A 141363-nucleotide genomic window follows, 5' to 3' on the forward strand; every position below is an offset into this window, starting at 1 on the left:
TATAAAAAGAATGCACCCTCAGCACAGAAAAACAGAAAAGTCAGTGATGTACTAATGTAGCAAAAATAGGTGTAAGAGCCAAAGTCAATGTTTATGTTTTGCTTATTTGTTATGGTGGCACAGGTGTATAGCTTTACCTGCGTCTCGGGTGATGGCATGTGGGTGTGGTCACAGTCTATTTACCTGATGTCGGTGTTCGCAGCAGGTGTGTTGGGTGAGTGGTTTGTGGGCAAACTTTTCTGTTGACCGTCATTTTTTGGCACACCAGTTAATCCATGTGCTATTTGTAAATTGATTGAAAGTGCAAACGTTTGTTTTTGTTTTGTTCTTAAAATAAATGCGCAAAGTACAAGTACGACTTATTATGGATTATTGGAGGCGCGTCACAGGGACACAACCAACTCAGCCGCGGCTTTATTTATGGATGAAAGTCGCAACAATAGGAAACATTAGAACTGTAAATGTTTTCTTCCTTGTCTGCAGATTAACAGTCCACAGGTTGGGTGCTCGCACTCTGATTCGTTCCCTGGAGATGAAGGAGAGAGAGCTCAGAGGACAGCAAGATGGAGGAGTGAAGGAGAAGGTGGTGCAGCTCAGTGTCCAATCAGGAGTGAGCAGTTCTTTCACTGCCTTCATTGCTGTCAACAAAGACAACAGAGAGGCGATCCAAGGACCTCTGCACCGCAGACATATTCTACCACCCTGTGAGGTTTGTTTAAAGCAAACGAAGCAATACCATGAAAGTGTTAACAGCAGGATGTCAGAGTCAATAGAGAGGACTCAAAAGAGCAACTTCAAATCAAACTATTTATGTAGTAGGTGTTTCTTTGCCAATGTCTTTTCCCTGCATTAGAAAGTAATAAGCCAAATGGAAGTACAACACACATCTATGCATTTTTATAAAAACTGACCTGCCCTGAACTTATAATCTCTCTCTCTCTCTCTCTCTCTCTCTCTTTGTTTTTCCTTAAAGTGATGGCTGTCCATTCTTCCTGTAAAAGGTGTAAATATAAACCTGAATGAATGGGAGTAGAAACTGTGTGTGTGCATGAAGACATGCTTGTGTCACTGAGATTTAACAGATTTATGTAGGTTCATGTAGCCAAGTGATAATCATATATAATAATCACTGAATAGTAATAATGTTATTGAACAGGTTAAACATTTATATATCACAAAAAGTTGCAAAAAAGCAAAAAAAACCCCCCAAAAAACCCCCACACAGCTGTGAAGTCAGCTGCACATGAATAACATTAGTGCAATGACAACTTTAATCAGATTGAGTTCAGAAGATCCAAAAGTGGGACACTAAAAGCAAACTAGTGAAAGCAAAAAGTGACTTTGAAAAATTTATTTCAAGGAATTAAAACACTGATAGGAAAAAAAAGTAAACATGAGAAGAATGGCAATCCTGCAGCGACCAATCAAAGAAGACTGTAATGGCTGCATTGTAAAGTGAAGAAAGCTGATTTTTTTTTTTTAGTTTTTCTGAGATATGCAGAGTTTTAACGAACAATTTGAACACTATTATTCATTTACATTATTTGTTCTCAACAGAGATGGGCAGTAATGCGTTACAAGTAACGTGCTACTGTAAACCGATTACAGGCACTTGCCCTGGTGGCCATTCTTTCAGTGGGCATTTCTCAACAACAACTACAAACACTAGTGAAGTGAATGGGCATTTAATTAAATAATGAAAGATTTAATTCAATAATTAATGGCATATTTAATTAATTCATTTTGTCACTCCTGGCCCTCCACACCTCACTGCCGTGATTGTTTGTGTAGTTATTGGATTCTAAAACTACTAGAATAGAATAGAAAACACATAAGATGCAGTCTCTGTTTTTTCTTCACCTTATTGATTTGAACTGAACTGAAATAAATCCGTTCTTTTCTGTATGGTAATGACCAGGACCTGTCCCAGCTGTCTCTGGTGGATTCAGTATTGTCTCCAATGTTTCTGATAACTTCCAGTTGCAGGTGAGGAATGCAGTGACTGACAGACTACCCCTCCTTGATTTAGGACCCATGCCAAACACTGAGTAAAGACTTCCTTGCATTAAACCTGCATAGCTGTTTTCACATTTATAACAAATCACCTAAGTGACCGGCAGTGATCGTATAGTTAGTGCTCTGAGTTGTTGCCTAAACAACCCCTCTTCAAATCGGAGTTACAGCAGAGAGAATATGGCACTGAAGCAATGATGACAGCTTTAATAACCTATTTCATCTTCAATTATTCTTGTATGAAATTCTCTTAAAGTAGCAACTGAATTTCAACCAACTCAGCTAGCTCTGCATATTTTATTTCCTCTGTTAAAATAAAATGTGGCGGAGCCCAGCTGTAATTGTACCTTGCATTAATATGGTGTATTATTGATGGTGACACAGCACTGCTTAGCATGTCGTCCTGAATCTCACAGGTGTGCCAATGACCTGTGCAGTATATGAGGCACTAAAATCCTGGTGGATTTCTGGGATACGAACAGGAGGGAGTCATGTGAGCTCTATCAATATTGCCCCACTTACGTCTCAGACCTGTATTTATGTATTTATGCACTGAAATCGCGCTGTAATATCCAGTTAACTGTCCACATTTGTACTCTGTTTTTCCATTTATTATATTTTTTTCATTAATTTGTCTGAAAAAAGATCCACGTAGTAACCAAAGAGAGCCTAAATCAATGGTCTCTAATAGCAGCCAAATTATAAGAGCTTTCATTAGTGATGGTGAGATGAAGCCTTGTGATGAACTGAAGCTTTCCATCCAACTGGTCGACTCATGGTTCGAAGCATTGTGACGATTCATTGGCTCTACTGCGCCATCAAGTGGACGATTAAAGTCAGATAGGCTCAATGATTATAATGATGTGATGTGTAAACCTCTAAACTTAATAAATAAATTGTTTTCATGGTTATTTATCCCGAATATTGTCTCAGTATGTCTGATACAAAAGAGAAAGTGGAAACTATCAGGACAGAGTTTTGGTATGATTGTGTAACTGTGTAATCATGCTTATGTACATCTGGACAATGACACAAACTAGTGTGTGGTGCTTCACTTTTTAATAAACTAAAAGACGTTTAAACATATTGGCACCCAATTAGCCTTTATTACAGGTGCAGTTATAACCACTTTAAACTGTTGAGTTGAATTCATAATCTTAAATGCTGTTCAATGCTTTTTATAATCTTAAATGTTTATATGCTGGTTATGTTGGTCTGTATGGGAGAGGCCCCAGACTTCAGTGTGTGAAAGACTAGGTTGCAGGCTGACAGGAAACGTAGGCTTTTGCAGAGCGTGCTTGTGAAAGTGAAACTAAAGCAGAGTCTAAGGGTAAGTTATTTTGAGGAGCAGTTTGGATGATGCTATTTGAATAACTAGGCTATTCATTATTATCTTTTATTCATTTATAATCTTAATATTAAGCTTTGAGTAGTGGCATTCATTTACTAACCTTGTCAAACACCTCAGAGTAAATCATATCACAGAATATGACGAGCGTATGTTGAGGTGAACTGAAGAGGAGGACAGGGACAGGTGCTGCTAGGGCGAGACAGACGTCTCTCACGGAGTCCTTTAGTGCTGCTGGCAAGGTGTTCAAATAGCGCACAACTTCAGGTTTTTTATTTCTATATGATGAACTCTGCATTATTAAGTGATAAGAACAAGTAATCTGATGTCCTGTAATCATTATGATGCTATAATTTGAGATACAATAAATAAAATAAGTTTTTGCACAAAGTATCGGTATCGGATCAGTATCGTCGATACCAGCCTGAATATTACTTGGTATCGGATCGGAAAGGAAATCAGTGGCATCTCACATCACTAGCAGCAAGAGCGCGAGAGGCGAGCTGGAACAAACCATTTTGGGAGGGGGGGTTATCTATACTTTTGTTGTTGAAATGTTATGTTTCAACCAAGAACTGTAATCTTTTTATATTTTTAGTAGTGTGTCACACAAACGGCAAATATTGTGGAGAAAAAAAAAAAATAAATAAATCTTTGGGCTAAAATCACCCCTGCCTCCAAAACAGATTCGGTTATTTGGTGTTTTGGTGCTAGCTGGGGAATGCGGTAGCATTCAAACCGTTCGGGAAACCACATATAGGTGCAGAGACCTCTCCTATCAGGAATATTTCATCCTAGGATAAAGACACCAACTCAGTGCAACAAGGACTGAAACCATGGGAGAGGGGAAAAAAACACATAGCCAGAGCACTCATCCTCTCAATCTACAGTCTTTTACTATGTTTGTGAATGTTTTCATCACTCTGCACAGTGCTGCTTCGAATCCAAGCAAAATTATATAAAGAAAAGCATTTTATAGCACAATGGTTTTCATTTCGTAGTGGTGTGCAAGACTGTAAATTCTGATATTGATTCAAAGTAAGTGCCGGACCAGTATTGCTGATACCAATACTGATACTTTGAACCTAAAAAGGCAGCTTATGTAGAAGAGAGCATGTTTGAGGTATACTTTTTCATTTTTACCCCTCACAAAAATATTTTATTTAACACAATTCACTGAATTTGGAGAATAGTATTAATCCTATGGCACTAGTATTGATCTGATACCAATACCAGCTGGTATGGATATTATTGATACTTGAATCAATTCGGCCACCTCTAGCATTTAGCATCTCAACTTCAGAGGAGAATTATGGACTTTTCTTATGAATAAAACTCTTCTACTCTTTGAAGGATGTTTAATGTTTACCACACATGCTGATAATCTATGCACATTATGTGTCACCATTATCCTCACAGTCATCAGAATCACATCTGCGGGGTGGATAAATGCCCTTTCAGAAACATTTTCTCACTCATGAAAGCATTTAATCAACTGCCCTTTTTGTTCCAATGCAAACACTTTAGCAAAAGTGCTTTAATCAGTTAAGCAAGCACAAAAATAACATTCACCTCCAGTGACCTACAAATATAACTAAAATTTCCATCACCATCATTCATGGATCTTGAGTAACAGGCAGCGTGACCCTGCAATTTCAAGCAGTTTTCTGAATCCTTCTGATTCCAGCTCGTTTGTTCGAATCATGAGATGACGCCGTGCTTTCTGCCAGTCTGGATGAAAGCGTCAACACAGTGGTCGATGTCTTTGTCCGTGTGCGCTGCCGAAATCTGAACACGGATTCTGGCTTTTCCCTTTGGTACGACTGGGTAGGAGAATCCAATCACATACACTCCTGTGGAGGGAAGACACTACTGTGACACTGTATAAACACAGTGGCAGATTCACATACTCTCTGCTAAGTGAGTCAGTTTCATCTACATTAAAGAAAAAAATAAAGTTAACGTGGAAGTGCCAAAAAAAACTGCAGTTCCCTGAGCGGCCACTTGAGACTGTCTCCAAAAGTGAGTCAATCCTCAGACTCCCAGAAATGAACATGTTTTTTAGCTTGGTACAAAAAACTACTTTTGGTCTGTAGTTGTAGTTTCCCCCTTCACAACAACAGTGCAGGTGGTGAATTATTTTATTACTCACACTTACTGATAAATGGCTGTACGGGAAACAGGATGTTCTAGCTTGTCCAGCAAGTCAGTGTGGTCAGTTGATGAGTGTAAAAGCAGTATTTAATTTCTTTCTTACTTAGCACTAATTAGCTTGTGTAGCCATAGCACTTACTCAGGTTAGAGCTTGCTCACCAGCCTTGCTAGCATAATAAACCAATAACTTAGCAGTTGTCGTTCATCAAAACACGGTCATGTCTGACTTAAAGAAAAAAAAAACAACATGGCAGAGGCCAGAATTTGAACATTAATTCTTTGAAAATGAATGGCTAACATTCCATCTATTATACACAGTCTATGGTCTCACCAAATTTTAGCATATCGTCAGCCATTAAAGAGGCCAAACGTGCATCGCCAAGCATCACAGGGCAGATGGGGTGAGCTGAGCCTGCAATGGTGAAGCCGGCTTGCGTCATCTTGTTCCTGAACCTGATTTGACAGCAAAGAGAAAACTATTATACTCACAGATTGGTAAAACCAGTTGTAAGCAGTATAAACCTTATCACTAAGTGCAGGACATCCTATATATGATATTAGTATTGCTACAGATAAATCGATTGGCGTTTATGATGTACACAACACTAAAAACATAGAAGACTTCCACTGTTTGTAAGAACAAAACATACCGCATCGTTTTGGCCGTCATGCTTTGGGCAATCTCGTTGGAGGCAAGCAGCAGTTCCACAGCCCGTGTGGCACTGCCCACCACAGGAGGGGGGAGCGCGTTGGAGAATAGGTAGGGCCGTGAGCGCTGCCTGAGTAGGTCAATGAGAGGCTTTGGGCCGACTGTGTAACCACCTGAGAGAAAACAAAACAACTACATCACACCTTGGATAAGTCTGTTAGTACCTGCTCGGATCACTTGGAACCTCGGCTAGAAGGAGTTTCAAAAACAGTACCTGGGTAACAGGTATTATTAGCTAATGGAAAACCCTGAAAATCGAGTAGGTACTAATGGAAAAGGGACTTTACACTCGCATTTATTACAGGAAAAACTTTGAGTAAATATCAAAAGTGGAATTGTCAGGTGGGCCGATGCACTACACTAAACAAATGCTTCTTTTCTATGTCTGTGTTAAATGTACAACGTTTTACTAATTTATACTTAATAAAAAGATGTTATGAGAGCCTTCATGTTAGAATGGAGTCATACCTGCTGCTCCTCCCAGCGCTTTGCCCAGAGTGGAGTTAATAATATGAACTCTATCCATCACTCCAATGAGTTCATCAGTTCCTCTGCAAATCAGAGGGAAGTGGTAACATTAGTTCGTCACCTCTTGATAATAGAGATAGCTAAACTTTATCAAGAGCCCAGTCTCACGGTAGTTACTGTAAGACGGGGCTTTGGCGACACCTAGTGGTCATATTGAAAAAGACACTGAATAAAAAAACTGCCCTAAAAAGCTGTTAATAACAATCCACTCTTCTCTGCCCCGAACTTAGAAATTAAAAATGATATTTGGGCACTACACTTTTACAATTTTGGGTCTTTTGTATTTTATTTTGCAAAATAACCGATTTATGATTTTTCAGTTGAAGTCTTTTCTTACCCACCTTCCCCGAGACCCTAGGAAACCTGTGGCGTGACATTCGTCTATAAACACCATGGCTCCGTACTGATCAGCCAGGTCACAAATCCCTCGCAAGGGAGCCACATCTCCATCCATAGAGAAGACCCCATCTGTCACTACCAGACGCATACGAGACGACTGAGGAGGACAACAGAGAGCGCAGGTGATCGGTGCGTGACCTCCTCTGAGTAAGCTGTCATTTTTCACTATCTTCTAACACACTGCAAGGAGAGTTAGATCAAGAAGGAATGTTTTACTCCACGCACCTGAGCTTCTTTGAGTTTGGTTTCCAGGTCACCGAGGTCCATGTGTTTGTACCGCAGCCTCTTTGCTCGACACAGGCGAATGCCATCGATGATTGAGGCGTGGTTTAGCTCGTCAGAGAGCACTGCGTCATCTGGGCCCAGCAGCACCTGTTGTGAGAATAATTCAGAGTTATACTGATCGTAACGGGGGAAGTCCTTCGCTTCAAATCCATTTGGACCTACCTCAAAAAGTCCCGCATTGGCATCGAAACAGCTGGCGTAGAGGATGCAGTCCTCTCTCTCGTGGAACTCAGCGAGCTTCTGCTCTAGCTTTTTGTGGAGATCCTGTAAATCACGCATTACGCAAAATTAACCTCATGAATTAGACAGCTTTGGGGTGATATGCGTGATCTTTAAGCACCAGACCTGCGTCCCACAGATGAACCTGACAGAGCTCAGTCCAGCACCGTGTGTCTTCAGAGCATCGATTCCTGCCTGGACCACTTCTGGATGACTGGACAGCCCGAGGTAGTTGTTGGCGCAGAAGTTCAGTATACCTGAGAGAATTTTGGATGCACAAAAGGAAAATTAAGGTTAAAAAAGAGAGAGTCACTGTCCCATAATAACCTCTTTGAGCATGTCAAAGCTGGGAGTAGAAGTTCTGCTTGTAGTTTTAGGCTACAGACGAGACGAGAGAGAAGACAAAGAGTGACAGAGAAAACAATGCATGGGACTGTGGCACTGTCGGGCACATGAAATGAACGGGTCGTTTTGGTGCACGAGGGGTCACGACCTAAAGTCTGTGGCCCATTCATAAATCAGCAGAGTCGATCTCTGGCAAGGGTTCATGCTGAAATATAAACAGTGATGGCTGCTTTGCTGGAACAATAGCAAATAAAGCAGAGATTAACTGGTGCAGTGCAGTTAAATGCTAGAGCCTTCACAAGTCAAACAATGAACTTTGCATTGTACAAAGCACAAAACAGCTTTCTGTTGATGATATAAAGAGCACTTTACAAATTATTTTGAATTATTTAAAGCTTGAATCTCATACTTTTGCTGTTACGAGTTCTTGGTTAATGTTTTTCCAAAGGCTGCGCCGAGAATAGCTTCAGAAGTGCAAAACAAGGGAGTAGCAGGGATTACTTCAAGTTCACCACTGAGATAAGAACGTGGCAGAACTGAAACCTTACCTGGGACGGTGCGTTTAAGGACCATCACCGAGGAGGGTGCTACTGCTCACTTATAAAACTGCTGTAACTGGAAACTCCTAGTACTCACTGCCACGACTGCCGTCCACGCTGATCTCAGGACCCTGCTTGGAGGTGATGATCCTCTCCGCTTTCCACGTCCCCGCGGCTCGGATCGTCTCCAGCTCGTGTTCCAGCACCGCCCGGGCTGCAGCGGCAGCGGTGTAGCTGCGGCTCAGGCCCGAACACCGCAGAGCCCCCCGGAGCGGGATCACCAAACTGCGGGCAGCTTTTCCGAGAGACATAGCGGTGAACTCGTTATGCTGTTAAAGATATATGAACCGTGGCACAGAAAGGCTCAATGTAAAGAGCAAGCGTGGTTGCGTCACGTAACAAGGGTAGGCGTCTGTCTGGAAGACCAATCAGAGCGCAGGGCCGCTGGCAGGTGGCTTGTTTGGTCCAATCGCATTGCAGACAGTTTTTTTTAACTGGCTGATATCCACTTTGGTAGTTCACAGTCTGATGCCTAATATAAACTATAACAACATTTTACTCCTTTTAGTCACGTTTCGTACGTTCCAAATACTTTGTACACCACAGGAAGTACTTTGCGTTTTAAATATAGTACATTTACAGCAAAAAAATGTGACAATACAGTATGTTACAACTAGAAAAAAAAAACATTGCTTGTTTTTGAGTGTCGGTACCGAGATCGAGATACCACACACACACACACACACACACACATTTATTTCAGTGTGTTGAAAGTGCCCTCAGTATCCAGACTGAATACACATCAAGCTAAAACACAAACAATAAATGAACCATGCATGTGTTTTTTAGATTAAAATTTACTATTCCTTTGCCACCATTAAGTATTTTTTATAATGTGTGATAGTACTATATGGGTGCCCAGCTGTCGCCAGCCTCACATCCAGCCCAGGTGGACACTGAAGTAGAGCGGCTTCTGAAGCAATTGATGGGTTGCTTCTTGGCTCCTGCAGTCTGGATGTCAAAGTATCCTTGTGCAAGATTTCAAGCCCTGGGTTGCCCGTGATGCGTCCATCTGAGTTTGAACATGTGTATGAATGAATGTATGTGCGATATGCTTTGAGTACTTGGGTAGAGCAGACCAGTCCATCTACCATTTACTATCAAAATTAGAGGAGACAGCCTGTGGCAATATAGAAGGACAGGACCAGTCTTTGCAAATTTGTAAATAATGTGTTCTTATGCCTCCATTTTTTTTTTTTTTGTAATGGCAAGAAAAAGTCTATAAATATATTTTAAAAAAAGACAGACTGCAAACACACAAATCTCCAGTTAATACTTTTAGTTTAATATGACAGCAGTGTGTCATCACTTGTTGTTGAACTTCAAGTAAAACACCTTCATAGGGACAAGCTGAATGTGAAAAAAACTCATAAATTTTCTTCAGCATCCGACATCAACAACGACATAAAGCCTCAAACTATTACCACAAGTTATGGCTGAGCTTCTCTTACAAGTGTTTGCTACTTTGACAGGGGCATTTCTGTACCTCATCATCATCTTTAACAATATATATATATATGTATATATAACAGCAATATAGTACATCATCTATGTTGCAAAATTTGTAACAATATTCTCATTTAACAGCAGGAATGTAACCATAAAAAATGTGCAAATGTTTGCTTGTGGATCAACCCTCGTAACAACGTCAAGTAAAAACTTCGGTCTTTCCGCAGACATTAGTTTTAAGTTAAAAAACACATTTGCTCCCCCCAGCAAAAGAGCAGGGTACACATATACAATGTCATTTGCCATTCAACTGTTCATTAATAAGAAATCTCCATTATCCAGCAGGTGGCGCAGGAGCTTCATGAGTAATGTTAGTTTTGGCAGGTTTAGGTGAGACTTTAAGACTCTGAGTTGTCTTGCGAGGAAGCTCTCAGGGACGGCAGACGCTCGGCCGCTTTCGCTCTCTCTGCCAGAAACCTGTCGAACTCTGGGGAGGCAAGCAGGAGTCACTTTATCAGACATCTATAGGAAAGTTCCTGCACTGAGTAAACAAAGCCACAACTTTGGAGTTAAAGTGAGCTGTGACCAGACATGTGAGTGCTTTATGTTTCATTTTTAGTCCTTGAAGTAGTAAACATTTTGGGGTAAAAACAAAAGTCCTTCTAACCTCCTTGGTTACCTTGGTAGAGGTAACACAGAGAGCTATTTACCAAGCATTAAAGAATCTCACTGCAGTTCACCAGTGGCTCAAATATTTTAGCAGCAATCTGAATGGACAATAAGTTTTGTCTATAGATTCAGCACAGACTGTATATAAAAGATGGATAAAGCTACCAAAAAAAGAAAACAAAAAACAATCCCATTTTCATGCCTTAACCTGAGAGTTTTAGCTGTCGCAATGAGTGTAGAGTGGATTTGACTGAAAAAACAAGGATATATTGATAGTAGTAAGCTGTCAATCAAAGCCAGCCATGATCAAATGCCGTGTTCCAGATACACTGGAATATCTAGGCATGTGTTGGAACTCACGAGCGATGTCAATCCCGAGTTAGCACATTCCAGAAAGAGCAATGAAAGAGAATACTGGTTCCTAGCAAGGTAGAGACCTTCAGGTATCACTAGCTATACAGCAAAAGACCTCATTTTCTTGCCTTTCAGAAAACACATTCAGTGATGGAACCTGATCAGCGCTCTGCTATGGCTCATTTAATGAGTAACAAGTACACAACATTTGCAGTACAGATCAAATATTTAGAGTTTTACTACTGTTCACATTCAGCGCTGCTATCTTGGATTTCTAACTATGGGTATGTTGGTCCACTCTGACTTGAGGGAGTGTTCCACTAAAAAAATTGCTCACTGGGAATTCATAATTTCCAACTTCCAACTTATTCAGGAACGCAATATGAAGCATACATACCATGCCATGTTGAAACTGAATTTAAGGGAGTGACCAAGATTATAGGTTCAGACTTCTGTTTGAAAGCAGACACTGCCACCTGCTGGCCATTTGACAAAGTCAACGCTTCCATATACACTATCTTCATTGTTTTATATACAGTCTATCAGTTCTACAAGAGGGTGTGTATTTCACTGCAAATATTCCATTTAATATAACCAAAGAACGTTTTCTGTTTAAGAGTGTGTGCCCCATGTATTAACTTGGTTATAAAATCTGGTCCTTTGGAACAGGACATATGGGTAAGGATCCTCACCTTCACTGGTCACACCATCGGAGTCCTCAAAGTCATCATACTGTCATAAACACAAAATAAGTATATTTGATTATCCTTTAAGATAACTGTGTACCAAATTTCAAATTAAACCCACCCGCTTAGTCCTTTCTTTTTATAGTCAGTCACCTTTATGTGGATATATCTAAACATTTCTAATACCTTGGATTGGTATCTGCAATTAATTTTATAAAGTCCATCAACATCTTCTTTTCTTTTTTAAACTTTTAAATTCGGCAAAGTTGATTCGATGAATGAATATCATTCCCAGTTCAGACTTACCTCATCATCCAAAGCAAGCCATTTCTCAATATCATCCATTACACTGGACTGGGTGATAGGAATCTAAGAAAGAAAGAAGAGACACAGATTGGCTACATGGATAAAACTTCATCAAGGTGTGACAAAGCTACGAAGCCATGAGAACAAAAATGAAAGTCAACCGCAAAAACAACAACAAAGAAAAATCACATGTGGCTAAACATAGCATTCAGTGAGGAAGACTTTGGGTGTGACAACAATGCAGCATATCAAAAATGCAAACCAAACAGTGTCATGCTCTTACGACGTCACAACTGGTCATGCAAACCTTTGTGCTCTATTTCAGTAACTGAACCACCAAAGCCAAAAAGTGACCCAACCCAGACCACAGCAAAGTAAATCAAAACTGTATGAAAAGAACCAAAAGACAGAGGGTACGAAAAGGTGAAACCAACGTAAAGCCAGGGCACGTTTTAAAATTCACACCCACCATTCCCCTTTTAATCATCCAATCTAACTTTGGTGAAGAGCTGCGAGTGGAAGCTGGACTGCCATCCTTCACGTACAGACAGATTTCATTCAGGAGGAAAACAGTTACTCAAACAAAGTAACACACACTCAGGCCTGTAGCTCAGATATTATGTACAGCACTTGGTGCTCTGTCATATACAAAAAAAAAACCAGGATTTCACGCATGCTTGCTGTTTAAAATAGATTTAACAATATCATAACTGAATTTACTTTTGGTCCTAAAGGTCATGTCACAGCTAAGTAAAAGAAAAAATCAGTAAATCGAAACCTTGCAAGCAGTATAGACATCTTTGCTTACAGGTTCAGTGTTTTGTAGTCTGCTGTCCTGAGCTTGAGCAAGACCATCCACCACAACTCCGCTCCCGTCTCTGAAAGGCAAAAATTACTAACAGGTTAACTGCAATGTAATCTAGTAACTGATATTACTTTTATCAAAGTTAAATGTTGGCTCATGTGTTCAGGAACAAATGAAAAGAAAGAGTGGGAACTGTCACCACAAAACAATTAAATCACCGTAATTTACTCGAATAGTCACAAAAAATTTATTTTAAAACCTATTTTCATATTTATTTGTTCATATAAGGGCAAGGGTGGTTACTTCAAGTTGTAAAAAGCCAAATGGTTCAACCACTTTTAGCTAGCTATTTTAATGTTTATAACTTTTTGTCACAGTTCTGGATCATTTTGAGTTGCTTGTGTTTTGGTATTATTCTGTATTATGGTTTATGTTCTGATTCACTAGTTGTGCTGTTTTGATTATTATTATTATCTCATGTTTTGGTTTAATTCTTGTTAAGAGTTTAGTTCTTAGGTTTAGATTGGGTGCTCCCTCTGTTCGGTGTCTAGTCTGTGTCTCTGTGCCTGTTGTGTGCTTTGTGTTTTATTTTGACAGTCTCTGTTCTGTGTTCAGTCTCCGTCCCCATGTTTTCTCTGTCCCTGTCCTGGTCCCACATCTCCTGTCTAGTAATCCTTGCCTCTGTTACCATGTCAGTTATGTTGTAGTGTTAAGCTCATGTCTTTGACTCCGTGTTGTATTCCTGTTTTACTTTGATAGTCTCGTGTGCTTGGTCAGTGTATCTAGTTTTGCCTTCCCTTCTCTCATGTCTGATTTGTCCCAGCTGTGTTTCCTCCTGTTCCCCATCCTCCCGTGATCCTACCTGTGTATCTTAGTCCTCAGTTTCCCCCTGCTTGTTGTCGTTAACCTTCATACACCCTCTCTGTGCTGTGTTTCTCCCTTCGTGTTCCCATAAATATTCTACTTTTCAATCTGGTTTGTTTTTCTCGCATGTGTTTCCTAGTTTCTAGTTTCCACTGTACAGTTTAGTTCTAGTTTTCATGTTTGAGATTTTGGTTTACTTTTGTGAAGTGTATTTCTTATGTGCACTTTTTCCCAGGAATAAAGCTGCGCCTTAAGTTTAACTTTCAGTTTCTGAGTCCTGCGTTTGGGTCCTTCATCCCGCCTGCCGCACAGCACTTGCCGTAACACTTTAGTGATTTATTTAAACCTTTTGTTGATAGCTAACTATCTGAAATTGTTAACAAATTATGCATTCTTTTAAGCCAAAGGTTTGCTTTTTAGCTAATTATTGCAACCATTTATATAAATTCTTATTTAACTATTTAGGCCAGACTGCGATTTCAGTGAATTATTAGTTAACTGAAATCTGTTTATTTTGAGTTAATTATCAATTTTCAGCTATTTCAATTGTGTATTTATCAGTTAAGAGAGTTACTTTAAAGTTTAATAAGTGCTTAATAAATAATCTATATTACTTTAAGATTCCTTTAGACTAATGACTTAATTTTGCCTTAAACAAGACATTTTTGTGAGCGGTGCAGCTCTACAATTTAAAACATCACCCTGCTGTGCAAACATCTGTTTATGTCATAAAGGTTGCACATTTATGATGCAGTTTTTTTCTGTACCTTGGTCTTTGTTGAGTTGACACGTTTATTTTCTGTGATAAAGTGTCATCTGATTCACTTGTACCTGGAAGAAGAAACGCAAAAGGAACAAATAAAGAGCAGAATAAGTCTCCACGTTCTGCATGAAATCAGGGATCGCTGCATAATTCCTTTCCCTACGCTTGCCATGATAAAATATAGGCAATGTAAAAATCTATCTAAGTACAGTACTTACTAAGTTTTGCCATCTGACTGGACAAACTGTCAGATTTTGGAAAACTCATTGAGCTGTCATTGGTAACTGAAGCAGCCTCTGATTGGCTGTCAGTCTTCAAGTCTAGCTCTGTTAAGTTGATGTAGGTGTGGCCCTGAAAGACACAGAGGGAAACAGCACAATTTAACCAGTTCACGCCGTTAGGACTCTTCAACTGTGAGGAAAGACTCCAAAAATGGCCGCCACGTTCTTTACCTTCTGCGCTGCGTTCTGACCGTTTGTTATTCGTCGTTCAAACCTGCCGATGACAGAATGAAATCATCGTGTGCAGAGAAACACCATGCTGAAATATTGCCTTTCTCTTTATTTTGCCAATAAACACGATGACGTGATGGAGTGAATGGCGCAGGTACCTGTGGTAGCGATTGAAGGCGGTGTTCATTTCATCGTTAGTTGCTAATAACTCTTCGATCAGCTTCTCCTCGCTGAGTCTGGGGACTATCTTCACTATCCTGTCTTGCATTTCTTTACATACTGTGTATAACTGCTAATGACACAATCAGACAAAGAATGCGTGGGTGGGGTGGGGGGGCGTTGAAGGGCCAGATGCAACACAGAACGTATAAAGTAGGAGATCAGTTAAGGGTAAGGCACTGTTACTCAGCATTAATGGAAAGGATCACACTCACAGAGAATATTACACATTCATGCAGTAAAACACACACAGCTTGTTTTTAAATGTGACTTCATTTGTGTGTGTGCTTGTGTGTGTGTGTGTTTACCTCCAGCAGCTCCATGTCTGCTTGTTTTACCGTAACTGGATCTAGTTGACTCATCAAATCTGACATCATAGTCAGGTTGCTGCGCACCACTCCTAGCTCTGCCTTTAGCTTCTTCACCTGGAATATCAACAGCACTTACTGAATAAACACAGGTACGGTAACTCAATGAAAAGAAGAAGAAGGCAAATATTGATTTTATAAGGGTTGGAAGCGAAAAAGAATTAAGAAGCACAGCTACAAAAAGGAGTTCTGTGACTCTATTGTAACCAACATAGAAAAGCCAGTTAGCACAGAAGCACAGTGCAATTATAATAAGAGTAAGTCCCTTTCCAGTCCCATCACCTGGCTGTGAGTCAAGGCATTGTTTCCCTCAAGGGCCAGTTTTAGATCAGAGGTCTGAGGTGGGATGAGTGGTTTGGAAGACAGGAGTACAGCAGGCAGAGTAGTAACAGCAGGCCCATTGCCAGGCAAAGTCTGATAAGCAAAGGCGGAGAAATGACCAGACAGGAAAAAAGACCAAAGATAATGATAGGCAACACCTAACTGTTAGCAATAAAACAAAGGTCACCCAGCCCCGTATCCACCTTTTTCGGGGCTTCGGGTGGTGTGTAACCTTCCAGCTGATTGGCGGGGAACTCGAGTCCTTTCCTTCGCAGGTCTTCGTAGACCGATACCACACCCGTCAGGTCGGGTGAGCTGCGGAATGCATCGGCCCACGCCTTGACAAGAGAAAACCACAAATTAGGACTAGACAGTAAACCAATGTGACAACACTAAAGAATGACAACAACTTTATTCTTTTATTCCCTTGAGCCACGCCTCACCTGTATGATGCCAAGCACTCTGTCATGTAAGATTTGTGGAGGGTTGTTCCTCGGGATAATCGACCGCACCAGAACCCCTTCTATGAAATCACGCGTTGTGACCAGGATGTGAAATCTGTAGCCGCAGTTCTTCACGCAGGTCTCGAGGACCTGAAATCACAGAGTTTCAGAGAAATGCCTTACCAATTAAAAACTACACACATCTGATGAGAACATAAAGAGTCAACACTCACAGTCAGCGTTAGCATAACCTCCTTGAAGTTCTTATTCCCCACAATCCTTTTTTTAATGGCTCTGAGTGCATCTTTGGGCCTGTAATTACAACATTTTCAATAGTCAGCCACATGCAACCTCAAGAGGACAAGCTTGTTCCTGATGCTAACAGATAATGAATGTGCACACACCCTTCCTCTGAGCTGTTGATTATGTCACAGATTTCCATGTTGAGTTCCCAGTCTTCAGATGGCAGGCTGGAGCTGGTCGCACGCTCTGTGCAAAGTAGGTGAAAACATGAAACATGTCTCATTGTTACATTATAATTAGTAGAAATACATGAATTTGTTATTCCTTTATGAATAATACATGGTAACAACGTAGAGACAAATTCGCCTTTAGTAAACATTATTTTCATTTCCTATGTCAAGGTTGTGATTGTGTGGCGTTCCACAGGGACTGACCTTAGGACTCCCATATTTTTAAAAGGAATATAAATAGGTGCCTTTTAATACATAGTAAGCAGACATTATAGAGCCATAGTCAAACTGTAAATTCTGACCTTTATACAGAAATTGTAAAACCTCATTTAAAAGTGACAAGACTTAAAAGGATGCCAATAACCAAACATACAGACTTGGAATATTTTAAACAGTATACCACGGGGCTGACCTCAGTCTCTGAAAACATTAAGCTGCTTTTTGTTTGTTTTTTGTCTGCTTGAAGTTGTAGTAATTCCAGGACGGTATTAATTGTATTTTATTAATGCTTTTATGTGTTTTTTCACATTATGCAAACCCAATTTTGGAAATATTGGGTTTTACATTTTACTATCTTATGAAAAATTACAGTACATTTTAAATTTGATGGCAGAGAAAAGAAAAGAAAACAAAGAATCATCATCAATGACTTTTTTTTGTCACTGTCCCAACATTAACCAATTTCATAACCTCCAACAACGACTTGCAAACAGTCAGGCAACATGCCATTTCTCCATGTTTGCCAGAATGTCACTGACTAGCCTATATGCCTTAGTGACTGACGTGTCTAATGTCTAATTCACCCTATTTAAAATTTTTGTGTGGAAAAAAAAGATTTCATGTTAGAAACATTAAAATTACATGAAAACAATGAAAATCATTAATTTGCTGGCACTTTTAAATGGCAAAAGATAAAAAAAAGTGGGCCCTTTTAACAAGGTTTGTCAGGAGTTACATTTAAACTATATCAAAATGTGCCATGAGAACATGGCACATTTTCCTCACTCATCAAAGTGAGGAAAAGGAAGAAGAAAAAAAGAGGAAGAGGAGAAAATGATCATAATTAAACATAATGCTGAATAACTAATTGTTGCTACTCTAGCCTTAACTGTGGGGGATTTTTAGAGGATTGTTGTTGGTGGTGGCGTTTGATTATTTACAGAATAATGGTGATGAATGCTGGTTGAAGGGGCCCCTTTGAGAATTTTTGCCCAGGGCCCCAACAGACTCTAGAACAGCATGTGGCTTGTTTGGATTTTTGATCAGTTTACTGTGTGGAGGTTAAACTTTAGACCAGCTTATCAGATGACTGAATTAACTTGACCAAAAAACTGATGGAAATATTAAATTCACTATATTCAAGACTAGGCTATATTTAAGTTTTATTTAGATTATAATATTATTTAGATTACAAATCGTGTAAAGACTTATACTGCAGCTTCAACTAAGATCTCCTCATCTACATATCTTAATGAGCATCTCTGGATCTCCACCATTATCACTGGCTACAGCCAAACGATCGTCAGATTTGGGTCAGGGGGATGTCGGCCACTCTTTGCGGCCGCCCAGCTATTTGCAGGTTAAGGCAGAGCCGGGGACAACCAATCAACTGAAGCACCTCAGCGTCTTCCTCCCGCCTCTGCCAAGTCATTGTCTCACAGGGGCGTCAATCAAACCATAAGCCGTTGTTCTTCTGTCAGTCCTAATGAATTTAACTTGATTTCTATTTCTCTAACATAATCGCATTATAACGCATCACCCCGACAAAAGCCTCGACAATAAGAGTCCACAGAGCAGCCCTGCAGGGACGTGACTGCGGGAGATGTAAGGTGTCGGTATAAGACACCCGAGCCTGACTGGAGAATTTTCTTTTTATGCAGTGTAAAGACTCATAAAGGCGCTCACCGATGCGCTGTCCCACGGGCGTGCTGAACGGATTCCCCATTAAAAACTCCATGATGAGCGCGGTGAGGGGCCCAGCGAAGCACCGACGTCTCCGGGCCGAGCCGTATGCGACAGCAAGCGGCCCCGCTGTCTCTCTCTCTCTCTCTCTCCTGCAGACTGCTGCGGCTTCACACAACAAAGTGGGGCAACAGTTGAACTGCGTCATGCGTTTTAAAGGGAAAGCAGCCCGCAGTTATCAGATGGTCAGCGTACCAGTGTTAGTACAGCGTAACTGCGCCACACACAGGCATTATTCTTTACTGCATGCACTGCTGCCACGCTATTAGTAATACTTACCTGCGTGTAAGAACCACAGCATGGGTTTTGTCTGAGCACTGAGTAAGGGTCCTCTATTAGAGTCAGATTTCAGCCATAAGCAGCAGGGCACCCCGAGATCACTTGAAATGTCACTTAAGAAAGGTCGATAAATGTTTTTTTTGTGTGTCATATATCAATAGTTATCATTTAAAAATGAAATATTTTCATAAATAAGTTAACAGAGAGACAATTAACCATTTTCACTGTAAGAGCTGTGGTGACGTTCATGCTGATGTAATTTTGTCCGTTTTTATATTTGCATTTCACACTAGTAAGCCATGAAAATGCATGTGTTGGATGTATAATGCACAAATGATCAAGCATTGACAATACAGAGCAAACGTCAGCCTTGCTGAGGTGGGCTGTTGGTGATGGGTTTAGTAGCGAGCTCAAATCAAATCATGCTCTAGTTATAGTTTCATGCGACCAATGTAATGCTTCACATTCAAATATGTCACATGTGCTGTATATGTAGTTTTGCTGCGTTGGGTTTTAGGAATCATCTCAGCTATGGAGGCTGACTGAAAAACAGCAGAGAACTTACAACAAAACTATTCTAATATCCTCCTCATTTTACCTCTGGGTCCTACGTGGTTATCAAACTGCTCACTGCATCAGAGGAGAAGGGGACAGGATTTGCAGCTTGTGAGATAATTACATTTCAAGCAATAAGATTTTCTGGTTCTGTGAATGCATAATTCTTATTTTGGAACTTAAACACATTTACCCCAATAATCCCTCTTGTTGATTTACACTTATGGATGGCTCTTAAAAAAGAGAGACTGACAATGCTACAAAGCAGCCAGATAACAAAATGTAACTGAGCACCACTGCTGTATGTTTACTAGTAAATGCGATAACTGAAGTATCTGCTTTGTTATTGTTGTTGTTGTTTTTGTGAGGAGCCATTTCTGTGGCCTGAATATTGGACTGCTAGCTGTTGGAATGAGGGAGTTCATCATTGCTGCTGCTATTTGAATGCAGTTTGAATTAAAACACAGGTTGATTCCTCCATCAGCTGATGCAGAGACCATCCAAATAACTGTAGCTGGGATAATGGTTGTGAATAATTAATGGAGAATCTCCTGCACCACTCACATGCAGCTGAAGACTTTCTCATAGATAGATAGAGAGATATAGCCTAACCTTTTTACATAAAATGAAATACAATGCACACCATCTCTAACTGTATAAAGAGTTAATTCTCAGTGCAGACAGATGTGGTCTTCATCAGGTATTACATACCATAGCTGGAGAAAAAAACACTCATCTTAACTGATCGCACCACAGTATCAGTTCCTTGGGTCCTAAAAGCTGGACAGAAAAGTGGATTTATAAGAGTTTGGATAGCAAAGATACAACAGACCTGGACAGGAGAGGCTCGATCTTCATGCTTGTGTAGCTCTCTGCCACATGGGTGTGCTGTTAGACTTTAACTCAAAGTTTGATCCAGTGCATGATCAGCAAACATCATAAGAGCCTGGTTTTAATTTATACCCTGATCCTTCCTGTCCTTCCCTGAAACTGTTTTTTAAACATTTAACGCTACAGTATCATACTTATATTCACATTTTGCATTTTACTCAATTGCTTGGTAAATCACATCCCTAAGAAAACTTTGAGTCAGGTGATACTCTTGACAGAAAAAACTGGAAAAACGACAAACTACACAACTAGTGGGAATACCAAGTGCTTAACAGGAACTCCAAGCAGGTTTTTCCACCTTTGCTTACGGTAAACAAAAACCCCTGAACACATAATAATTTTTTAATATATAACCAACACAACAGAACTTTACAAACAGAAGGATTGTAAAAAAGCAATTCAATATAAGTGACATCTGAAAACAAGTCTGTTCCACGTTTTTAGTTTCACTATGGACATAAACACAGTATAGTTCAAAGATGACTCAGCTAGTCAGTTTATTGAGTTTCAGCATATTATATACTAGGTATTTTGATATACAGTCACCAGTCACTTTATTGGGTACATATGTTCAGCTGCTTGATTAATGCAAGTATCTCGTCAGTCAATCACATGGCAGCAACTCAATACATTTAGGTTTGTAGACGTGATCGAGATGACCTGCTGAAGTTCAAACTGAGCTCAGAATGTGTGAGAAAGGAGATTTAAGTGACTTCAAATGTGACATGGTTGTTGGTAACAGACGTGTTGGTCTGAGTATTTCAGAAACTGTCGATCTGCTGGGATTTTCCCAACACAAACATTACTAAGGTTTACAGAGAATGGTCTGAAAAAGAGAAAATATCCAATGAGTGACAGCTCTAATGCCCCGTTGATGCCAGAAGTCAGAGGACAATGGTCAGGCTGCTTTGAGCTGATAGGAAGGCAACAGTAACTCAAATAACCGCTTGTTACAACCAAGTAATGAGTGGTGCAGAGATGCAGACAAAGTGAGTCTACATTTCACACAGGCTCACTTAAACTAGGAAATGTTGCCTGGTTTGATGAGGCTCTTTCTGCCACAACATTCAGATGGTAGGGTTAGAATCTGGCCCAAACAATATAAAAGCAAAGATCCACTCTACCTTGTGTCAACAGCCACAGAACAAACCTGAAGTCAGTTAATATTCCCGCATGCAAAACTGGAAAAACTACAAACTGCACAACTAGTGGGAATACCAAGAGTGTAGCAAGCAGGTTTTTCCTGCTTTGCAAACAGTGGACAAAACCCCCAGAACACACAATGTCACACACAAGATCACAGGAACAGAAGGCAGATCAGCTTGCAGTTTTCCAAGAAATAAATGACCGTTTTCACAGAGAAATGTCCCTCAGAGTGACAGCAGGGTAATACATTTGTTATGTTTGACCGTGACCGTGGTGCATGACTCAGACTCGGTGACTCACAGCCTGGCAGAGGTTATAGTTTTACTCTCTTACACCCGCAGATGCCCATTAAAACAAACCACATGTAGCAGTATGTGGGTGATCACAGAACAGATCAAAATGCAGCATGTTAATAATTACAGATAGTGTCTGTGTCTTCAAGGCGTGTGTGATCATCGCTGTCTAACAAGACAGATGCTTTTTTTTTGGTCCTCTGTCAAACAGGGTGAGCCTGTGATTATTGCACTGCAGTTAAACCCATGTCTTTTAAGCACGAGTCTCACATTTGTGCCACAGAGTGAGCGTACCTGTCTGTGCAGTAATGCTGCAATGTAGTAAGCCACTGTTGCTATGCTACCACTGAAGTATGGAGACAAATGCATGTAATTACTAAATACTGTAACATATAACACTGTAGATACATAAACAATGTAGATATTTGCATTAATAACAGTTAAAATGATGTGTTGGCAAGTGGTGTAGATAGTTCTAGGAGTATTATAATCGGGACCATTTCTTTGTGTGTCCTGATACATCAACAGCAGCTAATGCTTTTCTTGAAATGTATTTTAGATATCAGCACTTAGAAAATGTTCCAGAGATCATGTCAGTCAAAACTGAGATTTTAGTGAAAGGTTCAGAGTGTAAAATGAAAACGCCCACTCCATTAATCTGAATTCTCCAAGTGACATGATCCTTGCTTTTAAATCAGAACTATACTACAAGGGTTTTCTCAAAATATTTCACTGAACTGGTTTTTAAAAGCCTGAATAATAATCATATCTTTTCTTATTAAGTAGATCTTCAGTAATGTGCACTCATGTGTGAACTATCTTAGTCAAGCTCTTTAAGCAGTCTTAAGGAATACTTCTCCAAGTGCTTTCATGGACTTTCCTGTAATGTTTGTCCGTGTAACTTGCTGAATATGTACGGAGCTCTGTCATCCCACAAATATTAATGAAAACCTATTACTCAAATTCTCACCAAAACACTCTTATTCTATGATTTGTTAAGTGTGTTAGCATGATTCAGAGTTCAAAGTAATCCTTAGTTATGTTATACTAGGCCTTGATGTGGCCTATCAGTTCATTTACTGTGTAAAATGTGCTGTTATAGCTGTTTTTTCCTGTAAGGACCTGACTTTAAACTCATTTTCCTTTGACTGTCTTCCCCCTGAAAACAGAGAGTTTGAGCGACAGATACATGGGGCTTTGGTGCCTACAGCTGAAGCTATTTTATTTAATTCAATTTAGTTTGATTTAGCTCCAAATTACAACAACAGTCCTGTCAGGGCACTTTATATTATAAACAATAATAATAATAATGGATTGGATTTATATAGCACTTTTCAAGGCACCCAAAGCGCTTTACAATTCCATTATTCATTCACTCTCACATTCACACACTGGTGGAGGCAGCTACAGTTGTAGCCACAGCTGCCCTGGGGCAGACTGACAGAGGCAACTGATATCGCACCATCGGCCCCTCTGGCCAACACCAGTAGGCGGTAGGGTAAAGTGTCTTGCCCAAGGACACAAAGCCAGCACTTGGCGATGGTGGGAAGGATAAACTCCCTTTTAACAAGACTAAACCTCAGAGAGAACCAGGCTCAGGGAGGGGCAGCCCTCTGCTGTGATTGGTTGAGGGTGAGGGGGGGAGACATGATAAAAGACATGTTGAGCTAGAGATTAATAATAACTAATGATTAAATGCAGAGTAGTGTGGTGGTGTTTCATCATCAAAGTCAATCAAAGAATCAGCTGAGAACATAAAAAGATTTTAAAAAGTGATCACAGACAATTATATTTCTTCTTCTGTAGAGATCAGGACACAGTCCTGCTACGAGACAGAAACAGTGATGGCAGTCACCAGCCCTCAGAGTCACTGTGTCACTGTTTCACCCAAGAAAATTTTTATTTCTTAGAGCTAATTTGGTTCAGAATATTATATAAAAGTGCTTTTTTTCCCTCTGTGTAATCACAGATACGACACAAGGAGCAATTAAAACTCCTTGTTGTAAAAAGTGTGTCTGTGACCAATGTTTTTATAACTTTTCTCTGTTTTCCCTCCCACCACCTTCTCCTTCTCTTGCAGCCAACAGTGTCTGCATCCCACTATAACGCTCTGTTTGGTTCCCTCTCCCAGCGCCTGACATGCCGCCACATAAAGATCGTTCATTTACTTTCCCTGGAGTAAATGTCAGAGATGATTTCCAGAGGGAAAGAATATAAACTGCCTCAGAGCGATGCAGGCCTCTCCAAATGCGTGGGCAGCACCATGAATTGGTTTGGTTCCTCTACACCGCTGGGGATTATTCAGGGCATTTAGAAGAACATACTGTCAAAGCAGTTAAAAGAAAGGGAAGAAAGAAATAAGAAAGCATAAAGTCTTTAATTGGCAAAGCATGATATTGCCTTTCTTGGGACTCTTTAATGTCTCATCCAGCGCTATGTGTGAGAACAAGCGCTTCCACAAGCATCTAATTAGAGTGGCTTGGCAGTAACTTGTCTACGTTCACACACTATGGAGCCCTGATTAGTCTTCTCAGCCTGCAAATGAAATGCAGTGGAGAGTGTTGCTCGTCCGTCCGTAGGTCTGTTTATCTGAAACCAGCTTTATCAACTGTCATGAAAATGCAACTGCAAAAGTGACTGCCTGGAGGAGAGGTGCAGACAAAAGCAGGACGGACAACAGCAACTGAAGTGAAAATTCATATTCAAGCAGGATGGTCCATCAGGAAGCATTTTTTTGGTGACAGTAGTTCTGCTTTTGGACACAATAAATCTCCACTGTATGAGTCATCAGTGGCTGCAGTGTGTATTCCTGTGTGTGTGCGTGTGGAGAGGAGGGCAGCTGAGTTAAGTTATGTGGAACTGAAACCATCTGGTTTCTTCCTCATCACAGAGAACAGAAATACCTCAACTCGTCACCAGACACGCGCAACAGCCTCTCATCCTGTTGTCATGGCAGTAAAGCGCAGGATGGCGAAAAAATATTTCTTTGAGCAGGTCAGATATTTATGTTCATGGCTTCCACCAAACAGCTGGTTTTGTTATCTGGTAATTACACTACGTGTACCGGGCAGAAGTGTGGCACACGCACAGTAGCTTTTTAATATGTAATCAACATGATTGAACTGTGCAAACATTATATGGATTATAAAATAACTATTCAATATAAGTGACATCTGATAAGCTTTATACTGAAAAACAACCTAATTGTTAGTTTGACCATGTAAATATACACACATATACGTAACTAAAGATATTTCAGCATATCATATCCCACTCACCACTGAGCCTCTGATCAGCTGTGTGTTAATGCAAGTATCTTATCAGCCTATCACATGGCAGCAACTCAGTGGATTTAAGCATGTAGACATGATCTAACTCTAACCTGCTGAAGTTCAAACTGAGCATCAGAATGGGAGACGAAAGGTGATTTAAGTGACTTTGAATGTGGCATGGTTGTTGGTGCGACACAAGCTGCTTTGAGTACTTCAGAAACTGAACATTTCTGTCATGGTTCGCCGTTTGCTGCTCTGGTTGCTGTGCTCACCTTCTCCTCCAGGGCGGCGTCTGTGCCATCCTGGATTCCACGGCCACGCTCTACTCACCTGCTGCTCATCTCTACTGATTACTCCAGGCAGTACTTAAGGCCTCGGTGGAGTGTTGGTCCTCATTGGATCGTTGTACTTACTTCACCCTTCCTTTCAGATTGAGTGTTTTCATTATCACGGACTGATTGAAGAGGTGTGTGAGTGAGTTTTTCCCCCAGCCCTGGACCTTCCCTCTGAACCCCAGGAACCCTCTCCCCACATTCACTGTATATATGTACATATCTCACCTGGTGCTGTAAATAAACCCTTTTCTGCTTGCACATCTCAGAGTCCTGCATTTGAGTCCTGCCCAGCAAATTGTGACAATTTCAGAAACCATCACAGTGAAAGAAAAACTGTCCAAAGAGCATCAGTTCTCTGGGTGAAAATGTGTTGTTGATGTCAGATGTCAGAAGAGAATGGCTAGACTGCTTCGAGTTGATAGGAAGGCAACATTATGTTAAATAAGGTATGCAGGTATGCAGAAGAGAATCTCTGTATGCAAAACATGTCAAAGCTTGAAGCAGATGATACACAGCTGCAGAAAACCTCACTGGGTGTCGTTTCCATCAGCTAAGAAACAGAAATTGTGGCTTTAATTTACAAAAGAGAGAGTTTACAAAATCTTACAATAAATGACTGCAAAAACATTGCATGGATCCATGCTGCTGTGTATTGCTGCTGATCATGCTCATCCCTTTATGACCACAGTGTTCCTATGTTCTGATGACTGCTTCCAGCAGTTAACACATCATGTCCCAAAGGTCAAATCATCTCAAGCTGGTTTCTTAAACATGACAATGAGTTCACTGTAGTCAAATGCTCTGTTGGAGATCTGGACATAGATGTCATTCAGGCAGCTTTGAAGGCAAAAGGTGCTCCTAGCAAGCTGTATCTAATAAACAATGCATATCAATCATTCTTTCTATCTATGTAATATGTACTATTTTAATAATTACATGAAACATTATTCTTATTATTAAAAATTGCTCATGATTTTATAGCTGAGTCTGATGTTGCTGATGTGTTGATGATATCTTTTAAAAATGGGAACTTTAGAGCTGACACTGCTGCTACACACAGCTGGAGTAGTCTCTGGATGGAGTCAGCGAAGGAGTCCATGAACTACGTGGACCACATATTGAACGAAGCAAAGTGAAATATCAGCGAGCGATCACTGAACACTTACAGAAGGGAGGACGCTCCTTTAACCCGTGGATCTAATATTTAAGACAAACACAAAGGAAGAGCACTAAAAATCTTTATTACAACACTCCAAGATGCTACATTAAGAGTTACATGAAACTTAATAAACAGTGGGCACAGTTGTTTACTATGAATCAGATCTCACATGTGAAACTCGTCTTTTAAATGTTCTTTTTAAACAAACACTGCATGACTCCTTATTAAAAAACAAGTTATGCCCAGTTACAGTCATAACAATGTAATTACATTAATTAATCCGCCACAGCAAATGCCAAAGTGAGACTGGTAAGAGTTTGCTCTCAGAGAGATATCTACATTTCCACTTTCTAATATATCTTCAAAGGCTAATGGCACCATCAGAGCAGCTACAATAATGTCTAAGTACTGTAACCGAGCAGGAATCATTAGCAGATTCATAAGGCGGCAAGCTCTCCTGCTGCAATACACGGTATTTCACAGCAGCACACCAGATAAACTATTTGAGTACATGTCACTCACATTACAGCAGCAAACATAATCTTCCCTGTAAGGACACAGCTGATACAAGAAAGCACTGAGGAAGCCTGTTTATGTGCACACACGCACACACACACACACTAACAAACGTACATTTGAAGATAGTATCAACTGTTGTCACTTTTCGTCTTAACGTCTGGTCACTTGGGATGTGTGACGAAACATTTCTCCCACTGAAAACTCAACGCCCAGATGAGTAGAACCCACTTTCTGGGCTTTCCGAGTCACATGACGGAGCAGGTGAAGCCGCAGCAGTCTTTCAGCAGCGTGAGGCCGGTTTTAGTGAGAAGCGGCGCTGAGGTCTGCTGGGATTTATACGGCACCTTTCGATCTTGCGAAGCACCTGAAGCTTAAAGGAGAGGACATGACAGTACAATCACCACAGTAGGTTCACGATCATTAAGATTTACTGGTTACTTAACTGGCTTTAATAGTTAACTGTTAACTGCCAGCTTTCTGGTTAGACTCACCTTTTGCAGCCAAAGCTTTGGGAAATTTGGACTGTAAGAAGGCTGCCATCTCTCTGTCTTCCTCTCTCTCCCTGTGAAAAAGAATATTTCCTTGTTATTCGCTGTGAATTACAGGGTTTAAAATTTTTATTACATCTTGTTAAACACCACAAGGCTTGCTTTAAATCCCAGGCTGTGGGCATCACAGCATCCTCACAGACTGTCACGCTCCTGCTATGTTTTTACAGACAGATTTTTCTCCGAAATAACAACCTAGTTATCAGAAGCGACAGCTGATCTGTGAGTGATGGTGGACATGCTATCATTAATTAGGAAAATATACAAAGGGGCTTCGTAGGAGCGGAGCTATATGAAGAATTAAGCAACAAATAACTAATTAAGGCTTTAAAGCTGTATGCGCTTTTGTCAGTGGAAACATCACATGAAGGATCAGATTATTGTCCAGATTCTGTTACACGGCAAAGGTGGTGAACCGAAGTGCTCTGACAGAACCGTCAGACATGATAATCAATAATAAACTGTAGAATTAAAAGACAAGTCAGGAGATGCTTTTTATTTCTGACTCATCTCTGTAATCCCCCTGAATACCAGAGTGTGGCACTCAGTCAAAGTTCTTTTCATCCATTAGCCTCACCTCAGCCTTTCAAACTCTACGTCGTCCACAAGGAAGTCTCTGGTCTCCACCAGCTTGTTGATCTGCTGCAGCAACTTCTTTTCTCTCTCCCTGTCCTCTTTGGACTTGTCTTTGTCTGTTCAGTAGTCATGAGACAAGCCTTCTGTTAGAAATTGTAGTCACTGTACAGTGTACCAACAGACTTTATAAAAAGAGATGGATGTAGCCACTGTGTCAGCATCTGTCAGTTTCATTGAGAAGCCTTGAGCTTTAACTCAAAGCTGCTTCATCCTCTATTTTACTCCCATCGTGTTGTATTCAGTATGATGAGAAACTAATTTGTTATAAATGTTAGTGAGGTGAGTGAGTAGGGTCATTTTAATCTTGACTTCTTTTTGCGACCACAAGAGTCGACCAAGAATATAGATTCTTATGCCCTTCTGCACACAGCGGGGGAAATAAGTACTGCGTCCTTCGCTGAATTTGTAAGTTTGCTCACTTCCAAACAAATGAACAGTTTGGAATTTTTTACGGTAGTTTTACTACCATAATTTTTTTTTCTTTTTAGTTGCCAGAGAAACTGTCTTTTCTCTCTGGGTTGCCATCTCAACTTAATGAACAGAGGAATGCGAGTATTCCTTTGACAATAAAGAACTAAAATTCAAGTAAAACACAGAAAAGGCTACAGAGGCTCATTGTTACTTGACCTGAAAACCTTTTTTTAAAAAAGTATTTTTCTTTAATTGACAGCAAGCTCGTTCTGAAGATGTGCTTAATTCACTCCAGTCCTCGCTGAACTGTGTTACTGGAGACAGCTCATATCTTTTCAACTATGACAGAGCAAACAAGAACCGCACAGGGCCCGCTCAAAGCACGCTGTCACCAGGTTAAAGTTGTTAGGCGCAGGCTACTTTTTAATTTACCTGGAATTGAGACAAGCTTCTGCAACTCCTGCTTCAGCCTTGTGATTTCTTTGCAGAGCTGGATGTCGTCCATCCTGAGAGAAAAACAGACAAATAAAGAAAATATTTCTTTACCAAACTTTAGATATCTGCAGTAAACAAGCTGATATTCAGGTAAAACAACAGTTAAGCTACACTTTTCTTCACATGGGCTTTAGAAAAAATATGTTTTATGTGGTAATTCCCACCTTGTGTGACAATTGTATGGGTATATCAAAGAAACAACCACTGGACTCAGCTTTTGGCCACAGATGACAGTGGTTTATTAGCTGAAGTAGCACCACCACATTGCCCTCTGTGAATGAATCACACCCAACAGTATCAGATCTCATTTCGTCCTCTGACTCTGATAGCGATTTCCAAACAACAGGGGCTGGCTGCATGGGTATTATCTGTGTATGTGGCGGCGTGTGCGCATACGTGTGGGCTGCTATAAATAACAGTGGTGTTAAAAAGAGGAAAGTGACTGTAATAGCTGTGCTCTGAGCTGCTGCTTTAATTAAATAGGTTTCACTTCAGTGTACTTCAGCTGTATATATGCCAGCGTGACTCATAGGCTCACAGTGACGTGTTTATTCAAAATGCTTGAAAGCAGGAGTTTGTATGAACGTCACAGAGAGCCTAAAGGACAAGGATGTGTTTGCTGCCTATAAGAGGACTTCTGTGGTACAACCCCCCCCCCCAAAAAAAAAACCCCAGGAAAGATACTTAGAGAACATCATAATAAACCCAAACAGTGTTGGATAAATAATAGAACTATGCTTCAAAGGTTGAGTTTGAGATTCGCCTACTTAATTGTTACTTTTAATTTTTTTAGTTTTTAAGCTTTGCTACCCAGATAAAGGGGAGCCCTGAATGTAAAACATTTATCTTATTATCTCTTTGCTAATGCTGTTCTCTACTAGTTAGCTAACTATATTAACTGCTTAAAATGATGTGCTGTTAAACATTAACAACAGAATGGAAAGTCAGCCAAGAAATTAACTATATGACCTTCTTAGTTGTTGACATTGGGCAAAAGTAAACTTAAGTAAGTTCTTCAAAAGTCTTGAGCAACCCTTCATTTCTTTACATTTTGCTAGGAAAATGGAAAGTATGTGCAGTGATTAAATGAAATGTGTGCAAACTTACATGGAAACACAGGAAAAAAGAGAGTTTCTACAATTGTGATGAGCTTGAAAGTCAGTATTTGGTACGACCACCGTTATTCTTGAACTCTGTTATGCCTGAACTTTCTTATGCAGATTTCTTGTAGTGTCTTTAAGTAGTGTTCAGGAATAATTCTCTAGACTTCTTGAAGGACATTGAAAGCTTTTCTTTTCATGTCGGCTGTCAAGATTAACCCTTCACTGCTTAAATAATGCTGAGATCCGGGCTCTGGAGAGACCAATCCATGACTACACTGACTGTGTTGTGTTAAAACTTTTATGCAGTACTCTACATAGTTCTGTACAATTTTATTTTTAATGTGACAAAGTCTGAAATTATAACACTATCCACATAGTAGAATAAAAAAGTCATCTATTGGCAGTTCGACTTCTTAACTTAGGAAATGGAACCATATGTTGACCACATCAGTGGGAATCTGAAATAGGCTTTGTGTCTATAATGGATCTGACAAGTTGGGTTTCACTTCTCCTGGAATAGGATGAGAGCTAACCCTGATTTAAAAGTAGTCTGGGAACTACTACAAAAGTAATTGCACCAGCTTGGTTTCTGCATGCAGTCAAACGGATGAAACCATGCAGATTTAATGAGCAGAGTAAATTAACAGATTTTTCACAGGATTCTTATTAGAACTGTTGTTATTTGCACAATTTTTCCTGCTTCATGTATTTAAGCCAAGACTCCCAGCTACATGTTTAGTAAAAAAGTAAAACCACGGCTTTAATAATTGTGAGTGAAAGTAAAAGAGAGATAGGAACATTGAGACTGTGCATCACGTCTCACCCTCTGGTTATGGCTGAACATGAAAAGAGATGATATTTATGACATATTTCATCAAAAGACAAAACAAAACCCAGACCAACAATGATTATTTTCAGTTTTCAAGTTCACCATATGGCTATATTATGCAGTGCTAGCCTCTCTTTCTTACTCTGCTGCGCCAAAATAATGAGAAAAGACCAGCAGAAACAAAAGCCAGCTTTCAAGATCGAACAAAATAACAAACAAACTGTGGGTGTATATGTGCTGTTCGTCTGCTAAGGCCTGAAATAGCACGGCTGTTTTCCTCACTTCCATCATCCACATGGCTGCTCCAGCCACTGATGGTTGACAGTTGTGGTGCATCATCTCTGACTCCTGAGGGTATCTTAGCAGTATATTGGTGCATTCAGATCCCTGAACTTTAAAGTTTTGCAGTGTATGTGGCAGCAGGGGACCAAACAGTAAAATATCACATGAGATAACAGAAGAATATGTCATCCTCTTACAAAAGCTCTCCTCCTCCAACAGACAGAGAACCATAAATCCTAAAAAAACAAACTAAACTAATGAGATGTAGTCTGGATTTATGCTTCGAGCATGTTTAAATGTACCTAACATGAAGAGGTCTGGAGAACAGGCAGATCTTACATGTATCTCAGCTCTGACTCTCTCCGCACGAGAATGTCTCGTATTCGTTCGATTCTGAACAGCTCTCCTTCGATATCCTCGACGGTGATTGTGGAGTCGGCCATGGAAATGACATCATCTGCTGAGAGACAGACAAGATCAAAATACAGCTGTTCGGGTCTGATAGTGCACCTTGGAGAGTTTACTCATAAGTTAGCTCCGAACATGAAGGCATACAGAGGACCTGTTACGCTTTTCCTTATTTTTAAACATGCATGTATAGCTGCAAAGTGTGCACTCGTATTAAACATAACCAAAGTTTTAAATGATGATCTCAGTGTATGTAATCCGTGATTGCCCTAAGTGCTCTGTTTTGCCCATTTTTTCACCTTTTGGCTCTGAATGAAGTCACTGGGAGCGGTTATCTATAGTAGACCTGAGAGGTCAAAAGCACAAATATAAAATACTGCAAATATCACACAAAACACAACAGAAACTGAATAAAACACAATGGAAAAAGAAAAAAACACTGAGAAAAAAATATCACAAAAATCTTGTTGCTTTATTGTCTTTTGTGGAGACCATGAAGCAACAAGCTAACAGCAAACATGTATCTACAGTATTAAAACACACATGAGCGGCTTCTTTTTCTCCATCACAATAGAGATGAATCCTCCGCTTTTTTAAGCGTCTCAGTCTCCTTCACTTTCACAGCTGTTCTGTCACGTTATTGTGTTCCCAAAACCATCTCTGAATGCTATAAGTCAAGAAGGAAGTCACCTGGGATTTTCAAATATTTACCATAGGTGCATCTACTAAGAGGCTGAGGTGTAGCACTGACGGTCATCAGTATTTTTCTATTTGCTGCTGTTTTCTTAAGCTGCAGTGTGTTTGACCACTCAGAGTTTGTTTAAGATGGTGGATAAACAGAGGGGCTACAGCCTCCAGACTTGTTAAGAAAAATAAGCATTATTTTGAACTGTGACTTGTGCAAAGCTACTCTGGTAGAGTACATGAAAAAAAAAAATCTGAACAAGCATGATATGTCCCTTTTAAGTATCTTTTGTTAACTGAATTACCCTGGAAATCCCAGCAAAGCATAGAGTGTGATGAGCAGTCTTCATAAGAACAGCTGATTACTATTACCAGCGTGTGGTTTGCATGTGTAACTTTAATCTATGTATACTTCTAATATTTAAATGTAGCAGCAGGACAGGTGTACAACTGCATTTTTTCAAGAGATCCAGGTGCAGAACTTTGGTATTGTGGGTGCTGATTCATGCATCACAGGCTAATTATGCAAGCTGTTGCTGTCTGTGCACATTGAAAGCAAAGTCAGGATTGTTGGCTTGTCGAATACTTCCAGTTTTTATTTTAACTTGGTTGCAACAATGGATTTTAACATGTAAGCCATGTGTGGCAAATTTCTCCAGGAAAATCAAAATCAAGATAGTTAAACAAGCAATTAAAACCACCTTGGGTCTAAAACAGCTTCCCGCTACGATGTGATCAGAGCTTTGTGGATACCTCCCCCAAGTAACTCTCTGCACATCCCTGAATAACTGCATTCCCCACCCTGCTCCCGCAGCCTCCTACTCCTCACCAGGAGCGATGAGTCATCCAGCAGAGCTTGGATTGGCTTTTAATTACCCGACCTTGTGTGAAAAGATACTACAATCACACTGACTCACCGGGGAACAGCGAGCCAACACAAACCCTCAAAACTCCCCACATGGCAATCCCGCCGCTGTTCATCTACATATTAATTATCAGCAGGTGTTTTAGTGTTGAAACAATCTGCATGCGTTCCTTTTCTTGTCATTTTTTTTGGCTCCGAGCTTTCTGTCAGAAACTGTTTGAAGCTTTTTATTTCACCCTGTCACTTTAAATTATTCACTTTGTACAGAAGCTTCATGTCAACACGCAAACTGTATCGTTTACTCGTCTCGAGCACCCAATCCAAAAATCTTTGATGTCGTTTCCTTTCAGATTTTTGCTGCTGTCAACCGTAACTTTTTTATCTCTCTTTTGAATGTTGCTGTAGGTCCATAAGTGTGACAAAACTGAAGGCGCAAAGACCCACAAGCAAGCAGCAGCTGAAGGTGACTGCAGCAAAGGCCAAGCAGAGCAACACAAGGCAGGAAACACAGCACAGAAGCACGAGTTCTAAATTTTATCCCACTATTAAAAATATCCATCCATCCATCTTCTTCCGCTTATCCAGGGCCGGGTTGCGGGGGCAGCAGCCCAAGCAGAGAAGCCCAGACCTCCCTCTCCCCAGCCACCTTCCCCAGGTTGTCTGGGGGAACACCAAGGCGTTCCAAGGCCAGCCGAGAGATATAATCTCTCCAGCATGTCCTGGATCTGCCCCAGTGCCTCCTCCTGGTGGGACATGCCTGGAAAACCGCGCCCAGGAGGCGCCCAGGAGGCATCCTTGTCAGATGCCCGAACCACCTCAGCTGGCTCCTTTCGATGTGAAGGAGCAGCAGCTCTACTCTGAGCCCCTCCCGGATGGCTGAACTTCTCACCCTATCTCTAAGGGAGAGGCCAGCCACCCTTCGGAGGAAGCTCATTTCCGCCGCTTGTATTCGCGATCACATTCTTTCGGTCACTACCCACAGCTCGTCACCATGGGTGAGGGTAGGGACGTAGATCGACCGGTAAATTGAGAGCTTCGCTTTTACACTCAGCTCTCTCTTCACCACAACAGACAATCTGCACCAATCCGTCTGTCGATCTCCCGCTCCCTTCTCCCATCACTCGTGAACAAGACCCCCAGATACTTAAACTCCTCCACTTGGGGCAGGAACTCGTCCCTGACCCGGAGTGGGCTCTCCACCCTTTTCCAGCTGAGGACCATTAAAAACATTAATTACCAATTACGTTTGAGTCTCCGAATGCAGAGAACAAGGCATAAAAATGTTATTCCTAAAACAATTAATGAAAAACTTTGTTGGTCACAATCAGAATACTTTAATAACCCATGAGAAATTATGTAGGTTATAGTTGCTCTAAGACAGTAACAGACTAATTAAATAATACGATATATTACAAAAATTACAAATTTAAGAAACAGCACTAATATATACAAATCGCTCAATTATAAATATTAAGAATATTACATGGTGAAATATATATGATTGACACTTAACTCTAACCTGTCAGGTCTCTTAACTATAAGCTGAAATTCCACACTTCAATCATAGCTTTTACCTTTTGAGTTAAGATTAATTATGATAAAATTACAGAAAAAAGTGTCATTGTCCAAATGCTTACAGCCCTAACAGTATACAGATGTTCCCATAAATATATATTTTTTTTTACAAATTCAGTAAAATCTTATTTTAAGTAAAATGTTCTAATTTTGGTCGGCATATAAACTATAGCTGTTGGGACTACTCACTGAGGAGACTTTGTTTGGGCTGCAGAGTTCAGACAGCTGGATCATTCTTTAAGTAAGTAAAAAAAAAGTGCACGCCTCAGCTGAATGCACCACTTTTCTTCTTCTTGTGTCACAGAAATGTGAATATGTGGAGATGATCTTCCACTGCGTTTCATTTTTTTAAGAGAAAAAAAAATCAATATGTCAGTTAAAGAGATTGTTTATATTACAGAGGATCAATGACAGTTTTTGCTCCCATTAAAAAAAAAAACTAAATTAAAGGATTACTTTCAGGCACATTGCTGCAGACCAAGCTGCTGGTTGCCTCATTTTGCTTTTATTGCCATTTATGTATTTATATTTTAAAATATATTAGGGAATGAAAAACAATTGTAATAAAAAAGGTTGACATCATTTAATTAATTGTCCATACGAGATGGGATTAATGTTGATAACTGATCTATTCTAGTAAACTTCTTACACATAGCCCGCCACCAGCCCGAAGGAGCCCTGGCTACGGCCCTGCTGACATACAACTTTAACATGATGCTCACGGTGGTGATCTTCAAGGATCTAAAAGTCTGCTTCCTTCCTAGATCACTTCTCGCAGCAACAGCACACGCACACAGGCAAACTCAAACACGATGCTCAGAAAGTCACCTGCTTTCTCCGCCGCTTCATCCACCTGCATGTCTTCCAGAGCGCCGCACACTTGAGAGGATTTTCTCTCTTTTTCCATTTTTCTTAAAAAGAAAAAAAAGACACTTCTTCTTTGTCTGCAGAGGAAATTCAAAGGAGATTCTCGCACAAGCTTAAAATGAATATTAAAAGGTGTCCCCCAAGTCCATGCAGCATTGCCCAAACGTGTGAGGAAACACAAAGAGAGGACAGCTGCCAGCTGATGCTGAGTCCATCCAGTCCTACAGCCGTGGATCTCTGAGCATGGAAAAAAGAAAGCTGTTGCACCTCATGCGAGCTCCGAGGCTCCACCTACTGACTAGCAGGAGCAAAGCAATGAGTGCAAAGTGGGAGAATGTGGAAAATTATAATTAAATCCATGAAGAGAGAGAAAAAAATGCTCCAAACTAAATTTGTTCTTTCACTCTGAGTCACATTAAGATCTTAAAGGATGTCAGATTATAAGGAGCCTAAAGCCATGCCAGGTGATATTTATAGACAGCAGTGCTTGTCATGAATGTACTCTTTCCCAAAGATGGGGAATGAAATCTCTTTATAAGCAAGTTCTGCTTTTTTAAAACTGAACCGACTTCCCTTCACTTCACCTTCAGAGGAGCACAAAAGTCTGAATCAGAATTCATGGAGATCAATGAACGGAGACATTTTAGTCAAACTTTCAAATCCTTCCCTCAAAAAGTTCAGGTATATCTCTCATGGTTCCACTCTCAGAGAACCATCATCATCAGCGTCAATGGCAGTCTATCTCAGCGTGGATTACTATGGCGGTCATAAAAAAATCTCTACGCAACAAAAGACAAAGGTTAAACAGATGTCTTCTGTTTTAATGGTTTCCTCCACTGTAACCACAACAGTAGCACTCTCCACAGGAGAATCCAGCTGTCTATCATCATGAATTTTTCATCTAGCCTGACTGAGTTCAGCTCTCGACAAAGTGGAGAGAACTCGATTTCACGCAGGCGGGCCCTCGAGGCAGCAGGCCAGATGTTCGGGGAGTGCAGCATGCATCTGCCCGCACACTAGAGCTGCCACTGTGCCATAGATAGCCATGTCCCACAGCCACGAAGCCAGCCAGACACTTCACACATTTGTTGCCACAAGCCCAGAAGCACATGAAGGAAAATGACTGCCATTCATGTTATATGACAAGGCAAGAACATCTGTAAGCCTGACAGAGTGAACACTATTTCTAAAAACTGGCTCAAAATGTGTCGCACATTCAAGTTTTTACTATCTACTTTGGCTTTCAGGTCATACAAAGTAAGTAGCAATATAATTATTCAAACCCCCCAAACACATAATCATTTCTTTTATATACCATTAAAAAAAAAAAAAAACACACCAACAACCCTGCAACTATAATAATCTTATGGAGCCCTTAGATCAATGCTACTTCACTGCATAGAAATTAAATGTTTAGTACTTTTAAGTGAAGACAAAACCAGAGGTAAAATATCAGATTTCACAGTTTTCATTTGGAGACAAAAAGTTTTGGGATTTTTTTCCACTTACAGCAGAGGTGTCGAACTCCAGGCCTCGAGGGCCAGTGTCCTGCAGGTTTTAGATACCACCCTGGGTCAACACACCTGAATCAAATGATTAGTTCATTACCAGGCCTCTGGAGAACTTCAAGACATGTTGAGGAGGTATTTTAGCCATTTAAATCAGTTGTGTTGGATCAAGGACACATCTAAACCTGCAGGACACCGGCCCTCGAGGCCTGGAGTTCGACACCTGTGACTTACAGCATTCCCACAGACTGTATACAAAAGATGGACTTAACCAGCGTTACTCCACTGACTGGTTTTTAAAGCTTTTAGTTCAGCAGTTTGGCCATAGCCATCTTGAGCAAGGTTGAATCTGACTGAGGACTCTATGAAGTTACACTTGTACTTGTGAAGCCATGTCCTATAGCAGGGGTGGGCAACTCCAGGCCTCAAGGGCCGGTGTCCTGCAGGTTTTAGATCTCACCCTGGGTCAACACACCTGAATCACATGATTAGTTCATTACCAGGCGGCTGGAGAACTTCAAGACATGTTGAGGAGGTAATTTAGCCATTTGAATCAGCTGTGTTGGAAAAATGGACACATCTAAACCTGCAGGACATCGGCCCTCGAGGCCTGTAATTGCCCACCCCGTCCTATAGTATACTCTCATTTATTGTCTATTAAACTCTAAACTGGACCAAAATTTACAAAATAAGAACACTTGATGCTTGGAATTGAGACCATAAACTCATTGGAAAAGCATTTATGATAAATTGGATCAGAAATAGGTTCTCTTTCATATAGACTTCTATATAATTGGAGTCCTTTCTCCAAACGTAGCATTTGCCCCCTGCTGGTCAGTGCAAGAAATGCAGATTTATGGTTTCACAGGCTAAATCCATCTTTTATAGAAAGAGAACATCTGACATGAGCAGAAATATAAATTAGACAAATAAAATTTTAAACAGGTGTCTTCTGACTGCTGTCACAGCTCAGGGCTATACAACTCAAGTCATTTTTGCACAAGACATTATGAATGTGCTCAAGTTACCCCAGTTCAATACACATAAACAAAGATTTTCATCTCACTTAATCTATATCCTCAGTTCAGAGTTTAGAGTCCAGAGGAAGACACAAAGCTGATAAGTGAGAGCAGTCAGCAGCGACTCCTCCAGCTGATTAACAGCAGGTTCGGGTGTGGTGGTGCAACAGTTTGGCCTCACCTTTTGCACACGTCTTGTGTTTATACACCTTGAGAGAAGCTTCCATGCTTCCATTAACACAATACCTCAGGCTGTTTAAGCTGCCCGGTGGCACTGAGTAATTGATTTGCTCGCCTGTAATCCTGCTGCCTTGTTTGCTTTAGAAAACAATAACCGCTTATGCAAATGTATATGTAAAAGCTCAGGAGGCCCAGAGATGAATCCCAAAATCCATCCGTACAGCTGACACTCGCAGACTGATAAAAGAAAAGAAAAGAAAAAATGGAGGGACAGACTGGATGACGTAACATTTAATTCTGATGGAAAAGTAATGAGAAGGAAAAGTCAACACTTTTGATTGTAATGAATCCTGTCAGGGTGGGAAATTAATCATCCCCATCTGGACTGTGCAACTTGGTGATGAAGAGTGACATATCTTTAAGCGAGGCTGCAGAGCTCGAAGGGAACGATGACTCCCATTTCCATATTAATAGCGAAATCTGATTCATTTATTATGTGACAGTGAATTCATTCTTCTTATTCACAGAATTGCTTTATGCTCCTTTTAGTATTTTCACCGTCTGGAGGTTTTAGTGGTTTACCTTCCTTGCACTGTTGTTGTTGCTTTTGTCATTTTCCATTGCTTTATCAAGCCAGTCTCTCTCCTGTTCTGACTCGGAGTCACTGGCCTCGCTTGCGTCCGCTGCCAGCAGGCGGGAATAGTTAATCCTGCGGTGGTGAGGGGCTTTCCACTGGAGCAGGGGCAGGCACACACACCACACCATCAAAACCATCGCCAGTCCTCTGAACATCCATGTGAGCCCGATGCTTTGGGCCACAAACCCTCCGGCCAAACTCCCCAGTGCACTACCCAGATGAATAGAGAGGGACTTGTAGACCCTCCTGACGCTCCTCTCAGCCCCTGGTGTGGCGATGTCCTCACACTGGAGCTTCACGGCCCACCAGAGAGCTCCGCTGCTGAAACAACTCAGCACCTGAGCAGGCAGTGCAGCCCACGCTCCCCAGAGGAAGGAGTAGTAGAAGCACTGCAGGCCGAGACTCGCGGCTCCAACTGCGAGCATCCTCCTATGGCCGAACAGCCTGGAGACTCGGCCAGCCATCAGAGGGAAGGCGGCCTGCGAGAGCAGAGCGAGGGCAAGAGATAGTCCCATGTGCAGCTCACTGCTTCCGCGATCCTGCATCTGCCACAGGAGGAAGTTGTCGATGGCCGAGTTCGCCACCCCGACCAGCAGGGTGGTGAAGACGCAGAGCACAGCCTGTGGGGAGCCGCGCACCAGTTGCAGGGCTTTCAGGAGCCCGCTGGTCCTGTTTCGCTTCTTGTTCAGGTAGAGAGGGAGGGACATGGCCAGGGGCAGGACCAGAAACGCCAGGCTGGCATAGCAGTAGAAATGCACCACACTCCTTGAGGTCTGAGCAGCTATGAGGCATGCCAGTCGGCTCACCAGCAGGCCGGATACCCCAACCCCGCATGCTGCTCCGAGTACACCCCACACCCTGGTGCTGCTGTAGCGGTCCGAGGCATCCGCGAAATCTAAATATTCGTAGAGGCCGTCGTCTACATTCCACTCCAAGGGTGCGGATGCCGCCTCCCACACACACATGATGATGAGTATCAAGAAGAAGAGCTGATGCTGAGTGTCCATCACCTTTAGGCTGCCCAGGAAGCCCAAAGAACTCTCATCCTTTTTCTCCCCCGTTTGCTGATCTGATTTCAGCTCAGACCTCTTGTTTCTGACCGGAGTTGCCAAAGAGCTGCTGGAACTTTCAAGCACCTTTGATTCATTCTTTTGTGGCGCATAAAGAAGAGGAGATTCAGTGGTATGACTGTGATTGTGATGGTGATGATGATGAGGTGAAGTTTCATTTGTAATAACAGGAGCTTTCCTATCAGCATCAGGAAGATGAGTGACAAGCGACTGGGAAACATGAGGTTTTGGATGGGATGTTACAGGTCCAGTGATGTTCACTGACAGTATATCAGATGGATTTTGGGGCGGGCCGACGTGCGGATCCGAGGCGTTACAAGTCCATGCATGTATATCCGTGTGCGGGATGAGCAGGAGGAGCAGAGCGGCTGCTGCCGAAAACACGACAGAGCCGCAGATCACTGCTCGTCTCTTGTTGTAGTGTTTGGAGAGCAGGCTCGCCGCGGGGCTCCACACCAGCGTAATAAAGTGCTTGGTACCCATGACGATGCCCGTCATGGCAGGAGTCAGGCCAAGCTGTCTGAAGTACAGGGTGAGGAAGGGCAGCAAGCATGCTCTAGCACAGGAGCACAGGAAGTTAAAGGTGCCAGCCATAGCGAGGGCTCGCTTTATGTCAATCTGCTTGATCCTCTTCATGTTTGAGCAGCTTAGAGTCCGTCCTGCTAGCTGTCACATGGAGCGATTCAAACTGAGAGAGACAGAGAGAAAATATAAAAATGTTAGTGCAGACATTTCAGTCTTTTGATACTAATACATTCTGAAAAGGGATCAGGCATCATCATACAAAGATTTGACCTCTGACCTCTCCTTAAAGAAAGGCAAAATTATCTAAAGGTCAAAGTGGTAATAATGCTATATAAAGCTATTTAAAACTATGTTTCTTCCTGCCATTGTTTATATTGACAGCATATAGATATATAGGGATTCTAAATATTACGTTCCTTTGACCTCTGACCTTTTTCAAGGACAAATAAAGTCAAACTTTCATAAAATGTCTTTTATCTTCAGAAGTGTGCTTTAGATTCTGCTGACTTTGTTTGTATTGGCAAAAATCAGGAAATGATACTGGTGTATGAGGACTCTAAATATCACATTACAGTTTGCGTCTAAATATCAGTCGCATTTGACCTCTGACCTCAGTTTCACATTTTCAGATCTGCTTTTTTTTTTCAAGTTGACCCTAGAATGTGTTACATATTTAAAGAAAGGATTGTCAAGATGCCAAACTAGATAGAAATACACTTTAGTTTAATATTATATAATAAGCTCAAGTTATTCATGTCCAGTCATTTAAAAATGAATCCATTACTTGCTCACAGATAACGCCTGTGCAGTCAAAGTAAACACCTGTCACGCTATCCTTGTATAGCATTTAAGAAATATTAAATGCGGACATTAATTTTAGTTATGTTTTGTCATTATGTTGGCCATATAGAGTTGTTTAAATAAATTTCTGTTCTCAGGTAATAAAATGATTCCTCGTGCTGTTCCTAATGCGATAGAGGCCCTTAATAAATGAGTTGAGGGCTGGCCCTCGTTTATTTCGCTGTAGCTCCAACAATAATAAAGTATCTGTTTTTATAGTAACTTATCCACACTCACATGCGAAGCAGACAGACTCAAATGATCACCCTACAGCGACTTCATTGTGTTTGAGGAAATAAGCTGACACGAAAAAAACGAGGAAATGACAGACTGTCAGGAAACCACCCGTCAGGCTGGACGCACCTGTGCCTGCAAGATGTGGAGGACTAGTCCACGTCACGCCAACTTTATAAAGGAAGAAAAACAAAGTTTAACATTTACCTTTTAAATTCCGCCCAAGTTCCTTATCCTCTTCTGTCGATCATTTCCTACCCGCGACTCCGACAGCGCACTCCCGGGTTTGAACCTTTGTTGCTCTGAGCTCTGGACACCTGTAGCAGTCGGGTACGCGCTCAGCAGCAGCAGCAGTGCGAGTTCACACCTGTGGGCGCAGATTCCCACGACTATAGCTCCTCCTGTTGGTGTGGATGCCCGTATGCACTACAGAGAGCATCGTCGCAGCTCGATTAGGCGATAGGCGCAGTTCATCAGAGAGTGATCAGAGAGCTCCAACTCCTCTGTTTTGATGTCTAATTACACGTTATTAAAGCAGGTCATCTGGTTTGAATTTTATATTTGTCTCCTCAGTGCAAAGATAAAAATCTTCAGTAAGAACCACTTCAGTTAGTGTGATTAGTGCTGACTTTAAAATGACCCCCTTTTTGGGGGGATTTGAATCTCCGGACTTCTTTTTCTTTTGAGCAATGAAACTTGTGTGTTTGTTTACCTGGATCATGGCTCAAGTCACAGAAAGCATCGTACAGCAGTTTGACACAAAGCAGAAATACCAAACTCCAGTACATGCTGTTTTTTTACACCTCTGCTCTCTAACAGGTGTCACATGGGGTGATTCAACTTGATTCAACCCTAAAAATTCACATACATCAAGAGGTTCAAATCACATATATGTTTCTTCTTCTTTCTTTTTTTTACCTCCCCAGTATGTGGGACTTTAACCTCGTCTGCTGGATGCCACATGGCATTATTGTAGTATTTCATTGCACTGATTAAGTTGATTTATGACATAAAAAATCCACGACCAGCTTATAAAATATAAAGTTTATTATTGAAAAATGGCCACAGGTAACAAGCACTTGGATACTTGTAGTACTTTGTCTTTGAAGCAAATTAACTGGACAGGTACTTATGTAGAGTTTTAATACAAACACTCAAAGCACATTTTACTGCAAGCCTCATTCAACCAATCACGCCCGTTCATACAAGCACTTTTTTCCTGTTGCATACATACCTCTAACATTCACACACTCAGGGGTAGATCGATGTATTGGGATACTTCGACATGCAGACTCGCTCTGCATTCTTACTTAGTAGAACCTAACTACTTTTTCTCATGTAGAGGATCCGTTAACTCTTATCACAGGATTTGTGAGCATTTAGAATTCAGTTAGCGAGAGAGATAATGGAATCCAAATAATCGTGTGTTACTAAATTAAGAGGATCCAAAGGGATTAACATTAATGTTACTAAACACAAGACAGTGTAGATGATTCTACTCTGCAATGTAGAGGTGACCTATTCAGGCGACCTGCCACTGCCTCTAGCTCTAGCCCACCAAGACCTGAACTGTATGCGAGGTGAAGAAAATGAACTGATGGGTGGATGGATATGCTTTGCTAATGTAACATTAAGATGACTGTGAAGCAGTCAGCCTGTGTCCCTCACATGCTGACACCAGAGAAGCTGTTGATTGGCAGTGACATAACTTTGTCCAGATACTTGCTGAGTGGCAGCTCTTGCTCGCTGCTGATGCTGTACCTACACTGAATTGTGCAACCCGGGTCCAAGCATGGAGAGATTTCTATTCTGTAAAAGAACAATGCAGCATGTTAGTTTTTCTTAAAGGGTGAAAGTGGACAAGTAAAAACAGAAGAAGCATAAAATTACTTTTGGACATTGGTGTATATCCTGCGAGGGTCTTTGTCCAGACACACGCAGAGTGTTCGTTGCTCCATTGTCCTGATGCTGATGTTTCGAGTTTCAATTTTCTATCATTAACAGATTCAGTTAACGGTTGCCTTCAGATATGGATATAGCACTTCCACTGCATCATGCATAATGAGACATAACTAGCCAATAATCCAAGGCAGAAGAGAATAACGTCTTACTGTGTTGTATGCGGGGTTCAGAGAGTCAAACCTTGCAGTCAGGTAACTCTCCCCTAAACAAAATGAAAAGGATGACTCAGTTTTTTCTCCAAATAATTCTTATTGCACTGAAATAAAGCAATTGATCAAAAAAACCAAACAAAAAAAGAAAACCAACAACAAACCTGACGCTGAAGCTGCCGGCTCTGAGGTAATCACCACACGCCAGGTCATAGATGCTTCTCCTTTAACATCTCGTTTGCTTAAAGTGGCCTGTTGAGAACATCAGTGAGTGTGAGTCTGTGTGCAAGTGTGACAGTGTTAATGAGTGTAAAAGGATAAGGGGTGCACCTTTGTGTAGTTGACCGACAGAACCACCCCAAAGAGTTCCACTGATGACTTCTTTTGTCGTACAGAGGGTTCCCCTGTCAAAGACGAGCCAGTTTATGTCGCCATCTGTTACCGTGGTTACATCAATATCCACACACACATGCACAGAAAGATTCGCACACATACTCTGCTGTCGGTCTTTAAGGTGTCTGAAATCTGGGATGTCGGCCTCCAGGTGGGACACAAACAGCTCCTCCACTGAGGCCAGATCAGAGTTGGAGAGGGTCATCTAAACACACGGCATATTTAATCAAATCAAAAACCAGCGTGAACAAACGAATGACAGCACCTACCAGACTCTACACTGAAGTGAGCGCCTCGTTTCAAAGATAAACTGCTAAACTTAGTTTAGTTAAAGCTGTAACATTTGAATTGGTTTGGAAACAGTGAATGAGCTGGAAAGACATCTGCCACTTTATTAGGCACGCACGTTCATCTGCTATTGATGCAAATACGGAGTCAAACAATCAGCAACTCAGTGCATTCAGGCATGTAGTAAGGATCAAGTCACATATAAAGGCATGTAGGTCAAGACGACGTGCTGAAGTTCAAACTGAGCACCGTGATCTGAGTATTTTAGAAACTGCTGGTCTGCTGGGGTTATCCTAGGGACAGAGGAGAATGGCCAGACTGTTTTGAGCCAATGGGAATGAAATTATTACTCAAATAGCCACTCTTTACAAACGAAGCATGCAGAAAAGCATCTCTGAACACACAACACATTGAAGCAGATGGGCTGCAGCAGCAGAAGATCACACCGTTCGCTGCACTTGTCAGCTAAGAACAGGAAACTAAATCTACAATCAGAGTGACAATACTTTTAGAATTAGAATGGGTTCACCAAAACTGAACATTATCGTGGATCAACACACCAAAATCTCTGAGGAAGGTTTCCAGCATCTTGTTGAATCTTTTTCATAAATAATGAATTCAGCTCAGAAAGGAATCAGCAAACTGTACCTAATAAACTGGCCAGTGCATGTCACTAAAAAGCTTGTGAAGTTATTATGAACTGAGATCAACATTTCTTGTACTCTGATTTGGTCCACCTAGTGAATAAAGTGAAACATTTTCTCTCATCTTAGCTCAGATTTGTTCTCCACACACTGTAGGAAAAATATTTTATGCTAACACTTGAAAAAAAAAAACTGTTTCCAAAAATAACACAGCATTTAAATTAGATCAACATGAAATTTGTTACAGTCATAAAAACAACAACAACAAGAAATTGTTGCATAAGTGAATCCCTGAGAGGGAAAACCCTCAGATGCAAACACAGGGACTGGTTCACCTTTCTGTGAGTTAAACTATGTGGTTCAGGAGCTGAAGAATACAATTTGAGAATTTGGCTGTTCCCTCATCTATTATTGGAATAATGAACAAGCCAAATCATTTTTGGCTGTGAACTTTAATATTACTACATTAGAAACAGAGAAAAAGAACTGAAACTCACTGAAAATGATACAAAGATCCAGACACAAATAAAACTAATGTGAAAAATTATGAAACAAAGATATGACACAGGAGGCCTAATACTAAATGTCTAAGTCCCCATATCAGCAGGAAAACATTTCATTGTCCAAACTACAGCTAATGCTAAAACTCAAATTCAACACGCAGTTACACGATTTGACACAAGTCCAGCTTTAAGTAAGAAAAATAGACATTATTTATTATTATTTTGTTTTTAGCTGAATTCTGCTACGATGTTTGACACATGAAAAGCCAGCCTTGCTCTTTGCCTTCCACATTTAAATGCATGTAAAACACAATATCTACACATGATAGCTTTGCTGTACCTTAACTGAATAGACCGGGAGGTTAACTCGCTGTGTCCCACAGCGAAGGTAGTAACACAGGGTGTCCAACAAGTAAAGGCTCAGCTCTGTCGGTTTCCTGGAAACAGAAGGCTGTGCAAAGGGCGGACAGGATTAGATGGACTGCATATAGTTATTATTAATGAGATGTAATCGCTACAGTTGGTTACCAGCTCAGGTAGCGTCGGGATGGCAGCTCCCAGACTGCTAACGTTGACACTGTACCATGGATCCACTCTGTCCAAACAGGACGCCAAAGACAACCTGCTGTCATCCTGTGAGGAGTATTAAGAGTTACGTAGTCCTCTACACTCACACCTGTCAGAGCTGCTTTGAATGTGTCAGTGTAACTCACAGGTGAACTCGGTGAAGCCTCTGCATCAGAGACTGGGATGTAGTACAGCTGCAGGTCTAGTTTCTTGGTCAGCATGTTACGTTTGGCCTCTTTCTTGCTGTATGGACATTTTTAGAAAAGTTTATTTAAAAGTGGGCATGCACACACACACATACACACACTCCAGTATTTGGGATCCTCACCGTATGATGTAATAAGCCTTGGTGAGCTTTCCCAGGGTGCTGTCGTCCCCCAGTACCACCACTCGAGCCGTGTGACTTCGCTCCTCTTTGAGTAGAGGCGAGTTTCCGGTAACATCTTCCTTCATCTTCTCCTTCATCAGGCTCAGTTTTTCTGCAGACTTTGAATTCTTCAAGGCATTTCTCCGTTCCCGCAGTGTCTTTTGAGCCGTGTAAGGCGGCTGCTCTGCTTCGTCTGAGTCCTTTAAGTCCTTCACTATCCCGCTGTCTCTTGAGATCCTTTCTTTGCCATCCTTAATGGAGTTGGAGCCAGAAGGTAGGGCAAAGTCTGTCAACAGATTCCCTTAAGGAAAGACAAATTTAACATCAGTTTCAAGTAAAACTGCAGCCTTCTTGTATGTGTGGTAAGATTATAGATATGAAGCATCAGTTCTTGTTTGTTTGATGGGCTCACATAGCATCTCTTCATCTGTCCACATGAGGAAGTTCATCTCTGGCAAGGGCACTGTAGTGCTGTACACAGGACCTTGTTCATCATTCAATACATCTGAGAGAAGTTGATAAGAAATATTATTATTATTATCTCCACTTAGAATAACTTGTGTTATAACACACTACACTCGGACCTTTTTCAGAGGCAGCCAAGATGTGTTTGTATATCTGCTTCAGCCCCTTCAGATAATCTGCACGACTGCCGGGACCATGCTGTAAACTCTGCTTCACAGTTTCAACCACATCCTGGAAATATTGCCTCACATCATGGTCCTGTAAAACCTGGAAGAAAAAAAATCAGGGGAACACATCAGATCTTGATGAATAGCTTGATGTGAATAAAGGAACAAAATGACACAGGAACATCCATCCATTCCACTTCTCCCTTTCAGGGTCGCAGGGTCACAGGAGCCTATTCCAGCTGTCATAGGGCGAGAGGCAGGGACACCCTGGACTGGTCGCCAGTCTGTCGCAGGGCTAACACACAGAGACAGACAACCTTTCCCACTCACATTCACTGCCATGGGCAATTTAGAGTAATCAATTAACCTATCCCCACTAAGTGCATGTCTTTGGATGGTGGGAGGAAGCTGGAGTACCCGGAGAGAACCCACGTAAACACGAGGAGAACATGCAAACTGGATTTGAATTCAGGACCTTCTTGCTGTGCAGTAACAGTGCTAACCACCGTGTCACTGTGCAGTGGAAAACAAATCCTTTCAGTGCTGGACTCAAACTCACAGCAAAAAAAGTTAATTTTGTTAAGTTTTCCTTGGTTTTATTTTATTTTTCTGAGCAGTACATGTTATTTTTATATTTATAGAAATCAAGGTGGCGTGAACTAAATTTCTGTTTTTGAAACCTGGAAAATGAAACCTGATTTATACATATACACCATTTGAACTAATGGGTGATTAGTTCATGTAGCTTATGTTTATATTTATATACATAGTAAATAATAAATCTGGGATCATGAAAATGAATGGGATTCATCCTCTGGGGATCACTACTGTTTCTTTGTCCAAAGCACCCTCTTGGATGTATTTACCTCAAGAGCTTGAGCTAGTCTGGAGCTTTGGCAGGTCGTCCCTAACCCTGTCTCCAGCACACGGAAAAGCACACTTTTCTCCATAGTCCGTGTGTTTGTGAGCCGGCGTGACACTTCCAAGTATGCTCTAACCGTAGCTTCCAGTGAAACAGAAAACACAGCTGGGTCTGCCAGCACAAACACTCTGCAGGACATAAGCAGGAGACAATAATGTTGCGATATACAGTTGAATCATTCTGATACAGGCCTGGAGGTCTTTCAATATGGCCTGCTTACTTTTCCCTGGCAGCAAAATGCTCGCTCTTGATATTTTGCTCTGCGATGACTCTCTTCAGGTACAGAGATCCTGTGGAGGAAAGGGTTTGTCTGGTAAGAGTGAGTGCGGATTTTAGTATTGAGGTCACGCGTGTAAGGATATGTGATACCTGGTGCAGTCATTTCCATCTTGATGCTCCTCAGAGTGTGCAGAGCCACAGCGGAGTATGGCGATGGCAGTATCAGCAGTTTCCCCAAACACTCATACGCTTTGTGATAAAGACCTTTAGGAATTGTGACACCTGACTGGATATTGAAATACAGAAAAGCCTTTCAGCCTGTATTTGTACATTATTTACAGCTTGTTGCTGTTGCTGCAGTGTTTTCATGAACAATATCATATTTTCAGCTGTGTGTTGCCAACTGCGTCTTACCTGAATGACTACATAGTAGAGCGTGTGCAGCACTGGGTTGACAGACATGTAGGTTTTTTTCTCATGGAGCTACACCAGCCAAAAAACCCAGACAAACAAGAATTTAGTATCTGAATTCATTTTGCACTTTTTAAGCAGAAGTAAAGAAAAGAAAGTCTTTAAATGCATAGCTTTTGCACAACTGCACAACTTGATTTTGACTAGACTTGATCAAGGACAAACCTTGGAAACTGTTGTTAACGTCTTCTCCAGCTTTTGGACCAGAATTGAGATTATTGAAAGGCTGCAGGAAGGATTGACTTCCACCTTCCTTTGGAGGTTCCATACCAGCATTCCTGCAAATCAGGCAGACAGTAGTTTGCTTGCATTGTCTCAAATAAGTGTGACTATCTATTTTAGCAGCTAAATTATCCCACTGTGTGTGAAAAGGGTGGAAGGTTGATACCACTACTATTAGCTAATTAGCTTAAAATAACTAAGCTCTGCAGCCCCTTATTAGGTATCCCTCACTCAAAACTATAAATCACAGCTTTAGGAGTCACATAGTCATGTGTTAATACTTTACACTCACCGGCCACTTTGTTAGGTACACGTGTTCAACTGCTCATTAATAGAAATATCTAATCCACCAATCACGTGGCAGCAGCTCAAAGGATTTAATTATGTAGACAAGGTCAAGATGACCTGCTGAAGTTCAAATCGAGCATCAGAATGGTTGTTTGTGCCAGTCAGGTACCATGATCTGAGTATTTCAGAAACTGCTGATCATGGAAACCATCTCAAGAGTTTCCAGAGAATGATCAGAAGACGAGAAAATATCCAGCTAGCAATGGTTCTCTGGGTGAAAATGCCTTGTTGAGTCCAGAATTGAGAGATGAAGGGGCACATTGCTTCAAGTTGATAAAGCCAATGATAACTCAAATAACCACTAGTTACAGCCAAGGTGAAGAGGATCTCTGAATGCAAATATGAACATATTAAACCTTGTAGGCAGACAGGGCCCCACCAACAGACTGACACTCCTGCGACCAAAAAACAGGAAACTGAGGCTACAGTACAGTTTGCACAGGACAACAGAAGATTGGAAAAATGTTGCCTGGTCTGATTAATCTTAATTTTTGCTGCAACATTTGGGTGGTAGGGTCAAAATTTACATGAAACAGCATAAAAGCATGGATCCATTCTGCTTTGTATCAGAGGCTCAGGCCTTCTCACCAGATCTCAGTCAAACAGAGCATCTCTGGGAGAGTCACATTATGGATGTGCAGCCAACAAATCTGCAGCAGCTTAGTGATGTTGTCACGTCAACATACACCAAAAACCTCTGATGAATGTTTCCAGCAGCTTGTTGAATTAATGCAGTTCTGTGCCTAATAAAGTGTCCAGTGACTGTATATGTAATAGATTGTAAACAAAGGGAAGGAAAACACGAAGTGATAAGGAAATATATCACAGTTTTAGAATCTATTTATTATAATTAGTAATTAAACAATACTGTTAAAATGATCGCCTGTGTTGATGCAAACTATCTGCTAACGGAAGCGTCTGTTTTACTAGACAAACACGTTTCTCAGCAATGATGACGAGTTTTTAATAATCCATTATGTTGCTCTTTGACTTCAGACTTTGATTTCAGCGCGCTTATATGCTTTCAGTAGTGGATACCTTTGTGGGAACAACTCTCGGTCTTCATCTCTTTGAAAAGAGCCTGGACATCATCACACAAGCTGGAGTCCAAAGTGGAGGAGAGGTCCTCTTTAGCTGTTAAAACACACACACACACACACACACACACATTTTGTTTGCATTCTCTAGACTCTGAAACTGCAGCTTTTACTGGAGAAACGAGAAAGCCCATGAAGAAATGAAAACTCTCACCTGTGGGATCGACCATCCTTTCCACTCTTCAGAGTTTTTGAAGGCTTAATTTTAGCACAGCTGACTCGAACCAGAACAAACCACAAAAAGCCCTCTCCTCTAAGGAGAGAGTTCAGCACTAGTCCCCAACAGCCCAGCAACCGAAACGACAAAAATTGAACTGAGTACAAATACCTGATACCCTGCAGTGAAAGGTAAGTGCACTTCTGCTTTGTTGTCCGATGACCGGCTCAGCTATAAATACATCGCATCGTGCAAAGCATTGTTACTTTCATTCCTGCTCTGTGTGCAGCCTGCATTTCTCCAAAGCTTACTACAGAAGCTTCTGTCCGAGCGAGCGTTTTCACGTAAGTATGAACACAGTTCCCTCCTGAGTATTCCCTGCTGCTTCCTGTTACTTACATAATGCCATGATGATCATCACATTACTATTTTAAGCATGCTCGGCAGGGTGTGATTAACTTATTGGAGGAAATAAAATTCTGAAACAAAACGTCACTATCCAAACAGATGAGTGTAGTCTTTATTTCAGTCTGATGAGCTACAAAAACAAAATGAAATGTAAATGCTCATGAAGGTTTAAAAAAACCAACAACACGTGAGAATAAATAGCTTAGTTTATTACACAACATTATTGACTTGAAAATGTACACATTAGTACTCAAGTAATCAGTTTTCAAATTACCCACAGCAGATTTTAACCCACCCCCTGCACAAACAGTGCCGGTAAGACAAGAACCTGTAAAATCCCCCAACACGCCGACAAGTACATCCACATTCCTCAGTATGCAGTGAGCGCGCCAGTGTGTCAGAAGAAAAAGATGCGTACACTTCCTTAACAACAGGGCGGCACACCTTAATCTCAATTGTGGCGCACACATGAAAAAATGTCACTCTTTGTCAGTCTGTTTATTTTTCACCAGCTGTACAGTGTCCCTGCCCTCAAACATCCCAGCATTAGAAAGAATCCCACAGCTTTCTTCTTCTTCAGTGCGGCACCGAACCGGTCATGGATACGAGGACGAGAAAGAGGTGATGGGGAGGCAGAGCATAGAGCAGTAGGATGGGTGCAGAGGCTGGACTTGGCCCAGCAGCGGTTGGTAGGTCCTCCAGTCCAAACCGCTTCCTGGCTTACAGCACAGAGACACCTCACACCTGCGGGCGAGACAGAGCAACACTGCATTGGACTCTGAGACGCTGAGGTTGCGATTCACATTCGGAGAAAAAGGAGACACAAGAAAGAAATTTGCCCCCACCCCCATCCTTTTAACAGAAAATAACAGCATGTGTGGCTTATCTGTATGTAGCTGAGCAATGGTGCTGAGTCCAAAGACGTTGGAATAAATTATGGAATAAATCAGGGACAGTGAACTAATTACTATATATACAGCATATACATAAGGATACATAGTATATAGGCACTGACAACAACACAAGATAACATATACAGCACACTTTGGTTCAGCTTTGTTCAGTTGATATTTAAATCAAGTATATTAAGTGCTGCTGATTTATTGTGCTTCATAATTGGGACTAAAGAGTGTGAAAAGACACACAAAACCTTAAAGGTTTTATTGTTAATGCTACAGTAATGCACAAATACAAAAGTGCAGCAGCTCATCTGGTGTCCTTCTTTATGAAGAAGAAGAAGCAGATCTGGAAAATGCTTTAAAAATGAGCCAATTAGTCCTGTTGCTTAAAGTGGGTCTTGGAATTTTTTTCATATTTTGTTAACAGAAAAGAAAGGTCATAAAGAAACTGTAATAAATCCACCAGCTTTGGGCTTTTTATCTAAGGTTTTTGTGGAATTCTGGATAAAATTACTAATTTTTTTTTTTTTTATCAATTTATGCTCCAAAACATTATTAGAAGTTAAAGTATTTTCAAGTTTGGTGAGAGTGTTTTCTTTGTGTAGGGGTCCCAAGAAAGAGGGCAAATGAAAGACTGAGCTGATTTGTTTTTCAAGTTTTAAATATGAAAGATCAGCAGCTCAACATCTGTCCACATCTTTTACTTGTAACAGTGTAATTTTAACACGTTGCATTTATTCTTTCATGTAAGTCACGCATCAGAGTATATTTATTTTCCAATGCAGGAGGAATTCTTTCTGCCACCAAAGTCAGAGGTGATGCTTCGTTTTATACCTGGTGACACTTTGAATAAACTTCTTCTCATCCTGATCCAAACACACAGCAAACGTCGTCCCGGGATCTCTCCCGTTCACCTGCATCTTGTCCACCTTCACTTCTGAGACTGAGATGTGCTGCCGGAGGGATAAGAAGTGTGAGGAAGGGAAGGGGGGGTTGTTTCAAAGGGAGAGTGAGCACGTCATCACATTTAATATCACCCTCACCTGTTTGTAGCCCTTTTTGGACTTGGAGCACTGCCTCTTCAGGACTTCGGTCATTGTGAGCTGCAGGCTCTCTGCTGAATCTGCACAGGCAATATTTGAATAGCTTAACTTACAACAAAGCATAGGTAAGACAAAGAAAAAAACAAAAGAAGAAGTGGGAATCACACGCACCGAGCTGCTGAGGTGTCCTCCACTGTTTGTGAAGATTAATCGATGTGCACATGATTTCTTTATTGATCCACTGGCTCCTCCCACTGATTGCCACCTGTTGCCGAGTCACAGATTAAGGAAATACGCCAGGCTGTGAATTTAAACATCATCTTATTGCTTGTGTTGCAGGTAACGAGTGTGGGGGAACAATACCTTGTTGTATGCAAGGCTTAGTGTTAGAGGGACAGCCTCTCGTTCCTCATCAATGCCAAACCTTTTGCTGGCAGCACCTTCAGAAAGAACACAAGGCAAAATTAGACGCACATGTGCAAAAGTGTGTGTTTGCCTGAATGGTGTCGCTGCTGTCTGATTACAGACATCACAGACTGATTTCAGAGTGTGACTCACCCATGGCCTTCACAGCTCTGGTTCCAGCCGTGTGTCCGAGCTCCAGAGACTGAATAAACACTTCCCTTCTCCTCTCTCCTCCAACCAGGGTGAGCTGTGCAGAGGAAGGAAGTATTCATGGTTATTGTGTCCTGTGAATGCCTGTGTGTGTGTGTGTCTGTCTGCGTGTGTGTGTGTGCGCATGAATCTGCTCTGACCTCAACCTGGTAAAGCTGCACCAGAACAGGCTGGTCTGCATGTCTGCAGTAATAAAGCACCAAATCAGCCAGCAGGGGAAGCTGCTCTGTACCGCCGTTGCTGTGCGAGACACTGTCATCCTTAGAGGCCGCCTGAGTCATTTAAAAAAACAAAACAAACTATGTTGTTATGTTGGCAGCATGCGCATAAATTAAGTATGCTCATTAAAATAGTTTTGCCCAACTCGCCCCTGGTATAAGGAGAACTGAAAAGGTCGCTATTTTTAGGATGAACTTCTGAAACACTGAAAAGTCCCCACAAAACTGATTCAGCTCATGAGGTGTTTTCAGATCTCCAAAAAGTCCTCCACACATGGAAAAACTGAGAGATTTACTATGATCATCACTATGATCTCCAGCCATTTCATTGCTCCTTTCATAAAGCAAGTGCCTCACATAAGACCTCAAAGGATGAGTCCAAAATGAGGCCTAGCTTACTTTTAGTGCTAGTTTGCTGTAAGAAAAATTAAAACAAGGACACTGGATTCTTTATTCCCTGTAATTCAACTTCATCACTTAAGGACAGTGATTGGAAAAACATCAGCGACTTTTATAGACTTCTACTGTGTGCCGTATGAAACACTGAGAGGTGATGGTGACTGAGTAAAATATACCTGAGAGAGCACGTCAGAGGACAAGCTGAGCAGACTGAGGACATTTCGCTCATACCAGGGATCCATTATACCCAGCATGTGAGCTATATCTGTCGTACAGTCGTCCACTGCAAGGCCATTTGAGTCCTGTATGAAAAGTAAGGTTGTCTGTTCAATTATATTAATGACATTTTATTATCCATAAAAACATGGCTGTTATTTTACAGTACTCAGTGCTTAATGCTACCCGGTGTGTTGTGCAGCCGACAAATCTGCAGCAACTGTTTGATGCTATCAAGTCAATATGGACCAAAATCTCTAAAAGTAGTAGTTGTAAACCCAGTACTAGCAAGGTGCACCTAATAAACTGGCCATTGAGTGTATATATCAGTTTTAAGTTTATAATGAGAAAACTTCAGCAATGGCAGGTTGTTAAAAAAATGTCTACAAAATCACATTAATGCTAACTCAGCAGCTAGTGCTTTGGGTAATGTTCAGAAATAGTGTCAACCACTCATAAAGGAACAGTCTGATGAAATTGTTCTAATTACCAGCAGGGGGCGACTCCTCTCTTCCAGACTTTTAAGAAATCTGTGAGAAAGTGAGTTCTCGCCTCCCTTCGTTAATGATGTCAAAATATCATTTGTTGAAGTTTTATTTAACGCAACGCAGTATCAATTTTGACATGAATCTATTTAGAGAGAAGCTGATTGTATGATGATTTGAAGTGTTGCTATGAAGTTGTTACCAAGTTGGCTTTGTAAAGTTGAACAAACAGCAAGCTGACAACAGGCAAAACGCTCAGATAAAGGTATCGAAACAAAACTAAAATAAATGTGCTGGCTACATCCATCTTTAATGTACAGTCTATATATATTTGACGTCGGAGAGAAAGCGAATTTATTATGAACAATGAAAAGACGGTTTTTTTTGGAGCCAGGCACAAAAAGTACTCATAGCTGATCAATGAAATTAAAAGTTGTTTTAAGGATTATTCTTTAAAAGTGGTCCCATCCTATCTATGAACATATGGAGATAAAAGACGGGATAAACTGAGATGCAGAGGTGGCAGATGTTCTCACCACAGAGGTAATGGTTTTGGTTAAACCTCCTATCCGCTCCTCAGTTGGTGTGTGCCCTCCTCCCGGACTTCCACTTCGTCTTTTGGTGGGAACAAAGTAAAACTGCAGCTTGCACACCTTGGTGAGCTGGGGACATTTGCTCTCTTTCTGATGCAGGTCGCTGTAGGCTCTGGCCAGCCTTCCAGCTTCTCTGTCACCTCCAAACACCACCACCTTGACGAGGGTAGGTGCTTCTACCAGATCGTCCTCATTGCAACTCAGGATCGGCCTCCTGCGGACGCACAAATGCTTTTGGGGGGAAAGAGGATCCAAGGGAGCAGGGGACTCATGAAGGGGATGAACTTTGGAGGGTTTGAGGTGTGACTGAGTTCTTTCAAAGTCTTTGTGGCAGGCCATGCTCTGGACACGACGGCAAACCCTAGGACTGCGAGGGGTCTTGAAAAGCAAGGAGAAGCCTAGGAGGGATCTAGACTTCTTCTTGGGTTTCTTTCTAGGTTTGGGCTGGCTGTCTGGTCTTTCCTCTATGTCCTCCTGTGTTGTCTCCTCGCCCGATTCCACACCCGATGAGCCAGACGGCACAGACCAGCTGGAAGACAGAGAATAGCCGGAGTCCCTGGAGGACGAGGACGCGGTGGAGATGCGATGACTTTGAAACTCAGGATCATCTTTGTTTCCGTCCAGTTCGTCTTCCTCATCGAAGCTGGTGTCGTTATTGTCATCATCGTCAAGTCCGGTTTTAAGGAAACAGTCTGACAAATCCATGTCATTCTGAGCTCCAAGAATGTGTTTCAGAACATCTGCAGTGATGCAAAGAGCAGGATTAGCGTTAGCAGATTATCCTGTAGCTCAGTTAAAGGAAGCTTTAGTCATAAATCTGTTTAAACTGAGCTTGTTACCAAAGTTATCATTTTCCCAGTGGCATTTGTGGCATTTGGGGAAGGGCAGCGTGAAAATGTCAACAGCTCCTGATGAGAAGAGGAAATACTGAGATTAAAGTGAACAGCGCCATTTTCATATATAGTGCTTTCATGTTATTTCATGTTATTCCCTGACCTACCCATGTCTGTGCCTTCATTGGCACAAGCAGGTATAGCAAGGCTTTCTTTGAGCCTCTCCATTTTTTGGAGTATTCCCTCTCTCGCTGATCCAAGATCTGCTGCAGAGGCTGCCATCTCCATGCTTTCCGTCAGTGACTGCAGAATCTGGTCCAGCTCCTCAGGCTGCTTACTCTGAAAGAAACATTAAACATTAAGAAAAAAAAACAAACAAAGAAAAAACTTTAAGGGGAAAAAATTTTGAAAAACTTTAGATATTTACAGCTTGCAACTAGGGATGTAGTTCTCCTGTAATACAGTAAAATTGCATATAATATATAATAATATTTACAAATAAAGGTGGGGTATGCTAGAATAAGGGGGAGGCAAGTCAGATTTTCACAGGAAGCAAAGAAATAATTATACCGTAGGCAAATTTAAGTGAGTAATTTTAAGTATTATGCAATTTCTTGGTAATTGTGCAGAAGAATTTTTTTTCCCCTCATGTTACATTGTAATTACATTGTACTTATTTTAGAGAAGCCCTGTGCCTTTGAAAAGTATAGTCGCATTAGAAAGTGTTACCAAAACAGTCAGTGGGGAGTCACCTGCAGGGCTTTGTGGAGTTCCTGTAGGTCATGTTTGGTGCCCAGAGCTGCCTGAAAGCTGTGCAGGATCAGAGTGATGGTGACGTCTCTGCTGCAATGCTGGGAGGCACTCAGCTGCTCGGAGACTGACTGCACCTCTGTAGGAACATCATCGTCTGGACTCACCAGCAGTACCGTGCTGCATACATTAACGCCCACAAACACACACGCAGATGTTTAGTGTGCACAGAAATAGCAGCAATGTTTAGCTCATTTAACAGATATTTTTAATATTTTCACTCACATTCTGTAATCATTACATTTTTCATGGACTTACATGGTTTTAGAGCCGTGAATCTCATGGGAAATACCCTGCTCCGTCCTTACCAGTCTTTGAAATGAAAGACCTACAGCAAACAAATAGGAGAAAGGTCCAATACATGGATCTACATGTATGAATGCATGAGGTGGTTTTGTCAGGGAAACACTGCCTCCATGTGGTCACATGGTAATTAACCAAACCAGTGGTTTCTATATTTTCATGTGTCAACACGACTTCACCAAATGAACTCTATTAGACCTTCAGTGTTGTTATATTCTCTCTTATAACTTAACTGGTAAAGTAACAACGCCTTTTTGGTTGTTAGTAGCTTACTTTAATAACCACTTTGAGGAAAGGCACAGGCATATCAATGTGCACATACACCACACTTGGTGTTCTCTACTTTACACAGAAAGTAGTACCACAAAACTATAAACTGATTTTACTAAATACATAATAAGTGTCAACAGCAGTCAGTCACTAAGTGGATTCATATTAGGTGGCACTTAATTCTACTGGTGGAAGTTTCCACATTTACCAACAGAATTAACCACCATTTAGGATTGTTTGGTCAAGTCTGATTACCTGATTAACCAAGTCTGATTAACATTAAACTGATAAGTAGCTTTGAGTTAACTCTAAACTATCTGTTAGCTGCTTTGTTTTGAACTCAGTTGGCTTCCTCCTTCTCTGATTAAAGGATACAACCTTCTTCTTTTTGTTTCCATTAAACTGGCTTTGCTGCCAATGACGCTCACTATTATTGAATAAACACTTAGCTAGTAGTAACTACTAGTGGTATCTATTGTTATGTCTTTCATATTTCACTGCTGTGCATATTAGTTTCATTGCAACCTGGTGCTCGGAGCTCCTGCTGGATGACATTAAGCAGACGTTTAGCAGCAGAACTGCAGGGCGCAGGCCAGGACAGGAAACCATGGAACAACAGGTTGGCGTCCTGCAGCACGCCACTGTTTGCTGGCAAGTAAGGAGCCTGCAAGAGTGAGTAAGTGTTAATGTAAGTTCCACAAATGTTTTTACTGTGCAGCTGATAATGGGAGGATTCCTTCTCATTTCTGTCCTGATCAGTAAATAATAACTCACTCTCAGGAGGGTGGAAGAGAACAAGAGCGAGAGCGGCACCACCAGCTCATACTGACACTGCTCCAGCACCTGTAGAGGAAGAAAAAACTTGAATTGAAACCACTGCCTTTCCTCCTATAGCGATAAACAGCACAGAAATTGATGTTGGTGTTTCGGCTTTTCACCTCCTTTGTTTTCCTCAGTATTTGCTGTAGAAGGATGAGGAAGTTGTGGGGATCTCTCTTCACAAGTTCCTCCAAAGACCAGCGATTGATGCATAGTCCGGCTAGTCAGGGCAGAGAGAAATTTTAAAAAACCTGAACTGACCTGCGTATTTCTCCTTTTAGGTTTCAGTCTGATGGCAACCAGTAAACAGACTGTTCAGGTACTCGGCTTATAGTTAGAAAGATGCTTGAAAACGATGACGCCACTTTCACTTGCTGCCTGTTTTTCAATGAAGGGTTTTTAGTTAGAAATTTTAAAAAAGGATCTTGCATAACCGGATACTTGCTCATTCTGTGTGTCACCACTTTCAATTCCCATTTTTCTCTGACAGCTCCCAGTTCATTGAGGGTATAAGTCTTATTACATTATTATTTGGAAAAGGCTATTTAAAAGGCTATTTTAAATAATATTTTAAATAATAATATTTTAAATAATTTTACAGTTTTTCCACCAGTAGTTTTAACGTGTCTTCCCCCGCCCCTCATAGTGGTTTGTTAGGCTGATGATATCATTTTCTGGAGTGTTACCATTAAAAGCAGCTTTGCTTTTGAATCCTACCTTTCCAGAGCTGTGTGTCAGGAGTGTTGACACCCAGGTGACTGAGGCAGCGCTCGAGGACATGCTGGATTCGATCCTCGGTGCACGAGCTCTGATCCAGCGTCTGCATCGTCTTCTACTGAGGCAGACAAATAGAAAAAAGCCAAATTACTCCCTTTGATGCTTTGGTCTCTTTTGGTCTCTGGTCTCTTCAGTCACTCAGACTTCCCACTGATGGTGCTGGTCACACTTTACAATCATTGTTTATCCCTTTCCAGACCAACACTTGCTCTCACAAGCAAACAGCAAGTGTCCAACCAGTGTCCACAGCAGGGTAAAAAAACACAGCAGACTGGCACTTCCTAGTAATGCCAGTGAGTCACAGACTGAGGGAGTGGACCGGAGATGAGCTGGTGGAAAACAGCTCAATAACTTCTACTTTTTCATTCTTAAAATCAGCTGGTGACACCACATTCATGTGACTCACAAGCAAGTTGGAAATGACTTACAAAAGGACAACTTCCTATTTGAGCCTCTTTAGTCCTAAATCAAGCAAATGTGTGACTCTGAAGTAAAAATGGTCGCACAAGAAAAAAGAATTGCTGGAATTCACTTACATGCACCTGTGGTTTGGGCGTTCACACATTTAGCTGCAATAAAATGCGCACAGTGAAGTAGGTAGCAGCATGAGCAGATTCCCCTGAGACATGGTTTGCTGCAGTATTTACTTAAACTCAGATCACACCCTTTGACATGGATGAGAAGGAATATTTCCCCTGGTACTTTTTCTAAGGAAGCTGTAACTGGAAAAATGGGCTAATCTCAACCAATCAAAACGGGAAAAGGCCTCTCTGAGGCACACAGTGTAAATTAAAGGGAACCTCTTGTGTCATTTATATATATATTGTGGATGCTCATAATGAAATAATGTGAGCAAAACGTTTCAAGGCTTCAGACTGCTCCAAACATGTGTTTTCCAGCACGTTTTTCTTGTCTTGGCTTCATATGATGTCACTGCGATTGGATATCCCTTATATGGTTATCTCAGGCGCAACAGCCCCGCCCACCTGCTGTCCAAACTTGTTTACCAGAGGCAGTCAATGAGAAGATAGTTAGCTTAAAGGAAGGGGAAGAAGAGTAACAACAGCTTGTTTTAGACAGCAGGCCCAGTGTAAAATATGTAGGCATTATTTTGAATAGCAAATTATCCAAAGAGTTCAGCAACAACCAAAAATATGTAGCTTGAAATGTGGATAAAGAGTCCAGTTGAAACTTTAAAAGAAAAATGGAACTACTCTCTTTAGACATGGGTAAACATGCAGAGCGTTCACAGTATTGCAACATAGTGGTGACGCTGAACTTTTATTTTTTTAAGGGGCTTGCTTCCATGGTCAGATGAACTCAGCTAACCTTTCACCAACGTCACCAGTCTAATGAGATGTTTCAGCCACATATCCCTTACCTTCAGCTGCCTACAGTATTTCTTATAGGTAATGATTTCAAACTTTGTGTAATGTGTTTGCGTACATGATGACACACACAAACACAGAGACACACATCCTCTACTTGGGAACGACCGTAACAGAGGATACAGAAAAACAGGAATTAAAGCGGAACATGAAACAAGTCACTGACACAGACAATGACTTTTAGTCACGCTGTGGCTTCGTAGTCGTAGTTCAAGCTTAAAATCTAAAGCTGCAGGGCACGAAATAACTACATCTGCGCATAGCACATGACCAACAAGGATATGCTGGAAGTATTTGTTTGCAGCAGCTACCTGGCATATCCCGTAGCAGCGAGCAAGTCCATCAATTGTCCACTGAGGAAGCAGGTGTTAATCCATTGTATGCTTTCAGGCTATATTGTTCAGGCCTGCCATGTAAACATGACGTGCCACAATGCAAAAAAAAAAATACCATTATTTGATGGGAACTTGACACAATAGGATTGCTGCACTTTAAGCCAATCAAATGTATTTTTATGGCGTGAAAGCCCGGTTACATCAACATCAGCTTTCAACAAAAGAAGAGGAACAGGAAATCTGCAGAGGTTGAATTAAAGTTTGCAGTTAGGTCTCTTATAAGCTGGGTGATAGATGCTCGTTCTAAAACGAGGTACAGACAGCCTGATATGAGCAGAGATGCACATGCAAGTTGATGCTTAAATGTTTTTAATGCGCATAAAATTAGAGACAACCAGCAAAGCGAGATAAATCTTACCAGTGAGCACTGTAATCTGTGTCCTAGATCATCCCAGATGTACCACAACTGAGAAACGCCAACGAAGGGAAACAATACAGAGACCACATCCTCCTGTGTTGGTGCTTTTCAAAAATAGACCCTCCAACTGCACAGCTAAGAGAGCATGTGCTGCAAAACAGGAACTTGATGAGTCTTTATGCTGAAGTAGTTTACACAAGACATTGTGCTGAAGCAGTAGGAGGAGTCTTTTTTTAAGACTGACCTCATTTGACTAACGTTGTTCACAACATTGTGCCATAAAAGTCTAGACTGTTGTGATCAAATGTGTCAGTCCCCAGAGATAAGGCGATAAAAACTGGGGTTCTTAGTCCTTTACATAGAGAAATCAATCACACAAATTTCATATAAATTTCTGAACACAGACTCCACAGCATGCCAAAGCCTCTTTGGATGGCCTATGTGAGTGTAAGCAGTGCACATACAGCAGTTAGGAAAGCTGTTTTAGGTAGTAAGTGGCAGCGAATGGCCAGTTTGAACAGTCTTTGGTAAATGAAAGGATCAGTCAGTTTTCTGAGAGATGTTAACTGCTCTTTCTGGTAAGAAAACCAACATGCCTGTAGTTTTAGTAGGAAACATATTTATGCCATTACTGGTAAATGCCTGGTCACATGGTATAATTCAGTGAGTGTCAGAGGGAACTAGATGTGTGCATCTTCTCTGTACTCTGAGTGCAGAACTCTAGTTCCCTCTAGTGCATTGTGTGAGTAGAATAAAGAGAAAATAAAGTGAGGTAGGATGTCAGTTAAGTAGATTTTGAATCCTTCTAGATGCAAAATTAGCTTCGCGGTTTCAGGAAAAGTGGGTTCATATGAAAACCAAATAAGATTCTGAAATCCATAATAACCTGTTTAAGTTAACAAGTTCATGTTTCAACTCATTGTAGGGTGTCTTCCTCTCTTGTGCTCATGTTTAATACAGGTATTACCAACATAGGACAGTCTTGTCAGGGGAGGCACTGGGGGGATAGCAAATTTTAGGGGGTTGCCAGTGCTCCCCAGAGAGAAGCGGGATACAGCGGTAGAACACCACGCTGGGCACCACTCCTAATAGCTAAGAAAATGAAACTGAGGCTACAGTTTGCGTGCACTCACCTAAATTAGTCAACTGAAAAAACACTGCCTGGTTTGATGAGTCTCTTACTGCTGTAATATTCAAATAGTATGGTCAGAATTTGGAGTAACCAACATAAAAGCATGTATCCATCCAGGTGGTGTAATGGTGGGAGGAATATTTTCTTGGCACACTTTGTGTACCAACGGAGAATCATGTAAAACCACAGCATACCTGAGTGTTGTTGGTGACCATATCCACTGTCTTATGACCACATTGTTCATATCTTCTCTGGCTGCTTCCAGCGGGATAAAGAACCTTATATCAGTGGTTTCTTGAACATGACAGTGAAAACAACTTTCCTCCACAGTCATCAGATCTCAATCCAATATAGCGCCACTGGGATGTGCTTTAACAGATGATGCACATGCAAATCTGCAGCAGTTGCATGACGCTGTCATGTCAATACAGAACAAACCCTCTTGGCAAATATTTCCAGGACCTTTATCAGTCTCTGCCGTTAAGAATTAAGGCAGCTCTGAAGACAAAAGGTAGTCCAACGCAATATTAGCACAATGTAAGAAATAAACTGCTGAGTGTAACTTATTGTTGCTTTGTGTATCAGTAGTGATGCTCAATGTGCTACATTTGGTTTTGTTTTGTGATGTTTCCTCTTTTACCTAACATTATCACAGCATACGTAAACACCCAAAAGAGTGTTGCAATTCTGAAACATTTATCAGCTTCCCCTTTCCTATCAACAACCCAGCAATTTCTAAAAACATTAATTAGAGTAAAATTTTATCTACAAGTTACCAAAAATAAACAATGGTTAAAAAAAAAAAGACACACACACACATATATAATACTATATATATTTATAGTCCCTATCCCTAATCCATTTCATCCACTTGTGTGTGACTTCTTCAGTTTCCAACACCAGAGGTTTCCCCAACTAGGGAATGATGGGCCATGAGGTCATTTTCAATATCTAAATTGTCATGGTGCGTACAATTTACAGAGAGATGGGGAATGGCTCCAATCACAGCTTTGTAAGATGGTGAAAGACGTATCCTTAGCCCCCCTCCTTGATTCAAAGATGCTCTTTCCCTTCAAAGGATTTCGTTATACCTAGATGACTGAGCATGTATCAAGACATTCTAAGTACTCGTTCATATTTTCACAATGGCAACACTTACTTTATCTGACTTTACAACCTTGTTCAAATAAATAAAATAAATGGAATCCAAAAATAACAATCCCAATTAAAACTGAAAACAAGGTTAACAAAAGTTAACCTATGATAAAAAAAAAGATGGCTTTAAGCTGTTTGTATGTAATATTTCATTATATATCTCATTGAGACGACAGTTCAGATGGTTTTTTTAATGTACAGTGTGCCTGTCAGACAATGTTGCATCACTCCCTTGCTGGCACATTAGACAATAACGACATGAAAAGGAAGGTTGTGTCTTGCTACTTGCAGCTTATTGGGGCTGCAAACGTGCAGCTGATTTCCTGTGCGTGAAGATAAGGATGTGGTTTAAAGACCAGCGATGAAACCACGGTGGTCATTGATGGTATCTTAGACGTGTTTTTTTTTATTATTGTATCTTAGTTACATAAGACATACATACACTGTTGATTAAAGAGAGAGAGGTAGCTGAAAAAATCAAATGACTGCATGACTCTTAACTTTCATTTCGAGTTTGCTTTTTAAGCTTGTAGTTCACGGAATGTGTCGGACGATGTCGCTGCTCCATCTCCGACGTCGAGACATTAAAAAAAAGAAAAAAAAAAAAAAAAAAAAGCTCCGACTCCTGACTGAATGAGCGGAGCCCCCTTTTTTCTATTATAACAGAGAGGGAATGGGACAGAAGGAGATAGAGGTGGGCAGAGGTGTGACTGAGTGGACAGGCAGAGGCAGAAGGAGGGTCAGAGCCAGCTGGGCATTTGCCATATCTTGGTTTTATTCTGGGTTTTTTAAAGAGGGGGGGAAGTATAACTATAGCAGTAGTTTCGGATTAAATCGGATAGGCTGTTTCTCCAAATTCTTTGGAGTTCTCCTACACTTTCAGGCTGAGCTGTATATTTGGAGGTAGTGGTCTAGGTGGAGTTTTCTTGGCCCTGTAAGAATATTTTATACACATTTATTTCTTTTCATGCATTTGTTTGCGTCCTAACCCACTCTCTAATTTCCTCGTGAGCGTTATTTATTGTTTAATAGCTGTCTTGTTTTCTTCTTAATACCTGACTGCAGCGCTGCTAACTGATTATCTTGTCCTCGTCGCATTTCAGCGCAAACCCACCCCCTACGACTCACGGATTACAATGCAAAGGATTTTGGAGGTTTGGGTCACCTTGGTGACAGTTTCTGCGCTTACCAAATGTGTCTTTGGGGGATACGGGTTCAGCATGTTTGCTGCACAGTCTTCCCCTCCGGACCCGTGCTATGACGAGAACGGGAATCCTCGGAGATGCATCCCCGACTTTGTCAACTCTGCTTTTGGGAAGGACGTGCGCGTGTCCAGCACCTGCGGCACTCCGGCCGCCCGCTACTGTGTGGTGACCGAAAAAGGAGAGGAGAGGAGTAGGGACTGTCACACGTGCGACTCCGGAGATCCCAAAAAGTCCCATCCACCTGCCTATCTGACAGACCTCAACAACCCTCACAACCTCACCTGCTGGCAGTCTGAAAACTACGTGCAGTATCCGCAGAACGTCACTCTCACCTTGTCCTTGGGTAAAAAGTTTGAGGTCACCTATGTGAGCCTGCAGTTCTGCTCGCCCAGACCCGAGTCCATGGCGATCTACAAGTCCATGGACTATGGCAAATCGTGGGTACCTTTTCAGTTTTATTCCACTCAGTGCAAGAAGATGTACAACCGGCAGAACAGGGCAGCAATTACGAAGCAGAACGAGCAAGAGGCGATCTGCACGGACTCCCACACAGACATGCACCCGCTGACAGGTGGGCTCATAGCCTTCAGCACGCTGGACGGCAGACCGTCGGCACACGACTTCGATAACTCTCCGGTGCTTCAGGACTGGGTGACGGCCACGGACATCAAGGTGATCTTCAGCCGGCTTCACACGTTCGGAGACGAGAACGAGGACGACTCCGAGCTGGCCCGCGATTCCTATTTTTACGCAGTGTCGGACCTGCAGGTCGGAGGACGGTGCAAGTGCAACGGGCACGCTTCAAAGTGCGTCAAGGACAGAGAGGGGAATCTGGTTTGCGAGTGCAAACACAACACGGCGGGACCGGAGTGCGACAGGTGCAAACCTTTCCACTACGACCGACCCTGGCAGCGCGCCACGGTTAGAGAAGCCAACGAATGTGTCGGTAAGGGATCCCCTGTTTTCCCCTTCACTCTGGAAATTTTTAAGCATTTATTAGTGCCAAAATAATCGTAATGAGTGTTGTTATCAGTGTTTTCTGCTGTACACACACACACACACACACACACACACACACACACACACACACACACACACACACACACACACACACACACACAATTAATTCTAGCCAGGTGATTATTCGTTTGCCTTTACTTTTGTTTTTCTCACTCCCCTGATAACTAGTCTCTCCAATTTAAAATATCATTTTGCGCCTAAGTCTAAAATGCGTACTTTACGCACAGGGTCATATGGTAAATGGTGCTCCTTAAATTAGAAATAATTAATTTCTTTTTGGCTAAATATATTTTATTGGAGGAAAAGAGGAGGAAAAGGCCTTTATGTCAAAAACAAGCTGAAATCTCAGCACCTGCGCAGTGAAAAACCTTCAAACTAAAACGCCTATATCTTCAAAATACTTTCTTGAAAATTAACCAACTTATTGGTGAATTATTATCATTTATATGGGTATTTATTATACTTTTTATATTCCCCAAACCAAATAAACTGTTGTTGAAACGACCACAGGAAAAAAAAGCAAGATCTATTTTCAGTAGAAATTAGGACTAATTGTTGTTTCAGCAAATTAAAGATTTCGCCAATTTAGTTTGAAAAAAAAAAAAAAAAAATACAAATTACGCTAAAAGAAACAACAATGATTTCTAGGAGGCAGGTGCGCCACCGTGAAATAAAGAAAAAAAAATCTTTTTCTGTTGTTTCCCAACTTTCACATCCTCCATATCAGTTCTGCAAAAACGCACTTTGTCAACCTTTGATCTTTATCAACATCCACAATAAATCCATGAATAGCAAAGAAAAGGCAGGAAGTCGTTTCAGTAAACAAAGTGCGCCTGCCCAAATGCGTGACTGCGTTTTGCCCCGCGTGTTTCCGACTGTAGTAGCAGCTCTAATAGGAAAGGAAACATTGCAGCTGCACAGATACACTGCAGGGGCGTGTTGTGTTTCCATAAGCAGGTGCTATTACAGATTGGACGGGCGATTAGGGCGGTTTTATTGACATTTTTGGCACGTAGAGTATAAACTGCCACTTTAGAGGCAGTAAACTATTCAGAGAGGAGGACAAAGCGCTGGGTAATCTGAAGCCAGATCTCCCCTCTTTTTTTTTAAATTGTAGGGAGAGTGTATTTGCTGCGATGCTGATTATTTCTGAACAGAGAGCAGGAAAGTTTATATCAACAGCTTAAAGCGAAGCAAACCTGGAAATGTAACAAAGTCTCCGACACTGCCATGGTTTGCTCAACCAAACGGAACAAGTGAACAAGTTGTTCCCCTTGGCCTCCGCCTTTCGCCCTTGCAAAAGCCAGCATGTGAGTGTATTTTACTAAAACAAAGGCTTGTCACTTGTGGCATCCATCTCGCTGTCAAGGGGAGGGAGGGAGGGCCCCCTTTACACCACCAACTCACTTTTTTTTGTGCGACTGGTGTCATCAGATAATAAAAAAAAAGCCAGACTGATCATGTCTCCCTAAGAGAAAATAATAAGGGTGTCCTGACACCTTTTGCATGAAAGAAGAGGAGCCAGGGGGAGGGGTTGTTTCCACTGAGCGCTCGGGTCCATATGGTCTGGCGGTGGGGATGCAGAGTTGTGGCGCTAATGATGTGTCTGGATTTCTCCTCCCCGCTGGAGGACATCGCGGTGCTGAGGGAAGAGAGAGAGAGAGCGGTTATGGGAGAGTTGGTTTCACTTATTGTTCAGGACAAAGTCAACTTCCCATGACTTTGCATGCAGGGTCGTCTTCAAAAAAAAAAAAAAGAAAAGAAAAGAAAAGAAAAGAAAAGAAACGCATTTACGTTGGCAGCAGCATTCCTATCAGCTGGAGGTGAACGACTGACAAATTTGACCATAAAACAAGAGGGGCACGGGTCCCCCCTCCTGCTCTTTCCCCCTCTCACTCTCACACCGTGGAATGCGTTTGGCCACCCAGCGTTTCTTCATAACTTCCATATGAAGGGAACGTCAACATTTACAAGGAGACATCGAACGGCTGCAAGAAAACCCCCCAGGACATTCAAAATTACAGTAAAGAGACTGAAAAAAGATTAGAGCGAGACTCAAACTGTCTCTCTATAGTCACGAGGGGTTTTTTTGTTTTTTGTTTTGCACATATTTTATATTAGAAATAAAAAATGCATCATTTATTTTGGTATTGCATTTCTCGCGTAGTTGTTTTTAATCATCTTATTATAAATGGGAATATTTTGCATGTTGGGAAAAAGTATCCACTTCTTTTAAATCTCCGTGCGGCCCGCAGCTATCCGGAGTCATTTAGGTGCCTTTACGATGCGCGACCTTTCAAAACTCTTTGAAACTTTCACCCAATCAAACAGAAAAGGTAAGCAAGTAAAAGAGACGGCCGTGAAAACAAAACCACGCAGGCGCTGCTCTCAAAACTGTGCCGTGGAAAGTAAAATAAATGTGATTTCAAGTCTGACAAAAGCTCTGCAAATCATTTAAATCCGCAATTCATTTTTTAAAAGTGTGTTACACGTTAAAAACTGCGGCATCTATAGTTTTTCTCCAAAACATATTTTTTATTGCGAGCTCTCTGTTTTTAAATTACGTAACAGACACTACAGAAGCCACACACACACACGCACACACACACACACACACGCACACACACACACACACACACACACACACACACACACAGCTCGGATCTTGTTTAATTACTCAGTGCGTGATGATATTTGACCGTGAGCCATAAAGGAATGCATAATGTTGGGAAACGCGCACATATGGTGACACATCAGGCTCTCATGTCCCAGGCAGCTGCTTCATATTCTCTCCGTGTTCCGCGTATATGGCGCTCTGACCCCTGACAGTCAGGCCCCTGCTCCTCTCCGGCCTGAGTGACTGATGGGCTGTGAAGGTGGGGGTGGGGGAGGGGGGAGTGTACTGTGGGAAACTTTGGCTTGCCAAGTGGGTTTCGAGACGAGGTGAAGATGGTCCCTTCACGTGTAATTTTGCACTTGTTCGATTTATGTTTTTGCTTTTGCTGTCGCCCTGCCGTGTGATGCTCTGTTTTTCTTTCTTTTTCTTCTTTTTTTTTTAGAACCTCCGGACAGCTGGAGGTGCAGTCAGTCTCATACAATTTTGAGGTGCATTTTCCTGTAGCTGCTTTTATGTATCTCTAAGTGTAAGAAAAAAAAGTGTTTGTAGGAGAGATTCCATCGAGCAACCCTGTAGTGTAGAAAACGGCGTCAGGCATTCATTAAACCTACACAGATATCTTTGTGAGGAAGAGCCAACCTATTTGCCACCCACAAGGCAGCTGAATTAGGATGTGATTGTATCAGACGGCTGCTGGCTGACTCTGCCAGTACACTCTGTAATAAAGAATCTAAATGCACGTTCACGTATCTTTAAAGAGCCGCCGGGATTGACGGTAAATATGACAGAAGAATTCAAATCAATGCTACAGCTGCCTTTGAAGTGGCTTCTTCTGGTCACATGTATCCCAACAGTCCTCTTAAAGACACTCAAGTACTGCCAACAGCAGCACTCGTTTTTAAAATGCCTTCATCTGAATTTTAAAATCCGTTAAAAATGGATGTTAATGTGCACTTACTGCCAGCGGAAAAGTGGATATTGTCGCACAATATTTTCATCTGGAAGAAGTGTCCGTGTTTAAGGCCATTTGCATTTGTGCAGCTGGGCTGTGCACTTGGATTCAATCGAATCAGACTTTCAAATCAGTCGGGTTATGAGTACCTTGCATGGCAGCAGTTCAGAGAGAAAGAGAGAGAGGGGGGGAGAGGAGACACTGCTGGAGACAGGAGGGAACCAGAGCCTGGCGATACAAGGACACCGCATTTACCATGTGAGCCACTCCACATCTAAAGCCCTGCTTTCATGTTCAGTTTACCGCTGAGCCATGATGATTTCAAATATGGCTCAGTGGCACCACTGACACCGTTTCTGCTGACGGTGTCTGTGCCACCCGCTCCCCGCCCCTGGGATGCCAGGTTAGGCCGGGCCAGGCCTGCTCACCATCTGGGTCTCATTTCAGCTCCTTAGCAGCAGCCCATGTGACGGGAGAGAAGAATTTCTGCAAAGCAATGATGTCATAGGTTTCCTTGTAATAGAAGCTGCATTCGGGTCCCTTCGCTCTCCCTCTAGTCCCCCCCCCCTCCCCATTATTCTCTGGCCTGTCGCTGTGTGGCAATGCCAGGGGGCACAGAGTCAGCTCTTTCTGTTGATTTTGGAAGCTGAGACATATTTGTGTGAGTGTGCATGTGTGTGTGTTGCGGGGTAGAGTGAATTTTCTTTCTTTATTTTTTTTAAGGCAACAATAGCCAGAGGTGACCGCTATTTTTGGGCTTGTTGTTGTTTTGATGGGTTTCATATTTAAATACGCCGTCTTAACAAGCAGGCACAATGCACACTGTATTTGCAGATGATCAGACAGGAAGGTTTTTAGTCCCTCTGATAATAAGTGAAGCGTTCATAAACAACATTGGCGAGGAATCGGGGTAGCTTTAATAGGGATAATGATAATAAAAAACAAAGTAAATGTTTGAGTGAGCGACATGCTCCTGTTGTGGGCAGGATCGCAGGAGGAACAGTCTTTCTCCCCTGGGTTTGAAACAACCTTCACTGCGCCGTGCAAACAGTCTAAAGCAGACTCAACAACAGTAAAGCAAAGTGTCTTTAATAAAGGTGGAATAATGAGAAGAAAATAGAAAGAGATGTTCAATAAAAAGCAGTTAATAGGAAACAGGTGTGCTGCAGGTGAGGAAACACTCGGGAACATTTCTGGCACTGCAGCAGCGTGGAAAGTCAGACACCCTTGACAGAGTCCAACCGGGACCGGACCGCCAGGCCGCCGGACTGACGAGTCTCAGTCATGTAGAACTTGTCAGCGCTGCACGGCTGCAGCTCGGAGGCGCGTGCAGGGAGGAAATCTCAAACGGGGTGACCGACGGGAGAGAAAATTGCAGGCAGTAATGAAGCAATTTATTTCAATCAGTAAAATCAAATGTGAAGCAGACCCGCCTGTGCTTTCCTTATGAATATGAAAAGAAAAAAAAAACTTTATCGGCACAGCTCAAATGACGGACTCCTCTGGGGTCGACCCTAGCAGGAAAACTGGAGACACTCGCTGTGGAAACTGTGACAAGAACCATTATCCATCATTTTCTTTTGTTTTTGGATCCATTTTTTAAAGGCCACTTAACTGCGAGGTTATCTCGAATGATATTTGAACAATTCCAGATTCCTTTGGCATTTGTTGAAGGAAACCCCAAGAACCGAGATGTGACTGCGAAGAGTTAACGCTTATCAGGGCTTTGTTTGCCATGTCTCATCATATATGATGTACTTTTTTAAAATCAGTAATTTAACTTGACAATAAAATACCTTAGAAGCGGGATAAAAAATAATCTTCAGTAAAGAGACTTAGTTTTTCTGTTTTTGAGTCTTGGTCTGCTTTAGACTCCTGCACAGCACTCGTGAAGGTTGGTTCAAACCCAAAGGAAAAGGAGGTTATCCCTGGGATCATTAACAACCCACAACAGGAGCATGCTGCTCACTCCAACATTTACTTTGTTTTCTATTATTATCATAACCATATCATTATGGTTATTCCGCACCAATGCCTTGTTTATGGGCACCTCACTTACTATCAGAGGGGGTTGAACCCCTTGTTAAAGAAAGTCTGTCCTATCATCTACTTGAGCTAGAACTTTCTCACACTTATCAACATTTAAGTAAAAAAAAAGAAAGAAAAAAAATACTTTAATGATCTCAAAATGACAATAAAATAATAAAACTGCACTGAATTAGTTGGACAAATATAACTGTTAATAACAAAAAGAAAAGTAAACAGTCATTTTAAGTAATTTCATAAATAAAAAGAAAATGTTACATTTTCCAACATACTATAATTAACACTCTAAATTTTACTGTAATTTAGCCCCAGGTATATAAACATAATGGACAGTGGATGAAAGGTGGTTGTACCTCTTAGGTTTGACAAATGAAGGCAGTGCAGGAACACCTTAAATCTTCATGTATTCTCACGGCCAGCAGGGGGCGACTCCTCTGGCTGCCAAAAGCAGTCCAGCTCTATAGAGGTTTATGGGAAAACAACCCTCATTTTCTTTATCGTATGAGCTCAGCAAACACTTTCTTGATGAGTTTACTTTTAAAATCTCTAGTTTAAAGTGTTGTTTAATATGGAGTGGTGTTCATTTTGTAATTCATGGCTCCTTTAGAGTCATAAGGGAAGATAAAGCATCTTCTGTATAAGAAGCTTTTAATGAGAGGGCAGTGTCCTTCAGTTTCTCAGTAAAATCCACCCGTTGCTTGTAATGACTGGTTTCCAAAACCAGCATGTTAAATGCTTCAATGCTCAGCTTGAAGATTCACTATGCAGTGAGTGATGTCACAGTACTTCCATCCATCTCTTCTATACAGTCTATGATAAAAGCAAAACATATTCCCTCCAAATATTTTGTATACAGTCCTTAGTCCATATTGCACATGCTCTTTGCTAAAGCTATTTGTCCATGACCATAAACTTAAAAGCATGTTGTGTGGCTGATTAAAGGGAAATCAGTGTTTAGTGTATTGCACTTCATAGACCTTTCATAGACCTTTCTGCTCAGTAGGACTACAACCTACGTTTTTTTTGTAATTAAGCCTCCATGTTAGGTGATCCTTCATGCTGGAGCTGGATATGTAGCTGTTCCAGAAATACATCATTTAGCTCTGTCGCGATTACAAGTGGAGAACAATGCTTCTGGTATTGGCCTTCGCTCTGTCGCCTCCAGTCTGTCTTGCAACATAAGCCTATGTGCCTTTGGTAAGAGGTTTCTCTGTATACAACCAAACCATAAAACAAAGAGATGTATTTGGGGATCTCAAAAAAATCCATGCTCCGCTACAACCCAGTGTCCTCTGGGTAAAGCCTGCATGTTTTGAGGATTTTGTTTTGTTGAGCTCATAATTCAACACAGACACGGCTGTTAGGAGCCAGAAAGGTTTCACTCGGGCTTTTAAGAACATACTGAAAAATCTTGTTCTGCAAAGTTGTGGATGGTGGTTTGGAGAGGTGACTCAGTGTTTCGAGAGGAGTGTGTTCACCCTCGCTTAACGCTCGTATTCTTTACTCAGGAGCTGTTGGACGCCATAACAGCAGTGTCGACTAGCACAGAACACAGAACATGCTGACACCTAGCATACAGATTGCTTTATTATACATTTTAATCCAAAAGTTTTAGCCTCTGTCAGATGACAAGAACCACACGTAGATTTGGACACATGATGGGCTGTGAAAATGGCCCAAAATATATAGTTTCAGACAACAAGTGCAGTTCATCCAGCCGTTCTTTTCCTTTAATGGAATTTATTGCACAGTAGAGAACAAAGTTTGACTCGTGTTGCACAGGTGTCGCCTTCAGCTTGTGTCTCATTGCATGACTGAACTTAGAGCCAAGAGTAACCCTGGCTGAATGATTGTCTCTTAAGCTGATGCTTCACAGAAAGTATTTGACCGGTCAGTCACATGAAACAGTGCAGTGACCACAGCATAAGAGCTACTGTACTTACTGCATTTGAACAAAAACATGTTTAGATAAAGTCCACTTGGTCGGAGATGCACAAAACACACAATTTACACCAAATAAATTACGGAAACCAGACTTGACTCATGCATGTTTGAAATATGATTTCTCATATATAGGTCTCAGCTACCACACAATTCATCCAAAGCATCAAATTGGCAGATATCGTTGGTGGCTTGAAGTCCTGTAAATCAAAGACACACAAACCTCTATTAAAAAGGGCAACAAATTTGTTCAGTGCGAACAACATAATTTTAAATACAAGTGAACCATATGCCACTGTCAGACAGGTGCCTGTTAACAAAAAACTTAAATATTTTCACTTAACTGGAGAGAATTTTGTGTTTTTGTTCTCTCTTTCCGCTGTCAACTCTCATCTTTCAAAATAAAAGCACCCACTTCAAAAATAAAACCAGCAAGATGGATTAAAATCAAACTTCAGAAAATTCGCAGCAAAATGGACAAACATGAAAAACAAGACAAGACATCAAGTATGTTAAAACAAATGACATATGTCAAACTAACTTTAATTTTATTATCCTCCCAGGTTGTCAGCTATGACCCTTTAATGGCTTCCTATTTATGATCAGACATATATAAATTTCAGACCTGATCAGTAGGTCACTGCATGACATACTCCTACTTGGACTCCAATTACACTCACTTTCAGATCCTAAATAATATTATGATTATTATTATTTTAATTCTTCTGTTTATTTGACAACAGACCACAGTGTCAGTGCCACAAGGTGAATGGCGAAGACAGCTCTGAGTGTTTATTTGTCTTCATTCTTGCTCACGTAGCCGAGATGAAATGGATGCACATGTTTGTGCGAATGTGCGGATGCTCGACACTTTGTGTCCATCGTCTGTCTACACGGAGCTGACTGGGGCTTCCAGGGTGGCATCGAGACCACCTAGTGCGTGCACATCGAGCCCTTTTGAGGCGCTGAAGCAGTGCAGCCTGGGAATGATTAATGGGCCAGCGGAGTGACACGCTCCGCAGCTCAGCTTCAGACCCCCAGCCAGCTCCCCTGCTGTGCCGCCACCCGACACAGCCAGCTCAGTGACAACGCCGCTTGTACGACCACACACAACACGCTTCCTCGGTGTCACTTACCCAACTTTCCCCCGGTGCCACCTCCCCCCAACCTCTCCACTAAAAAAAGCATTAAGCAGCTCCACTGTGGAGGAAACGCTAAGCTCCTTTAGCTGGTACCATCCTTCCTGCTGCGCTGTCAACACAGGCGTCTTTTTACTGGAAGACAAAGGCAACAAGTGACAACCGGCTCAGTTATAGATGCCTAACACGTATGGTCATCTGCAAAATGTCTTGAACCCTACTAGAATAGCATTGATAGTAAGTCTTTACTACAGTTTTATGGGAAACCGTCATTAGTTTAGGCCTCACAGTGTGTGTGCCTGATCTCAATAACATCATGTAAATTAAACGTGACTGCTGTTTAAACTTTCACCGCGCATTAGAAATTCCAGCTGCTAACCGCCTCACACCTCTTTTCACTAACAGCAACTTCACTTTTAAACAAAGGATAGACATATTATGCTGGCCTCAAAGAGGAAATAGAGCTGCTGGTCCCGCTTACATATTTATTTTTCCATATAACCTCTGCGGAGGCGTCTCCGAGTGGCCCTGTTGCTCCATAATGGATTTCTACATCCTCCTGTGCTCTGGCCTCATGTCTCACATACCCCAGTGACCAATTCTTCTCTGAAAGAGAATGAGGAACCACTTATTGGATTTGAGGGGATATCCAGCAGGATAGATAGAGAACAGGAAAATTCTCTGGCTACCAGACATCGTTCCCTAAATGACTATAAATATCCTAGGGTTCCACATCTGCTCAAAGGCAGGAAAACCTGGGGATTCATCAGCAGGAACTCTCCCTCTGCTCACTGTGTGTGTGTGTGTGTGTGACTGACGCAGACTGCTTTAGCAGCCTGGGAGCAAGGAATCATCCACAGGCAGAGGATTAAGCCGCCTTCCAGTCTCCTGTAACTCTTCCAGTCTGAGTGGGCATGTAGACTGTTCCCATCCTCCTCTTATCTCTTGTTCAGGTCGTCACAGCTACCGTGGGGCAGATGGCTCACGATGCCTTAACAGGCTCAAGCCAAACAGTAGAAAGTGATTTCCTTCCTCTCCTGATTCGTCTGAGACATATAACAGGCGGTTTCCTTCCATCTCTGCTCACAGGAAAACCTCAGGCGCTGACTGTGCGATCTAAACTCAGGCAACGCCGAACAGCCTATAGCCTGCAAACACCTACGTGTGTTTATTTACACGGATAGCGAGGCAGCTTCTCATGATAGGGAGTTAGAGATAACGCCTTGTATCTGGTTCCCACTTATACAGGCATTTGGGAAAAATGACCTCAGAACAGAGAAACCAAACACCATGTTAGATTTGACCGTGACATACAACTGGTGCAGTACCTGGGCTCTGTTACGGCACCATTTTTGTCTTTTGGCACTAAACATAAGACTTTAAAGAAGTCACAGAAGTGACTGCAAGGTTTCTATTTATTTATTTAAAAATGCATAAAAAGCATAAAAAAGACAATGTAGACACTGATGCAACAGTGCTTGCTAAGAAGTTACAGTCTGTTTGATCTCACAGCTCATTGTGCTTGCTCTGATTTTGATCTGAAAATTACAGATTTCAAAATTAAAAATGAAACTAAACAAAAAAACCCACAAACTGAGTAGATTCTTAGACTGACCTGAGGTTATCAGACCTCTGTGCTCGCTCACTATCTCTACTAGCAGATTGTGCATTAGCCACAAAAAAACCCCCAACAGAAAAAAATGTTATTGCATTGCATTGTGGGTAATGTGCATATACAGTGAGGCCGAGATCAAAGCATAAAATCATAAATATTTAACCCTGTTTTATATACAGTCATTAGCCTCTGGAGCTAGAAATGAAGCCAGAGCCAAAAACTGTAGCTCCTAGAATGACCACTTGAGGCTGGCTTCTGAAGTGAGTCGATCTTCATAGACTCCAGTATTAAAATGCTCAACTTCTGAGCTGAAATGAAAATGAACATGTTTAAATTCTTCTAGAAAAAAGGGTCTTGGTAGCTAATTTTTAAGTTAATGGTAGAGGATAGAGGGAGTCAATTTTTATATAACCTTTAAATGGTACCGGTCCGTGAGTCGTTTGGTATCGGGCTGCAAGAGTTGATGCTCGGGTGTGAAATTTTTGGTTTTCAGGATTTTTATTGTTTTTTAGTGCTATTTTTTTTTAAATCATTAACTTAGTTTCCCTGGGTCTTTTCCCGTGTGTTATGAATAAGTCTTCTTTTTTTGGGTACCCGTACTGTTTTATTATGTTGTATTTATCCGCAACACCTTAAAGGCTGGTCCGTGAAAATATTCTCAGTGGCGCAAAAATAGTTTGGGGACCACTGGCTTAAAGGATGGATTATTTGGACCATATCTGATTTGAATGACAGGTGGGTACCAAATCAGCACCTGTAGTCACTTACCATCAGAGGCGGAGCCAGACATTTGAAACACCCGGGGCTTAGCCCTAAAGGGTAGTATGCATGTGGGATTTTTTTTTTTTTTTTTTTGAGGGGGGGTTAGAAATGACTGAAAGATTAATAGGCTCTGTTTTGAGTTTTGTTCAAAAAAGAATGACTTCATATAGGAAAAAATATATATCACATGTGCAGGACACCTTAAACTAGTTTTTTAATTAAGCAGCAAAGCAGAACAAAGTCGGGGCTGTATCAAGACACGAGGACTAAACCCCAATTCAACCAGACCCAGAACTGATCCTGAATTAAAACAGGACTACAACAGTTCAAAATCAGGACTACTGAGGACTTAACCAAGACAGAACCAGAATCAGAACTAGATGATAGTAGCACTAAAAATCATCATAGACCTGCACTACACTTGTTTTTTTAATTCTACCAAAGTCCACTATTTAGATTGAGAAAAGTTTATATAATTATTTAGCCTTGTTGTGCAAACAAGCCTGCATAACTTAATAAATGTAGAATTTGAAAAATAGCAAACCTAAAAAGAAACACTAGGTACGAGATACATGAGGACCTATGATACGGTGATACTTTTGGTAAACAACCATTTGACTAACACGTGTGTCTCACCTGCTCTTGTTCCATCTCTGTTCTGTCCTCATTCTCCATCTCCCTCTCTGCTCCTCTCTCTCCCTCTTTGTGCTGACAATCATCAAATATACAGTTGAAACCAGATATTTACAAACTCTTCAGATCAAAACACAAACACTTTTTTAATTGTAACATCAAATCAGACAAATGTTTATTTTTTTAGATTGCTAAATATAAAAAACATATTTGTTAACTTTAAGAGTAAAGATAGAAACTATCTGTATTTCTTAATTGCAAATGGCACCAAATTGTATTCAAACTGAGCCACACTTATGGAGCTCCACGATTCTCTTCCTGGTGTTTTGATTGACATCTCTTGATGTTCCCATGTCACAGAAACAGGCTCTGTGTTTTGCCTTATATGCATCCACAGGTGTGCCACCAATTTACTCACATGGACTCTACTAACCTATCAGAAGCTTCTTCAGCTCAGAATGGAATCGTCTGGAGTTTTCTTATTAATTAACAATAAACTTAGTGTATATGTACTCCTAATTTTGATCAAAGTGATAAAAAATAGACAGCTCTGTCTCTCTTTATTCTGACATTTAACTAATTCAAAAGATGTTTCAATATTTATCTAAAACAAAAGTTTACTCTAAATTGATGTTGTACAGTAAAAATGTTTTCTCCCTAAAGTGTATGTAAATATCTGGTTACAAATGTGAATATCCTGCTGTGTACTGAAATCCCTCTTGTTTTGCATAGAAATATACTGAACAACATACAAAGCATAATATATAAAATAACATTTACCTGAGTTTTTTCTTTGAAAGAACCCTCTAATGTCCATTCTTATATTTCAGTACATAACTGAAACCGATTTAGTCGGGGAGGGTAAGAACTGAAAATATGAAATAAACACACGTAAGCTAAGACTCTTTAAAAAAAATAGCATTTGTTTGGCTTTTCATTTCGCCATTTGTTGATTCACTTGAAGAGCAAGTAACGTAATATTGGTCAAGTGATCAGTTTGATATCAATCTTTCGTGATACACCGTCATATTTACATTGTTTGTACGGTACGAATGATTTGCTTTGGTACCTGGTCAAACTTCAGTTCTCCTTAGTATGGCTGGCTCCGTTTCTCCAACAGCGCACTCACTGGCAGCAGCTGCCCCGCCCTCTCGCTCAGTCGCTTAGTGCCTGAGCTCGGATCATACCAATATCAGGGGGGATTCACGCACAGTCGTAAATTTCCACAGTGTGCACTATGTGCTTCGAATATTGCTTGCACTTTTTGTTTTATACAGTTGTCAGCCAGGCATCTAACCATGAAAAAATTACACTCCAAAAAACCCCGGGCTTCTGACAAAACAACCCGGGCTTAAGCCCAGTAAGCCACCCCCACGCTCCGCCCCTGCTTACCATCAGCTAGGCCACATATATTTAAGGTACAGAACTGGACCTATTAACCAATGATGTTATCTTTTAATGCAGTTATTTGAAAAAAAAAAAAATCAGATGTAATTGCAGTAATTGCACTAACAACTAACAAAAAAGCATGTGCATTGCGTTGTGTTACTAATTAGCAGGTCGGCATAATGTAACTAGAACAGCTATGCAATCTGTGAGTGCACCTTGACGACCCCACTTGCTAGCTTTAGCAAGTGGGGTCAAGTCTCTTTAGTTCTTGTTCAAAACAAAACAACAACAATGATAAAAACAAACAACAAAAGACGCTAAAATCAAGGATTCAAAAAGAGCCATTTTAAACTAGAAGTTGACGTTACTGTGGCCATCTTTCACATACAGTCTTTGGCCTGTGACTCTGTTGTTATGGCAGGTTTTTGCAAAATGATTTGCAAAAATAAGGGTCACGTCCCTTTAAACAGTAAAATGATATATTAGTAATAAACCAGGCAGGTCTGACTGACAGCTGAGGCCTTTGTACTGCATTTGTTTTACTCATTACTCCAGTAAGGTTCAGGTTCACTGAACATTGCCGCTAAGATTTCCTCAGTTAATGTGCCTCAGGAAGACACCAAGCCTTTTCCTCTTCACTCAGTACCATGTCCTGGAAGCCACCTAGCAACCAGGACAAACTTTGGGACGAAATGTACACAGCAGTAACAAAATCCCTGTGACTTCTCAGTGTTTCCATAAAAGCAACCATTAACCATTATTTTCCTAATTTTCTCCCTCTCCTATCTGAAGAAATGCTGTGAATGTTGTTCAAGCTCTAAGAGTTTTCCTAAGTTGGTGTACAGCTTTCCTTCACACCTTCTTTGACTTGTAAAGAGTTTACACACCACTGTGTGCAAAAACTCCACAAATGTCTCAGTGAATTGAATGAAAACTGAAAAACAATTGCACTTAAGCTTTATCTTTGATAGCTAGGACAGGGGGTTAAATGTGCAATCTAAAATACACAGGAGAGACATTTTTGAGATGGGAATGTGGCCAGTTATAAATAGGCCTTTGGAGAAGAGTGAAGAAAAGCACAATAAACATGCCACAAGAACGATGGATTGTCACCTCAGCATTATGATTTACAGCCTAGTGGCTTCCTGCCTCTTCCTCCCTTATTCCCTCTGCACGGGTGAACACCGTGGAGCTGCCGTGTGCCGGAGTGTTAAAATAACCTCCTTGCTCTGTGGGGGAGATTTGGACCTCAGCCTAACACTGGAGTCCTGCAGCAGGACTGTTTAGGACAGGTTTAGTCTGGAGAATACCTCTTATGACCACAAGCTCAATTAGGCTCGATTCATGTAATGCCAGGTTTACTGTAAATACAAGCCGTGAGCTGGAGGAAACTATTCAGGCCGGCCTCAGTTCGGTGATTACAGTTAGGATAAGTGGGTGATTTTCAAATGTCTCCCTATTGTATCAACACTAAACCACAATTCCCATAATCCAAAATTACTCACAAGACACAATGAATAAGAACTATAGGCTGCAGTAATCTAGACAAAGGACAAAATAAGTACAAAGCTTGTGGTGCCACAAAGGCCACACTGCTCCAAAGTCTTATCCTACGTCATGCCCTGTTCCAACCAGCTAGCTTTGTGACTCAACTTCAGTGACAGAGAACTTTTAAGATCTTGGTAATGACATGGAGAAGAAAGGTTTGACAAAGGTATATGGACTTACAGCGATAATGTATGATGTAGGAAATCTGGCAAATGTTAAGAAATTAGTAACAATTTTTAAAAAAAATTAAACACTGACTCCTGATCAGATCCCACTGCTTACTTATGCAGGTTAAAAATGCAAAAGTAATTTTAACTCCATATACTCTGGCCTACAGTACCGTGCAAAAGTCTTGAACCACCAGCGTGACCTTAAGAAATTTGAGGAAACTGGGAAACTGGATAAGTGGAGGACAAAAGAAGAAGTGGCAGCTTTAATCTACAGCCGATGAACAGTATCTGAAAATCATGTCATTAAAAAATAGGAAACAAATTCAACAAAGACCAGAAACAGGACCTGAGAGATGCAGATGAACCTTCAATGGAAGGAAGAGGAAGAAACAGCAAAAAAAGTCTGAGGCATGCATACTAACTCACAAACTAGAATGGAAATGAGTAGCAACAAGTCTTATGGAGTGAATTTGAAATCTTTGGTTCAAATGATCATCAATATGTACGAATGAGAGGGATCAGGCGAGGCGTTACAACAGTGAGTGTCTACAGCCATCTGTGAAACATGGTGGAGGCTCTGTCAAGGTTTTGGCTGCATTTCATTCAGTTGTGTTTGAGATCTTGTTTAAACTGATGGAAATATGAACACAGGAAAGTAATATCAGATTTTGATCCACTATGCAGTACCATCTGATTGCCAGCAACTTAATTTTTCATCATTACAATAACACGGTAGAAGCATACCTGGATAGAAAAACACACAGTGGAACAGCGTTAGTCATGGATTGGCCTCCCCTGAGCCTAGACCTCAACATTAAATGGTTTAAAGAGCTACTGAAGTAATGGATGAACAGTTAAGAAAGCTGGGCACACTGGTGTTATAGCATTTAGATGCAATCCACATACAATAACCATATAAGCTTCCTTTAGAGACAGAACGGGGGGAACAGAATTTGCTTATCAAGCTTAATGACCTTAATGACCGAGGACCTTTTCATCACCTCTCCCATAAACTTGAGGAAGGAAAGGAGCAGCACTGCTGTCAGCCTGTTTCCACACCTACACTTTGGAAGCGCTCCAGTTCATAAATGAAAATATACAAGGTATCAAATAAAAACACACAGCTCTATCAGAAACTAATAAGCTTTTATGAGATTATTACTCAAGAGAATATTTCAGCAGCAGTCACAGCGGGCATTTTTAGTCAGTGACGCAGTTGTACACACACACACACACACACACACACACACACACACACAGAGAGCATAAAAAAGGAAGTATTCTCCAGTGAACACCCCGCAGTCTTGAAAAGCAGTGACAGCAGGATGTTCCGTCACCAATCCATCAGCTTTGTGCTTTAATTGGTCATTTTAAGTGCAGTTTTGTTTCCTCCAGTGGGCTGCCAGGAAGCGAACCTCAAACGCGATCAAGATTTGGCTCTGCTTTAAATTTAAACACATGACCTCTGATGGTGGGAGGATCAGGTGAAAGAGAGGCCTCGACAACAGGTCTGGACATTTGAAGAAAAACTAAGAAGAAGAAGAAAAAAGAGAGCTAATAGCCAGCATGTAAACACATTCTTTTACACCCCACTCCACCACGCCACCCCACCCCACCCCATCCCCTCGTGTATCTGTGTCCCATTTCATTCCAAAAGACGAGATGAAAAGCGTGACAGAAAAAACGAGTGACACGCAACAGAGGTTCCAAGTGAGGCTGTTGCAGTTACATGGCGTATGTTCCAGCAAACTGAACTAGTGCTACGCCCACTCCCGCCTCCTCTGGACCGCTCCCAATCCTACAACAAGAGGATAAATGGGCTGAGATACACTGGCCATTATGCGTTATTATTCATAAGAGAGGGTGTGTTATCGTTGGCACCACCTAGCAGCGGCTGTTTAGAAAGGGGAGTGAATAACTCTGGTCATTACTGATTGCACAATTACAAAATGTGGCTGCTACAAAATGTCGGGTCGGTTTTGTTCAGCCCCCCTTGGAAGTAAAACGGGTCATGGCTCAGATCAGTCAGAGCTCACACACTGCAGAGAAACTGGGAAGTGCTTCATTGTGCTGTAGCACATGCAGAACACTGTGAAGGAATGCACTGAATGTTGTTAGAATAAACATTTTTTTGCGTGTGTGTTTTAAGCAAGTAAAGCCAGGATAATGTCTGCAGATCAACCTGGTTGCATTAAAACCTGCAGGCAACTGCTGCTCTTTTTAAATCACCTCCAACAGGTCATTAATTGACCCACACAAATTATTACCAGCTAATCTTAAACTACACTGGCTAATGGTAAATTGCAACGAGCTGATGTCACGCTGCATTACCTAATGACATGCACTACACCGAGGAGGAGAGTGGAGCTCTGCTCTGGCCAGGCTGACTTTGGGTGGCTGTTTATGTTGAGGCAGTGCATTCCCCCGTTCGCCAGGCAACCAAACGGTTTACGAGCAGTTACTCACACAAAAGCAAGGGGCGGGCTGATTGCTCAACTAATTGATCTCCACCAGAGATCACAGAGCCGTGCTCATAAAGAGGGAGGGGGAACGCCTCCCATGACATCAGCGCATGCTGCACGGCGAGACGGGACCTGCAACTCAGGGAAAAGACTTCTTCCCACACTGAGAGATGCAGTCGGCAGAGAGTTTACACACATTTTGCAACCAATAATCAGCAGCGGAGTACTCTGCTATTAGACAAAGTGGTTGGTGGTATAATGACAACCTTATTAGAACTCCGAAATATAAAATAATATACACATAAGCTTCATGGGAAACATTTGCCATGCCACCTTCTCTTTCAGTGTTGTGCAAAAAATTTGCTTCCAAAATCTTGATTATGCCTAACACCCACAGGGAAATTCCTGTTAGGTCAGAGGCCAGCTTTAGTTGCTGAAATTCCCTTTTTGTGAGCTGACAGGTGTTCGGTATCTTTCAGCGAGGCTGATGTGAGCCAAGAGTTTAAGCACAGATTAAAAAATCATTGTTAAATTCCATGTAGTGAAAAAAAATCCACTTTTCATGTGTTTTATATAAATATAAGTCATTTAATCCATTCTAGATTTTGGATTGGAGCAGCTATATGTTTTCCTTATTACACAGATATGAGAGAACAACAACTTTCAAGTGTGATAGAATTGCACAAAGACTAAGACCCAATAGCTGGGATTATTTCACATAATCCCATATTTCTTTTCTCTGTCTCTCTTTTAAACACAACCCATCAATTGATATCTGCACCGAGGCCAAAAGCAAACACAGTAATGCCGCACATTTTCACACAGACGAAGAAACATGCTCGGGCCTGGGCGAAGTGGCAAAGAGGGATGGCTTTAGATAGTCTTTCATTGTGAGGATAATTCAGTTCATTAGCACCACTCATACCTTTCATCTCTTATCTGGTCCCCGGGTACAAAGTGCAACCTTGTGTTGTCTGGCAGCTCATCGGAGGTGAAAGGTGAGCTGAGCGATGGCTCATTGTGTTTCTGTGTCTGCAGCTATGGTAGCTGAGCTGTCGTAACTCCTGCCAGCAAGGAGCAGATGTGTGGCTGCCAAATTAGCCGTGATGGCATCATTAGCCTGATAGCATCTGCCCTCATAAAACCAGGCAGATGCTGCTAAGCTGTTCTGTTAGCCTTTGGCCTTCATATGGAGTGGACAGAGGTAATGGTTCTTGTCAGCTTTGCTTTTGCTGTCACAGACCATAAAATATGTGATGTAATGTTAGCTCTCTATGAAAGTGTAAAAGATGTGGTTGCAGTTGTTTTCAGCCAAAAATTCAAATAACCCAAGGCGGATAGCTTTGCATTGCCGTCACGAATGCCTAATAGGTAGCACCAAGCCAAAGTTTGCGATAAGCCATACTTAGTGTGTGAGGGACCCTGGTCCCTGAACTAGTCTGATAATGCCAACAGATTCCTAGCCCCAAATCTTGACTCCTGGTCCTTATCCATATCTTGCGTTGACACTTGATGGCTGATACCCAATCACCCTGAGCGGGTAGACCATGCGGGTTGGCAACGCGGTGGAGTCGGGGGGACAAAATGAATGTGAAAACAGTCAAGTCAAGAATCCAGCAGACACTCTGTAGCCTCAGTTTGTATTTTAATGTACATCCTGCCTGGCTAGAAATGAAATGAACCAAAAAGAAGACATTTAACTGTTATTTATGTTTCTGCCACAGCATTGTGCTTTCTCCAGGATCATGAATTTAACCTGATTTGTGGAACATCTCCGTGGGCTGGCACTGAAATGAGCTGTGATCATTCAGCCCCAAAGGCCACACAGGCAGTTTAGTAGCTGGGGACCAAAGAGGACATTGTGGCATATCTGAGTTTTGACCGTGCAGCTATTATCTGTCGCCAAAGCCGAAGACTTGAGAGGGAGAGAACGTTAACACGAGCTTGACCTCCTCCTTTATGTAATGTGGATGAACACAACAGTGAGTGAGAGGTGTGGATTGAACCACACATAGTGGGAATCTGTTTTTTTTTTTCAACAATCTTCTCTCAGATGCTTATTTAGTAAAAGATCACGCACTAAATGTAGCGCTATTGTTTAAAAACTGGTCAAATGATTTCTTGTATTTTAAAAGCTTCACTTTGCTATGATGCGCTCATCACAATGTCAAGATAAATACCCAGTGAGAGGCTTGAAGCTCTGACAGTTTCCACAAATATGTCAAAGAACTGTTTTGTCCACCTTAAAAATTACGCCCCACGGCTGCAGTTTGGCTGCGCCCCAACTGGTCACAGAAGATCTCATTTTAAAAGGATTTGTTTTTCTTCCCAGTGCTGCCGAGATCTTGCTCATAGGGAATTGTAGGATCATAGTGATTTTATTTACCTCACCATATAAAATGGCCTGAGATAAAATGACTGTGACTTGGAGCTCTATAAATAACACTTATGAATTCCTCTTATTTCATAATTAATTTGCAGCATCATCGCTGCCACAGAGACACGAGACTGAGACAAAAACTGATTTCACAAAAAAGCTAAGTTGGTGTTTTTTTTTTTTTATTTCTGTTGCTTTCCCCCAAACTACCATCTACTGACTATTAAAGGAAGTGGATTTTTAAGCAATTGCAAACTTGACTTGCCACTTGGTGATTGTATGATAAACAGTGCAGTAAATCCTGTTTCTAAAATCCTGTAGTTAAGTGCATGTTGCTCTGGTTTCTTGTCCCTGGGAAAATATATGGACTGTAATTGTGAGGATAGTTTTGATACAGTACTGCAAAAAAAGTCTCAAGCCATCCCTCATTTCTTTTTAGCATTTGTGTCCAACAAGCCAGACTTGCTTGTAAATTGTCTTGAACAATAGGCTTTCTGAAGGTTTTGCAAAGTTCTTCTTTGGACATTAACTGCTTTTTGACTCATTTTCAGCCCAGTCCTTCTACCGGACCATTTTCAGTGGATTATTTTTATTTTTATTTTTGAACCAGCGTTGTGTCTACACATAACAAACAACTTAGCAAAGAACCAATTTTGAAGTGTATCTTGTCACAAACACACATTCTTTGTTCCCCATTTTTAATATAAAAAATATGCCAAAGACACCACAGTTTGACAGACATGAAATACTTTGGCATAAACAAAGTTATTCCCAAAGAGCTTTTAATCAAAAGCTTCTCTCGGCATGGTGTGCAGTGTGCCATTAGAAAATACATAGAATCAGTTCATCCAGTGAAGCCTCATCAGAAATGGTGTCACTGGAAGAGTGGAAGAAGCCATTATAGAGGAAGGGAAACAGAGAAAAGGCTGAGGTGTGCTGAATTACACAAGAACTGGACTGAACATCAGCAGCAAAAGGTCTGGCGGAGTGATGAATCCACATTTAAAATGTTTGGTTCAAACTTTAAATAACATGTACAGAGGACAGAGGTGTAATAGTGAGTGTCCACAGCCTTCTGTAAAAGACGGTGGAGGCTCTGTTATGTTTTGGCCCTGCATTTCAGCCAGTGGTGTTAGAGATCTTGTCAAAATGTATGGAATCACGAACACAGAAAAGTACCATCAGATTTTTTGATCCACCATGCAGTAACATCTAGAAAGCATTTAATTAGGGACAGCTTCATTTTTCACAGTGACAGTGATCTCAAACACACTGCTAGTGCAGAAAAAAAACTACCTGGATAGAAAAACAGACAATGGAACAATCAGAGATGGATTGGCCTCAACATTACTGAAACAGTGTGGGATCATCTTGACAAAGAACAGCCAACATCCAATGAAGAGCTTTGAATGTCCTTCAATAAGCCTGGAGAACTATTTCTGGAAACTACTTAAGAAAGAAAGCTGCCTAAGAGACATCAGGCTGTGTTGAAGAATAAAGGTGGTCATACCAAATATTGGCCTTCACGCTTTTTAAAACAAAACAAACAGTTTTTGCATTATATATTGTATTTCCATGTGTGTTTTGCACATCTTTCAATAAGTAACTGAACCCTTTTCCAATTTTCCTAGCAAAATATAAAGAAAGCTGGTAGAAGGATGTAGCTTGTCACTAGAAAATACAGCATGTACTCTCTGTAAGGAAATGGCTCTCTGGCTCTCCTGTGATATTGAATATCTGAATATGGAGTCTCTCCTTTTCTGTTTAATATAAATAGTATATGAGTGATAAAATACAGCAAAATGAAGGCCGCTTTCTCATTTTTCAAACATCCTGCTACCTCCAATATGTGCCTCATTAAAACCACATCTCGAATACCAACTCCTCATGTTCCGACTCAGTTGTTTATCTCATTCATGCCATCTCCTTTTTTGGCTTGATCAAAGAAAAACGAAATCTTTAAATAATTTTCTTATTCTGATGCTTTGTTTGTTTACATAACACCAAGGTGACGGGGCAGAGGTCGATGCGTAAACCCGATCCATATTCTGCGAGAGATTGAAATCTCCCCTTTGCAGATCCATTTGGTTCTCGTTCAGAGTTTACATTTTTTTCTGAAATCATCAAAAGCGCTCCGGAAACTTGTAAAAGGATTCATCATCTGGAGTCCTTGTTGTTGAAGTCCTTTGTTGTTGTCTTTGCCCTCATCAAAATCGCAGCTGCTGCAGCGTAGTGTGATCGAAACGTTCATTGTTTGGTGTCGTGAGTCTGGTGGAAGCGAGCCTGGAGGCAGCTGCGGGTGGGGGTGGGGGGTCGTGGATCATTTTTATGCCTTTGCATCACCGAGTAAAACGTGCTTAATTAAAGAAAGTCCAGGAATTCTGTGCGACACAAGCACTGACTTTAATAACGAGTCCATTCTGGGGCCGTGGCAACTGCAACACTGTATTTATGACAAAGATTTAAGGGCTGTTCATCATCAATCATCTGCTTTTCTGCCATCCGTTTTATGCAACATGATGTGATCAACGACTCCGTGGCATCTTTATGAGCCTTAATAGCAACGACTACTGCCAGAGAATTAAGGATAATCGCTTGGTTGCGTTATTAGAAGTGGATTTCTAGTTTTAAGCATCAGATTAGGGAATGACCTTATCTATTAAAACTACACTGCTACAGCTCTCTACAGTATTTAAATATATATATATATATATATATATATATATATATATATATACACACACACACACACACACACACACACACACACACACACATTAAATAACATTAAAAGAAAAACTTTATGGTCAAAATATGATTCTGCTATACTGTATGTAAAATGTCATTGGCGGAAAAATCGCTATGGAAATCCTCCAAAAAGACTACTTTTTATTATAAATATTTTATAATACAGTTTTATAGTTGAGAACAATAAGCTGTAAAGAAGGGTGTAACTGTATAGCTGAAGCCATAAAGTAGTTATGCACATGTTTTTTGAAATGATAAAATGTTGGGGGAACTGTAAATGTATTTTTGAGCTCCATCTAGGAATCACAACTGTTGGAGAACCTCCTAAAAAAGCTTTACATATAAGTATCGCTTTTCTGTGTGTTATTACTAAATGATACTACACTACTACAGAAACATAGTACAGCTAAATGAGGGAGAAAGCTAACTTATTATAGTGTAAGTCATTTAATACAATCTAAGTGTTACTTTTCTTTTTATAATACACATAAAGTACAGAAGCACTTCATGGATATGAATGAACTCTTGCGACTTTTCTGAAATATCACCCACATATGCGCCATAGGTGTTATGCAAGCATTGTATAAGCTCTGTGCACTGGAATCAAGTACACGTGACGCATTCGCAGTAAGTGCGCGTTTGTGTCTCCGTGTGCCCAGATCAATAAATCCACTGTTGTCATGAAAATATGGCTCTGTAATCTGCAGCCTAAGTGCTGTCTTTCCCTGAGATCACAGACCGCCATGAGACATGAACCCTGTTTGATTTGGCGCACGCCTCCGGCTCATCATACCAGCGACTGTACAGGATTATACACAGTGAGAGAATAATTACTCCTGGATAAACAACAATTGCGCTGGAATTCGTTCCTTCTCCACCTCTGAAGAAGCGGCACATTCTTTTCAGCCGACACACACACACACACACAGAGAGAGAGAAAAAATACAACCCTCTCATACATGTTGTATGGTTAAACATCTGACACCTGTTGACAGGGTTGGTAAATTCCTGCTGTCGCCATGGCGCATTTTCAAACCATCCGTAACCAAATTTCATTAGAGATCATCGTGCACAGACATTTGATTGTTTCTGAAGTGTAATCCCCCCCCCCCCCCTTGTAGACGGGACGAAAAACCGCCTCCACCGAGCTGTGGGATGCGTAATTTTCATCCAATATGCACACCCACCGGGAGCGCTTCCTTACTAACCCTGATAGATGGCACTTGAACATAAATAGATTGGAATAGCATAGCTCTAAGTAGGCCCTTGAAACCAAATGAAAGCAGACCCAGAAAAGACACATTGCCACTCTGGATGTCCAATCAAAGCAAGCAGCTGTTTTGCAGTAACCATTCCTTTCTCAACTCATAGAAGATGAAGCTCTGTCCTGCAGTGTGTCTCTCTGATTGCATACAGTATGCTAGACCTAATAAAATAGCTTATTTAACCAAATTAACTAAATGTCCTTCTTTAATGAGCTGCAGTCACCCCACTGAGAACTTTTGCACCAGCTTTAGTATTAGATGGCAGTGGAATTATTGGAGTTACTGGCCGAGATTTACCTGTGGCTGGGCTTTTCACTAACTCAGTTATTTGGCAAATGTGTGACAGATTTTATTGAGAGGCATTTGGAGCCTGCTACTGTGCACATGGCTTATTATCAGCACTCAAGCTATTGTCACTGCAGGAAAACCACTACAGTGGCAGTGTGAGCAGAGTGGGGATGTGTGGATGAGATAACACAGCTCATTAGAAGAGCCTGGGGACAGCTGAGGAGATAGCACTTATTATTTTTCATGATGCTCTCGCAAACATAGAAGTTTTTTTCCCATGTGAAGTAAATATTAAGGATCATTGACACCAAATTTTTAAAAAAGAATGAAATTAAGATGTATTTCCTGCTTTTTTTGTCAAATGTTGTGTCTGAAAAGTGATTGTGTGTTTTTAAATGATGATGTTACAGTATGTGGAAAGATGAAAAGTGCAATACCAGCATCGGCCTTCTTGGAGAAAGACAACTAAGAGCATTCCGTTACCTATTCATGAAAAGGCCCTGTTGCATTTTCCCTCACACTTCCCTTAAGTGGAGATAACATCTGGGATAAGAAAGCAGCAAAGAGTAAGAGGGAAAGAGAGGAGGGAGCCTGTGTGTGTGTGTGTGTGTGTGTTTGTGTGTGTTTGTGTGTGTGTGTGTGTGTGTGTGTGTGTGTGTGATTGTGTGTGAGAGAGAGAGAGAGAGAGAGACTCTTCAAAGCCTGGCATAGTGCGTGTTGGATCAGTCTTGGGGAGGGAGGTGTGGGAGATAAGCCTGCGACAGCTGCCAAACACCTCTGTGTTTTACTGTGTGTGTGTGCGCGCTTCTGGGCCTCCCATTCAAAAGCAGTGTTTTTGAATCCCAGCCACCTGCCAGCTCCGGTCTCTTATGGCAGGTGTGAATCCGTTTGTACGTGATTCAGGCCACTGATGAACACGGAGCATATGTGACAGTCTTATCGCCTGCATCTCCCTGTAATAACAGCAAGACGGGCGCACTGATGGAGAGATTACCAAAATGTGAGGTACTGTGGGGGCTGCTCATAAAAATGGTACATGACTGACAGAGGCAAAAAAAGAAAAAAGTAAGAAAAAATTAATTATATATATAACACAAAGATGATAACAGCTGAGAATTTAAATGTGTTCAATATAAAACAAATATGAAATTATGGTATATATATATATATATATATATAACAACTTGCAAAATTACCCTGCCACAAAAAACACTAAAGTCCCCCCAAAGCAGTGTCTTGTTTCACTTTTGCTTAAAAGGTAGCGCATGCAACAAAACCTGGCAAAAATTATAGAATCAAAACACCTGAAGGATCCAGCTTTTCACTTTGTAGCAAATAGAGCGAGCACAAATATGACACAAAACAAAGTTTGAAATGTGTGACGCATGAATCAAACAAGTTTAATTAAATTAGGTTAATTCATCACATATATTTTCCAAGTAGAGGAAGAATTGTGGAATCACTTTGTGTTCTGCGAGTCTAAAACAAATACCTGCACAAATCTAAATATGTTAAAACAAGCTGTTGTACCTGGCTAATTGAAAGGAAGCGTGGCCCCAGCAAGAGAGCTGTCAGTGGAAACAATGGAAAAGATTATGCAACTCCTTAAAGATGTTATTTGCACCAAAACAACAAATGAAAAGCAAATGTGCAGAAACGTGAGCCAGTGTTTGCGAAGGAACAGTAAGAAATGGGCTGAATGAAAAGGGACGTGCATACAGTAAAGCCAAAGTGCAAAACCAGCACTAACACTGAAACAGAGGACAATAAGATTACAGCAATCATGTACTGTCTGCCGACATTATGCTGAAACTTTAGTCTGGTGACATTTTGGTGAAACAAATAAAGACGACTGCCTTAACCTTCTAAGACCCGAACTCTTTCATGGCATGCATTTTTAATTTCCCTTTGCTATTTGTGCTGATTGGGACCTGATGATACTCTACAAGGGCCTGAGATCCACATATGAGGACATTTGTTTAAAATTTCAATAGAACAGTGGCAGTACAATGTCCTCGTAAGTAGATATCAGGCCCTCGTAGAGCAGAATTTTGTATTGTGGTCTAGACAATCCAAAATGTGATGTCCACAAATGTGGACGCCAGGCCCTCGGAGGTTTAGAAAGAAAACAAGCACATTTGCCTTCATCCTGCTCATTTATCAAATATGGGGTGAATGTCAGGTGAACAGTGAAGAGAAGATGATTACCTCACCAGGAAAGCCATCATTGTCATTTTCAGGATGGTAATGTATCTTATCACAGAGTAAAGAGAGAAGTCTGATTGAAACTTTATGGTGAAAATTGGAAAATAAAACGGGGGTTTCTGACAATGTCCCGTTTTGCGAACCCTACCATTCAACAGCTACTCAATAAATGTGAAACCAGCTCAATGTAGAATATCTATCTATCTATCTATCTATCTATCTATCTATCTATCTATCTATCTATCTATCTATCTATCTATCTATCTATCGTTCCTTCCTTTCTTTCAGGAGAGAAGGTCACACTTCAATCAGTTCACACCCTGTTAACTGGCTAACCATAGTAATTAAGGGTATTTATTACTTAGTTTAGCCAGTGGTAATAAAGCAGCTTACTAATTTTTTCTTGCTAATCTTCCTCATTGATGTTCCTCTGAGAAACATAACTGTGAAAATCACAAAGACAGACTTGAGATAACAGAAGCTAGCTAACATTTTACAGATGCTCCATATTTACATTAAAAAATGGACCTAGACACAAAAGCATGTATTTAATGGACTATGCTTATAAAGTTTTGACTTGCCACTTTGATTTTTATTTGTTTTTTTAATTTTTACTTTGGACAAGGAGGTAGAGCCAGAAAGGTAAACAGTATCAGTTAATGCTAGCTCTAGCAAGTTAGCTTAGTTAGGACATAAATACCTCAGTGTTATGACAATTTTCATAGAATTTAATGAAGTACTTATACAAAATCAACACTGTACACTTGTACTAGCCTATGCTTATTTTCCCCATGCTTAATTTTCTGCTCAACATTTGGAAGCAGCCTCAAGTGGCTCTTGGAGGAAACACACTTTGTGTCACTTGTATGTTTTGAGCCAAGCTCACAGGTCAATATAGCTAGTCAGCTGGTTAATTGCTTAAACCAAGTATTACTGTCATTTCAGTGACTTGTACTTGGTTTAATAATACTTGTTCTGATACACTTCTTGTTATAGCTAATAAGCTAATAGCTAATTGAATTGAACTGTGTGACCAGTGACAAAAGTGTGAGAAATTAAACAGGTACAATGTCATTTTTATTCACACGAGCTATGATTTCAATAATGAATTCTTTATTTAATGCATCAGTGCAATATGTATCTTGGGGTCGATATTAACAAGTCTCTCAGATGTGTGGGAGAGCGGAAGAAAGTTTTCCTGCCTGACATCACCAGAGTTCAGAGGTTAAATTCACAAGCAGGTGGCCCAGCGACACAGAGCCTGAACCAGGACGTTTCTTTTAGAGGCTTCATTATTTCCAATCCAGACCACAGCGCACCATCTGTTTCAATAACCTCGTCTTACTCTGACGAACCCATACTGGGAGATTGAACTCTGTGATGTTTTTTAAGAAACTGCATTTTACTGAATTTGGCTGCCTCATAATTGCAATTTGGAAAGTCTTTAAACTTGTGTACCGAGTTCGTCACTGTCAGATAACAAGCTCATATTTCTAAAACGTCACCTTTTCAGGAGCTAAGAAAAACAGCGCTGTTTTCTAGCTTGATGACACCGCATTTGGTTTTGCGTGTCCACGGGTTTAGAGTGTGTCAAACGACAGGGGACTGTGTAACCACGCAACCAAAGTGAAAACATGAAAATCAGAAAAACTGAACGGTTTTCAATGGCATTACCACAAAGGGTTGTTTAAATTCAATAAACTAAGTAATGAACTTATTATGCTTAGCCCAGCTGCAAAATGTCAAGGTAGGAGTTTCTGCATTAGTGATGAAAGTCTCCCTCTCTCTTTCTCTCTCTATGCACTCAGCCTGCCACTGCAATCTGCATGCCCGCCGCTGTCGTTTTAACATGGAGCTGTACAAGCTGTCCGGCCGGAGAAGCGGTGGAGTCTGTCTCAACTGTCGCCACAACACAGCAGGACGCCACTGTCACTACTGCAAGGAGGGTTACTACAGGGACATGACCAAATCCATCTCTCACCGCAGAGCTTGCAAAGGTAACAGGATGGTATGCTGTAATTCTTGGAATATGAATGATCCTCAGTCTTTCTCTAAGACCAACCTTTGGACACATGTTGAAGGTCTCTTCCAAAAGGAAAAAAAATGCTGTGCTTGGTACGATGTATACAAGTAGAAATACAACAGTTTAAAACAGACTTGAGTAAGCGACTTTTGGCTGCTGCCTTATCATGAGGTTTGGCATAGCAGGTAGTTCCATGTGTTTGATTTGGCAGATTTTTACACCGGATACTCTTCCTCACATATCCCCAAAGGGATTTGTATCTCCGCCTGGGATGAAACTGGGGATGTTTCGCTTGTTAGGCAAATGTTTAAAACCACCACACTACAGAGCCAGCGAAACAGATTTGAGTAAGCAACATCTAAAAATCTCATATCTTGTAAGCTGCACAAAAAAAGGCTTAAAGCCAAAAATTGAGGGCTTTCAGGTGTGGTTGCTTGAAAAGAGATGTCCACTAGGTGTCACCTCAACTCATCTGTACCACTGAGCTGGACCTCTTGAGCATGTTTTCGGTGTTGGTGTGCTTTGGATTATAAAAGCCCAACATTATCTGAATGTCATTATCTAAGTTGTCTAAAAAAACATCCATCGAGTCAGTGTTCAGTATCCCGTTGGCATAAGATGAAAGCAGCTACAAGAAGTCACCAACTGGTTTGCGAAGTCCTGTTTTGATACGTTGAGGTGGGTGTTTCTTACGTGGTTTTTTGAAGCCAGCGTGTGTCAGATCTCACTGTGAAATTGCAAGTTGTTAGCCAGTGAAGATTCCCCAGATAACCCTCCAAAATAGACTTTTATTAGGTATGACCCAGAATCGTATTGTTATTGACTATTGTTATTTCTGGCTCCAAAAAAAGTGTGAAAAAACCATCACATGCCCACACCACCAATGTCTGGATATGCGACTATCTTTTATATACAGTCTATGTTTGGATCCAGAAATCCCAGCCCTTTAAAAGAGAGGCTACCAAAAAAATAAATGAAACTTAAGTTAAGTAATACAAATTTGGCCAAGAAATACTACAAAAAAATGCCTACAAAAATCACAAAAAAACAAGGAAAGATGTAGTTTTTATAGAAACTGTAACCTCCAAAACCAGGCTCTTTGTAATAGTTTATACACTCACTCTTCACCATGCTCAGGTATGACAAGAATTTGTTAAAAAGTTTCGAGTAAAGCACACACCTGTCTTGGTGTCGATGAAAGGACCCCTGCAGCTCCCCAGATATTTGAGGTTCTCAGTGAATCCCTGACAAGACAAACATAACAAAGCAAAGGTGCGAGCTGATCCACTGAGTGGAGCGGTGAAAACAGCTCGCTAATCGTCCCTCTCTTCCATTCATACTTCCAACGCACGTACGCATGTGGACGGGGAGAAAGGAAAAACAACACGCTCACACAGGTGTGAGCACATACGTCGAGCTGCAGAGGATTAATGTGCGTGGGGGACAAAAGTTGAGCTCCTTCTGTCTTGCAGCACCTCTGGGAGTAAAGACAGGCTCAGAGGCCCTGAGCAAACAAACTGCTGTCACTCAGTCACATGCACTAGCAAAATACTCAACAGATGCACAAACAGTCCTGTGTGAGATATGTACAGTAAGAGTGCATGGACCGTTGTTCTTTATTTCTGTAATCAGTTGGGCTAAAGTTTGCCTTTTGGATGGAAAGTCTGGATAACAAATAATGTAATTTTTTTACTAACTTTACAGCAGTGCCTCAGCATGCTTTGTTTAAACAATATTTCACCCTGCCTCTGTGCATTTAATCTCCAACCTCTTCCCACACACTAATGACAAATGAGAAACTCTGGATAGATGCTCATAGTGTGGTCTTCAGCCACATCCACCGCTGAGCTCTGATTGGCTGGTGACAAAGTCTTGAAATGCCTATCCTCTGGTGCCCCTATCCTTGGTACACCGCTGGCTATCAAAACACCGGAACAGCAACGTGATATTTCCTACTGCATGCCACAACAGCTTCCTCTCCTAATTCACTCAGACTTCTCCAGCTCGCATGAAAGGAAAGCGAATGCACGAGAAGCCAAGCCCACAAATGCGTTTTATAGAGGCGTTTTATATCAGAGACACCCTCAAACAGAGCTTGCTGCATGAGGCGAACTCAAGCCTGATAGATCATCTGCGCACTTAGCTTAAAACATGACAAATGGTTCTTCGCGGCACTGTTTCAGTCTGCCAGCATAAACATTTTCTCAGGCTATATTTGGGGAGTTGTTCAGTTCAGGGGGTCAGAGCTAAGAGCAGGTTAATTTAACAGAGGTTCTCACTGCGCCTAATGGTGAAGCAACACCCATACATCTTTCCAAAGTCTTTACAAACAGCTGTAGTGTAACCTGAACACTTGAAGCCCTTCTTCCCATCCCCTTCACGTGTGCTGCTCATTGCTCTGGAATCAAACCCAAACAGCCTGATTGCTGCCTTACTCCTCAGGTGACAAAAACACGGTGCTGTGACATCAGTTAAAAACCGCTATATTTATTGTTCAATTCAGCCAACCATCCCACTCTGCTGTTGTTGGACAGGAAATACAGCGCAGCGCCAACACAGCCAGGAGGAAGTCTGCTTTCATTCTCCGTTCCTGCGCCCGCCTGCTTCCCCCTCCACCCCCCAATACTTCACATCTCAACAAAAAACATTCCTCCCAATAATTTGCTTGGAGGTTTAGTGGAAAAAAAAACAGGCTCTTCCTTATACTGTGCCTACTTTTCCAATAGCTGGAATGCCTCATGCTTTATTTCCCAGATTAACAACTTCACCCCTCATCAAGCGCAGTGTAAACATGGCTCATGGAGAACCACAGCGCCCGCCCCTAACAGTTTGTTTTTTCTCGAATTACCTCCTACGTTTGGCAGCCTAGAAGTATTTAACTAGGCACGGTGAGTCCAGAGAGATGGAACTGGTACATGGTTCACTGCATCGTACCCCCCTTTCCCTCCTAAACCATTCAGTAACCATTCATGAAATTAAGTCATGTTTCCGGTATTTAACACCTGTTATGAGGGCAATAGTACTGTAGTTTTCCAGTGGTTAATATACAGTCTAGCCTATCCTTCCGCTTACACAGTTTTAGATAAAATATTGTTTTGGAAACCTTAAAGAGTTTCGAGTCAAGTCTACAACTGCTTAAATAAATATGATTCAGAAAAATAATATTTAGGAAATATGCTTACTTGCTTTCAGCGTTAGTGTTATTGTTAGACCTTGGCAGTTTAGGCACATCTATAACGATCACTCTGAATCGTTAGCTGAATTCTTTTTTTGATAGAAGTCTGAAATAATTTTACAAGATCAAGACATTCATATTAGTGGCAGACTTAAAGACCCTCATTAGCAATAAGTAACTGCAGTGCTAGCCAGCTTAAGCTAATGAGGCTTAGTTCACCTACAACAACAGAGGTAAGCAGCATGATTGACAAATCTGACACCACCGAGCTACAGCAGATGTAAACTAGACTTGGAAGAACCCCAATTTCTACTTTGAACTATTAAAGATGTCATTCGTCACCTCGTGCAGTCATCTTTAAAGGTACTGATGGTATATTCTTGTGTTTAAATACTGAAATAGCTTAAAACTCTACAAAATTAACAACAGGCTTTAACGCAAATGGAGGAAACATCAAACTTTTTGTTGTGCTCCTCAAATCATTCCTGAACCATTTTTGCTTCGTGGCAGGGTCCATTATCCTGCTGAAAGAGGCCACAGCCACCAGAAAGTACTGTTTCCATGATAGGGTGTACATGGCCTGCAACAATGCTAAAGTCTCAAAGTAACATCCACATGGATGGCAGGACCAATGTTTTCCAGCAGAATATTAAATAAAGTATTGCACTGCCTCTGCTGGCTTACCTTCTTCCCATCGTGCAGGTGTCAGGTGTTTCTACATAGCCAGTCATTCACGTGATGTAAAGAAAATGTGATTTATCAGACCAGGCTACCTTCTTCCATTGTTCAGTGCTGCAGTTCTGATGCTCATATGCCGATTGTTGGTGCGTTCAGTGGTGGGGAGGGGTCAGCGTGGGCACCCTGACCTGTCTGCAGCTATGCAGCCTCATACACAACAAACGGTGATGTATTCTGATGCCTTTCTATGAGAACCAGCATTAACTTCATCACCAATTTGAGCTACAGTTGCTCATCTGTTGGATCGGGCCACACAGGTCAGCCTTTGCTACTCTCATGCTATCAGAGAGCCTTGCCCGACCATGACCCAGTCACTGGTTCACCACTGTTCCTTCCTTGGACCACTTTCAAAGATACTGATCTCTGCAGACCGAGAACATCCCATAAGAGCTGCAGGTTTGGAGATGATCTAACCTACTCATGTAGCAATCACAGTTTGGTCCTTGCCAAACTCTCTCAAGTTCTTACATTTGCCCAATTTTCCTCCTTCTAACACATAAACTTTGAGTACATAATGTTCGCAGGTGCCAGGATGAAGTGAAAATCAGTGTTATTCACTTCTCCTGGTCATAATGTTGTGTAAGTACCTTTAAAGCATGAGTGTACTCAAATGTGCTAAAGAGAGTCTCCACTTACAATTAGCAACTCTGTCCTAGTGTGTGGAAGGTTCATTAATCCACTTAAACACCATAATAAAATTACAATCTCTCATGAAAAAATTAGGCTTTTTCTCTTTTTTTTTACACTGCAGCAAAATAAATTAGAGCCACTTTAATTTTAAAGTCAGCATCCAGATACTTGCTTCTATTGCTTGCACTGGATCTTAAGTTATATCCATAAAATTCACCAACGCTCTCCTCCAAAGTCATATTTCAATGTCTTTTAGTTGTTGGCTTTACTCTCTGCTCCCTGAAAACGACAACATGCTCGTCTCCATCCTGCTGTTATTAATATCTGAAGCAAAGCCACAACCTGCTCATGAACTCTTTTGTCAAAGTGACATTTAACTCCCTGTGGTCTGTTGCTCATGGGAAATTTTGTTAATTAACTCCTGCAAAAACCTGAATTATTGAATAAATAACGAAGTTGGATTGTTTGAGTCTTTGATTACAGCCTTTATCCAGACATATGAAGCAAGTCTCACAGCATTTGTTGACAAAAGACCTCTTCCAAGCCTGGATTTTAGTCAGTGTTGTCATAAAGTCAATAGGATTTTGGAATGAGGTTTAATTACTTGTGGAGCAGAAACCAGAAGTTACAGTTTAGCTTTGTTCCCATACTAGCTTGAAATTTTATTTGTATGAACTGATATTTTGCAGTATATACATGCAAACATACAGTAGCAGTCAAAAGAAAACTAAGCTGGTTGAAATGTTTCTACTGAAACAAAACATCTCTCCATTGCATTGTTAATTTTTATCGTTAGCTTATGTGATGATCATTTTATTGCAGCTATGGTTTCCGTTAAACGACCATCTCTTGGATTTATGTGAAAAACACACTGGTGTTGATTTCTTGGAGGGGAAAAGAGGTAGATCCCTAAAAATGTCACCATTTGGTTTTATTTCAGCAAACTGGCAGAAGCTTTTATATGATACGAATGAGGCAGAAGAAAAACAAAGACGTTAGGCTTTCTTAAAGAAAGATTTAATAAGCATCCCCTAATGTTCATAAAGCTCCATAAATTCCAAGTAAAAAGCAACGTCTACTGGACCACTTCAAGCAAATTTCGAATGACTCTGCTGGTACACATGCAGGACTAATAGGGAGGTTGGGCTTCAACTTCAAACACTGGCTTTATAGTAAAAGTTTGGCAGTGACACACACACAGAACAAATTTCTCACATTTAACGTGCGATCCTCCCAACTAAAAGCTTAAACACACTTTGAAGTGCGTTCCACTCGTCCATTACTGGGAAACATTATTCAGGCAGTATTTGCAAGGAGCCCTTTTGCCAAAAGGCTTTACATTGGAAACTCAATCTGAAGAGCGCACAGCCTGTCTGATCGCACCGAAGCGGAGGACTCAAAGCCGGCTTGCGAGGAGCTCCCTGCCCTCACGCACAGACACATCCGCGACGCGCACACCAAACATTTGGTGTCGTGCTGCGCGGTGAAAGTGAAACACTGTAATTAATCAAGTTATTTACCCTTCTGCGTGCCTTCCAAAGCAGACCTAATGAAGAATCTTATGGTCGTAATGGGCGGAGGGAAGCAGTGTAATTTGATTGAGGTTTTATGCTGGTGCAGGGCCAGTTCCCCATCTGTGATGGTCTGGAAGCAAAACACAGCCTGCTCTAATGCGAATGATTTCTTACTAGGTTTTAGTGCTAAGATGACTTTTTTATTGTATAGAATATGCAGAGTCAGCAGAGGACAGGCCCGAGACATGCTGTAGTCATTTGTAAGCTGATATCTGTTTTTTACTTTTAACCGCTCGTGTTTCCTTTCTTTTTCTTTTTTAACTTGCAAGTTGTTTACTTGTGTACAGTTTAGCTTGGTGCTCTTCTTCCCTCTTTAGCATGCGATTGCCATCCAGTTGGAGCAGCAGGGAAGACGTGTAATCAGACAACAGGCCAGTGTCCCTGCAAGGACGGCGTGACGGGGATCACCTGCAACCGCTGTGCCAAGGGCTACCAGCAGAGCCGCTCTCCCATAGCCCCCTGTATCAGTAAGGGTTACTTCTACCACTTTTATTTATCAAATATTGTGTTTATTTTTCATTTTAAATGTTGCTACAAGCACACCTTTAACCAGATCACCTCCTACACCTCTAATTGGAGGTGGTGACACCCAGGTTGAAAAAATTCTGCCTCAAGTGCCTCACAGAGAGGACCTGAAAAGGACAGACCGTGCCTTTTTATCCATGAATCCATTGCTCTCTGTCTCTCGTCCCGTGTTATTTTTATCCCCTTGTTCCATCACTTTGGATAGATATTTGGCTGTTTAAGCCTGAGTCTGGATAAACAGACGATTACAGCTTGACTAATATGGCCTTGTTTGCCTTCGAGGCCGTTAACTCGCAGTAAATCCCCCGGAATGAATCCAAGGGATTGATGGCTGATATATTTATTGGCTGTATCTACCCCTGGCAGATTCCAGGCCCTTGGCAGTAAACACCAACGTCTCACAAAAGCAAAGATGGGTCACTAGTAGCTGCTTTAGCTCGGGACATCGTAGGTGGCTGGTATGAACAGATAAGACAACAGCAACGTCCACGGTGGATGTATACACCCTAATGATTGTCCCCTGTGTTAACAGGGTTGACATTTCTGATAAAGCCCATGTGTGGAAGTGGAGCAGTGGTGTTTGTACAGTAAGAATCAGAGTGTTTGGCCAGAATTCACAAAGATAATTTCAAAGTGCAAACCTGCTGGACCAGGATCTCTTTAATTTTGCTGGGGCAGTTACAAATGTGGTGTAAAAGCTGGAAGAGACTCAGCTAGTAGAGTAGAATAGATTTGGTTTCTTGTAACTTTTTCAGATAATGTCTTTTGGTTTTAATAGTTTGATATTAAATTTTTGTGTATATCTAAATCGCTGCCAGCTCCGAGTTTAACGAGACCAGCGGCCTTGGCTCACTGTACCTACAACATACCAGAGTCAGGAGGGAGCAGGACATTAATAGGAAATCTTTTCAGTACATCTGTGTGTCAAAATCAGCTTCGTGTCCGACGGCACTTGGAAATTCCTTCATGTTCTCACAGTTGGAATTATCGCTATTCAATATACAGAACAATATGGCGGCAGAGAAAATTGTCTCTTCACTGTGCTCCTTACTTTGTCACAGAGATCCCAGCTGCATCTCCGACAGCGACTTACAGCAGCTACGAGGAGCCGACAGGTGAGTAACCAAACAGATTTTGTGTCGTTTTTAAAATACTTTTTTTTTTTTTACTACATATTCTGTTTTCAAGCTGCTGTTGCCCTTTCATTTATATTAATTCAGCTATGTTAATGTATCACTGTGGGTGGGATTTTTTTTTAACTAAGCCAACTGTTCCTCCATGCGTGAAATCAGAAGTGCATTTTGAGCACACGCACATCTTTCCACGCTCCTCAGCTAAACGCACGTCGGCGAGGTCAGACCAATGCTGATGTAAACTCCAGATATTTTGCCAGTGCTCCCTGTGGCCTTGTTGCCCGTATTCCCAGCCTGCCCAGCAGCCTCCCCGGGGTTTCGGCCCTAATCTGATTACATGCTTCATTTGCACCAGTTTGTATTTCAATCAAGGCTGGCTGTACCAGCAGTGAAGCTCTGCCTGAACCTATTGTGCATGTGCTCTGACAAGAATCTCCATGTCAGGCTGCTGGCATTGGATCATGTGCCACGCTAGTATACCTTTAATGTGCAGCAGTTTTTGGGGAAGGTCTGTCCTATTTCAAATTATTCTTAAATAACCAACAGCAGCTTAAATAAATTTCAGCATATTAATGAGTTTTCACCGTGATCCAGGTTTGTTTAAATAGACTGAGTCACCTCTGATCATCGATCAGTGTCTGACGAGAGTGGCGCCACTGACTTCAGCGCGCTTTGTTGCGAGCCCCACTTCCTGCTATAGTGACTGCCGAGGCTGTATGGAGTTTGGATTCCTGTCAGAGACTCCAAACAGACACCACCCTCCAAATTAGGAGCAGTGTGGTCCCCGGGGACCCCGCAGAAAGAACGTGGCACTGCTGCAGAGATACACAAAGGGGGCGTTTGTCCTCACAGCAGGAGATTGGACCTTAATGAGTGCCGTGGGTGTAATGGCCCACTGCAGCAATTGCGCTAAGGGGCTAATGGGCAACGTCAGCTATCAAAGAAAGGTATGATGAAGGCCCCCAGGGGCCTGCAGGAGATAAAGAGCCCCACCACCACCACCACCACTTCATTTACATGGAAATCAGGCACGCTCGATATGGACTCGTCAGATTCATTTACTTTGGGATTTCCTCTTTTCTTATTTTTCCCGCCAACCCAGAAACCAGCCAGGAATTCCAGCAGAAATGCTTTCTCTACATACATGAATTCAATCCTCATCCCACGTCCCAAACCGCTCTTTTTTCCTCTCCCTCTCTCTCTCTCTCTCTCCTTTTTTTTTTGAGAGGGAGGAGAGGGGTGTTTTTTTCTTTCTCCATCATTACCCAGGCAACCTCATTCACACAGAGTATAATGGGGAAGAAAGGGGAAGACTGGACAGAGGGCTGGAAGAAATAATGAAGTTTGTCCATATTCAGGCAAGCTGAAAGGTTCCCCCTCTCTCTCAATTGCCCCCCTCCTTTCTCTTCAGACTGCCCAGCCCAGCTTTCCCACCCCCCCACCCCCACCCCAGAGAAAGGAGCACAAGGCTTATTGCTCTGTGAGAGGCAGAGTGGGAAGTGGGAGGGGGCGGCAGGGGTACACTTGGAGATGGTCTGCTTCCAATTTGTGTCAGTCAGTGGAAAGTGGAGGGAACAAATGATTTCAATTTTCAGTTTGGCCTCTGGTCCCACCACCACCTTCCTCATTACAAAAGGTACCTGGCGGGGTGACAGCACACCAGAGTGGCCATCGATAAAGCCCCATGGCGCTCAAACCCACGTTCACATACAGTGAGGTAAAAGTGCAGGGGGGGACGCTGCTGAGACATTAATCATAAGTCTGTGAGCTTCTCTGTCACTGCTACTCTCTGGAGGGATCCAGAACATTTAGCCCCGGCCAGCCTTATAGAGTATTCACATTCTCGCCTCATGTGGCTTAGAGTGTGCTAAGGGTCCCCACTAATGTCTGGTAGGTCTCCGGTTAATTCCCCCCCTGCAACCTTCTCTTGTGCACGAGTGACCTCAGCAGCCCTCAGAGCTGACATAAGGGATGCCAGGACAGTGACGAGGGAGCGGGCTGGAATGGAAAAACATGGGAGGCGTATAGTAGGAGCGTGTTGACGGACACAGGAGGATCTGTGTAAGCTGTAATCTGTTTCACAGTGGCACTTTGAAAGCATCCTTAAGACCCCGGGGGCACAAGGAGCGTGACGTAAGGGACTAAATGTGAAGGTCATCCATCTGAAGCCCTGTCTGACGAAACTCACATGCTGCAAATGTAAATTTAAAACATTTTCTTAAACTCCTTCCCCTTCTCTGTCTTCTTTTCCTCAGATTGCGAATCTCACTGTAAAGCTTCCAAGGGCAAAATGAAGATTACGTTGAAGAAATACTGTAAAAAAGACTACGGTGAGTGAGCCCAGCACACAGGAATATGCCCCGCCAGATGTCACAAGGTCAAATGTCTCAATTAATCTGATCCGGAGCATAGCCAATCCACACCATGTAGCTGGTCTTTGTGCTTTACTGCTAGGTTATTTTAAATAGCCTTAGGACACGTCCACTAATATAAAACCATCTCTGCTCTCTCTGATGAGAGTTTCCATGCACTCAAGCTAACATGTTTGACCCCTGGGAAAAAAAAGGTTCATAAAAAAAAAGCACTCTCCTGAAAATTAAGCTTTTCAAGATGTGTGACCGTCAGCCAACATTCTGACAAGTTGTAATTGCTCATTTGTTATGCTGATTCAGCTGATCTGATCGCATCACGCTTGTGACATATTTCTTTTTCTTATCCCTCATGAGTACAATAGAGACTCATTTGAAGGTGCGTATACATCAGAATTACCATTAGCATGGGTCACCGTGGGTGTTTAACCTTGATTAAGTCACTTATTAAAGTTGCTTGTGCAGTTGCGTGGCTATAGCGATATAAAAATAGTTGGCCAGTCACCACACTCAGCCTGACTTCATACCAGATGTTTGTGTTAAAAGAGTGTGTTTGTCAGGAAATAGAGGATGTTTTGAAAATGCAAATGCGTACAGGATCCATGCTGGAACGCAAATGTGGATGGTCAGATGATGCTGCAACTGGCACACTGGTGCGAGTTACTGGTCTTACATGATTAGAACCAGTCATTTTAAAAAGTGTGAGGTATGAGAAAAGTATGGGACAAAATTAATATGTCAGCTAAAGTATGATATGTTAAAAACGTCATATTGTAACAAAAAAGTATTTAAAGTACGTATACAAACATTTGGAGCTATACAGTGGAGAAAGTAATGAAAGGGTCCTTTGCTGAATATTTGCTGAATATGCAAATTTGCTCACTTCCAAAGAAATGCACATTCTCAAATTTTTATGGTAGTTTCATTTTGATGCAAAGAGACAGAATATCAATCAATAAACCATAAAAAAAAACACACATTACTTAAAAGTTATACATTTGTTTGCCTTTCATTGATTGAAATAAGTATTTGATCCTCAAGCAAAACATCACTTAGTACTTGGTTGAGAAATCCTTGCTTGTGAGCACAGTGGTAACACATTTCTTGCAGTTATTCTCCAGGTTTGAACACATCTCAGGTGGGATTTTGGCCCACTGATCTTTACAGAAACTCTAAATCCTTTCGTTTTCTTTGCTGTTGCTTGGAAGCGCACAAATTTTCTACATGATCGTATTGTGCTTCTTCTTTATCCACTCCTTAGTTGGTATGTTTTCTGTCACTATCATGCTGGAAGACCCATCCATTTCAGGATACATTTGCCCTTCAATGCAGCAAAGTCATCCTGTACCCTAAGCAGAAAAATGTCCAAAAGCATAATGTTTTCACCTCCGTGCTTGACTGAGAGGATGGTGTTCTTTGGGTCATACTCACCATTTCGTTCCCTATAAACACAATGGGTCCAGTTGATGCCGTAGAGCTCAATTTCATGAGAAAACGTCTGGTGGACCTGCACATGTGCCATCTTGAGCAGAGGGACATTGTGGGCACTGCAAGATTTTAATCCATTATGGCCTATTAGTATTTTTCAGAGTGAATATTTAGTCAGTAATGTGAAATTTACTTTGATCTGGCCTTTTTTTTGTAGCACCTCTATTGCTTTTTGCCAAAATAACTGTTTTGTTTTTTTTCACAGCCCTCCACAAGCTGTTCCTTTTGACTAAATTAAACAGAAGTCTCACTTTATGTGAACACACACAAAGCCTAACAGGAGAAAGCTGGGGCTTCGTAAGCCCAACCATCACGGCTGTCTCTTACTGGGGTTTTAGGTTTTGTGGAGCCAGCTAACGTGAAGAAAGTCTGGCTTGAGTTGAGCTTGGCTTGCAATAGATTACTTTGGCTGAAAACTGGAAATTTAATAATTCAATCAATGATTATAGTTAAAGGAAGATTGTTATTTCCATGCGCTGTAATTTGGCAGTGGATCTGTTACCATTTTTGACACAAATACTTTGAAAGCAGGAGGGGGGAAGCAGCAAGACAAAACAGGAATCAACAGACCTGATACTGATTAAGTCAGTCACAGCACGAAAGGTGGGGCTGGTGTTCAGGTGGGTTGCAAAGTGACATGCAAATGCACTGCGATTATGTGCAGGCTACAGCAGCTTAAATAGATATCCAACATGGAATTTGCTGATGCTAGCTGATCTTCTGGGATAGTGACTAAGCTTCACTTTGTGACTTGCCTGAATTTAATTTGATTACTTCATGCACATTCTAATTTGTGATTTTTGTTTTCTGCAAATTAGCTTTTTTTCTTCTTCTTAATAGCCAGCTAAGCTAACTGGCTTTTGGCTCCAGCTAAAAATTTACAATGCAGATGTGAGTCTGATATTGTTCTTGACATCCAAAAAGGGTGATCTAATCACTTCGGTGACTTTAAAAGGCTGAAACACAACATGAGGTTAGTTATTATATCTCACAGAAAGTAATGCTTAGATGTGAAGATTAGGAACTGTTTAGGATGCATTGCTTTCTCACTATTTTGTACTGGATAAAAGCCATATATATATATATATACAACCAGTTGTAAAAGAATCACAGTATGGATGTCTGAACTATGTTAAAATTATAGCAGCTTTGCACCCCTGTCTTGTAAAAGACAAAGAGATTGCACAAACATGCACACTCACATACGCTTTGCCCAGGCTGGTTATTCTGAAGCTTTTTGCAAAACCTACTGCAATTTCAGAGCAAATCACAAACTATAAGGGAGGCCAAAATACACAGAAATCAAATTATGCCATCATTGAATGTGCAGGACACGAAGCGGCTGCAACAAACCGTTTAACACGGCAGTGCCAGGTGTATATAAATATCACTATCACTGTGTTAAAACTGGCTGCAGGATATTTGATGTTTTGATGATTAATGATGCAGGTCCATTATGAAACAGAAACCACAACCACACAGTGGTAGGGTGATAAAATAGACAAAATAACATATGCAGTTATTTAATTTCACTCTATCTCTCCATTCATCTACATGGTAAATGATTCAATGCAGATTTTCAGCAATGCTAATCAGTCACACTGTTATCCATTATCTGTTATCACTGGACCCACATTTGTTAACAACAGAGACAGATACACAAAAAGTTTCAGCACATTATCCAGAAAAGGTAAACCACCCAGTTTTTAGTTAACTCAGTAAAACTAACTTCATGTCAATTCATGCAAAAACTGGTTGCTGCAAAAAGTTTGTCCTGATCAGGGCTGCTGAGAGGCGTTCCTTTCCAGTTACGTTGATCTCTATCAGAGCTGACTAATGTGTCTTTCAATCAAAATCATTGGTGAAATGTCATGAGTTACACTTTAAACAGCATCCAACTGTAAATTGCCCAACTGTATTTGACCCCCCGCCCCTGCCCGTTACAGTTGGGAAGACAGTAATTCAGTCCATTTGTGACATTTTGCTACTGAGCCAAATTTAGCTATTATTCATATTTCCCTTGACTTAAGTCTTAGTTACTGGAGCTGAGACAGGCCGTGCAGCTATAAATCTGCCACGTTCATTAAGAAAAAAGAAAAAAAAAAAGCGGAAAAAAACTCTGGAAGCAGATGATTCTGCCGGCACGGCACTGGGGCATTATGGCAGACATCATTGCTTAGCATGCATTTCCTTTGCCGTGGTCTAATTCATTTCTCAGGCCTGTCGCCTCGCTTTTGTGGGGTTTTTGAGTCTCTTTTCTGTTCTTCGGAGAGGGGGGGCACCCCCATGTGTGAGTGGCGATGCAGGCCCCCGGGGGTCACGGGAAGGGGCCCTCTGTTTAAACACAGTTGTGCACTCCGCCGGCACAGAGCATTCCTCGGGGCGCAAACAGGTGGTAAATTAACCAGACGGTGACGGATTGCCACCCCGGAGAAAAAGAAATATGTTTTGTTTATTCAATTTTTGTTTTTCATCATTGCCGTAGCTACGGAGACGGAGGACATAAAGGGATTATATTCTCGCCTGACACCCTCCTCTGCACACACACACCCTCCCTTCTCCCTGCCACAGGGAGGACAATGAATCAAAGGGCCGCGTGTTTACCGACGCTCCGGGATGGTGCTCAAAGGCAGGGCCTCCCAGCCTAGCTGGCCACCTCTCTTCGCTCACCCGAGGGTAACAGGTCCCTGATCATTCACTCAGCTGATAACCAGAGGGGACAGGGGCCTCTGCACGGTAATTAAGCGAGCTCTAATTTCATTAGCCCTCGCCTGTTGGTGGCACGCAGTGTCAAGTCGCAGCACACCCAAAGAAGATAAACCCAGTGGGAAGTTTGGCTGTGAGAGGGAGGCTCGGTTGGCAGCCATTGTGCGAGTTGCAGGATCATCTCACACTTCCTCTCACAGTCTGCCTCACCAAACAGTGTGCGCTATTTTGTAATAGATTGCTTGACCCCGTGCTCCCGTTCCCTCTGTGCTGTCTATTTAGCTCAAACCAAGTGGCAGAAGGTGTGTGTGGATTTGTGTGTGTTTGAATACGTCGCAAAGACTGAAAACATACTTGAGAGAGAAAGAGAGAGAGGCAGACCCTGACAGAGAGACTGCGCCTGACAGAGTCTCCTCCAATGAGTCGAGCACAGCAGCTCTGGGGAGGAGAGCGCTATCTCCACTGGATTCTCACGCTGCGAAGTTGGATGGGGCTCTGGGAGCAGAACCCGGACAGCTCATGAGGTCGGAAACACATCCCGATTCTGCTGGAACTTTTTCTGTGGCTGCGAAGACAAATAGTGGCCCCTCCTTTCCTCCCCCTCCTCCTCCTCACACACCCTTTATGTGTCTGGATGAAGGAGAGGGCTGCGATGAATGGCGGGGCTGTGAGAGCTCCCTCTACTCAGCCCAACAAACCTTCTTTCTTCTGAAATTGTGTGCAATTTGCTCACACCATGCATCGACACACATACTTAAACACCCCACTCCTTCAGTTCTCTGCATTCTTGGCAGCGATATAAGACGGGCGATGAACACGGAAAGTGATCGTGTTAAGCCAGAAAGGCGACTATAAGGCCAACCTACTTTAAAAACAGAGAAAGTAAACCCTATTTTGTTATTATTATAAAACTGCAGAGGTAACGCATTTGCTGACACAGCGTTAAATTGGGTATACAAATGAGCATTATATGTAATCTAATGAAGTCTTGTCCAGATTAGATTGTGTTTAGGTGCTAAAAAGCGTCCTTACTGGCACGGGAGAAGCTTGCACGGACATCGACCAAGAGGACAAGTGTACAAACTTTCCATACATCTCAGTAGCACTCTATAGTTAGTAATTTCTAAATCCAAGCTCCATCAATGTGATGGCAATTTAGGGATTCCAATTCATGGTTTGCTGTTTTATAATACAATTGATGTATGAAAAGCAGAATATAATTGCTTGATGAACCACCCGCGGGCCTCTCTTTGAGAATCTGGAGCTTAGATGATACTATGCATACCAAGCCAACCCTCCCTCCCAGGAAGAGTCCTTCACTTGAAGAACATATTTGCTCCGGCGTCTTCGCTGTTTGGCCCTTGCTGCTATCTTAGTGATGCAGTAATTACCTGCTTGGTTTGATGGAGAATCTACACAAGAAAGCGTCAGCGAGTGGAGCTCGAGTCACATCCTGGTATGAACATATCACTTGCAAGTGGTGCACCAATAGTTACCAGGTTTGGCCTGATTTAGCCTGAGGACGTCCGTGTTTAGATGTTCAGATCTAACACCTGAAAGACCAATTGAAAAGCATTTGTTTCAGAAGTTATATTAGTAGCAGATGTGGTGTTTTCCTATAAAACTTCTTTTTTGGCCAGTTATGTTTTGAAAAGAGAATTAGAGAACCCTATATCCTATTTCTTCTCTCTTTAACCCAGCCTGGCCACCTAAAAGTAAAATGCCTCCGTGCCCTTTATGCCGATGCGTGCTTTCAGATGTTCTACATCAGAAAGCGTAGTGCAAAGGGAGTCAGGGAGTGCTGTGGAAACTGTTGTTGTAATAGGGAGTGTGCTCAGGGGCACGAAAAGGAAAGGTCCTAGGTCAGAGATGAAGGGAGGGGCCTGTGATATGCTGCAGATTACTGGGTAATGTTCAAACAGACATTTTTATTCACCCTTTCATGCAATGATATATAAACGCTGTTGAAATAGAAGGTGCTTGTCAATCATTCCCACTATTTTTCCACTTCACCAATTCATCTCAAGGCAAATGTGGTGATTTAAAATAATTTTGAAGTGCTCTATTTGCTGTAGTGTATACTTATAGAAGTCGATTTCATATATAATTATATAATTATAATTATATTATACAAGTTGACACTGTTACAATATGTTTTTCTGTCACTGGTATCCAGGGTTGTTTCCAGGACTTTTAAAATGGGGAGTGACTGAGAGTGCACCAGAGGGGCCACAGGAAATTAGACTATTTAGTCAGAAATATTTAATGTACTTCAACGTGGAAAACGTGTATACAAGTCACAATTTTCAAGTTATGCAGCCGTGCATCCTATTGCATATTTGTTATCAGGAAAGCAGACCTGCTTAACAATTTGAAAATAGCTTTGTTGATGGATACTTTATTGAAAAGTAGAAAAGAAGTATAAGATACAATCCTTTTTAAATGCCCCAATAGTTCACTGTATACTAGTATATTGAAATATACTTAAAGTACCTTAAATGTACTCATGTAACATGACACTTTTACAGTCTTCTTCAGGATATTATTGGGCTGCAATTATTGCGTATACATCTTTAATGTTTAATTGGTGTTGGGGATTATATGTTCAGTTAAATGGTCCACCCCATACCTCGGCTGTAGACACACCCCTGCTGGTTTGCATTGAATTTGGTAAAGAATTTGACATTTACCTGTAATTTTAGCCAGATATTTAGATTTTAACCAGTACAAGGGGTGCTGATATCCACACTATATTACTATATTACTATATGACTTGAATCACTTTTTCTTGTGGGTGACTTAACCTGTGCTTTTCTCTTAAACCAGCTGTTCAAGTGCACGTTCTTAAGGGTGACAAGGCGGGCGAGTGGTGGAAGTTCACGGTCAACATCATTTCTATCTACAAACAAGGTGAGCACCGCATCCGTCGTGGAGACCAGCTGCTGTGGGTGCGCGCCAAGGACGTGGCCTGCAAATGTCCCAAGATTAAGCCCGGAAGGAAGTACCTGCTCCTGGGTACAGACGACGACTCCCCTGGGCAGAGCGGCGTAGTTGCCGACAAGGGAAGCCTCCTCATCCCTTGGAAGGACCTGTGGGGCCGCAGGCTGAGGAAGTTCCAACAGCGCGACAAGAGGGGGAAGTGCTAAAAGTATCTGCGGAGGAGAGGTGAAAAAAGAGTCAGAGGCAGAATTAGGCCTCTGATGGGATGAAATCAAGGACGAGGGATAAGGATGGATGAAAAAAAAAAACTGGAAGAATTAAAAATAGAGAGACAGGTAATACGTAGGAGAAATGTGGAAATGACTGAGTGCTGCTGCTCTGAGCTGGAGCGAAGAGTTTAGTGTTTTCTTCTTTAGGAACAGTTGTGAAGGAGCTCATTCAACAGTCTGTCTTTCAGCGGTTGTTTTGTTGTATTATTGCAGAGTTTGCACCTAGTGTTACAGATATGTCTCACCCTGATCATTTTACCCACAATGCATTTTTATTAAAGCCCCTTGCTCGGTTTTTAAAGAGTGACACATCTTCTCTGTCACCCTGTTTGTGTCTCCAGAGGATCTTTTTCCACTGTGCTGTAAAAATCATTGTCTAGTTCAATGAAGACTTATAGCACGGCCGTAATTTCTCTCACAACCTGCCAAACGTTAGCAAAAAATTTTCAGATACAAGTGAAAAAATGGTAATTGTTGTCTTATAGTGCCATTCTTGCTCATAGGCGAGTGTTACCTCAGTAAAACAAGAAAAAAATGCAATTTTTCTGTACAATGATCTCACTACAAGCAAGCCTTTGCTCAGCGCTTATTGATATATCAACAGTATGTTGTGGTTGTGACCTCTGCAATGTAAAGTAACCATATTTGGATACATAGACATTATTTTTAGTAGACGATGCCGTAGCATCAAGTAGGTGTAGAGTAGATTTGTCAACCATGCACTTATTTTTACTAGTCAGACGTTTAAGAACATATAAAATATGTTCCAACATTTTTAGAGTGCTGTCCAAAAAAGGGAAAAAAACAAGCCTTTACCATTTAATAGAATGTATAGGTAGTAGAAACCCTGCTTGCCTCACTCATGACTCCATAGGCTGATGTTTCTGGTGGACTGTAACAACCCTGTATAAATCACAACTACAGTAGAGTCAGAATGTAGTTTTTTTTCTTTAATAAAGGACTAATTGTAAGTTGGACTTCCCAAGCATTTCCCAGTGGGAGAACTGATGAAGTGAACTATTTCACCTCATTAAAAAAAGGGGGGAGAGAGAGAGAATATCGACCTATCAAGCAAACCTCATACCACTGACAAACTGCATGCTCACTATTTACTGTAGCTGACTGGCTAATGATGATTGTGAATTATGTACACATTTACTTTGTACACAATATTCAATGTTGTGGGAAAATAACCTGTGGAGTGATAAAAAAAAAATATCACAGATGTTTATTTAGCACACTGTGTAAAATATTCTTCACCTCAAAACGACTTTCTGAGGACTGAATTTCATCGTTAAGACTTGGTACTGGACAAAAAGGCATGACCGATTGTCTACATGTTATATAGCTGTATAGTATTACTTTTTTTTGTTGTTAAAACATTAACTAGATCCATCCATGTGAAATTAACCAGAGGTTTTTTTTTTAAATACTAGAGGCTTAATAAAAGAAAAAGACAAACAAATGAATGTCAGACAAATTTCTCATGTTGTGCACCCAGGGGATCACACATACTCTCTCTCACACACAATCACACACACACACACATACACTGAGAGAAACTTGGACTGAATTTACACACACACACGCACACAAGCAACACCCAAATACACACATGTACACTTTGACGTAAATACACGGGTACACCTCAGTACTCTATGCATCATACTGTATGTATTTGTTGATTACAAAGTTTTTACAAAGTCTTCGCTCACTCAGCTGTACCGACATTTTTCAACCTGCAGGCATCTGCAGAAAGGTACGGCCTGCCAGACTTTTGTTCTCCATGGATATTATATCAGAATAATTATCTGCTCATGTTAATACATTGGCTTGTAAATGTTGTTTAGCAGTGTCCATTGCAAATGGTTGTGTAATGTCTTGTAATACTAATATATTATGTTTATCGAAAATGAATATATTTAATGACACATGACAAAAAAAATGTGGCTTTTGTGGTGTTTTGCTGTCGATCTTTTATTTTTTACTTTTACATTGGATTTTAGACGACTGTAATGAAAATGATTGATGCGTGTTTGGCTATTGAACAGCTTAGCAGACCTGAAATTTAATTTGAAATAAAGCTGTGCAAAAAAAAAGAAAAGAAAAAGAAAAGAAAGAAAAAAACAACTAAATGAGGATCTCTTGCTGAAATTGCATGTTTAGCTCCTATTTCCTCTTATGATCAAAAAGCTTCTTTTGCTATCACGACACAACGCGCACAGTTTCTACTATTTGCTTCAAGTTTCAGCTGCAACTGGAAACCACTTTGTAACATGAATGTTGGATTGCAAGACATAAGAAGCAAAGATCAAACACAATAAAATGTTCCTGAAAGTCCTGCCAAATATAAAATTGTAGATTTTTCCATTCTGGTAACACTCTAGATTACAGCCCCCCAAAAGTATAATTTGGGTATGAGAGCTCATGCAAATACTTATTTGGTAGTTACACGCTAAGTACAGGAAAAGAGTTCAGGAGGAATAAGAATAAGTGGATTTGACACACAGTAAAGTGGTAAACACACAGATTTGCCTTTAATGCAGCAGGTAGTTTAGTTAAAAAGGGTTACATTTTAAATAATGACAAAATACTGATGTAGACATTGCAGCTGTCAGATCCAATACCAGATGCTCGCATCAATGTTGAGTTTAAAGCTTTTAGATCTTGACATATCGTTGCAATAAAAAAAGCTGCACATTTATTCAGATTTATTGCACAATATACAGAATAAAGAGTATAAAAAGCCATCAATTTAACAAATTACACTCATGTGCAAAAGTCTCAACTCACCCCTTTATTCTTTATACTTTGCTTCCAAAGAGCCTGACTTACTTGTAATTTTCTAAAGTGGTCTTGACCAGAAGTTTTCTTGACTTTCTGAAGGTCTTTCAAAGTTTATCTTTACCTAACCATTTGAAGACAAACTGGCCTTTTTTATTTATTAATTAATTTTTGTCGTTAAGCCACTTAACACTGACCTGTGGATCATTGTAGCATAAAAATAACGGGATCTAATTCAAGGAATGAACCAGTGTCGTGTGTGCTGTGTTTTCATGAATGTGTGGAGATGTTTCCAAACAAAAAACAAAAAAAACATTTCCCATTTTCCTAGCAAAATATAGAGAAATGAAGGGGTGGCTCAAGACTTTTGCACAGTATTGTATAGGAACTGTGTATAAGATGCATGAAGGTGTTTCTTTTTGGTGCCATTACACTTACACTGTAGGGACAAACGTATTAGGCTACATATCTTAAATTTATCATTTATATGTTTTCAGTCCTATGTCCCCAGGTGTATAAAATTAAGCACCTCTGCTTAAGTTCTATTATTGCAAAGCATAAACTGTATAAAACATGGACATAGCTTCTGGTTCAGATAAATGAAACCGGCCTGGAAGTGCCACAAACCAGGCTACCAGATAGCAGCTGTGGTTGCAAAAAGTCTTCCAGTCCTATAGCAGTTTTCTGTTTCGTTATAACATGTTTGAAAATGCAGTATCAAACTGAACGGCAAACGAGTTGGTAATCACAAATAATTTGCAGTTTCATAACCAGACTCACACATCCGGGGTTTTGTTGCAGTTATGATGGAGGAAACTCTCATGTCGAGGGTTCAAAATGCAACTTAAGAAAAGCAGTGGGTGATGTCATAGCAGCTACGTGCATCTTTTATACTGTCTCTGTTGCAAAGCATTTAGGACCCATAGCAACTCAGCCACAAAGTGTTGGACCGTGTAACGTTACAGAAGCATTTAGTGCGTAAAACTTTCCAAATCTTTAACATCATTAACATCAGTACAAAAACTGTGTGCCAAGAGCTTCATGCATGGATTTCCATGGCTGAGCAGCTCATGTAGGTGTAAAGTGTAGGTGGCAGTACTTTTGTCCATATGGTGTACAAATTACTATCATATTTTCTCTGATACAAAGCAACTGAGTGGAGTCAAGGAGCATTTCTATGCTGTACAGAAAAGTACGCACTTACAAAATATAGTGTCTCGTTTTTGTTGAAGTATATTCCTGTTGTCAAAGATTACATTACATTTACATAATTAAAGTATCTGAAAAACGCTCGTGTTGCTACGTTGTTTTAAATCTACAGGATTTGGTTCGTTTTTCTGAAGACATGACTTCTTTAAACTGATGTGTCAGTGTGACAGAAAAATGTGAAGCCAATAGTAAAGCATTAGCAGCAAATAAATGAAAACATCGGCCGCTGCCAAGGAACTTGAACCGTGTCCTGCAGCGCAGATCATTTGTGTTGGATCCTGTGCCTCGATAGACTTCACAGACAATAACGACTGGCTGTAAGATTCTGCAGGCAAATTACTAAAAAAGGGTGATATCACCAACGTGTCTAATCCAAACCGCAGATGTTATTGTTGTAGCTGGGAGGTTTTGGATTCGGTGGAAACCCTTAACTTATTCCTACGGGAGCTTTTTTTACACAAAAGCACACTATTCTGAACCTGGTCCAAATGAGAGTCCATCTGTCTTGGCTCATGGAGGGGTATTGATATACTGTTCCTCCAATGCCCAGTGCAAAACACTCCGAAGGGGCCAACCAATTATACAACGAGTGCTGAAAGCTTAAGTTGTGTTCTCCATTAATATAAGGCCACCAGGATCACTAGAAACAGAATCACTCCAACAGCAAAAAGAGGAGAGAAGAGCAAGATATGAGGAGCTCAGTGGATAAATGCATCGTCAAAGTCTGTTAGGTTTTGTTGTTAAAGGTATACTTCAAGCTCCCTGACTGCTCTGTTAGCGAGGTCATAAAGGCCTGAAAACACCAACAATCTCACTTCAGCTTACGGAGTCCGAGCGTTGCACAAGAGAGAGACCGCTGGACTGTAGTTTTTCTCATGATTTGGGCGGGATGGGAGAGCTGAAAAGAGATCTGGGCGTGTGTGAACTTCCCTCTCAGTATGCACAAAGATGAGGCTGGAACAACAAACACACAGACACAATATGACGATAGTTTTGTGCATGGAAGTTACCCAAAGTCGACCTAACGGCGGGGTCGGGTTTTTCACAGCAGCAGCAACTTGGAACTTTCCACACAGACGAATCCCTCAGCCATTGTCCTCCTCGGAAAACAAAGCCAAGCAGGGTGTTTCTGATAGCGCGACAGGCTTAGGTTGTAGCTTTGGTGGCAGGGTGGCCCGCTGGCCTTCGGTTATGTGCTGTGCAGGAAATGGAAACAGCAAGTGGCTAAAAAGTCCCATGACGAGCAGTATATCCTATATGTCTGCTGATGACAACAGGATGGAAAAGACCCTGATTTCTTTATCAGACCGAGCCCATAAAAACAACCAGACGGTTTGAATTTATTGCCTTTTCCGTATTGTTCCTTGCCCCCTTGTTTTTCCCCGAAAGGTAACCAGCTGCCATTATGAGACCACTGTGGCTGTCTGCAATGTTGAAACAACATCACATCAGGGGCTATGTAACTTCCACATATTTTAAAAGTCTACAGAGACACAGCGTGCTCCAAGGTCCTTAAACCCAAGTGGCCTCAAAGTAGTCCAACACTTTGGGAAAAAAATAGTAAAAGGAAAGGTCCTGCTAACTGGTTGTGCAAGAGCCCACACTATGAGGTTTGTATGAGCTTTTTCAGCACGAGTTTGGGATAAATCCATACACTGAAAAATCGATGAAACACCCAAAAGCTCTTAAAAATTCATTCTGATAAAATGACCACAATATTGGAGCAGGAAGCACCTTGTTGCCGTGCAAAGACCCTCACCAACAGGTTTAACTCAGCAGTCAATAGAAAATGAACAAAGAAACCCATCTAATAACAACCTTATTACAATGTAATTACAGTGTATTTCCAAGTCATCCTTCAGCTTCATTGTTAATATTTTGTTTTTACTGTTTTTGTTCTTTTAAAATGCACTTTAAGAAGTTTGTAGCAAAAACAAACACAGAGCACAGTCGTTGTGAAAGGCTACATGAAAAAGTAGGTGTAAAAATGTTTTTGATAACACGTTTATTTTTTTTCCCCCTCCCAGATTTTCAAGAACACATTCATGAAAATTGCTCATGTATTCAAGTTGTTATGTATTTAAATGTTATAACTGTTACAGTAATGCACAAAACAAAGTCATAATAAAACAAACCAACTATATTCCCAAAGTATCCCTCAGCAAAATGTCCTTCCCAGTCTGACCTATTCTCATTTTAATTAGCTTTATATAGCATAATTATCCATTTGACTTTAAGATCAATCTATTGACCTTGAAGGAGAGGTCAGAGGTCAAATGTGACATGATATTTCAATTCCTTATGTGGTGCTTTCTAAATCTTGACAATACACCGCACACAGAATCATAGTTATCGGGCTTTTGGTCACGTTTTCACCAATAGGTCATTAAGTTGATGTGGAAGACCTGGAAGTCAAAGTCGAAGGGATTATTAACATGAGACAGAATGACACGCATGCATTCAAACGCATGCAAACCAAAAACATAACGATTAATACTTTAAAGATGTTTCACAGGACAACCTTAATGAGCTTTGTTTTGCATCATCTCACAACTCCAAACAGCTTCAAATATTTAAATCCATCAATTCTAATCAGTATTCACCGACGACCTCCAGGAAAATCACTAGTAGCACCACATTTAATTTTAGTCAAAGAGCCTCCATCATTTTATCAAGTCAGGAAAGATTTTTCCTGATTTTATGCATGAGATTTCTGCAGGCTCACTCTGAGATTGGAAACTACATGTAATCACAGTCTTTTGTTTTTCTGAAACCCACTTGGCCTCCTGCTCCTTCTTCTTAACCCTCTGTAAAAACCGGAGCTGCACCGCAGATGCTGTTTTGTTTGCTCCTAAGCACCCGACTAAACAGAGAACAAAACAACACTGTGTTTTCTCAGCTGACTAAATGCATTTCCAACCTCTGTTTGCTTTGCTTCTCATGAGGACGGGAGGAATAATAAAAAAAAAAAAAAAGCAGAGCAAATTTCATCTCACAATTATGCAAATGTGCGTGAAGATTGACAGAACATGACAACTCGGGAATTCAGATTGACAGTTTATCTTCAGGCAGGTGGTGTCTGGTATTTTTCAATTCATTTCGCTTTTATTTACATGGCGCCAGCTGACAACAGCAGTCATCTAGAGGAGTTTTATATTGTTAGATAAAGACAAAATTAGGTTCTCTAATAGCTCCTCTCCTTTGTTTCTTTTAGTGGTGTTTTGCATCCATCGATGGCCACTCTTTTGATTCCCAGTGGTCAGGGTTCAGCAAAATGGATAATTAAGAGACAAACAATGATGCACCTTTGGAGACAGAAGGAAATCCTCTATATCGGCCCGCCGTGTGATCAGCGTGATACGTATGCGAACACACGTGCACAGACACACAATGCTTTACACCCCCTGCTTTTGACACCAACACCTTCAAGGCCCTCCCCACCCGGCCATTCACTCATTCACTCTTTCCCAAAACTGCCTCTCCTTTTCTGCCTTTTCTTCCTATGCACATAGTTCAAAAGCTGTATTTCTGGCTTACTAGATTGGAGCACAAAGGCTCTTCCTATACATCCCGGAGAAGCCCCACTAGAGAGGCCTCGATCCCATCCCGGTTAGGAGAGCGCGCACAGAAAGAGTTAGCTCTCCTTTTCCCCCTCATTAACATTCCCATACAAGATTAAGCCACTTGGCTTTTGGATGGTGTGTGCTATATTTTTCACCCATGCAACCCCTCCCTCCCCCCTTCCCACCCTCTCTGCATTCTTGTGATTCAACTTAAATGATCGGTAAGACAATCAGCTCATAAACTAGCCCTGCTTAATGTCTATTCATGTACGCTGCCGGGTCCAGGGGATGCCAGAGTGGATAGATCTCTGTGGAGTTGGTGCCATGAGGAGAGTCCTTCAGTTGCCTTGGAGTGGCACCCCATCCAAAGGGACACCAGACACAGTTTACCAGAAACTACAAGCAATTTATACATTTTTGTAGTTTCAAATTAAATGCCAAAGTAGAAACTTTTTTGGCTTTTTTTCTGAGATAACTGAGCAATTTATTCCTACTTAATTTCAACTTATTACTTAAAAAATGAGTTTTCATTTAGTTTAGTGACAGAATCTACCAGTTCTGTGAGTCTTGCTGTCTACTGTCTACTCCCATGAAGCTGAATAAAGCTGCAGATGATGTAGTTAATGCTCAGCTTGTGTAGTTTAGTCACAAATTCAATAAATTATACTACCAAGGCTACTGGCGTGTTACAGATATATTGCATCAATGTATAGAATCTGGAAAAAAACTGACTTGGCTCAATCCCCTTTTCTTCCCTCCCTTCCCTTCTCATCTGAATACACTCATATCTAAAAGTGCTGGCTTGGACCAGAAATACTCATTGACTAAACAAAGTGCAGAGTGACTTCAGGGTCTGGGATCTTCAAATAAACCCTGCCTGGGTGTCATGGTGACCAGGAAGTGGAATTAACTGTTATATTAGCTGACCTTCATCTTGTTGTTTGTCCCAACCTGCCTGGCTGGGCCCCGGGCTGGCGCGTAACCACGGTCTCCGGGCCCAACAATGCGGGCATTTCCCTCGGCGAAGAAACACAGGCTTCGGGGGTTTACTGAGCAAACAAGATGAGCCCTGCCAAACACTCCTCGCTCCCACATTTCACAATCGCTTTCTATATCACCATTTCTCCTTCTTTTGCTCTGGCCCATCCGTGGAGATCTGAGAAGCTAGCAGACAGTTCTGGGTCGAGTGTGAGGTTGAAATGTACGCAGACCTATGGTGAGATTTAGTTTTAGGAAAAGCACGCAAGGCGGTCGGTAACTATCTGCAAATGCCACGCTTCAGTTTCCAGAGCGGCTGCGAGGTTAATGTGAAACAATTTCTCAAAACTTTCCCCCTTTTCTAGTGTGCAGTCTGATAACTTGTATTCAATCAGTGGTCAAAACAGGAAGTAGAATATTCACACTTCCGTAATTTTATTTTTAGAACCTACTAGACTTAGAACTGCACGATGAGTGCTCCTCAGTTCATCTTCTGTCTGAAACAGGCTGCTAGCGCCTTTCCCTTTAAGGCCACCCTCACCTTCTCCTGATTGGCTGTTCCATTTTAAGAATATCCTCTGACATCACACAGAGCAAAGAGTAGAAAAAATCAGAGCGTTTACAGCAATTTGTAAATTGGGCTTGCACACCTCATTATTATTATTATTCACTTTACCCATGTTTAATATGAACATCCACAACTGTAACAGTAAATGACAGAAAATAAGAAAAAGCATTTTAAAAAACAGCATCTTATAAGAATAGTTGTTAAATAACGTTGGTATTGGTCAAGTGCAACTTTTGCCAGTTTTCCTACATCTGTGGTTGCGTGCTTCTGTTTAAACCAAAATTTTATTTATATCACACTTTTCATGCCAAATAAAGCACGATATGCTGCATGAAACGTGAGCTACAGAGATTGCAACAACATATGGATAAAGTGAAACTAAATCAGTTGAGTGAATCAAGAACAACAATCACAGAAAAAAACAACAACAATGCGCCAAAAGAAAAGTAAAAAAAAAAAATAGATAAGATAAAACCAGCAGCAGTAAAATGATAAGAATCATAAACTAAAACTAATAAAAGAAGTATGAATAAAATGAAATAACATTTAAGATCAAAGACAACCAAAAAATTAGAAAAAATAAGAAAATCCTCCAAATTAAAATAGATTTAAAAAAAAAAGGAGAAGCCAAATAAAACCATGATTAAGATTGGGAACAAGATTAGTGAAAGACAACTTAAAAGGAATGTCTTTGGTTTGGTTTCAACATCGTATTGGAGCACATCAAATATGACGTGGTGTGACGGCTTCAGCAGCACTGAGATCGTCGCCTGTTTCAGATAACCTGAGCTGCTTCATAGTTTACATACGAGTCCTGTGATCTTTAAAAATAGCTAAAATGTTTAAATCAATTCTAAATCTAACTGGAAGCCAGTGTGGAGCTGTGGTGTGCAACACAGAATCAAACTCTGGTCAAGAGGAAGGACAGGTGAGATTGATTTATCCACACAGATTACAGGATTAAAGAAGATGTAAAGTTGGATCATAACGATTAACTTAATACGCTCCATGATGTGTGATCTGAGAATCCCAACATCCAATGTCCATATATCCATACATACATCCTGCTATGCGAGCTCCACGAGGAGTCTATAGGCTCCTTTTGTTAAGATGAAAATCATTCTTTCTGTCCGGTTTGCATCTCTAAAGGAATCATAAAAATCATGACAGGATAAATAAATAACAAAAATAAATGAATTCTGATAAAACTTTTTAGCGGTGCAGCGTGGGGTCATATACTGTACCATACTATTGTATAATAAGCTCATGTTATTTATTACCAATTACCTACAGCCACATAATCTGATTTTTACTGCACTACAACTTGATTTAAGTACGTTTAAAAAGAACAAAGAAAACAAAATAAATATACACAAAACACAATATAGTTCCCTTAAGAGTAAATCCTGCCTTGGCGATGGTTTGCTCTCTCAGAGGGCTTCTTGTTTTCATTTTCCTCGTATTAATTACGTCACTGATCTTATTTCAGTGCATTTACAGGAATTTTTCATGTCTGTAAGTACAAGCACACAAGAGGCCCCAGAACGGCGAGACGAGCCAAGCTGTCATTCTGTAACCGCTGCTTGTAGCTAATGCTTATCTTTGTGGTGTAGAGAGATCAGTCGGAAGTTTAAATACTGTGACATGAAAATAGTTAAAGTCGAGTTCAGTCATGTGGCAAGCCGATTAGTGAACTTTAGAATCAGTAATTTTATCAAACTCACACACAAGCATATTTTCCAAATTTGTGTGCGAGTATTGGATTTTGGCTTTACAATAAATCCTATTCAATGAAACTGTCTTCATGTACTGTGACTAAAAAGCATTGATTTTTTTTTTTTCCCAACAAGCCGTGTGTTTAAAAGGTTTGCGTCTGCTTAAGCCATTAGTCAGACTGTTGTTCCATCCTGCTGAAGCGGACATAAAAGCAGAGCAAACGGAAAGTGGTCCTGCGCTGCTAGTAAATCAGGCTCCTCACTAGCTCAGATTAACACAGGGAGGCATCAAACAGTCAGGAAGCAGCAGAACCGCTGCACAGCGAAGCAGTGGACAGTGCAAGAGACAATTACTTGTGCACTTTCCTGTATTTCCTGTGAGGTCTAAAACAAGCACTGAATTTGTCTCAGAGGAAGACAAATATATGTCAACAGGAATTTAAAAATGTACACGTTGGTAATAAAAGATATTATTTCTGAGATTTAGGGCCTAACTCTACATTCTCCTTCAAAAGTATCAAATAGTGGGTGCAGAGTGTCAAAAATACCACAAATATCAATGCTCGGGATTAAAGAGAGAGAGAAAAAAGAAACAGCCCCTCCTCTCTACATGTGAGGCCTGATGCTGCTGATGCGGATGCGATGTGTGTTTGTGTGTTAATGTCTACCTGTGCGTGTTTCACAGTGGGTGGTTGGATTCAATTTTTGCTGCTGCATCAAAGTGGTGTGGCCATCAAAAGCCCAGCATCAACCCAGGGATCAAACACGCCTCAGTCACCCTAATCATCAGGAGGGTCACAGGAGGGAGACCTGGAGGCCAGGAGCCAGGAGGAAATCCATTTTCAGATACCTGCACACACAGACTTTCACCTTCAGGATGGCGACCTTGGGTTTATGGCTTTGAGATTTTTGTTAGGACATTTTGTAGGATTATCAGCAGTTGCTAAAGTGTCCAAATGGCTTTGATTACCTGTTGCCGTGTCCTACAAATTAGTTTAAAAGCTCAAATGCTATAAAAATGCTACATGTAAATACCTTGTTCAAAACAAACTGGTGCACAAATTAAAATTTCATGAGTTTCATAAAAATGATCACCCTGTCTCTGTGTCCCCTGTGTGTGGGGGCTGAGCTGGTCCTCTGTGGGGCAAACATTTGAAGAATTACTGCACTGAACAGAAAAACAGATCCATTTTCCTGCTTCCATTTTCAGGAAGCTGATCAAACACACATCCGAGAGATGGCATAGCTCTTGAGGAAGATTTATGCCTTTAACGTTCTTCGTTCATCACTGTTTTAATGTTATGCTCTTCTGATTCAGCGTGTCTCATGTAAGCAGTTAAAAAATGTTAAAAACAAAAATTAAAACATTTTGGGCTGGTTTTTAAATCATTATTGGCCGCTGCTGTCAGTTATGTGTGAATTTTTAAGGCAAGTTGAGTCCGTTTGTAAAACTGGAAATATTGCTGCATAATTTATTCACTGGTGTTACAGGTTGGACAGTGATCTCTGGGACATGTGTTACAATAGTGTTAAAATTGAAAGCATAGCATAGCTTGTGTTGGCTTGTTGTAAAAATCCCTTTGAGTGCTCAGAGTAGAAAAGCTCAGTCCATTTACAGCACCCAGCTGCGAATGTGTGAACTGTTAGGATCATAAATAGGAAGCAAATGATGGCTTTAGCAACCTTTGCATTTTGAAGCCTTGATGTTAATATTTTTGTTAGAAAAAAAGTCTCCATATTTGACCTCGTGGACTCCTTGACTGCTTCGTTTGGACCATGTGCCATTAGATATGCAATGAATCGTGACATAGGATAGACCACAAAGGATCCACCTAATACATCCATCATATCTGGAATAAGAAGTACATTAGTGTGCCAAATTTGGAGGAGGCTTACCCTCCATCCATTTTCTTCCGCTTATCCATTTCAGGGTCGCGGGGGGGGCTGTATCTTAGGTTGAGAGGCAGGGTACACCCTAGACAGGTCGCCAGTCTGTCACTGGGCAAACACATAGACACAGACAACCATTCAGTTTCTAATTCACCTATCCCTACTAACTGCATGTCTTTGGGCAGTGGGAGGAAGCCGGAGTACCCAGAGAGAACCCAGACAAACACACGGAAAGACCGCGACCTGATGGTGGAATTGACCACAGGACCTTCTTGCTTTAAGGCAGTAGTGCTAACCACTGTTCCACCATGCCACAGTGCTGCCCTGCAGGAGGCTTTGTTAAATTAAATACGGAGAGCCTTCATTGCCTCGCTGTGGCCTAATCAGCCTAGAAATGCAGCCTTCGAAGGATGCAGACTCTGTATGTTGACACAGCTTAAGTTATCGGCTAATGCTAGCAAGCTAACTGCTAATTAGCGATAAACAACATAATAATCTCACTCATCAAAGTGGAACAGAAACTTTTTGGGTGAGCTGTACTACACAGAAGGCCATATTATTGGTCAGACAAGTCCACTGAAATGCTCCAGAAAGCATCAACAACACAAAAGAAAAGAAACTCTTGTGAGGTTCAATGCTGTGACTCAGATTAGGGGAGGTGCCTGTGTTGCCACATCTGCAAATACACTTTCTATAGTGAGCAAAATTCATTTTTCAGCAGGTTATAAATATGTTTTTAATTGTGTAAAGTTGGACTTTTTAATATGGGACTCTGTGGGGACTCGCTCATTTTTGAAATAGCCTCAAGTAACCAGTCCAGAAAGTGTCGTTTTTCTGGCACTTTATTTTTCAGCACCACAGATTGCCAGGACTCCTGAGCTCCAGCACAGTTAACACAGAGGCTGGAAAACCCACTCCTCTAGTCACAATGTTTAATATGCAATAAGTGGTTTGTCAAGATAAGTAGAAAAAACTAATTTGTATGATCTTTGCTAACCAGAGATCATCTATCACTTAAAAATACCCCTGTTCTCTGTGACCAGGATGGAGCTTTTGAGTCCCACTTTCTCCTCATCCAATCGTGATTAAGATTCCTGAACGATGCATGCTGTCTGCTACCATCTGGGGGAACGGTTAAATTCTCTATGACCAAACAGAGTCTGGATTACACCTGTGTGAGAAATGATAAAACATCTCTCTGCCTCTTTCTTTTTAAACACAAAAGACAACAACATTAAAAAAAACATCAGCACAGGGCTATCACGACTAATCTGATGCTTGTATGTGCACAGACCCTGCAAGAAAAAAAATATCAACCTGTTCCAGATTTGTTTTTCTCGAGGAAACAAGAACTCCACGGTTAGACCATAATTAACAGCTTAGCCTTTCACATTTAGTGGGGAAAAACGTTGATAAACCAAGTACTTCTAATCACACGAACCCATTATCAGAGTGTGACAGCGCATCTCAATGCACTTTCATCCTGTAAGCAGTGGTGTGAATCTTATTGGGCCTTAACAAGCAGCGTCTAGACACATGTCCCAGAGATTACCTGAACTTAATGAATTAATTGTTAGTAATTGAAGAATGGGTGTTGAACAAACACAGAAGGTGCAGCGTGTAATGAAGATGTAATTTCACATCATCAACTTTGGACTTTAAGTAAAAGCTATGGCTGTAGTTTAAGGATTGACTGGTTGATCTTTTGTTTGATAGGAGTGGATCAATATCCAAATACTGAAAGTATTGATAACAACTCTGATATTGGTATTTGATCGATACTAGCATGACAGGATCAATTTTTACATTTGTTTATCTCCTGTAAGATCAGTACATTGTGCGTTGTTCAGTACCACATCTGTGCAAACACCACTCCTCTTCAATAGATTTGACTCTGCAGTCACAACTACGCCCACTCCTGCTCCTCCGTCTTCTTCCCCCAGTTCTTCTGAACATGTCGGCATCTTCACTGCAACTCCATCTTCTCCTCCAAAAGTGTGCTTTTCAACCACAGCTCCCCTTTTCCCTTCCATGTCTAATGTGGCAGCTTCCCCTCTCACATGTCTTCCCCCAGCCTTGTCTGTCACAGAGGCAAGGGTGAGAGCGGGTAAGACTATGCTAAGCTCCTGGTCCAGACGATGTGTGTCCAAGGTTGCTTACGGACTATGCTGCCCAACTGTGTCAATCTCTCCAGGGGATTTCAACCTGAGTTTACAGTTGAGGTCAGTGCTGGCACTGTGAAAAACGTCCTGCATTGTGACCCACAACACAAGCAGTCAGGATTTTTAATTCTAGCAGATGAACCAAGTCAGACATATGAATTTCCCTCTGGGCTCAATAAAGTTATTCTTATCCTATACTATAATATAATACTAATACTGCATATCGTATCGACACCAAAATTTGCAGTATTGCACAGCACCAGTGGGTGATGTGCTGACATGACTGTTTGCCACTTTCCTAATGAGAAACGTGTGACATCAGCAGCCTTTCAAGACTGATCCACAGTTTCTGGCAGTGAGAGGAACCCACTCCCTCACGTTTTTGCAGCTGTGGTATCGTCAAAACCGAATGGCAACTACTAGCTTAATTAATGTTTATATTTATTGAACTTTTACTCAGAGCTGACTCCAAACTAATTGACACCATGTCAAATATGCCGCCAGTGTGGCTGCATTTTTACTCAAAGGAACAGCCAAAAAAAAAAAAACATGGTTGAATGCAAACAGCTCAACTTCTAACATGGCATAACCTGTAAAAGCAGTAAGCTAATTTGTCTCTGTTTGGTTGTTCCACCAGCTTTCATGTTTAAAGCCCCAGGCTTTGAATGTGAACGTATGGACATTGGTCTATGTTAACATGTTTGGCCTATTTATCATTTTTATAATGCACCACAGACACAGCTTCACCAGCTACACCTTCTTATCAGGTTCCTGCACAGATCAAGGGTAGTGCGAAGCCACCTCTCCAACAACACAGAAAGTCTATAGTTAGGAGTTAAGTTCAAAATAATGACACTGAATTATTTATTATGCTACAAAGACAAGTTTTCACTGTAGCAGATTTAACTCATCTAGAGATAATGTGCGTTCCCCTCCCACCCGCAACTAATACACTGATTCAAAATAAGCTACAACTGTCCAAAATTTGCTTTGGTTGACTACAGCTCTACTTTAAACACACTAATAGCCATCAAAGCCTTGGAAGTTGGATAGAAATTTCGTCTTGGCCAGATCTGACTCACATTTTGTTTTCCTATTTTGTTCCTCATCTCATTTTCTGATTCATCTGTACCTATGTTTTTGTTATTAAGCACTCATCAGAGAGGTCTCGCTGACCTCTTATGCTTGTTTTTCCTCATGCGGGGAGCCTACTGTCAGCAGCAAACCTTTTTTGCAGAAGATGACTTGGACAAACCCTCTCTGACACTAATATGGCCCCCAAACAGTCACTCTCTGGGGTTTACAAGAGGATACATGTGACCGCTCAGCTCTGATCCAGACAGAACTCGAGGATGTTATACACAAGAAAAGGAAGAGGGTGGCGTCGCATTATCTGCGCGCTCTGGCCTGCGCCAGTCTTCCGGTTTGGACTGGAACTGGTGACAGACGCATTCCCCTTCAGTTTCACATGGAGGTTTCTCACAGCATCAGCACTCGAGATTGCGGCTCACGTGTCTGGACGGCACGGCAAACTTTCATTGGGGCGGCCAGTCACGAGATCTTGTTTAGTGTTGCTCTTTTATTGTGTCTGTAGCAATTAGGGCAGCGTCAGTTCTTGTGAAGTTAGTGAGCATTGTTCATCTTGTTTGAGATTTACAAGGCGACCATTAACACTTATTTCTTGTAATTCTGGGTCTATTAAAGAAAAATGGCTAATAAATAGAACGAACGTGGCTAAGTGAGAATGAATTTATGAGTTCATGCAGAAAACAGTAAGCTACGAAAGAAATTTAAAGCCTTGATCCTGTAGCCTGTTGCTAGTAGGCCTACCTTAACTTGTTTGGCCTTAACAACCACAGAAACAATCCTACCCATCGAGGGTCTGTGTGTGTGTGTGTGTGTGTGTGTGTGTGTGTGTGTGTGTGTGTGTGTGTGTGTGTGTGTGTGTGTGTGTGTGTGTGTGTGTGTGTGTGACACAGCTTGAACACATTGGAAGATGGAACTCATTATCCACTTTAAATAAGATGTCAGATTGGAGAGGTCAAGATTGCATCAATAACATGCAAAACTACAGCCACTAAAGTCCTGTACGTGACTTTTACTGGGGCAGGCGGATCATATGGAAGAGATAGATGTAAGCCCCAAATCTTTTTTTTATTAGACTACTTCACCTTGCGTGCAGCATCACTGAGGGAGAGAGTGGAAACAGCCTCTGTGCAGACTCAACAAGCTAAAAATGTGTGTGTGTGTGTCACAGAGAGCATTCCTGTCTGTCCAGCATTTCTGCGTCCAGCGTGCGTGTGAAGCTTGACGAGGTTCCCCTCTCTTCTCTCCGGGGGAGCTGTTGTGAAAAACTCAATGGACGTCTCTCTTCCCAGCATCTGGCTCTTAGAAGTGTCTGCGAACACATGGGCCCATTAGTTCCACCTCCGGGTGGACTCCTGCCCGATCCACGCTGATGTGATCTCACAGGAACCTGGGCCAGCCCTCCCTGGAGACCCATAACCACCCAAAGGCACAAGAACAAATAGCATAGCACTTATGCACACTCCTTTATGGCAGGTGATTCCTTGCCCTGTTTCCAGAGCATGCAGGAACTTCAAAGTATCACATTCACGCCATTGTTCTCACCCTTGGCTTCCTCATCTCCAACCTGCCACATAGTTGGATTTTTGGCTGGGACCAGATTCAGGCATATGCAGGGGAGGTCACAGGGGAGGGCTTGCCGGTCTGCTTTGAAGCTACAGAAAAGGGGGCTTGGGCCCATACACTGTAGAAAATAAATGAAGTTACAGCCTAACAATCTTCTTTTTTAACTTTTAAACTGAAATTAAGTCCATCAATATTACTTTTTTACTTTTTTCTACTCCATGTCATTAATTTTTGTTTACTTTATCGCGTAGTTTTTGGTTCTCTTCCTTCCTTCTCCAACTAATCACGGTAGACAGCTGCCTCTCCCTTCTGGTCGCCAAGTTGCTCATAGGGATCATCTTATTGTTAGCATTTATTGTCTAATATTTCCATATTAAGTGGCTCGAGGTGACTGCACTCAGGATTCAGTTCTTTAAGGGTGTACAAGACATGGAATTAAAGAACACTGCCAGGAACATGAAGCAGCATTTTTGAGCTGTTGTAAAGCGATATAATACTGTTGATACATGTTTGTTATTAGCTGTTTACTGCATTTTTATATTTGTTGGAGTTTTCTTAAGCTGTAGTGCATTTAGACCTCTTAGGGTAACCACAGTAGTTTCATTTACCCTGCATGAATGGCCAGAAATGAAAGTGTACAGACTTTTTTATGTAGTGCGGTACCAACTCTTTGTCTTAACTATATAGTATGTATTCTTCCCAGAAATGCCCATTTTGAGTCCATTCATTTTCACCACCTCCGTGGTTGGTTTCCTCAGCCTTCAGTTCTGCAAATGTGTTGGTTTCATCTCTATCTCTGCCTTTGTCTGTGTGCCAAACATTAGCTGTTTATCCTCCATGTTAAACTTTCCATGAGTGCACTCGTGGTTTTCATCGTTGCCTGCACCTTGTGGTTTTGTCTCCCTGATCGAATTGATATCCTGTGCACTGAACTCTGCCATCCTCTCCTAACAAAAGAGTGTGTGAACTTCTACCTGGTCTCCCGAGTCCGAGAACTGAGCCCTTTAGTGGAGACTGAGTTGTTACAAATCGATACACTGCTTCCTGCACTTTAAAATTGTGCTTTTGCTTTTGCAAGAAAAATGCATCACTCTCTAACTATTTCTTACATTTCTTACTATAGTGACGTGTATTACATCATGCATTGCTTAGACATGGAAAAATTCAAAACGTGACAGCTTTTGAAATGTTTTATTGGACAATCACTTTTTAAAAGACAGCGTTAGTGACCTGTCTGTCTGCAAACCCTGTTTCATTTCTAAGTATGTATTTCTACGTCGTGTTTGACTGGAACTGACTAAGATTTAAATAGATTTTCCTTTTAGTTGAGCTCACAGCACAAATCGTGTCATACTCACTCATGATGACTGCCTATTGAAAGGTGCTGAAAAATAGGCCAGTAGGAGGCAGACAAGAGGAAATAAATGGTACAGGGTGAGATGCGTGAGGAGTGGAGGTTATCCACCAGCTGGGGAAACACAGTGGCTGGCAGGTTGAAGATTTTTGTGGTAAAAATCCGCTTTAGGGCCAATGAAAATGTTTGTGCAGAAAGGTTTCAAACATCCCCACAGGAAATAAGAAGACTGCTCTTCACTGACAGGAAACATACATCCTCTCACTCGCATATTACACAGAGCCTGGCAAAGGACAAATTCTTCTTGACACTGTGGGTGGGAGTCCAGCACAGGAATGAAATGTCACGATGACAGAGTTTGCTGGTGAAAGATTTACACATCAGAATGCCGCAGTAAATGCATCACTTCACTCTCTTCTTGTGGTATGAGCTTTGAGTCCCACCATGAATCACAGATGAAAAATGAAGCCACCAATGGGAGCGTAATAAGCTGCTGTTCCTTATATGGCCACTTGGGGATAGCTAAGAAAGGTCTTAGACTTTCATTCTAAAATATACAAATATACAGTGAAATAAACATGTTTACAGGCTGGTGGAAAAAATGGTTTTGGTCTCAATAGCTAACATAACCTGTGGAAAAAAAAACAGTATAAGAATTTTTTAATGATTTGTTATTCAAATAAGTCGTCCTTTTAAACCTTTTTAGAGCAAACGTTTGGTGGGTAGGTTTGTATAGGCAGCTGTCTATAAGGTGTCACCTCATTTCATTTTAATTACTCAACTGAACCTTTTCACTATTTGTACTATGTCTGTGCCTTTTGGAGGCCATTTTTGCTTCAGTTTGTTGAGGAACTACCAGTTTACTATTCCTGGACAGCCCTGATTAGCAAGTAGGGTCTGTGCACTGCCTTCAATGGTTTCAGCTCAAACACCAATCTGAGGTGAGAACTTATCAGTCCACCTTGTAGCTGAAATACGGTTACTTAAAAAAATGCCAACGTTCTAGGCTCAACCTTCTATGGCATGAATTTTAGTATTTCAGAGAAAAACAATATGCCACTCTACTTTATGGGAGCACGGGATTCCTTGTTTATATATGAATCAATAAATTAGACCCCAGCCAGTCAGCCCACTTTTCTGAAGACAATAATAGTGAAGGAGTGGTTCTAGATTCTGGTTCTTTGGACTGCTTGTTTTAACTATTTAGGTCTTTCCTCACTCCAAGACACCTGATTCAAATTCAGTATGTTATCGGGCAGTTGCAGCACATAATACCCAGCTGGTCATTTGAATCATGTGTTCAGGAAATGGTAACAAGAACATTTTATGGGAGGGCAGAATTTTATTGAACAGTTAGTTAGTTAACATAACTTGTCCATGAGCATAGACACAGACACACAAAAACACACAGTTATTAGTAATTTGTTACTCTGGGGTGGTTTTGGCTCACATCCTAGGCCACGACCACCCCCGAGTAATTCATCAAATTCGTATGAATTAATTAAAGATTGAAAGGTTGGTGGTTTAATCCCTGGCTGCTGTGTATGTGTGAATGTCAGATAGAAATGTATAAAGACCTTTGAGTGCTCGAGTAGAAAAGCACTATATAAATGGCAGCCCATTCGCCATTTATTTATCTGTTGCATTAAACACTTACATGAAAATGTAATGCCTTGATGTTTGTTAAATAAAAAATTTGAAGCAATTAGTTGTTTTCTCATAAATTTGCTAAATGAGTATATACAAAAATACTGACATTTTGGCACCGTTATTGCACATTGTTGGCCTGAGGCAATGAACGAAAAAAATCCTGCTTTAATAAATACGTTAAATTAGAATCTGTCTATAAACAAATACAAATACTTCTTCAGATGTTCTTGAACTTACACATATTTTTTCAAATATGCATATTTAAATTTAAACATGCATGAAAATGACATTATTCTTCCTCAAAGGATTGCTCCACCCCCAAGTCAAAGGTTTGTTTGTGTGACAAAATAAGTAAATAGACGAAAAAGGGAGAAATCACCGAAAATTGGGTTTGTTGCCCAAGGACAACATCGTGCCATAGAAGGTTAAGTCCTTATCTACTAGCTGCTCTCTTACTCACAAAGGGGTCACCACAGCAGGTAACTGCACACTTTAGTTTTTTGGCAGATTGTTTTAAATACAAAATACTCTACCTGATGTAATTCCAGAGGGATTTGTGTCTCCCCCGGAGATGAAACTGGGGAGCTTTCACTTGTTAGGCTAAGCTGTAAATCCCTACACTAGGAGACTTTAAAAACTATGGGTGGTCTCATCATTTTTGTAAGCAGTTTATTTTGTGCGCTAGCTTTACTTTATATCATAAATGTTTAAAAATGAGAAGAAAGGTTCCGTTTTTAATTCTCTGTTTCTTTGCTTGGTGGTAGTGTCGTGTTGTACACAAGAAAAACACGATGAAGAGCCCACAGTGTTGTTATTAGCTCTGTGGCCGCAGAGCTGGGTCGTATGAGCACTTCTTTTTTAATTTTTCACATACTTGGTTTTGAACCAAAGTATTGGTCACATTTAAACTTTCACCTGATGGCACTTGATGTTAAACTTTACAAAACCCCAAAAAGGTAAGAAAGTGATGATGATTCAAACCAACCAGTGTTACTGTAGCTATAGTTTTTTGGTCAGCCACTGACATTACAAGCATGAGTAAAGAAAAGCCTTTTGATATTGTGGGACTTTAAATCATTCATCCTTCCCATCAATCACCTCCTTTTTCTTCTAAGAATACTATTTTTCTCTTTTACCTGCTGAATTAATAAACAAGTCAGAATAATAAAATTTTCTGGGGGATAAATGGCATAACTTTTTCTTTTACTTTGAAGCCTGAACTGGACACCAAACAAGGGAAAATGTGTCTAAGGGTAGAAGCCACATGAGATTCAGTTCTGCTGAACCTTCACATATAATGGAGGTGAAACAAACAGAAATTGTGGACCTGGAGATGACATCACCAGCCTAGGATCTTTTGCCAGAGGCTGAATGTAGGGAAGATCTTTTTTCCAACACTTGGCAAGGGAGACTTGTACACTCCAATCCCCTTTTATTGCTGTTTACCCCTTTGCCAAGCTTTGTCGAAATTGCATAGTTTCACAAGATGAATGTGGAAGAGAAAAAAAGACCCTACAGTGTGGCTTTCTACAGTCACCACCCAGCCCTCCCTCGGGTTTCAGCTCTGCACTGTATCTGTGTGCGTCTAGTTATCCTGAACCTAAATCTTTTAGTGTTGATTCTTCCCACCTATAAAAGGCTCTCGCATGGACGTGTGTTACGCTTTTAGTGCTGTTATCTTATTAAGCAGCCGGAGAGGTGAGGCAGCATCCTAACAGAAAGGATCAGGCGCTCTGACCCACAACCGAGCAACACTCAGCCACCCCACACTTTTTCTAAATATGTACACAAGTGCACAAGAGAGCGGCAGCGAGCCCAGAGGAGACTGCGCTGGCGCTCGCTGCTACACCCGCGAATCATAAATCCACCGTCGGACAGACAGGCTGAGCTGAACGTTTCGACACTGTGGGCCAGGTGATTTATGGATCGAAGTAACCTCTGGAGTTTAAAAATAACAAGAACAAACCTCGCCTGGGATGGAATACCTCTGCGCTGAACTGATACTGCTAAACCACTTTAAAGACATTTCATCCACTCACCAGGAAAGTGTGAGGTGGAAAATTGGATGAGTTATGTGATATATTATAAAAGACACCCAGCTCTTATATTTTAATAAAATGCTGAAATGGTGTCGGTGTAGTGCAGGGAGCTTATGGACTGCTAACAGGGGAAAACAGAAGGTGTTTAATGAGAAGTCGTTAATGGAAACATTATTAAAGCATACCGTTAACAGCCTTGTTCATCGCTCAGACTAAAACCGTTTCCTCCTGACTTCTCTGTACATGCCGTTTAGATCGAACGTCACTTACTCCCTAAAGGAACCTCCTCTAGCGACCTCCGCCAACTCCCAAAAGCTCCTCACTATAAAAACCAGCACCTGCAGGACAGAGGAGAGCGCCAGTAACTCACACCGTGGCAGATCCCAGCTCGAGTCTTTCTGGGTGAAGGCCTTCCTGCGCGTCAAGGGTTTGCTCTGATGATAGAACCCGCCACTTCCTCACCGGGCCTCACGTTTAATGGAGTGCAAAGTTCCCTTTAATATTTCTACAGGTGTCAGGCACGAGAGGCGCAGAGGTCTTCTTTTAATGCAAAGCCTCGTAAAACTTTCCATAAAAGCTCCTTTTAGGAGGACAGAGCATATAAAATATAAGGCAAAGAAAGACTATAAGAGTTTGACTTTTTGAAAATGCTTTAAAATCAACGGTAAACTATTTGCCTTGATTTATAGAGTTTCTGCAGGAATTTGTACTCGGATGTTTATCATTTCATTTAAACCTTATTCTGGTGTTTTGAACATGCGCACAATCCTATCTGCTTTGCAAAAAGTGGTTCCAGTATTGGAGTAAAGCTCTAACTTGTCATTTTACAATGCAACACAGTTTATCTTCGTTCGTCTCCTAAAAATCAGCTGTCCTTTGATACCACAGATCACAAACTCGGCTTAATAATGACGTAATGCAGACAGATTGCCATCCTTCTTCTAACGCTAATTTGTGAGGCTCACACAAGAAGCTTTCACTGTGGTAGGTGTTGTTGGGCACTGCAGAACAATCTAATGCTGTTTCCCCAGCCACATACAGCTGTCATCATCGCCATTCACAGGGCCTAGATGAGCAGGAAAACACTAATCATGTCATCACTGTTCTGCACTGGAGCAAGAGCCCTATTTAGCGCGATAGCAGCGTGTAATTACACCGTCCTCTGGGGCTGTGGCATTGTGGTGAGCCTGGCCAATGCCAAGAAAAGCAGCGGAGGAGCTGATTAACTTGGACTTACATCTTGCATTCTTTTGCAGTGCCTTGCTGCACCGAGCTGCGTGCGCGCTACAAACAATCGCCACTAATGACGTTCATTTATGGCAAGTTTATGTTCCCAAAATACCTCAAAGACCTCTGCACACACACAGCGTAAACACATAAATGGAAACATGGTGCCACGCATAAATTCTTATGTCTGCAATTTGCTAGTACATATTCCAAGACACAAACAAAGCACAGGCATGCTGTTATTGGCATATACACATTCACACATGCTGTAGCGCTTAAGGCCCAAAAAACTTTGAACTTCTTTCAGCTGCTGCAGATGCCAAAATAACTAATTCACACAAATATGTCAACAATGCTAGGAACCTACAGCACTGCTTTAAGCAGTTAGCTAACATTAGCATACTAACATGGTCAAAATGGCTCTCTTGGACAATACTCAAGTGTTGTGTTTATGACAGTCACCATTATCACCAGTCAAATAACACTCCTCACAAAATATATCTGAGGTTAAAGGTTATGCTATTCATTTTGCACTGTCTCCATTTGCTTACCACGAGCTGTCTTACAATGCTTGAATATTGAGGATTGAAGTGTTGTCTCAAATCAAGCATGGCCAGTTGTCAACTCCTGTAAATTATTACAGAATTCGTCTGGGATTTCTGCATTTAAAGATGAAGATTCAACAAACATTTTCCAAACAATTCCACATCATGTGTGTCATCCAGGTAATCACAGTGCACTGTTACATATGTACCAGTACCTTAAACCGCTGGGACCAAAGTTACAGACCAGTATTAGTTATTTGCTAATCTGTGGGTATAGAAGAAGAAAAAAAGAAACACTCTTTAACCATGCTTTAAGAGACGATGTTGCATTTTCTTCCACTAGAGGGCATTATGCAACTTCCCCATTAGCATCACTTATTTGGAAGATCAGTACAGAGCTGAGCAGAGAGTAAACAATTAAACAAATAACTACACATAGTAGATTTTAGGGAAATGTGTTTATGCTTTGTATGTCTGAAAGGAAAATAATATCAGGCAATATATCAGAAAATCAGTTTTTCAAATTAACAAATATCGGTACCAGTATCTGTCTTAAAATTCCTCTATCAGTAAGGCTCCAGCAAAAGTACTTATGCACTGAAAATAGCAAGCATAGATATTAAAGCAGGGTATCTGAGGTAGAATTTAAGGGTGAAAAAGTCATTATTAGTTATTATTTACAATTCACCCTGAGAGCAACCTGAATCTGGATCAAATTCTGTGCAATTCTTACGATAGAAGAGGGATTTTAGGGATTTCCTCCTCATGGTGGTGCTTTGTCTGGGCTTCATCAATGTCATCTTCTGAAAAAGATGAAAGTGTGTAGAAAACGTAACGTTTATTAAGATACTTTAGTCTAAACTCAGGCGGTTGAATCTGTACTGCCTCACTCACTCTGTCTCTGTTACTCCTCTTCAGCGGCTCCACACACAGTTTAGGAGGAGGTGGCAGAGCTTTTGAAGACAGATTTTTATCACCATTTATTAGACTGCACCTCACACATTAAACCTAACGCTTAAAATATTGCCAGCCTAATATTAAGAAGTGCATACCAGACGACCTCAGCACTGGTCCTGGAAATGCACGTCGACTTTTTATTACTTGCTTTGGTGTGAGTTCTCAGCAGGACTCGCTCTATCTCTGTAACACAGTCTGGGCAACAATTAGACTTGGTGACATTTACTTGGCCTTCAGCACTGATACACATATTCATTCACAAGGACACTTCCTTCGTATTGGTGACACTGGATAGGAACCACCACCCTTTGATGGTGGAAATACCTCTCAAGGATATCCTGGTACAAGCTGTTAGCATGGCATTTTGGAGCAGGCACACTACCACCTTTTCTATTTATTCAATATTTATTAATGCACAGCGTTTCTAAACTGCATGCATACTGCAAATCATGTAAGAATCGGAAAAACATAAATATAATTTTTATAATAAAAGTAGGCACACAAGAAGAAGGATAAAACTATCTCTGAGCACACGCTCTGCACTCAATCACAGTTATGGATCACAATGTTTTACATGCATGGATTTGACTCCATAAACATCTGGGTTTTTTCACCGACAGCCGACAAATGTTTATCTCAGAATAGAGTCAAACCAGTGAGGTGATATGAGAAGTAGTTTATTTTGTGGTTTTGCAAAAACATAGCTGCGTGCTGCTACTACATCATGTGGAATTCTTTGTAAACAGAAGTAATCCAAGCGCATACCTGACTTTTCAACACATACAGTATCTGCTTAACGTCCCGCCACAAAAACATCAAATGCCTCAGCCCAATAGAGGCAACAAGCCAGGACACAAAAGGAAAAAAAATCCTCCTCAAAGAAACAAAAAGAACTGATCAAATGATTTGACAATTTTCCAAAAATATTAACACTATAAATGCACGCACAAGCTGTTGGTTACAAAAGAAGCGTGTCCAAAAACATGAGCTGAGGACTTTTATGATGGCTGTATCCCTGCACTCAACAAGCCATTCCACCTCTATCCTTCACCCTGAATCCAGCACCGTGAGCAGCAAGGGTGTGAAGATTAAAAGCTTATCCAATTAGCCTTGTGCCTAGACCAGCTAAACCCATCAGACACATTTAAAGCCAAAAGCTACGCCACACATCCGCAGAGCACAAAGAAAAGTAGGAATTTTAAACATAAAGAAGATTTTTTTTTAATAAATAACATTAGAGAGGAGAAAGCTTTGACACTTGAAGCATGAACAATATTGTGACAAGACCACACAGTGTGTCCTTAAGGACCGTCCACACAGATATTGCTTGATAAAATTTCTAAGAAAATTTTTTTAAAAACATCCAACAAGCTTGATTACCAAAGAAAGTGAACAGTCCTTTCCACTGTGATTGTAAAATTTGCACTCAAATAGCACCATAATGATGCAGGGGACTCAAAGTGGTCAATAAAACACCCTGCAATTGAAGAGAAACCACCACGTTGGACTGACTCTCACTAGCAGCACATATTACAATCATTCGACTTAAGTCATTCATAATTAAAGGATGTGCTCTGCCAAAATCTATGACATAATTATTCTGGGCCACCTCTGTGGTTTTCACTCATGGACTCTCCAACGTGCTTCAGAAAAACAGAAGTACCCCTTGGCCACATTCTCTGCTGAATACTGCCCTCTGCAGGACTGAAGCGACATGGCTCAAGAAGTGGGAACAAGTCCACTTTTGAAAAGATGTTGGCATAAAGGAAGACTGTTTTTTTGGTCATGCTACCCACTCGGGGATTAATGTCACATACAGAGAGCTCTAAAGGCATTCATGCGCCTTTCATTTTTGCCATAATTCACCCTGCACAGATGCCACCCCGGAGGTCAGCCGCAGAGGACAACTGAAGCCGCTTTGATTTAAGGTGTCATGGGTCATTTATGTCTAAGAGAGAATTATGACACTTTTTTTCCTCATTTGTCATCGCGGCAAAGCTCAGGGTACGTAGACGTGAAAGCGTCTCCACCCACACATCTGGGTGGTCTGCCCACCCAGCTGAGTGTGACCCTAATAAAGAGTTCTGTGCCTCTAAACGGCGCCTGTTCTGCCGCGAACCTCGCTTTTGTTGAAGTGTCTGGGGGCCAGTGATTCACGACACATTATGCAAAACAAAGAAACAAATAAAACCCTGTTTGCTCTTAAAAATGCACTGCAAAGATATCATCTGGATTTTATGGCATGACATAAAATGAGTTTTACTGCCATTCCTAATGGAACGGGCTTTGGTCATTTTCAAGGGCTCACCCCTCGTCTCGATAGTTGCAGCTGGAGGGAAATCCCATTTGATTATGGAAAAAAAAAAAAAAAAAAAATAATGCAAAATACATCCTTTAATTTGTGTTGTATACTTGACTTACATTGAAAGTGTGAAAAAACAATACATTGTAAATATTGTAAAGTGTGGCACTAGAGATACAAACATATTTACGACTTTACATTATGAGTACATTTTTTAATACTATGTGTGCATATTTCTAAAACTAGTTTATTCAGATGTTGTGTGAAAAACAAACAGCACAATAACCAACTTACCTGTTTTATTTGCTGCATTTCCAGATTTGGAGTATTGTGCTACAGCATGGCATGAATATCCTTCTTTATTGTTATCTCATGCTGGTAATTTAATGTATCTTAATGTATTCATCCATTTTGACACTTTAACATTATTATTTATTACAACACGAAGGAGAGTAATTACTTGTAACTGTTTCTTCTTCTTTTTATTTTATTTTTTTATTAATCCTTTATTTATCCAGGTAAAAAATCTCATTGAGATTAAAAATCTCATTTCCAAGAGAGACCTGGCATCATGGCAACAAAAGTCACATACCACATAGGTATATAACATTTAAAACAAATACAATATCCCATACAAACATGTGTAAAATATACAATAACAGATCAAATTAAGAGTACATTAAAAACAATCACACTGAGTAAAAGAGCTGTTCTCTCGTTCCTTTAAGACAGACTTAAACTCTCCCAAGGTAACCAATTCTGATAATTTCAGTTCCTTCTGCAGATTATTCCAGGAAGCAGGGGCAGCGTATTTAAAAGCCCTTTTCCCCAATTCTGTTCTGATTTTTGGGACAATCAATTGTATGATTTTGTTCGAACGAAGGTTGTATTGGTTGTGGTTTTTACACATATAAACACATAAATAAGATGGAACCAGCCCAAGGAGAGATTTATAGATAAAGATCAACCAATGGGAGAGTCTGCGAATATGCAAAGATGGACATTTAGCAGCAGCATACAAAGAACAATGATGTACATGATTTCCATAGCCAGTAATAAAACGTAAAGCACAATGGTACACAGTATCCAACCTCTTTAGGCAGTGGGCAGGTGCATTCATAAAAAGCAGGTCACCATAATCCAATAAAGGTAAAAAGGTTGCACGAATCAAATGTTTTCTCACTTGGAGGGAGAAACAGGATTGGTTTCTAAAAAAGTAACCTAGTTTTAGTTTTAACTTCGACACAAGCCTTTGAATGTGAATGTGAATCTGAATTTAATTAAAATGACTTTGAGGTATGCATCAATGGTGCTTTTGAGTGTAAAATTAGTCATAATAACATAAATAATGTTTTTGTTCTCGTTATTGCTGTGGGATTGTGCAAACTCGTCACATCAAATCACCACTGCAGAGGCTTCCTGTCAAATTAAGTTGTATAGATTAGTTTGGTAATGGATCTTGATATAGTGGATCTGTATCATCAGAGAATGAATGATGACAATATGACTACATCAATAAACTACGCTGGGACAGCAACAGCTACTCTCTGAGAATTGAATAAACGAGTGAAAGCTGAAATCTCTTCCTCAGAATTATTTATTTTGAATTTTTCTCTTTTAAAATATCACTTTCTTGTGATTAAATGGTTTCACTATGTCATCTTGTCATCTTTTGTGAATTTATGGATCTCCAGTTTCTCCTGTCCTCTCTCTTTACCAGTGTCTGCAGCCACCAAATTTGAAGAAGCAGAAGAAGAGACAATGACAGAGGGTGCAGGAGTATGCATGCTGTTGTAACAGAATGGTAATATATTTTATGTCACCCTCTTTTAAAGACAAGGGCATAGATAGCATAGCTAGC

General features: G+C 41.2%; 7 protein-coding genes across 13 annotated transcripts; 1 reads left to right on the forward strand and 6 right to left on the reverse strand.

Annotated features, from left to right (window-relative positions):
- Positions 1–4238: 4238 nt before the first annotated feature.
- gcat (glycine C-acetyltransferase) lies at positions 4239–8944 on the reverse strand. Its single transcript, XM_084926692.1, has 9 exons — positions 8637–8944; positions 7782–7912; positions 7599–7700; positions 7377–7523; positions 7094–7248; positions 6693–6775; positions 6166–6337; positions 5847–5968; positions 4239–5214 (listed from the first exon to the last, which is right to left on the reverse strand). Exons 1-9 carry the CDS (start codon positions 8848–8850, stop codon positions 5063–5065), a joined length of 1278 nt encoding a protein of 425 aa, XP_084782818.1. The 5' UTR covers positions 8851–8944; the 3' UTR covers positions 4239–5062.
- A 919-nt stretch (positions 8945–9863) lies between these two features.
- On the reverse strand, positions 9864–18861 carry tom1 (target of myb1 membrane trafficking protein). 4 transcript variants are annotated; one of them, XM_084926694.1, is made up of 16 exons: positions 18677–18860; positions 16703–16787; positions 16532–16610; positions 16299–16448; positions 16059–16193; positions 15817–15948; positions 15475–15591; positions 15106–15236; positions 14948–14990; positions 14714–14846; positions 14500–14563; positions 12872–12941; positions 12533–12598; positions 12064–12126; positions 11764–11803; positions 9864–10535 (listed from the first exon to the last, which is right to left on the reverse strand). In XM_084926694.1, exons 1-16 carry the CDS (start codon positions 18726–18728, stop codon positions 10447–10449), a joined length of 1449 nt encoding a protein of 482 aa, XP_084782820.1. In that variant the 5' UTR covers positions 18729–18860; the 3' UTR covers positions 9864–10446. The 4 variants fall into 4 exon arrangements, with proteins under 4 accessions (XP_084782820.1, XP_084782819.1, XP_084782822.1 ...); XM_084926693.1 differs by having other exon boundaries at positions 15106–15239; XM_084926696.1 differs by lacking the exon at positions 15817–15948 and having other exon boundaries at positions 15106–15239; positions 18677–18861.
- Positions 18862–26728: 7867 nt separating this feature from the next.
- On the reverse strand, positions 26729–37095 carry LOC146389054 (bMERB domain-containing protein 1). 3 transcript variants are annotated; one of them, XM_084926701.1, is made up of 6 exons: positions 35847–37095; positions 31826–31946; positions 29210–29283; positions 28308–28422; positions 27674–27744; positions 26729–27546 (listed from the first exon to the last, which is right to left on the reverse strand). In XM_084926701.1, the coding sequence occupies exons 1-6, from the start codon at positions 35923–35925 to the stop codon at positions 27428–27430; spliced, it is 579 nt and encodes a 192-aa protein (XP_084782827.1). In that variant the 5' UTR covers positions 35926–37095; the 3' UTR covers positions 26729–27427. The 3 variants fall into 3 exon arrangements, with proteins under 3 accessions (XP_084782827.1, XP_084782826.1, XP_084782825.1); XM_084926700.1 differs by having other exon boundaries at positions 26729–27552; positions 31826–31943; positions 35847–37085; XM_084926699.1 differs by having other exon boundaries at positions 26729–27552; positions 35847–37084.
- A 79-nt stretch (positions 37096–37174) lies between these two features.
- On the reverse strand, positions 37175–42233 carry mfsd6l (major facilitator superfamily domain containing 6-like). Its single transcript, XM_084926698.1, has 2 exons — positions 42106–42233; positions 37175–40987 (listed from the first exon to the last, which is right to left on the reverse strand). Exon 2 carries the CDS (start codon positions 40933–40935, stop codon positions 39163–39165), a length of 1773 nt encoding a protein of 590 aa, XP_084782824.1. The 5' UTR covers positions 40936–40987; positions 42106–42233; the 3' UTR covers positions 37175–39162.
- Positions 42234–42967: 734 nt separating this feature from the next.
- On the reverse strand, positions 42968–51170 carry pik3r6b (phosphoinositide-3-kinase regulatory subunit 6b). Its single transcript, XM_084924806.1, has 19 exons — positions 50837–51170; positions 50624–50719; positions 49181–49293; positions 48959–49027; positions 48695–48830; positions 48546–48615; positions 48270–48453; positions 47356–47503; positions 47184–47276; positions 46733–47072; positions 46551–46647; positions 46366–46470; positions 46178–46288; positions 44505–44607; positions 44340–44413; positions 44174–44261; positions 44010–44062; positions 43789–43889; positions 42968–43707 (listed from the first exon to the last, which is right to left on the reverse strand). The coding sequence occupies exons 1-19, from the start codon at positions 50850–50852 to the stop codon at positions 43563–43565; spliced, it is 2142 nt and encodes a 713-aa protein (XP_084780932.1). The 5' UTR covers positions 50853–51170; the 3' UTR covers positions 42968–43562.
- A 193-nt stretch (positions 51171–51363) lies between these two features.
- Positions 51364–61803, reverse strand: LOC146389057 (phosphoinositide 3-kinase regulatory subunit 5-like). 2 transcript variants are annotated; one of them, XM_084926703.1, is made up of 18 exons: positions 61669–61803; positions 59468–59582; positions 58870–58970; positions 58706–58774; positions 58457–58595; positions 57617–57686; positions 57301–57478; positions 56716–56887; positions 56555–56623; positions 55659–56455; positions 54598–54723; positions 53945–54076; positions 53748–53841; positions 53553–53629; positions 53361–53454; positions 53190–53269; positions 52981–53099; positions 51364–51991 (listed from the first exon to the last, which is right to left on the reverse strand). In XM_084926703.1, exons 2-18 carry the CDS (start codon positions 59574–59576, stop codon positions 51844–51846), a joined length of 2574 nt encoding a protein of 857 aa, XP_084782829.1. In that variant the 5' UTR covers positions 59577–59582; positions 61669–61803; the 3' UTR covers positions 51364–51843. The 2 variants fall into 2 exon arrangements, with proteins under 2 accessions (XP_084782829.1, XP_084782828.1); XM_084926702.1 differs by having other exon boundaries at positions 59468–59585.
- Positions 61804–64611: 2808 nt separating this feature from the next.
- ntn1b (netrin 1b) lies at positions 64612–113820 on the forward strand. Its single transcript, XM_084926704.1, has 7 exons — positions 64612–64889; positions 65059–66106; positions 94146–94334; positions 100795–100944; positions 102064–102117; positions 104391–104465; positions 111525–113820. The coding sequence occupies exons 2-7, from the start codon at positions 65092–65094 to the stop codon at positions 111842–111844; spliced, it is 1803 nt and encodes a 600-aa protein (XP_084782830.1). The 5' UTR covers positions 64612–64889; positions 65059–65091; the 3' UTR covers positions 111845–113820.
- The last annotated feature ends 27543 nt before the right edge of the window (positions 113821–141363 follow it).

The sequence above is a fragment of the Perissodus microlepis genome, chromosome 4 (assembly GCF_051167445.1).
Source record: "Perissodus microlepis isolate ML-2025 ecotype Zambia chromosome 4, ASM5116744v1, whole genome shotgun sequence".
NCBI lineage: Eukaryota > Metazoa > Chordata > Actinopteri > Cichliformes > Cichlidae > Perissodus > Perissodus microlepis.

Coding starts and splice junctions, on each gene's coding strand:
- gcat (XM_084926692.1), bottom strand. CDS start 8,850: ATGTCTCTCGGAAAAGCTGCCCGCAGTTTGGTGATCCCGCTCCGGGGG. Junction 7,913..8,636: donor CGTGGACGGCAGTCGTGGCA/GTGAGTACTAGG, acceptor AAATTCTCTCAG/GTATACTGAACTTCTGCGCC. Junction 7,701..7,781: donor GGTTCATCTGTGGGACGCAG/GTCTGGTGCTTA, acceptor CGTGATTTACAG/GATCTCCACAAAAAGCTAGA.
- tom1 (XM_084926693.1), bottom strand. CDS start 18,728: ATGGAGTTTTTAATGGGGAATCCGTTCAGCACGCCCGTGGGACAGCGC. Junction 15,240..15,474: donor CAGACATGGAGCTGCTGGAG/GTAAACACACAC, acceptor TTGTGTCATTAG/CAGTTATACACAGTATGTAA. Junction 14,991..15,105: donor GCCTTCAATCGCTACCACAG/GTACCTGCGCCA, acceptor TGTCATCGGCAG/GTTTGAACGACGAATAACAA.
- LOC146389054 (XM_084926699.1), bottom strand. CDS start 35,925: ATGGAAAAAGAGAGAAAATCCTCTCAAGTGTGCGGCGCTCTGGAAGAC. Junction 31,947..35,846: donor TGAAGCGGCGGAGAAAGCAG/GTGACTTTCTGA, acceptor TCTGTCTCTCAG/CAGATGATGTCATTTCCATG. Junction 27,745..28,307: donor GTAGAGTTTGAAAGGCTGAG/GTGAGGCTAATG, acceptor TCTTTTTCACAG/GGAGAGAGAGGAAGACAGAG.
- mfsd6l (XM_084926698.1), bottom strand. CDS start 40,935: ATGAAGAGGATCAAGCAGATTGACATAAAGCGAGCCCTCGCTATGGCT.
- pik3r6b (XM_084924806.1), bottom strand. Junction 49,028..49,180: donor CGTTAACAACAGTTTCCAAG/GTTTGTCCTTGA, acceptor TGGCTGGTGTAG/CTCCATGAGAAAAAAACCTA. Junction 48,831..48,958: donor TCTACTATGTAGTCATTCAG/GTAAGACGCAGT, acceptor TTCAATATCCAG/TCAGGTGTCACAATTCCTAA.
- LOC146389057 (XM_084926703.1), bottom strand. CDS start 59,576: ATGCAGACGCTGGATCAGAGCTCGTGCACCGAGGATCGAATCCAGCAT. Junction 57,687..58,456: donor GCAGGAGCTCCGAGCACCAG/GTTGCAATGAAA, acceptor TGTTTGCTGTAG/GTCTTTCATTTCAAAGACTG. Junction 56,456..56,554: donor CTGGGAAAATGATAACTTTG/GTAACAAGCTCA, acceptor GCATCACTGCAG/ATGTTCTGAAACACATTCTT.
- ntn1b (XM_084926704.1), top strand. CDS start 65,092: ATGCAAAGGATTTTGGAGGTTTGGGTCACCTTGGTGACAGTTTCTGCG. Junction 66,107..94,145: donor AGAAGCCAACGAATGTGTCG/GTAAGGGATCCC, acceptor CTATGCACTCAG/CCTGCCACTGCAATCTGCAT. Junction 104,466..111,524: donor ATACTGTAAAAAAGACTACG/GTGAGTGAGCCC, acceptor CTCTTAAACCAG/CTGTTCAAGTGCACGTTCTT.